This window comes from Diplotaxodon limnothrissa, linkage group LG7 (genome assembly GCF_057381915.1).
Source record: "Diplotaxodon limnothrissa isolate DT_005_m linkage group LG7, D_limnothrissa_male_GT1.1, whole genome shotgun sequence".
Lineage (NCBI taxonomy): Eukaryota > Metazoa > Chordata > Actinopteri > Cichliformes > Cichlidae > Diplotaxodon > Diplotaxodon limnothrissa.
The window spans coordinates 27,341,722-27,463,129 of NC_140602.1; the positions used below are offsets into that span (position 1 = coordinate 27,341,722).

General features: G+C 40.2%; 5 protein-coding genes and 1 pseudogene across 6 annotated transcripts; 3 read left to right on the forward strand and 3 right to left on the reverse strand.

Moving 5' to 3' along the window:
- Nucleotides 1-12,115: 12,115 nt before the first annotated feature.
- Nucleotides 12,116-34,491, reverse strand: ric8a (RIC8 guanine nucleotide exchange factor A). Its single transcript, XM_085357808.1, has 15 exons — nucleotides 34,399-34,491; nucleotides 30,330-30,377; nucleotides 30,065-30,082; nucleotides 26,520-26,733; nucleotides 20,264-20,415; nucleotides 20,082-20,162; nucleotides 19,467-19,566; nucleotides 18,962-19,149; nucleotides 18,741-18,835; nucleotides 18,499-18,649; nucleotides 18,103-18,198; nucleotides 17,863-18,007; nucleotides 15,404-15,548; nucleotides 13,844-13,963; nucleotides 12,116-12,257 (listed from the first exon to the last, which is right to left on the reverse strand). The coding sequence occupies exons 1-15, from the start codon at nucleotides 34,489-34,491 to the stop codon at nucleotides 12,116-12,118; spliced, it is 1,788 nt and encodes a 595-aa protein (XP_085213934.1).
- A 1,628-nt stretch (nucleotides 34,492-36,119) lies between these two features.
- Nucleotides 36,120-60,002, forward strand: ppp6r3 (protein phosphatase 6, regulatory subunit 3). 2 transcript variants are annotated; one of them, XM_085359514.1, is made up of 25 exons: nucleotides 36,120-36,300; nucleotides 40,880-41,051; nucleotides 41,239-41,472; nucleotides 42,219-42,405; nucleotides 42,554-42,691; nucleotides 42,925-42,990; nucleotides 43,412-43,524; nucleotides 43,889-44,002; nucleotides 44,297-44,423; nucleotides 44,611-44,763; nucleotides 45,878-46,027; nucleotides 46,226-46,290; nucleotides 46,395-46,510; nucleotides 47,004-47,089; nucleotides 47,665-47,751; nucleotides 48,301-48,398; nucleotides 50,449-50,503; nucleotides 50,888-51,018; nucleotides 52,037-52,152; nucleotides 52,777-52,969; nucleotides 53,099-53,196; nucleotides 53,423-53,618; nucleotides 56,680-56,787; nucleotides 57,719-57,793; nucleotides 57,932-60,002. In XM_085359514.1, exons 3-25 carry the CDS (start codon nucleotides 41,246-41,248, stop codon nucleotides 57,981-57,983), a joined length of 2,751 nt encoding a protein of 916 aa, XP_085215640.1. In that variant the 5' UTR covers nucleotides 36,120-36,300; nucleotides 40,880-41,051; nucleotides 41,239-41,245; the 3' UTR covers nucleotides 57,984-60,002. The 2 variants fall into 2 exon arrangements, with proteins under 2 accessions (XP_085215640.1, XP_085215641.1); XM_085359515.1 differs by having other exon boundaries at nucleotides 57,722-57,793.
- A 1,454-nt stretch (nucleotides 60,003-61,456) lies between these two features.
- Nucleotides 61,457-65,462, forward strand: tmem170a (transmembrane protein 170A). The gene is made up of 3 exons (XM_085357809.1): nucleotides 61,457-61,687; nucleotides 62,336-62,506; nucleotides 64,168-65,462. Exons 1-3 carry the CDS (start codon nucleotides 61,573-61,575, stop codon nucleotides 64,296-64,298), a joined length of 417 nt encoding a protein of 138 aa, XP_085213935.1. The 5' UTR covers nucleotides 61,457-61,572; the 3' UTR covers nucleotides 64,299-65,462.
- A 2,893-nt stretch (nucleotides 65,463-68,355) lies between these two features.
- Nucleotides 68,356-69,869, reverse strand: LOC146628407 (uncharacterized; annotated as a pseudogene).
- Nucleotides 69,870-75,351: 5,482 nt separating this feature from the next.
- Nucleotides 75,352-77,312, reverse strand: cox8b (cytochrome c oxidase subunit 8B). Its single transcript, XM_085357810.1, has 2 exons — nucleotides 77,106-77,312; nucleotides 75,352-75,664 (listed from the first exon to the last, which is right to left on the reverse strand). Exons 1-2 carry the CDS (start codon nucleotides 77,211-77,213, stop codon nucleotides 75,569-75,571), a joined length of 204 nt encoding a protein of 67 aa, XP_085213936.1. The 5' UTR covers nucleotides 77,214-77,312; the 3' UTR covers nucleotides 75,352-75,568.
- Nucleotides 77,313-95,350: 18,038 nt separating this feature from the next.
- Nucleotides 95,351-103,319, forward strand: lg7h11orf24 (linkage group 7 C11orf24 homolog). Its single transcript, XM_085357812.1, has 4 exons — nucleotides 95,351-95,434; nucleotides 98,572-98,625; nucleotides 98,745-98,901; nucleotides 102,042-103,319. Exons 1-4 carry the CDS (start codon nucleotides 95,375-95,377, stop codon nucleotides 102,956-102,958), a joined length of 1,188 nt encoding a protein of 395 aa, XP_085213938.1. The 5' UTR covers nucleotides 95,351-95,374; the 3' UTR covers nucleotides 102,959-103,319.
- Nucleotides 103,320-121,408: the final 18,089 nt, after the last annotated feature.

A 121,408-nucleotide genomic window follows, 5' to 3' on the forward strand; every position in this document is an offset into this window, starting at 1 on the left:
TGCAGCACTTTCTTCTTAGAATAATATATAATCTTGCTCTAGATATTGGCAGTTAACCATGTCACACAGCGATCAGGCCTTTTAATCCAGCTCTAATTGTTTTTATAAATAAAGTATTTTTTGTAAATAAATCAAGATGTCAGCCTGTATCTCTGAATGAACTAAAAGCTTATGTGGACCTCACAGGCCAGACTGTAAACCTGTGATTTTGTAGAATATGATGCATCACTGTAGATTAAGCAATATAGTCTTTAAAAAAACCTGCTCAACCCTAAACATGTGCGGCGGTAATGCTGCTCCATGTCACACTGATGGGGAACATTTTTCTGAAAAATCATTAGATAAAAAAAATGCTACAAATTTACTGCCAGGAAGGAGAGCAGAGGTGAAGAAGTCAAGCAACAGCAAGAAGCTGTTTTAATCTAATTCTGTTTGTTTTCTTAAAAGTAGGCTTTATTTATTTATTTATTTATTATTACTTTTTCATTTTGATTTTTTTTGGGGGGGTGGTAGGGCTACAGTTCGCTTGCCTTTCTGTAAAAGTCACTATAAGCCAGCAAGTGGTTTACACGTGAAAGATCCCCAAACCCAGCTTCTGGGAGTACTCCCAGTGCTGGTTGCATCAGCAGGGGCATCTGGCATGAACCTGGTGCCATATCAAACATATGAATCCATCTGTTGTGCCAACCACTTAATAAAGCAGCTCAAAAAAAGGAAACAGCTAAAAGTATCTTTACATAAGTTACAAAGAGAACGACTTCAAACTTCAAAGATGAACTTTTACATGGTCAAACATGCGTGGTTTGATAATGAGTTGTCCTCGTCTCTAAATGTTACGTTTCCCACCAGAGTCAGCATTTTGACATTTCAAATGGCTAATGGGATTCCTCAAGAGTAATCATAAATGAGTATATCTGCACATTTTGGTATTTGTATCCAATTATGAATGATTTTACTTGCACTATTGTACTCTCCTGTAGAATTGCTCTCATGTCCGGAGTGTTCTCGTTAAACGTGTGAGAACCACAGGTATGATACACCCAGATGGTACCGACTTCCTGCGTGCTAGCTTCTGTATAGTTGGTGCATTTATTCTGTGGGGTGAATTTTTGATTTATATTAGTTATATATACAGTGGAAGCACATGAATTACATTGCTGGCTTGTTATTGCAGTCTGTGCAAATTTACCCCAAAGATTAAATGTACTGATCGTTAGCTGTAGCTAGCTGGGCACATGTTCACCAACCATGTGTCTGCTGAGTGTATCAGTGTGTTGACAGCTCATCCTCTCATCTGATGTCAGAAATGATCATGCATTTCATCCTGTTATTTTGCTGCAGACTCATTATTTTTGAATCACATTCATCTTTGCATTGAACAATATGTGTCACCTATAAAATTCATTTCCATCAACCTGCACACATCGTTAAGAGTCTGAAATGAGCTTCATCAGCTACGGGACTGAAATCTTTTTCATGCACTTTCCACAAAAACATTCAATTTGTTAACAAGACATTTCTGAGCGTACCACAACATCACACTTGGTTTGATTACACCATGTCAGGCACATTAATAACAACTACTTAAAATTGTTATGATTTCAAAGTGAATTACAAACTCCATGCTGATAGCAGATGTCTTTTTACTTTGCCTTTTTGTCACCTTCTACAAAATGACTCGGTTTCTGGAAACTACATTTGTACTTCATATCTACTTGTGACTAAGGTTATTTAGAGACATTATTTACATCATATTACTTGGTCACACTGTGAATTCTGAGTCCAGGCAACCTCTTTTGGATTATGCCAAGGGGATAAGTAATTAGTCACTAATACTACTGAACTCCTGCTGATTAAGATCTCATATTGCATATCCTTTTTTTGGAAGTTGAGGGAGATGCCTCATTAGAGGCCTCCACCATGAAGCAGGATTTGGGGTTAGTGAGGTAGGTTTAATCTGTGGGTTTGCATTGTGCCATAGTGGTCCCTTCCTCACTGGGGTACATCAGCATGTTAACTTCTGCAAGCCTAACATGCTCTGGGTTTGTTATGTTCAAGAAAAGATATCAAGACTATAAAACATTGTTTTCATATTTGTTCTTTGCTTATTTTCCTAACGACCACAGAAAGAGTAAGGCTACAACTGTCTCATGCAGCATAAGAATAAATTTTAGCAGCATGTTTACATAAAAAGCAATTGTATAGTCAGATCTACACGTGCCTTAATGAAGAGGCAGTGATACTCATGACGAAGGCAGCATATTAAGTCAGTTTCCCTTCAGAAGCAGTTTTTTAGTTTGCATTATATTTTCAAAATCCTCTTTTTTTTTTTCTGGTTGTAGTTTGCTTGACATATGTATGCAACTCTATATACGGTTGTTGATTTTTGGTCATCAGTGCAAACACCACTTTTGCTATAAACACGTGAATAGGGTTCATTTGCTGAGTTGATCTATATGACAATACTTAATGTGATCATTATTGTTAAGCTTAGTTTCAGTTACAGTCACGCTAGGGTTGGAGGCCTCGGAGCCACCAAAGTGATTGGATCTGTGTGCAATCAGCTTGTGGTCAAGCCTTTCAAATGGTGTCTTTGAAGATGGGCACCAGGCCTGTAACCACGTGTAGTGAGTTACATCTTCAAAGTGGCTTTGGTCCATTAAGACAGTGATAAAAGGGCAATAAGATAAAAGTCAGACTATAATCAGCTGGGGTCAAGTTAGCATTTACATGCAGTTCGTTTGTAATAATATGTCAATTACCTGTTATAAACTGGGAAAAATTGCAAATCTGTTTGCTAAGTGTTGCAAATTTCAGTGAAGCAGTGGAATACCAAATGCAAGGATGGACTAGCCACTTGCAGCACAGGCATAATACATGATGACGTGAGGTGCGGCCCACCTTAAACAGTCAGCTTGATAAGCAGTTCATGGATTGTGCAGAATCCCTACACAGCAGGTCTGACTCAATCAGAGTAAATAAATGTGGCAAATTTACAATTTATACATTTAGGAACAAACAAAGATGCAGCTATTTCATTTCAGCAATGATCAGAATTTTAGTAAGAGCGGTGCAAATTTGCTGCTCAAAAGTGAGGCAGCAAGTAATGTATTAACAAATATAACACAGTGTAAAAGCAGGTTTGGCTCTTGTGTTTCTCTCTGAAAACAGAGAAAGAAACAGAAATAAAGGGGGACTATAGAAGAACCAATAGGATTGTTTTAAAAGTGAGCTCTTCTGATACAACTGTGTGTGTGGGCCCTGAGGACCAACACTCAGGGGCGTGCAGGGTTTAGCTAGAAAAGCTGGTTTATTACAAACTATTTAAACCTGAAATCTATGCATAGCAGCGCAAATGTGTGATGTAAAGAGCACAAAACATATTTTACTGTCAGATCCCGATCCATCTGTGTTAATGAAGATACTGTTTCTGTGTCACTCTCTGGGTTTTTCTGCAGACTCTGTTAAATTCTAGGTTCTTATTAAAGTCAGTATTATGTATTGTAACATTTAAACATGAATCTATGTAATAGCACCTGTCAAGCAAAGTGTGCACGCTGCAGAGAAACAAAATGTTTTCATTGTATACTGGTCTCTGTGTAAAAATGTGACTAAAGCACTGGAATGCAGGAACATGTGGGGCTTGGCTCTCGACGCTCAGAATGACAACTCAGTAAGGATCTACAGGACAGAGCCAACGTTCTGGCTCTTGGCTCGCAGCTTTAAGCTGGTCCTGTGCTGATTGTGTACTTGTTCTGCTAACATCTCCCCAAACAAATGAGCACTCATAGCAGCAGCTATCACACAAAAATCAGGCATGTTGATCTGGCATTAAATTCAACACAAGTTGCAGTAAAATGCGAGCCATGAACCTGACTAAATCAGGTTTGTGTGATTCGTTGGATTATATTTCCACTTGGTGAAGCAGATAAGTTGTGTTCATCATCATCCGACTGACTGTAACCTGTAGTCAGTTTGTCTGTATTTAGAAACTAGATCAGGGTTATTTGGAAACCTTTTTCCTATTTGAGTGTGACGGCAGTCATTGCAAGTCTGGAGACAGGTTGACTCCCAACAGGCGACCTGTGCCTTGTGACTAAGAGAAGGGTGCTGTATGTTCAACTTCACAGCAACTACTTTCACATGGTTGCTGACAGCAAAAACAAAAAACAGTGCTGTCTCTCAGCAACTGTGTTTTTCTGCTCGCAAATAGGCCATCCTGTTTTTATTCTAGTCTGACTCAGGCTTAAGACCAACTACAAGGAAAAGGTACTTTGGGTATGTCTAAATTGTTTTGTATGTTTGTGTATTTTATTAGATTTAATTTCTAAGTAAGCACAAGAAGTGAATCCTTTACTACTGAAATAGATGGTCTGGAGGTGAAAATGGCCTCGTCTATTCCTATTGCTTTTCCCCTTTCCATGCAGTGCACAACACAGCATGTAACATCTCTGAAGGACCACAGTAGTGCCCAGTGAAAACTGCTTGGCATTGTGCAATGTTGCTATGAACTCCAAACTTTAATTCTTTGATTTCGTCCTCCAAAAGTCAAGAACGATACGAGTTGGATTTCCTCATAAACTAAAAGTGTTCAGGGTTGTTCAAAATCAAATGCATAAAACAGAAATACTTTACTTTTGCAGTGTTCACATACAACTGTCATGCCCAGTTTCTTTTCATTTGTCATATGTCGGTTCAGCCTTATCTTTAGTTTGGACACGTAAGGATAGCTGAAATTCTTCTTTAACAACATTCAATCAGGAGTACAGCACAAGACCTTTTAGTCAAGTACAAGTAAAATTAAAAATTAACCTCTTGAGATCCATCAGGTGGTTGGTGCTACTATATTTAGAACTTAGGATTAAGTTCACTGTTTGTACCCAAATGGAATAGAACAACAGTAAGTTTATACGTTTGCAAAAGATTTGAAAGTTAGTATCTTCTCGTTTCTGAAACTATGTTTGTGTTGCATTTGGCTAAAATACCACCTAACGCTGACCCTATGAGGTTTACTGGTGAGCTGACCTGAGCTGTTCAGAGTTTGGCATCATACGTTGAATTGCATTGATTTTTTTAAAAGAAATTTTGGTTGTACAAGTATCTCCAAACAGGTGGAAAAAAGCATTCACATTTATATGCACTGAAAATTATTACAAGTATTTATTTTAGTCTCGTATTTTAAATTTTTCTTTTTGCCTTGTTTTCACATTAAGCCTTTTTATAATCTCCAGCTGAATACATGGGACACTAAAGCTCCGCTCACTCATTTTTGTGGGATCACATGAATATATTATATTCGTATATCCATCCAATCACTCCTTTAGTCAGCTAAATAATTTTCTCCAGAGTCACTAGATTAAAAACAAAACTATATAATCAGAGGAAAATGTTGTGTTTCTCTCAGGGTGGTTGTTGTGAATGGTGTGTGTGTTTTATAAGAGCAGACCTCAGTTCACCTCCCTGTGATGTCTGACCCGAGCCTTCCTCTTATCCTGGAGGAGAGTTTATTTTCTACCTTCATTGTTATTTTTGCCTTGCACGCACAGAATATGTACAAAACTACATAACACAAAGTTATAAACAGAGTGTGAACCTATACTTGTTAAGATTATTAAAAAGTTAACTGAGTTGTGTGATAATTTTGTACTTTGTAAAACTTTGACTCAGTTGTTTGTTGTCATCGGTCCCTGTGAAGACTTTGTGCTCATTTTTTGTCTTTTCTCTTTCAAACCTTTCTCTTCCTGTTAAAAGGGAGTTTTTCCTCTACACTGTTGCTCATACAGCCTCATCGGATTGTTGAGGTTCTCCCTCTTAATATTCTAAGGTCTTTGCCTTACAATATAAAATGCCTTAAAACAGCTGTTGAAGCAAACTGGCACTATATAAAAAAAACTGATTAACAGTGAATTAGGAAAAAGCTTAGAAAAGGCTGAGTTGCCCATTAAAAGGTTTAACAGGCAAAGAGAACAAAAAACTGCATCACAATCTCAGGAAGTAAAGTTTTGGGACATTTAATGGTGTCCCAATGTCTTTAAAGATTCAACTACACTATAGAATAAAAGTTAAGGTTTCCCATGGGAGAAAAATGTCTTGAAATAAAGGAGCAATCACACTCCTGCAAGAATTGTTAAATAATAATTTAAAAAGATGCCAAATGTGTTCATATTCATCTCCCCGACTTTCTTTCTTGGATTCTGCTAGAGAAGGTTTGCATGGTTCACAGTTTACAGTAATTGTTATCTCACCAGCAATAATCTTACCTGATTTAAAACTGGACAATCTCCCTTCAGTGTAGTCTTCTTGTGTTCTAAACACTTGCACTTGTTCAGTGCAGACCAGAGCAGACCAGCCAACATCAGTGAGTCTCATGTCCAAACCTAAAGGCAGTTCAGGAGCATTGTTCTTCTCTTATATCGAAAGTTGGCGGACCGGATGCCGAACCATAAAGACGTCACACGTGTGATATTGCAATTAACACTCTCAAACGTGAACAACATACCAGTGTGTCGGGTCAATCTTTACAGTTAGTTACTTTTATTAAATTTCAGCTGCTTGAATAAAATAATTTGCCAGATATATGGATATTATCTTACTTTTAGATGAAAGATAAGTAGAGATCTAGAACAAAGAGCAACTGAGCAAAAGAAAAATAGCAGGAGTACAGAAGCTGCTCAGAGCTGCACAAGATGACTGTTAACTGTTTAGATAATAACACAAGAGGTTAGCTACTAATGTATTGTCAGGCCACTATTCGGCCATGGTGAATATTCCTGCGACTAAATCTTCTGTTGTTCCTCGTAAAGATTGTCTCACTCCATGAATTAAACTCTCCATCTTCTCTGATCTGCCTGCCTGGTCACTGGACCCCATTGCACCACCTTCTAATTTAATCTTGTGTCTTTTGCTCAGTTGCCAGCCTGCCTGTTTCCCCATGCTCATTGTTCCAAGTTTTCCTATGTTTTCTTTGGATAATAAACTCGTCAAATTATATTCTAACGCCCATGGATCTGATTATCTGCTGTCTTGACAATACAAGGGAAGCTAGGGACAAAACACAGAGACAAGCCTAAGACTGACTGGACACGAAAGGGAACTAACAGCATCAAACCAAGGAACTAATAACCAGACACATAAATAACAGAAAACTAGAACCTACAAATCACATCCAAAACCTAAAAATAAATCATGAACCTACAAAATTCTTAACACTGTGTCCACTGCCCATCAACCATAACAAAACTTGTAACATCAAGTTATCAGTTTTAACTTAAAACTGAGGGCTATCTTCTAATTTATGCATTGTATAAAAACTTCACCAAAGGTTTCAGTTCTCAATTGAGAAAGCAGTACCAAGATTCAAAGAGAGATGTGTCTAAAGACCACAGAATAAATGCAGTAATGCTAGTGAATGACTTAGCTGGTGATTGATTGTAGTCTCAAAGAAGATGATAAGCTAAGGACAACCTGGAGAAAGATTATGCAGACTGGAGGCGTTTCTTTTTCTTTTGAGATTAAACTAGAGTTCATTGGCCATAAAGATGCTGCTTATGTTCAGAGAAAGAAGGGTGAGGGGTACAACCCAAAGAACATTGTCCCCACAGCGAAGCACAGTGGTGGAGGTATTATTCGTTTGGCTGCATCAGTTCATCTGGAACTGGGAATCTTATGAAGGCAGAAGGGCTAATGAAGAAAGAAGGATATGTGAAGATTTGAAAAAACACCTCAAGCAGTCAGCAACAAAACTGGTTCTGGCCAGCATGATGAAAACATGCATCCCTCCTGATGAAGAACGATCTCCAGAAGACCAAAGGGAATTATTGACTGGCTTGCTCAAAGCCCTGATTTGAACCCTATTGAAAAATCTGTCGGGGGAAGTGAAGACCAAGGTTCATGCCAGGAGACCATCAAACCTGGAGGCGATTTGTCAAAGAAGAATGATCAGGTGACATGTGAGACTTGCTGAGAACTACAACAAATGACTGCAGACTGTTATCCAGCAAAAACAATACAAAACTGACTATTAGCATCAGGAGGGCTAATAATTTCGACCCTGGCAGTTTTGTTTCTAGACTAATGTAAGCATCCATAATAAGACTTTTGAAAAAGCTGTGTTACAAATACCATGCTCTGTTTAACAGCTCTTGGGAAATACTTTTGAAATTTTCATAGTGCAACTAATAATTTTGTCCTCATCTGTAGTTGTTGGAACAAAAGCAGAAGACAAACGAGGAAACAAAAACATCTGAAGAAATAAAAGAAAAACATCAGCAGCACATCAGTGTTTGCTTGACAGACTGGTTGTGTTGTTTGTTACGATGAACCCTGGATGAAATCATAGTTTTATACTGTGTATAGCACACAGAGCCTCTCCCTGCTTGAGCCTGACACATGAAGACATGCATCCAGGTTGGCACCCAGCATCATCTGCACCCTCTCTTTGCAGCCCTTCCACCATCTTCTTGAGCGGTCAATTCAATTATCTCCTCCCTCTTTTTACTTGAAATTATTACAATAACCACAAGAGAATGAAGATGTGAGAACTTTTGGTCATTTAAACACATTTAATGTAGTTTGCAGTCCACGATAAAATTATCAGCTATACAAGAACAATAGAAAGGAGTACACATATAGTGTTTCAGACTACACTCTGCATTAGAATATTTCACCTTTAATTGATAGGATGATGTCTGCAGTTCATTTCAAGTCTAAAAATAAAATATCTGGAGGACATTATTAAAAAGAATGGGCTATATAGCTGAGTCCACCATCAAAAATTGAACAGCTGCTCTTTTACTTTCATACTTTGCTATTCTACTGCTCTAAAGAAAAAACCGATACATCGTGTCCTCACAAAGAGCAAGAGCGTTCTGTAAAAATCTCCTACAATGTTCAACTTCAAATAAGAGAGACTAGTTTTAATTATGAAGACAGTTTTTCTGCAACAGGTCTCTTGATTGTCATGAGTAGCACTAACTGGGATGGAGGTTCTGGAAAATATGTGATACTTTTGAGTTTATATCAAATTCTTTGCACTTGTAAGAGACCTCACAACGTCAACAAATCAATTACAACAAATCACGGACCCTTTGTACATGTAGAGGTTCTAGCAGAGCCAGGCTCAGGGAAAGTCAGCAGTGGATGGGAATGAGACTGCAGATATGTCTGTGAAGGTTCTCAGTCATCCAGGTCATCGTAGTCAAAGGAGCTTGCAAAGAAAAGCGTCTGGACTTCTTTAAGTTGCTTGAAGACGTTTCACCTTTCATCCGAGAAGCTTCTTCAGTTCTAAGGTCAAATGGTGGAGAGTCCCAGATATAAACCTAGTGGGAGTGACCCCCCACAGAGGGACAAAAGGGCCCCCTGATGATCCTCTAGTCGCCTGAGCCAAGGTGGGAAACTGGGCGTGGGTCTCAATCAGCCAGAGTTTCGGGTGTGTTCATTGTGAAACCTGGCCCCACCTTATCATGCGAATTCGCATGCAAGCGCCTTTGACGAGACTGCAGATAGTATGTCTCTACTCGAAAAAAATTACCCTGTGCCCTGTAAACAACAGTCACAATGTGGAACCCAGTATTTGTCAGGAAAAAAACAAAACAATTTCAGCTTTATGAAATCTAAATAGACATCTTCATTCTAAACATTCAGAACTATTACAGGGAACCATGCGTTGTCATGACAGTAATATTTCTGATTTGGACAATGGTTACATTTTCTTTGCCTGAAATCTGCAGGTTTTCAGTTTGGTTGAAACAAACTTGTAATGACTGTATAGCTGATATCTGTGTTTTTCAACCCTGAAGGTTTCATGTGGCTAGTTATTGTACTTATGAGCGTTCAGAAATATATTTATGGCTGCATCTTGTATTTATGAGGGCTCAAAAAAGCTGGAAAATAATGAAGTAAAACATCCAACCATCTATATGTATTTTGAAGACTTATAATTTGAACATTTTTTTCATCACTTTTTTTCATATACAAAAGTCTACTGATTGTGATGGGTTCAGATGGGTCCTGGTGCAAATAAGAAGGAAGATCTCTGAGAGGAAGGAAGATAATTCTTTGATATTTAGGAGCCGACTAAGATAAATACAGTATCCTAAAAAAATTGATCCCTAAAAAAACAGCAAAACCTACATATAACTTGAATCCAATCATTCCTCATTTCATATGCTTCCCACATATTCCTTCTTTTTCTCTGCTCCTCTACTTTGACATCATCACAGTCGCCATCTGCCTCCTTCTCACTTAGTATCCTCCTCTGGCACACCAACCCTCTGCATGTCCTCCTTCACTACATCCATGATTCTCCTCTCTGTCTTTTCCTCCTGCCTGGCAGCAGCATATTATACATCCTTTGTCCAATATATCTACTCTCCTCCTTAACATCTCTCACACCATCTCAGCCTACTTTGTTTCCAAAAGCTCAACCTAAGCTGTCCCTCTGATGTATTCTTTTCTGACCTTGTCCGTTCTGGTCACTGATAATGAAAACAGCTGCACCTCCTGCTTTTTTTAGTAGGTGCCACCCTCTACAAGTCATATATCATAAGAGGTCTCCTTACCATCTAAACCTTGCTCTCTTGCTGCCATGTGTCTCTCACAAATCACCCCTGACACTCATTTCCACTCACTCCACCCTGCCTTGACTCTCTTCTTCACCTCTCATACACTGTGGGGTGTTTATCCCAATTATTTAAACTCATTTACCTATAGTACCTCTGCTCCTTGCAGGATCACTTGTCTCCCTCGCAATCTCTCTCTCTCTCTCTCTCCAGAGCATACCTCCACATCTCAGGTTACCTTCCATCTGCTCTCCGTTCTCTCATAATGTCATAGTCCACAGAGACTGCTGCCTGGCCTCTGTGGACTGTAGATCCCTAATGCAATCCCCACCTTGAACCCATCTTACACTAATACTGCACACCTTCCCTACCACTCCTGTGTGCCTCTTCACACTGCGTCTTATGCTTTCTTCAGAGCCACAAACACACAGTGCAGCTCCATCTTACCTGCTCCATACTTCTCCATCAAAACTCTAAAGAAAAAAATATTGCATCTGTAGTGCTCTCTGTATGAAGCTGTACTGGTCCTTGCTGCCACATCTCCTCTCAGCCTAGCTTCAACAACTCTTTTCCATATTTTCATGGTATGGTGGCATCAACTTTACCAATCTGTACTTAGGACAGCTCTGCACATTACTCTTGTTATTGAAATCAGGACTTGTATGCTACTTGTCCATCCCTCAGGCATCCTACCACTATCCAGGATCGTGTTAAACAGTCTACTGCCCTCTCTCCCTGACATCTCCAAACCTCCACAGGCACGTTGCTTCATCCTCTTCATAGCTGCCCTTTCCTTCCTCCTTTCTAATCCTTTACACTTCCTGATTCACCAACTGACTTCTGTCCTTTCTCGTTTTCTTCATTGATGAGCTTCTCCTTCCTGAACACATTCTCTTCATTACATTTCCATCACTATCTTTACTCACCCAAACCTGCTTCATATCTTTTCTAACTCAATCTCTCCAAATACCCTTCTGCCAGTTTCCCTCACCACTACAGCTGTGCTTTCTCAGTCAAGTAGCAACACTTCCTACCACCTGTATCAACTCAGCCTTGAACACTGCACATCATTCTTCCTTCTTCAGCTTCCACCACCTAAACCTCTCCCCTGACTTCACTCACTTCCTCTTGATCATGCCCACAGCCATACAAACGACCATCTGATGCTTGCTAGCTACATTGTCCCCTGACATCTTTCCCTTATATAAAGTGTTTAAGGAATTTTCTCTTCCACTTGTTGTCAGTTAAGTGCTTCATAACACAACCTAGTAATTACATTTTTATATTTTATTGAACATAAATATCTTGGATGAAAAAACTATTCCTATTAAAATAATCATCCTTGTAAAATTATCTGAATTCTGTATTCGAGTTTATGATCATTTAAGTGGCTTCTTGTGTACCGGTTTCTGATATTTACTAAACAAATTAACATTTTCTTTCCTCGCCAATTAAATTGGGCAAAATGCGACAAAATTATACTTATGATATATGAATCGCTTAAATAGTGACACAGATTTTTTTAGGATTGTCATGGATGGAATTCGTTTCCTTCTTCAGTTTTCATCCTCACTGTCTAAATTAGGAGGGTCTTCTGACTGGAGCAATGGCTTGTTGGTCAGTTTATGGAGATCCTCTGTAGTCATCTCTGTCATTGTCCCATCCATACCGAGCTGCATGGGCTGTATTGAATGGTTTCTGCAGGATAAGTATTACAACAGAAATAAATATATACAGTGGGTAAACTAAGCACTAAAAAAAAAATTGCTATTTTCTAAGTAAATATATTTCTAAAGGTGCTATGGACATGGAAAAAGTATTCAACGCGTTTCCTAACATTTATTTAATCTGTTCAAAAGCCTTTGATGATGATAACATCTTCAAGTGTGGAGCAACTAGTCATCTGTATTGCTCAGGTGTGATTTTGGCCCATTCTTCCACACAAACAGTCTGTGGGCCCCTTCTATAAACTCTGAGCCTTAGTTCTTTCCATAGATCTTCAATTGGATTCGGGCATTTCTAGCAGCTTTTTTCTCCCTTTCTCTGAAGCAAATTGAAAGTTTCCTTGGCTGAGTGTTTGGGATCTTTGTCTTGCTGAAACATCTGCCCTTCATCATCTTCATCATCCTGGAAGATGTTTTTTTTTAAATCAAGAATGTCTTGGTACATTTTCCCATTTATCCTTGATTCAATTATGTGAAGCGTGCCAGTGCTACACAATGTTGTTCCCACCTTCAAACTTCACTGTTAGTATATCTGCAGTGCTTTATGCCCTCCAGATATGGTGTGTATTATGGCATCCAAAGAGCTCAAATTTCTCCCAGTATTAAACAGCCTTGTCTAAATGTTCTTCTGCACTTCAACATGCTTTCTCTTCAGCTGCGGAGTCTTACATGGTGAGCATGCATACAGGCCATGGCCGTTGAGTGCATTACTGATTGTTTTCTCTGAAACAATTGTACCTGCTGATTCCAAGTCTTTCTGTAGCTCTCCACAAATGCTCCATGGCTCTTGAACAACTCTTCTGATAATTGTTTTCATGCCTCTGTCTGAAATCCTGTGGGGAACACCTGGCTGATTATGGTAAAATTATGTTCTTTCCACTTCCCGATGTTGGCACCAGCAGCGCTCACTGGAACCTTCAGTAGTTTCAAAATTCTTCTGTATCCAGTGACATCAGTATGTTTCACAACAATAAGGTTGCAAAGGTCTTGAGAGAGCTCACTGGTTTATCCATCATGATAAACCAGTGAGGCATTTTTATAAGTCATCAGTTGAGACTAATTTGAACTAAGTGGCAGGACTGCTTTCAAGTTACTGATAATTTCAGCTGGTGTCATGACTTCCTATGCCTTTTTGCACGTCTTTTTCTTCACGTGTTTAATACTTTTTCCGTGTGTCATTTCTCATTATCACACATAATTTAATTGATGGACATCTATGGTTTGGTTTCTCTGCATGTGTGAACTGGATGAGTTTTTACCAACATCTGGTGCAAATTTCACGTCAATAGCACCTTTAGTAAAATATTTACTTAGAAAATCGGTGACATGTTCACACTTATTTCACTGTGATGGTATTAATGATTACTGCAAAATATTCTCAACAATCATATTTTAGATATAAGTGTTCATCTCAACCAAATATATTACATTAACCTGGTACTTTTTAGGCATTTCAGGGCTGAACTTTTACATATTACACCATAGCATTAAAGGCTTCTGTTGAAGACAACAACTTGACCAGTGCAGGTTACTTGTGTGACTGTGTGTGCTTTTAGTGACCTTGACAGTTTGTCAAACATGTGGACCAATTTCATGGCTTCATATTCCTTTTGCTCTTCTGTCATTCCTTCCATGGGATTGGGCTGCTCCTCTTCTACAACTCCTGTTATTGGGTTGATTCTGCAGGGAAACAGAAATATATTTTCTTTAAAAAAGCTAAATGTGCATAACAAACAAACAAAGATGTAAAAAGAATTCAGCTGAGGTAGGGGTGGGCTTTGATTATTGATTTATCGATTAAAATCGATTTTGGCTTGGATAACATGATATCGATTCATTAAAACATAAATTTATTTTGCCCAGAACGCCAGAATCTCAGGTTAAACCTCACAAGATTTCTACAACCAGAGCAGGTACACGGATTCTGCACAAAGACGTAAACACAAAAACGCGGACACAACGCATCCGAATCAGTGAGATGTCGCCTTTCTCACACGACGGCACGTACGCGGACACGGACACGCCGTCGGGGCTGAAAGCCGACAGCTCACTGATTTTGAAGCGTCGGTGGGCGCTTTGTGTTTACGTCCTTTTTGCGCTCGATTCTGAAGCTGCAGGTTTTATCTCTCTCCAAACAATATTGACTTAACCAGCAGCCAAAGACGATCCAGCCTTGGTGCTCCCCCGGACAAGATAGAGGAGGTGGCTGGGGAGAGGGAGGTCTGGGCTTCTCTGCTTAGGCTGCTGCCCCCGCGACCCAGCCCCGGATAAAGCGGAAGAAGATAGATGGATGGATGGATGTACAATATCACTAAAAAGCTATTCTGTCCTATTCTATTCTTCATTTGTTTTGTATTATACCTTTACCAAACACCATATTATAACATATTATAAATGATACATACATACATCCCTATACATCCTCAGCCACATCAAACACTAGTCACCACTCATAGTCATCACTTAGTTGTAAATATATTTCATCTTATGTCCTGTTTACTTTCTTCACTTCCCTGACTATCCTGCTTTTTCTTTGCCAACCTCTTCCTTTGAATACTTTCCTGTACTTCCTCATTACAACACAAAGTCTCATTGTCCTCTTTTCTGTGTCCATAGATACACCAAATACATCGTTGGCACTTTCTCTCATCACTTCAGCAGTCCTTTCCCAGTCATTTGATAACTCTTCCCTACCACCCAGAGCCTGCTTCAACTCTTCACTGAACTCTATGTAATATTCTTCCTTATTCAGCTTCCATCATTTAATCCTCGCCTCTCTCTTCACATACTTCCTCTTCTTGATTTCATAGTCATCCTACAGACTACAGACCACAATCTGGTGTTGCCTAGCTACATTCTGTTCCCTTCACCTGCATGTCTAATGAATTCTGCTCTAATCACCGCTCTCTCCCTCCCGTGGGACACTCTCTACCACTTCATCCAACTTCCTCCAGAATTCCCTGTGTGCATACACCCCGTGATGCACACACACTGACAACATTCAATACACCCCCCCACCCCTTCGATTTCCAGCTACAACTTATGATCCTCCTTAAGTTGTTAAAAATGCAAAGTAGAAATTTTGATAAGGAGCTGACATAGTGTTCTGTTGGTACTGACTGGGCTTTGGCCTCTCTGTACTCTTCTGTCTCAGAGTCCTCATCCTCGGAGTAGATTCCAGGGTCTTTACCTCCTCTAAGCAGTCCTCTGGCAGCCAGCAGGCCTGCAGCATTGCCATATCCAGTATACTTAATGAACCTTGGAACTTGAAAGAGAGCATATTACTGTTAAAATGGCAGCATTCTAGCACAATAAAAAGAGCAATGAAATTAGGATCATTTATGCACCTGACGACCTCAAAATAAGCTGATATTTTTTGTCTAAGCATGTCCAGTGAAGAGATGCTTCATACTATAAAAACTGGCCTTCAAAGTCTATCAGAGCAGGTTCAAAGTTGGCTCTTTTTAAGTCACCTTAATTTTTCCAGCATTTATGAATTCTCGTAACTTCATAAGTACAGGAAATAGCTACGTGACATTTTTATGGATGAACTTTAGTTTCTACTAAAAAACGCAACCAAATCAATTTTACACCTAAAAATGTCTTTAGAAACAAAACTTTTTATATATTTACAACAGTGCGAAAAATGTTCGTCCCCTTCCTGTTTTCCCGTATGTTTGTTACATTTAAATGTTTCAGATCAGCAAACAAATTTAAATAGCAGACAAAGACAAGACAAGGAAACACAAAATGCAGTTTCTAAATGAAGGTGTTCATAATTAAGGGTGAAAAAAAATCCAGACCCACTTGGCCCTGAGTGAAAAAGTGAATCCTGAAAGAGGATGTCTGGCTAGCTGTTCACCACCTCAAGCTGAAGTGCACTTGGGTTCTGCCTCAGTCTCATACCTCAGACGATTTATAATCTTATTGGGTGAAACACACTATGCAATATGGAAGGTCTTCCTTTACCTACATTTCTTTTACTTGAGAAACGTAGGGTGCTACAGAGGGTGGTGAAGGCTGCACAGAGAGTTGTCGGAGGCAGCCTCCCAACCATCACAGACGTATACACCTCCAGATGCAGGAAGAGGGCCACCTGTATCATGAAGGACCCCACTCACCCAGCACACACACTCTTCGTCAAGCTCCCCTCAGGCAGGAGGCTGAGGAGCATTAAATGCAAAACCACCAGACTGAGAAACAGCTTCATTCCAGATGCTGTGAGACTTCTCAGTGCATAAATGGACAAGAACTGATATTGTAGCACCTTAATCACTACTGACACTTACTGACACTGTCATTTTATCAATGCGGGTCATCATGCCCTTTTGCTGCTAAAGTATTTATACCTACATTCTATATCCATACTCCATACTGGTAGTCAGGTTGTTGCACTCTATTTATCATATTATTTATCGTGTTATTCTATTACTTGTTATTCTGTTTTGTTTAAAAAACAACAACTATTTATTTATTACTTTTTTAAAAATTCAGTTTCTTCGTTATTCTGTTTCTATTCGCTCTGGGACCGTGTGTACATCATGTCGTTCCACCTCATGTAAACATGTGATGCGAATGACAATAAAGCTTCTTGAATCCTTGAATTGTGATTACTCTGTATTAAAAGAATCTTCCAATATAACATTTTTATGTACAGCTATTTGGAGCCTTCAGTCCTTTGTTTGAGAATCTTTTAAATTTAGTTAGTGTCGGGTACTCGTTCTGTCTGTTTCCACTGTTTCCATCAGATGGCATGCAACTGTCCCTTCTATTGTTGAAAATGTAGCAAAAAAATACTGTTTAACAAAGACTTTGTTCTTAACATCTAGAAATATTATAAGATGCCAACAGTGTTGGGTACTGACTAGCATTAACTCGTAGTTCTTAACGTATTCACGATCTTAAAGGTAGTTTTATTTTCTTTGCAGACAACCTGGTGGGTTTCAGCTTGATTTGATGAACTGAAACAGCTGTTTCCAGGGACGGTCTTGCTAGTTTAAAAAGTTCCATAAACCTTCTCTGTTGTCAGTAATGTTGCCGGCTCAGCTGGACCTTTCAAAGAGTTTCTGTGTAGTCAGGATGTGATCACATTATGTTTGTTGCAAGCTAGTTCTTGCTGCAAGGTGTTTAATCATTACAGTTACATGTATATACTTTGCCATGGCAGATCTCTGCAGAAAGTTGTCTTGTTGCACATATCCTCACAGACGGGCTATGACTCTTCCAATTATCTTAATTTATATTAGATATACAAGCTTAACATGCTCACGGGAAAACTTGCTTTGATGCATTCTTGGTTATCATGACAGAACATGTTGATCATCAAAGATTTGCTAAAGTTAGTGCACAACAAAAAGTTAACTGAATTTTTTTCTCATATTTGACTAATTTTAGATGAAATGACCCAGTACACTCACTCCAGTATTCAGGAGGAGCTACTCAGGAATTTGTGGTTTTAAAGGTTCAGTGTGAACTTATTTTTTTCTGGAGAGAAGGTGGAGTGACTTTAACATCACCTTTGTACCTTAGTGATTGCTTCTCTCTCATCAAAAAAGTGATTTTGCATCACTCTCTCTCACCACTTTCTTTGCAGAGAACAAAGAGGAATTCAGCCGCACAGTCCTTGACGTCAGTGTCAATGAGGGTCATAAGGCGGACTATTTTATTCCTCAGCGTGTTGCCCACCTCTGGCCTGTTTTTCACATCACGTAGTGGTGGCAGCACCTAAAACACAACCCACACATAAACATATAAACATACAAGAACAATCAAAATAGCTAAAATGTTCAGAGATAATCTCTGTAAGATGAATAACTGACTTTTGACCTGAGGAACTTCCTGGTCTCTCTGTGGATACGGGCACTCTCGGTCAACAAGTTCAGTGATGGAAGAAGGGTCTCCTTCAGCTTATGACCCTTTGAGACAGACAGACATGCAAACTTGTCAGTTGTAGGAAAGCAGCTAAAATGTGGATTATTAGAGCACATTTTAAACAACCGGTTTAAGACTTTTCAAATGTAATGATCTACAATGTGGATCTGAGGGCAGCAAATGAGACACGCTCAGCCTGGTTTGTAGTAAACATGCCTTTGTCAACAACATAGCAATTTGTTATGAATTTATGTTAGATATACTTTAGTGCACCTCAGCTTTTATTTCATATTAACTGTAGAGGTAATGAACCACCAACAGCATGCACTTGTGGCTCGTCTTACCCGGTCAAGTCTTTTCTCCATGAATTTTAGCAGCGTGTTCACAGCATCCATGTTGACACCCATATATTCAGTGGAACCTTGCTGCACCTTGGGCATCAATAATACATCCAAACAAGGCAGAGGGAGGTTACCTAGTAAATTCACAGTATGGCTGAAAAAAGAAAGGACAAAGGAATGAAGGGCGTGGCGTCACAGGGGAGCAATGACTATATAAATCAAGTAACCAGAGAACAGAGAATCACCTGTGAAACTCTTCAGTCCGCTCCTCTCCATCAGCGTGGCTCATTAGACAGTGCCTCAGTATGGCTCCCAAATGTCTGTACACAGCTGCCTCTTCCTTCACATATACATCAGACACAAGTTGTTCACCAGTCATGAAGAGAACTCTCATCTTTCTTTGAATTTACAACAAAATGTTTAAATCTTGTGACTCTCTCCTAATTAATCTAATTTGCTTCGTTACCTCATCAACTTTGCGTCTGTTTATGTCAAACGTGATGTTGAATAGTATTTTCAGTATCTCCATAGCTAGTTCTGTCTGCTGCCGGCTCAGTGGGGGCAGCTCTTCGGTCGGGATGCCTTCAAAACCTGCTCTTGCTGTCTCCAGGGTCCCTGAGCAGCATAGACCCAGTGTGGCTTCCAAGTGGTTTCCTTGAATTACAGACAAGACACAAGTTATCAACAGGTTCTTTAGGTTTGCTTAATTGTACCATGTCTTTACCAAATTTACTTCATCTGGATGCTTTCCTGATAATGTTTGTTTGTTTTGGGGGGTTTTTAACCTTTTTTTTTTTTTAATGAAATGAAAATAAAATGAATGGGTTTTTGAACTTTAGTCAGCTTCAGATCTGACTCCATCTTTTGGGCTAAGGTCCACCTCTCATATTTGTTTTTCCATATTCATCCAACAAAGAAACAAAGAAAGCTAAACCAATCACACAACATCCTTGGAAAAGGTAACAAATCACCTAGAAGGCTGACACCATGAAGCTCCTGAGCCAGCTGTGCCCTGACATCCACTCTTAGGGCAGTCAGCAGGAAGGTTAGGCGCAAGTCAAAGAAACGTACCTGGGAAGAGAAACCTTATTTTGAATGCATATGTTGCATTCTAGCAAATATTCAGTAACAAATACGCTTCAAAAACTACATCTGCCAGCTATAGTACTCCTTTAAAAATGCATTAAAGAAACATTTTCATTACAGTTGTCATAGTGCTTGGTCTCTGACCCAGAGATTGTGTTTGGAGACTAAATTTTGACTCATCATGATTACTCTGGTTTGGTCTTGATGTTTTAAGTCTCTGCTTTAGAGCTTCTCTGTGTCTTTCCTCAGTTTGCCTTCAAGCTTCATTTTACTTATTGTGCTTTTGTGCTTTCCCTGTATTTCCCATTAAGTCTGTGTTGGTGTAACATGGCCCTTGTCAGCTACTTCCTGTTTATTCTGATAGTGTCTTCATGGTGCTGTGTTTTTTCTTTGATTCCCAGTGCTGCCATTTTTGTTTGACTCTACAGTGAACACAACAAATAATTCTACATTTGGAAAATCTCACATTAAAGAGCTATCTGTCTGAGTAATGGTCATACCTCATAGTTCCAAGTAGGATCATGACACTGTTTCAATCTCTCTGCCACACCTTTAATCAGCTGCAGATCTGCTGCTACCATCTGACATCAACCCAGTGACAGAAATCCAGTCAGATTTTATAGATTATCACCAACCAATTAAAATGTGTTAATCTGAGGAATGCAAGGCACAGCAGACTGACCTGTCCTGTCTCATTGTGCAGCAGGATGTTGCAGATGGACTTGAGTGCCTCAACAATCATTTCCTGGTCAGGATTTTCTGAAGGAGGGGAAGATTCTTTCAGCACTTTACTACATAGTCCCGTCTCTTCCTCGTCTCCTCCCGCATCCTCTTCTAAGAAAAGAAAGATTTGCAATTTTGTTTAGCTTGGTCTGCCAACAACATGAACTCCCTTCAGCTAATCCATGATGTTTATTGATGGAGGAGAAAGATTATAAAGTATATGTCATGATCCTGGGTCTTTTGACCCAGCGTTTTGTGTTTTCTATTATTGTGATGTATTTTGGTTCTGGTTTTCTAGCTCTTTGGTTTTTGGTTCTGTTCTTCCTCAGTTAATGTCTAGTCATTTCTGCCTGTGTATGCCCCTGTGTCAAGTCCGTGTTTCTTAGTCTGTGTCTTTGCATGTGTGAGTTCTTTTTTTATTTTGTAGGTCTGTGTCTCTCGTCAGTGTTTCTAGTTTCACTTCCTCTTGTCTCGTTATGTCCAATTACTCCCAGCCGTGTCTCCCTCCTGTTTCTCGTGTGCATTGCTGGTTCATCTGCATTATTTCCATCCGTCATTCTGTGTTCTTTCCCTGCATCATCCTGCATCATTTTCTGTGTCTTCCTGCATCTCTGTTTCAAGGTTTGTTTTTGCTTAGTTTTCCGAGTTTATGTTTTCTCAGTTCTGTTTTCAGCCCCCTCGCCTTTTTGTATGTTCACTCTCCATTAATAAAGCTCCCTCACTTCAGTAATGCCTGCATCTTGGGTCCTTTAATAATTCCACACGGTTTGCCCTGCTAACCGTGACAGTATACAACGTTTAGGGGACAAAGAACTGGATTTCTTTTGTGCATAATACATCTCAATAAAATACATCTCAAAAAAGTTTTTTTATTATTTAATTCAAAAAGCTCGCACTGTGCCAGCTGGGATGGGTCCCATGACCTCTGATTTTCATGAGCTGGGATAGCTCATGAAACATTCAGTTTAGAATAATAGTTGAGTAAATTTGTCACGGCTGCACAGCAGTCGTGTGGTGAATTGAGAAAAGGATCCAAGATGCAGGCACTGACTGGGGTGCGAGTGAAAATTTATTTGCAGAGGTGATAAAGTGACAAAACAGGAAGAGCAGAGCGGGGAGTAAACAAACCTAAACTGGGAAAACTAAAGAACAAAACTTAAACCAGACACTCACGGGAGGAGGAGCGAAATGCACAAAGAGAGATGGCAGAGAGACGCAGAATGAATACCAGGTAACGGAATAATGCAGACTGACATGGAGTTAAACAGACGACGCGACAGAGAGCACAGGAAAACACAGGGCTTAAATACACGGGGAGTAATCAGGGAATGGGCCACAGGAGGGAGACACAGCTGGGAGCAATAAGGCTAACGAGACAGGGGAGAGGTAAAACTGAACACACTGACATGAGACATGAACTTTCAGAATAAAACAGGAAACTAACAGACACAGAGAACCAGACCGGACACTGAACTTGACAGGCAGACTCATGAGCAGACACAATAACACCATGGACAGACAGAGGGAACACAGAGAAGTGGAAGCAGGCAGGCAAAGAACAGAAACCTAACAAATGGCAAAATCACAACAGAATACACACTCTGAATGAACAAAAGCATAAGGAACACAAAACACTGAGTCCTCAGACTCAGGACCATGACAGTACCCCCCCCCCCTCAAGGGCTGGCACCAGACAGCCCAACAGAAACACAAAAACGGACCAAAGCCAAAAAAAACCCCCACGAACCAAAAAACAGAAAACGACCCGACCAGGGCGGGCGGTGGGGGTCCAGGACGGAGGGACATAGTCCGAAAAGGCCCAGACGGACAAGGTCAGGGGGCCGACCCGGAGGCCAAAACAGTTCAGTTCCGGGGGCCGACCGTGTGAAAGGCAGCAGCAGTGGGGCAGGTCCGGAGGCCGGCCACGCAGTAGGCAGTGGTGTGGAAACAGTTCTGGGGACCGACCGTGCAGACGGCAACAGCGGCGTGGAAACAGCTCTGGGGGCCGACCGTGCGGACGGCAACAGCGGTGTGGAAACAAGTCCGGAGGCCGGCCACGTGGAAGGTAGTGGCGGCGTTCAGGAGGGCGTTCAGGAGGGCGTCCACAGTGGCGGAGATGCCCAACAAGCGGCCTGGCAGATGACCGACGATGTGGAGGTGGTAGTAGGGGACCTGAAGGCTGCGTGGCCCCTGCAGCCCCAGGCGAAGCGGAGGCTGGACCAGATGAGGCGGAGGCGGAGGCTGGACCAGACGAAGCTGATGAGGATGATGAGGATGCGGAGGCTGGACCAGGCGAGGCTGAAGCAGAAGCGGAGGCTGGACCAGGCGAGGCTGATGAGTATGCTGGAGCCGGACCAGGCGATGCTGATGAGGATGCTGGAGCCGGACCAGGCGATGCTGATGAGGATGCTGGAGCCGGACCAGGCGATGAGGATGAAGCGGAGGCTGAAGCCGGACCAGACGAGGATGAAGCAGTGGCTGGACCAGACGAAGCAGCTGATGAGGACGAAGCAGTGGCTGGACCAGACGAGGATGAAGCAGTGGCTGGACCAAACGAAGCAGCTGATGAGGATGAAGCAGTGGCTGGACTAGACGAAGCAGCTGATGAGGATGAAGCAGTGGCTGGACTAGACGAAGCAGCTGATGAGGATGAAGCAGTGGCTGGACTAGACGAAGCAGATGCTGGACCAGGCGATGCTGAAGCAGATGCTGGACCAGGCGATGCTGAAGCAGATGCTGGACCAGGCGAAGCAGATGCTGGACCAGGCGATGCTGAAGCAGATGCTGGACCAGGCGATGCTGGACCAGGCGATGCTGAAGCAGATGCTGGACCAGGCGATGCTGAAGCAGATGCTGGACCAGGCGATGCTGATGAGGATGATGAGGATGCGGAGGCTGGACCAGGCGAGGCTGAAGCAGAAGCGGAGGCTGGACCAGGCGAGGCTGATGAGTATGCTGGAGCCGGACCAGGCGATGCTGATGAGGATGCTGGAGCTGGACCAGGCAAGGGTGATGAGACTGCAGCTGGTGATGAGACTGCAGCTGAGGGCTGGACGGGCTCCTCGGGCCCCTCAGCTGACGAGGCAGAAGGCTGGACGGGCTCCTCGGGCCCCTCAGCTGACGAGGCAGAAGGCTGGACGGGCTCCTCGGGCCCCCCAGCTGACGAGGCAGAAGGCTGGACGGGCTCCTCGGGCCCCTCAGCTGACGAGGCGGAAGGCTGGACGGGCTCCTCGGGCCCCCCAGCTGACGAGGCAGAAGGCTGGACGGGCTCCTCGGGCCCCCCAGCTGACGAGGCAGATGGCTGGACGGGCTCCTCGGGCCCCCCAGCAAAAACAGTCTCAGAACCAGTGGGCACTAAAGCCCCTGGCACACACAGGACAGAACCAGCAGGTGCGGAGACCTCTGGCAGAGACAGAAAAGAACCAGCAGGCACACGGGCCTCTGGCAGCGACGCAACAGAACCAGCAGGCGCACGGGCCTCTGGCAGCGACGCAACAGAACCAGCAGGCGCACGGGCCTCTGGCAGCGACGCAACAGAACCAGCAGGCGCACGGGCCTCTGGCAGGGACGCAACAGAACCAGCAGGCGCACGGGCCTCTGGCAGGGACGGAACAGAACCAGCAGGCACACGGGCCTCTGGCAAACACATGGCAGACTGCAGCTGCACAGAGCATTGGGTCTGCTCAGGCAGCGACGGCCGGGTGTGGTCCTCAGCTGGCTTCTTAACCGCCAGGGGTCCTGAGTCTGCTGGGGGCTGAGACCCAGCCTCTGGGGAGGCCCTGGGGCGAGTAACAGTCTCTAAATTAGCCAGTTTCTGAGAAACTAGAGTGGTTTTAATGCATTTGTCTCTCCGCTCAAAATGGGTGCTAGGAACGAGATTCAAAATGGGTGGCACAGACACAGCCTCCAGTATGGAGGGAACGGGTGATCGGGCTAATGGCATAGATGCAGGCTGGGCTAATGAACTGGCTAAAGGCTGATGTACTGGTTGAAGTGAGACTGGAGTTGGTGGTGGAGTGGATGAAACACAGTCAGCTACTGTTATGGATGTTTTGAAAATGCCAACTTGTGAGAGGTCAGTTACCACGAAGGTAGGTAAACGCCGTGTACTGTCTTTACCCTCCCCATGAACGGCCCCAGAAAACACAGTCCCAGAAGCACCAGCGTCCTTAAAACTCACCACAGCTGGTCGCACAGGAGTCCCTGAATCCGGCTGTGGGGTGAAGCGTCGGTGGCGCGAATGTTTCCTCCCCACCGCTGACGGCTCCGACAGGCAGGGAAAAACCTCTGGGGGGTCGGGCCGTGAAACCTCCGGTGGGTGAATCTGAGACGGATGCTTTGTGGCGGTCGTAGTCCATTGTTGCTGGGCACAATTGGCTACTTCCCGAGCTTGCACCGCTTCCTGGGCTTTATGCAGCTCAGCGATTAAGTCTGTAAATCCCCGGACCTGGTGGAGATAGGGATTTCCGGCCAGGATTGCCTCAACGGCATTTATCCCCACAACTTTCGCTCGTGCATTGGAGGTGTGGGTTACCCAGTCCACCAGGCGTAGGGCACGTGTGAGGTCGCTCTCCCCGACCAAGACCGCTGGATCCATCTTGTGGTCGCGTCGTACTGTCACGGCTGCACAGCAGTCGTGTGGTGAATTGAGAAAAGGATCCAAGATGCAGGCACTGACTGGGGTGCGAGTGAAAATTTATTTGCAGAGGTGATAAAGTGACAAAACAGGAAGAGCAGAGCGGGGAGTAAACAAACCTAAACTGGGAAAACTAAAGAACAAAACTTAAACCAGACACTCACGGGAGGAGGAGCGAAATGCACAAAGAGAGATGGCAGAGAGACGCAGAATGAATACCAGGTAACGGAATAATGCAGACTGACATGGAGTTAAACAGACGACGCGACAGAGAGCACAGGAAAACACAGGGCTTAAATACACGGGGAGTAATCAGGGAATGGGCCACAGGAGGGAGACACAGCTGGGAGCAATAAGGCTAACGAGACAGGGGAGAGGTAAAACTGAACACACTGACATGAGACATGAACTTTCAGAATAAAACAGGAAACTAACAGACACAGAGAACCAGACCGGACACTGAACTTGACAGGCAGACTCATGAGCAGACACAATAACACCATGGACAGACAGAGGGAACACAGAGAAGTGGAAGCAGGCAGGCAAAGAACAGAAACCTAACAAATGGCAAAATCACAACAGAATACACACTCTGAATGAACAAAAGCATAAGGAACACAAAACACTGAGTCCTCAGACTCAGGACCATGACAAAATTACTAGTTAAACAGTATAACTGGCCTAATAAACACCTAACCTTTTGTTATCCTGCCTCTTAGTATCTGCATTTTAGTGTCTCCTCATCAACACTCTGCACATCCTGCATGTCGTTTTCTTACGAATGTACTAAACAACTAGTTAACTAACTATTAATTAACTATTATTTCTGTCTTTAACCCTCCTGAGTTTTTAGATTCTTTCACATCACAATCTGGAAGTGGTACAGCTCACCAAATAAGGCTACATGGCTGGGGGATCTAATTCTGCCATGTTAAACTGTACTGTTGCATTTGATTGTGAGTGCCTGAGAGCTGAACCTGCTCTGCTCAATGTGGGGCTTCTACATTGTCTCCTCACTTGGAGAAAATAATGATGGACCAATCTGTCTGAGAATGACTGCAGTCAGTCTGAGTCAAACTGAGACACATTGCCTCCCACCAGGTAACCTGTGCAATCGCAAAAAAATTCACTCACTAACCATCAGTTTTTTGTGGTTGCACAGAGGTGCCAATCTATTTGTCCTCTTGTGTGACTGAGGCCCCTAAGCTACAGAGGGTCTGTCTGTTCATATACTGTCTGTATTGAAGCATATTCATGGAAAGTTGATGGCAAAAAAGGTGGTAGAATATGCAAGCAACAAGGATGAGAGCCTTGACAGAACTGTCACAAAAAGCTAATTCAGGAACAGTATTTGTTATACCTACGTAGGTTTCCTAAGTAAAGTCTATGTTTCTGAACTGATGAAACTGAGAGTGAAAATGGAATTTAACTGTTAGATCTTCAAAATCAAAACAAGTCTTCATAACAATATATTTGGAATTACATCTTTGAATTCTCAAAACCTAAAATACAATCCTTTCTTGCTCTGGAAAGATGATGCAAAAAAAAAAAAGGATTGATACCTAGCAATATTAATTACCTTGGCCATCCACTGACTGGCTGTGGGCAGGTGTGGTAGCACTGTCCACAGCAATGCTAGCATAGCGGGCAAGAGTGGACATGGCGAATTGGTTGGTGAATGGGTCCAGGCAATTTTTATCTCTGGACAGGATTCGAACCGTTTCCAGACAGGCCAGCAGACAGGAAGGCTGCAACTCCCGGTCCAGGAAACCGAGCACTAACTCCCCCAGATGCTGCGTTGCACATATACATGTATGTATGTATATATATATATATATATATATATATATATATATATATATATATATATGTATGTGTGTGTGTGTGTGTGTGTGTGTGTGTGTGTGTGTGTGTGTGTGTGTGTGTGTGTGTGTATTCATGGAGGAACAATAGAAACAGAACAGAAATTGTATTAGACTGTAGGCTATTGATGTTCATCAACAGAGTACACCTTCCTTTTTTGTGCAAATAGACACATACATTTATTTAAATAGGCAGATTTACATTTTAAACTGTTGAAAAATGAAACACCAAATCTGACAGCTATATCTGCAGCTTCTGACCTCAGTCTGAATGAATGTCCATCACACATTTTAAGTCAGGCAATGTTAGAACTGATTTTTGATCCATTTTCAGTATAACGCTTCTGTTTTTAAGATCATTTTCTGACTAATTGTAATGAAATCATGACCGTCTTAAGACTGCCAACAAAGTGAAATGTGTTACAGAAAATAACAGATCAGTGAGTTCGACCTACAGCCAGTGGTGAACAAATGATTGCTGTTTCTTACTGAGGATGGGTAACACAACAGATGAAACTGTACATTGAAAACTGAAACATGAAAAACACTACATACTAAACAGCAGTGACAAAGTATTTGTAGTGCTAATGATAACGGTCCAATGTCAAGGGGGTTTCCTTGATAAAAAGCCCCACATTGTAGTGACCGAATGCAAGGAGCTACAAAGGTTGCTAAAAAGTTTCCTAAGCTGTCATGCACATCTACAAGCAGGACAGCTTAGCAGACCTTCAAGTAGGTGTATGCTTAGTGTGGGCACATGATTATTGGATAAAGAAGCCATGCAATAGAACTTTAGCTTCACCTTAAATAAACCTAAACCTTTAGCACTGAACAAACTCACCTTTCTTTTCCACCTTAACAATCAACTACAGTTTCTGTTTGGGTCTGTTTCCTACTGGATGAAATGCTTCCTTTTATAGGAATAAAACTGTTCTTCTATTTATCAGAGAGGAAAACACTTTGGAAAACAGTGTGGTTTCCAAAACCAGATACATTTTCTCAAACAGAATCTAAATCATACTGTTTAAAAACATTTTCAGATGCTTTTTTAAAGGATAAAGCTGCTAAATGCAGAAATATTGGTTTGTTTAAGTACATTTTTAGATATTTACTGCTTTCTGAATGAATTGTAGGTGTATTAGATACAAAATCACAATAAAACTAATCAATAAATGTTCTAATGTTCTATCTTCTCAGCTATTCACCTTAATCAGTTCAAAGATTGACTTTCATCAATACTGAATAAACTGTATGAGGTTTAGGCCATGAATGAATTTGCAGCAATATACTTAATGATAAACCAGATTTCTTTTTTCTAATCTTCAGAACTGCTTCTTTCTCATTAGTTTTTGTTCTTGTGTTATGTATCATCAGAATATCTTCTTACAATCAAAACTAATATGCCAGCATGATTAGTGTTCAAGCAAATGAATAAATCAAAGGTCTTCATTTCATAATTCCCATTGGATTCCATTAAACTATTGCCATTGTGATCTCACACCTATTTGTAGTTTTCTTTAAACCTTTGAACTGATTAAGTGTGTTTACATCTACTGACAAAAACCCACAATTTATCCTGGATTTACTCCAACATTATATAATATATCACTTACTCGAGTATTCTAATATAACGCTAAGGAAATGTTAGAACAGGTAAACATTTAACTATTCATTTTACAACAGAATCAACCTATAAGAGCTGGTTTTCCATTTCCTGTTCTGTTTATCCTGAGCTTACTGCAGGGAAAAGGCCGTGTGATTCATCCCCTGTCGAGCACTAGTGCCAATAATCTTAATATTAATTGCCAGACAGATTTATTTGGCAGACAGATAAAAATCCCCATTCCCAAGAATTCTGTTATAAATAGTTCAGTACGTGTAAGAAATTTCCAACAAATTTTCACCAGACGTGTGTGAGCTGAGGAAACAGCAGCCTTCAGGGTTGAAAAATGAATCCGGCATGTTTGTACCTTAAATTAAAAATGACTGCTATGCTAAAATAACAGACTGTGAGCCTTCCACTTGGATTCTGTTTGTATTTATTTCTGTATGTGCTGTAGGTGTTATTGTGTTAAGTAGTCGAGTCAGAGATGGAAAAAAACACTAACAGTCTGTGACTAGTCTGCAGCTCTCATTTGACAGGAAGGTAAACTGGCTTAAATGATGGAGTAATACCATCAGGGTTTGGGTGGTTTGTTGGGTTTTCTTTGACATGTTACTCATTTTTAAGTGTTTTACAACAAGTTGCTTACCTTATATATTGGTATATGGTATCATGGATCCAGCTGAGGAACAGCTGAAGAACTTGTAATAAACTAAACCACATTTCAAATTAAAAGTTTTATTAAAATTGTGTATATACCTGTGTATATACATGTACATATTATGAGGTCTGGCTCTCCTGAAACAGTATGGTGGAAGCACTGATGTTTTGATTGTGAACAGCAGCAAACAAACAAGAATATGTTTCTTTGTAACTTTGGCAAACAATCTATAGAAAATCACATTTAGCATTTTAGCTTATCTTGTCTGGCAAATAATTCTGGAAATATTTATTACAATGTACATACTGGTTTGGACACAAAGTGTGTGCCCCTTCAGTAATGTACCTGTGACAGCCAGTGAGCTCGCCTTGTTTTTTTGGTTTCTTGTTGCCTGTCTCTTTCCGGTATCTGGTAGGTGGAGCTGACCCAATTATAGATGCAGCACACCTGAGAAGGCCAGTCCCCTTGCATTATAAAGCCACTTTGACTGAATCTCCAGCTCTCCCTGTCTTTTGAACACTGAAACAAGCTGCAACTCCCTCAGCCTCCCCGACACCAGCAAACAGTGTGTACAGATCATAGATGAAACACAATGACTTCAGTCACAGTTACCTTGAGAAATCAAAGAGCAGTGAATACTGTCCAAATCTGACAGCATTTTGTTAGGCCAGTGTTTATGAACCTTCAACTGACGTAACAAGAGCGACCCTATCAACTTCACAATTATGGGATGTAATCTATTCACAGCTGGCCAATCACTGCCATTTAAGAGCAGATCATTACTTTTCCTCTGGTTAAACACACAGATCCTTACAAGCATTTGATAATCCCCGAGAAGTAAATCACTCCCACTGTCATTTTCATCTCATGAATTATTTATATCCTATAATGAATTCTTAACAGGACCCCATCCAGAAAGAGTCACAAGTTGAAGATAAATTGTGGGTTCTAGGTTTCTAATGGAAGAGCACAACATGGTGTTCATTGGTTATTCATACCTTTTGTAACTTTCCTTCCTAAAACAGGCGAGTATACAAAGGAAAGCATAAAGCATGTTGGTACATCCAAAGAAATGATTAATCCTTAGCCAATTTTTTTTTCAGATGAAACTGAATTACACAGAACATTAAAAAAATGTAAACAGACTGGAAAGGACAAGCTGAAGTATTTCGATCCAGATGATCCCCTGCTGAACTGATAAGTTCAGCAGGGGATCAATTAATTATTTGCCCTATGTGTATAAATAGGAAATGTTATAAATACCTCTCTGTCCTTCTGCTCATCCCTGTTGAATGTAAAGCACTGGTTCATCTGAAGAAAAGAGAAGTACAAAGCACAAAAAAGGGAGTCAGTGGATAGAAGAAGCAGACAAGTTTGTGTTATGTTATTTGTACCAATAAGTCGTTGTGTTTGCAGTAATCGAGCCATCCATTCTCCTATGTACATCGCTCAGCTACAACTAAGAAGATATGTCTTAGGGTCTTCTAATATTGTTTAATCTTGATCTTGCAATGTAAAGTGACTTGAGTTAACTTTTGTTTTGAACTGGCAATATATCAACAGAAATGAACCGAATAATCATAATACAAAGTAGAGAGAAAAAATAAAGAAGCAAAAATGTAAAAATGATCCACATCACATCATTTGAAATATGTGACAGCCAGTGTGCTGGCCTTGTTTTCTTGTTGCTTTCAGGTATCTAGTAGGTGGAGCTGACCCAATTTCAGCACACCTGAGAAAGCCAGTCCCCGGTGTATTATAAAGGAACTCTGACTGAACCTCTGGGTCGTTTCATTATCTGAATCTTAATGAACACCGTTTTCTGTATGAGAGTTTTCTAATGTTAGTAATCATATTTTTTCTTAGATATTTTAATTGAAGATAGGCTTCAAATTACAAAAAGAGCATGCAATCATCCATCCATCAATGCATGCAGAACATTAATGCATGCGTAAGCCTTCCAAAAGACATCTCTCCAGTGTGTCATATCTCTGTGTAGCTCCTCAGTCATTCAGGTCATGGTAGTCTTAAATGCTTGAAAAAAATAGGCAGATCGACTTCAGTTGGTAAAGACACCTCTCATCAAAGAAGCATCTTCAGTTACAAAGTTACAAAGGTCCTTTCTATTGACTTGTTGTCTGGATTTACACAATTATCACAGATTACAAATGAGAACGTGAGCAACTTCCTTTCAGATGTTGTTCGTTTATATACAAATAGCCTCAGTACCAGATAAGCTGAGCCTCACTGTAGCTGTCTTTTGATGCTGACATCAAAAGAAACATGTCCATCACACATGCTGAAGTAGTCTGACCATTTACTAAAAATTAATCCACATCATTCACTTAATTCAAATACCGAGTTCTGAATTAAGGAAAATAAACATAAGTTATACCCATTATTTCATTAATGTGCCCCTACTAATATTTATGTTAATGCAAATTCCCACAACTCCCAGAAGGCTGGAAAACTAGAGCAGACTAACTCCAGTCTACAACTCAAAATATGGCAGTGTCCTGTAACAACCACTAAGCTTCTGATCTGTACGAGCTCTTTGGTGAAGTAGGATTTAACTGGCCTGTAGCTAAATCTATTTGTGTATAAGAAAATCTAATCCTATTGCCTTTGAGATTAACTCCTACACAGTCTCCGTGCTGAGGAAGCCATGAAGCATGGTGCACCTGGGGTTTGCAGAATGTAACAAAACTCATGTGACTTCATATACATATAACATGTAGTTCCAACTATCATTTCTAACATTAACTGACCTGGATAGACACACATATATATATATATATATATATATATATATATATATATATATATATATATATATATATATATATATATATATATATATATACACACACACACACACACACACACACACACACACGAACATATACATGATGTGCTTTGACTCTGTAATGCTCAAAATTAATAGAATCAAGTTAAAACTGAGGGTTATCTAAAAACTTCAGCTAGGGTTTGAACGTTCACAACCATTGTGCCAAAAACAAAAGAAATTAGTGTATACTTGTTGACACTGAAACAGCAGGAGATAGATATACAAAGTTATTACAGTATTTCCAAGGATAAAGAACTGGACTGACAAGTATCATAAAGAAATTTAAAGAGAGCTGCACAGTACAGAGCAAGTTTTGCAGAGGTAGGAAGCAAAAGATTTCAAAGACTCTGGAAACAAAGCTAGTGAGAAATGTTTTTTAAAAACCACAGAACAACTTTCAAAGCACTGGTGAGTGATTGACCAAAATCATGAATTGTAGTATCAAAGGAGACCATCTCACGGACTGTGAGACTGCAAACTAAGAAAAACTCCACTTCTGCAGAAGTGTCAACTTCAAGCCAGACTGATGTATGCTAAGGACAACCTGGAGAAAGATTATGCATCTGAAGGTGTGCCTTTTGGTCAGATGAGACTAAAGTAGAGCTCTTTGCCATAAAGATGCTGCTTATGTTTGGAGAAATAAGGGTGAGGTTGTACACAATTCAGAACCCAAAGAACACGCAGTGGTGGAAGTATCATTCTTTGGGGATGCATCAGTTCGTCTGGACCTAGGAATGTTACGAAGGCAGGAGGAATCATGAAGAAAGAAGGATATTTGAAGATTTTGAAAGAAGTATTCAGCAGCAAAATTGGTTCTGGGTCATTGTTTTATCTTCCAGCATGACAACAACCCCAAACATGCATCACTCTTGGTGAAGAACAATCTCCAGAAGACCAAAGTGAACATTGACTCAGGAATTCAAGCCCTCAGTGGTAAATCAGAGTGGCTGTAGCTCAGGAGGTAGAGTGGGTCATCTACTGATAGGTGTGAATGGGTGAATAAGGCATGTTGTGTAAAGCATTGAGTGCTCTGGGAGAATAGAAAAGCACATGAATCAGTCCACCTGTTCAGTCCAATCCCATTGAAAAATCAGTGGGGTGACCTGAAGACCAAAGACCATGCCAACAAACAAATCTGGAGAGCCTGACAGATTTGCCAAAGAAGAATGGGCTGGGATTGATCAGTGTGCAAAGTAAAATAATGTAAGCATGTCAAATAAAAACTAGGATGTTTGGAAAAGCTATGTTATAAATTAATTACACTGAACAGTACACACTGAGCTATGACTGTATGTACTTTAGGTCCTTTAGCTTGTACTCTTTTTGTGCTTCCATACAATTAGAGGCTAACAAAACACTATATCTTAGAACAGTGGTAGGGAACTCCAGGCCTCAAGAGCCAGAGTCCAAGTGTCCTTGGTCCAACACCAGAGCTCTAACTTAATAATGTACGTAGAGTACAAAGTAGTTACCTAAAATAACTAATCTAAAAAGTAATGATAATCCTGAGAGTTATAGATAAAATATGAATTAATATCATCAGTCTTAGAGTAAGCTTATGGTTTAAGGGAAGTAGTATAATGTGTTATGATAAGCTTGAATTTAAAATGGAAATAAAATATCTGTAATATCACTAAACATTGCAGCTGAAATCTTTGACATTTTACTGGATGTACCTCAGCACTGATCTTAAACATGATCTCATTATCTTCGAGTAACTGCTTCTGCTTCTCTGTCCTCTTTTTTTCTCTGTATCTAAGCGATGAATCCATTAATTACATTAATTTCAAAACTCCCACAGTGCTCTTTCCCATTACTCTTCAGTGTCCTGACACTGACTCCTTTCCAAGGTGTATCAGAGTTACAAGGAAATCACACATGTTAGAAAAACTGAAAGAGCACAGAGAAACCTCTCTAGATGGCTTGAGTTACGACATACGTACATGTCAGATTCTGCAAGAAATTAGGATTTAATCTCAGAACAAACACCCTGGAAATTCTGGAGAGATTATATGCCTTGACTGGCTAAGGAAGGCTTTGGTGACCCCCTGGAAAACTGTGGCTGGCTGAGGAGAGGGACGTCTGGGCTTTTTTTCTTAGACTGCTGGCCTAGTGACACAAACCTGGATTAGTGGCAGAAAATGGATGCAATGGATGTAGATATTTGTGACAAAACTAACTTGCATTTCCCATTTCTATTTTTACGATCAGTGGCTCACATTAATTAAAAATAATTATTTTCAACAAATATTTCTCTCTTTTCTTTTTACATTTCTTTCTGATTTTCTACCACATTATGAAACTGACTTGCCTGCAATTCAAACTGTGTCAGGCTCAACTCTATAGTAAAGGTTCTACTTTTGAAGGCAGTTCTGATTTGGCAATTATTTCAGGATCATCTTCTGAATGGAAAGCGTTTCATAAACTCAAACAGCTGTTCTACAACGCACTGATTCCTCCCGATGTTGGAGGGCTGGTGTTTACCTGCTTGTTGTAGCTCTGTAAAGCCGTCAGAGCCGAGTCTTGGTCGCCCGTCTCCATCTCCTCTATAACGGCACTTAAATCCATGTTCATCATCACTGAGCTAGCTGCTGCTGCTGATGATGATGATGATGATGATGAGGATGTCTGTATGTTTGTTCCCCGGACTGCGGATTCACGTTATGCTCCGTTACCTCTGACGGATGAAAGCATGACGTCTGAATCCCGACGATCTGATGAGAAGCGATTAGCGAACGGGGATTTGTGCCAGCCAAGTGCTGCGTTTAGAGTCCCAAGAAAAGACGGGAGAAATAAAATTTGTGATTATTTTTTTGTAAATGGAAAAGACAAGTGAGGATGTGGACCACAAGAAACGAGCAACATTAGACATCACTATATATGCAAAGTCTAACGACTGTAAAAGAACGCTCCTCTCTCAGACTGCGGGCTGCTTGTGGTGTTCATCAGAGTTTCTAAAAGCAGTATTGGAGGCAGAGAATTCAGCTTGAAGTGAAACTGTGAAGTGCGGCACACGTTAGACAAATGCGGGTCGGTGAGACTGAAACATCGTTCAGTAACTATCCTTTCATCATATCGAAGCTCAATGTGCTGGCTCAAAATTGTTGCAATTAATTGCAACATAAAGTAAGCCATCAATGATACTGTTGGGTGTCCCCATAGTGGCGTTTCAATAAAAAGAATAGAAAGAAAGAAGTGAAAATAAAATAGTGATATTTATTATTATTCTATACATGAGCAGTGAAATTGAAGAATTTGCAGTGCTTTAATAATGTAGACCTTTTTGAAGCCACAAAACAACTGAGAATGAATTCCACATACATTGTATTTTGAATTGATGTATCACTGATGCCATTTTAGAAAGCCCAAAAGTTTCGATTATCCTTTAAAAAGACAAACGGCCTTTGTGTGCAAGATTTTCCAATCGGTAACCTGAGCGATAGTGAGCAAGTCAGTGCAAACATGTGAGAAAAAAAAATTCATATCAAACCGACTCTGAGCTGTTCCACAGTCCTCACTAATGTGGCAGTAGCCAGTCCAGTGAATTGAAAGTTGAGCAGAATCTTCTTTTTACTGATAATTCAATTTAATAATACACAATAATAGCACATTATCAAGTGCTGCTCATATGCCATTCTCTGATATACTATTTAAACTGACATCATAAAGCGTTTTGAGGTTACTGTTGTTGTTAACTGTCGCCATGTAAATAAAATTACACTAACACATACCTAAAAGATAAACACGTTCGCTTTAGGTAACGAGGGTCTGCGCTCTTTACACTACCGCCATCAACTGGGCGTTTCTCGAACGAGACGTGGGCGTGCGTGTAGGCTACTTAGTGTGCTCGATTTAAAATTCAAAGCAAACGCGCGTGCGGGGTGAAGGTTTTATGTTACCCGTAGTTAACCAAAATACAGTTATCAAGTAGATGAATTACACTACATTAAACCTTCAATTTGTTGTGTTACCACATGAGTCTAACTGTTTTGCTTAAAATTTGATAAACGGTATAAACCCCGTTCTTCCGGCACAGTATACATATACTCTGTGTAAATGACGTCTTGACGAGGCACGCACCTTGTCCAATAAAAGCTCACGACCTTGTTTGAGCGACAGAATTCGCAACCAATAGTTTTGCGGAAATCGTTTGATTGACAAACATTGCAGCTGGAGTGGGGGAAGGGGTCGATGAAGTTGACGGAACCGCCATCTTGAAAAGTGCTCTCCGAAGGTCTACATTTTCGCGCCTGTTAGAAACAGTTTTAAACGCTTTATTTTCCTTGCCAAAATTTCATCTTAGCTCTGTCTTAGTATCGCTAAGGTCCGAGGCTAATGTTAAGATAAGCTACATGCTGGAGAGTCGGTGTTTACCCTTGTCTATTGGTAGGTACAACTGCAAGCTCATACACTTGGTGCTGAAGAGACGATTAGCCAGCAGTCTTTAGATAGCCGGCTAACGTTAGCTGGCTAGCAAAGAGCATACTTGGCCATCTTATCACTGCGCTGTCAGGCTGTGGTTTTTTTAAGCTAAGAGGAGGCTAACGTTAACATGACACATTAGTGTTTTAAGGTACCTCGGGATCATATTTTGATTTTATTGTCAAACCTGTCAGCCAGTTAATATTACCCTCATATGTGACATATATTAGGGTAACTGGTTGAGTTCGATAGCACGGGGTTAGCTAACAATAGCTAGTGACGTTCCTTGTACCGGTGTGTTGTCTTTAACGCCTGCACCGTTAGTGGTAGATAGGTTTGGGCCTTAGGATGTAAACGAACTGGTAATGACGTGAATTAAAAAGGCTGCTGTTTTGATCCGTGTTTAGCCGAAATTAAAGCTAACCGTTAACTTTGCCTTCGAAGGTTGGTTAGCTGAAATTAAATACAGCCAATAACGATTGCGTTAAATGACTGCCTTTACACATAAGGAAATTCTTATTATTTTTTTAAAACTGCTCAGTCTGTTGGTTCGGAACAGATAGTCAAGCCCAGATGAACCAGGTGATTCTGGGTGAATACTAAGTATTGCCACCCAGCTAAAATGTGATATCTTATTGCATGTGTATAGTTGTACTACATAGGCCTGAAATGTAGGTAGAGTGGATATTTAGATTGATTTTATTACGGGCTCGTAATGTTTATGTGCCTACGGTATTTTTATTATTTTCGCTCTATGGCGTATGTTCAGCTGTTTTGGGGAGTGATAGTTTTATCAAAATATAGGCGTTTTATAGTGTGAGTGTAGTGCAGTTTTTGTGTCAGTTGCATTGCTGAGTTAACACAAAATTCATAATAGCAGAAATATAATCGGCATCCAGATGTCTAGCCGCACTTGATTTGTCAAAGTAGTTTGGGGAGTCACAGCAGCCGGTATCCTCTATGTTTATTACACGCAGTTGCTACAGTCTCTTGGTAACAAGTCACTGTTCTGAATATAAGTAGGAAGGTGCTTTGTACAGTGGGTGAGCTTGTGATTATAGGTTGTCTGTGGTACAGAACGGGTAATTAGAAGACCTTTTAGGTGGACTGAAAGATGGCTTGAAAATAGAGGGTATTTACATTGGTCTTGATGGGTATTGTTTGTCACTTTTTCATATCTTTATTGCATGTTCATGAAGTTGTTTGACAACAAAAACTGAAAAACGTATACAAATAAGAGCATTTCCTTCAGAGTATTCGTATTATACACATTCTTAACATGGGAAAAACCAGGACATTGCAGCTTAGTTTAATTCCAGCCAATAGCAGCACTTCAGGCATTGTCATTGGCTTTTCATATTGTCTGTCAAAACATGGATTGAATGAGCTGTCACTTTTATAATGACTAGAGCAGGGCGATATGGCCAAAAATATTTATCACGATATATATTTGAAAATTTGCGATAACGATATAACTGACGATATAATTGATGCGAGTCAAAATACAACTCCACAACATTACTAGCGCAAAAAGACAACCTTCCATTTATTTTCACTTAAACAAGAAGCTGGTTTTTATGTACATTAAAGCTTTATAAAAATGTAACAGTGCAAATGCAAATTCCTTGCTGAAAGTTTAACCAAAAGGCATTTCCAGTAGAAATGGGCTGACATATCCTGAGCATAACCATGTATAATATCCACTGAAGTTAAAAAGAGGTGCTTTGCAACATTAAACTGCAGTGTGCAGTACGCATTTTTCGGACCATAAGGTGCACGGGATTATAAGGCAAATTAAGCGAAACAAAGCAGTCAGATAAATCAAACTTTATTAAACTCATTCTTCTTGCTTCCTCCACTTCTGTACCATTGATTCATTAATGTTGAATTCTCTGGCAGCTGCTCTATTCCCATGTTGTTGCAGTATATTAATGACTAACCTCGTATTGTGGATGGATTATCTCAGTTGTTCTCCTGACTGAAGTTTGGTCCGTTTACAGCATCCTGCCATGCGATTGCATTTGTCTCTAACCATGAGGAACCTTCACGTTAACTTTTATAAGTGTAAAAGTGTTAGTGTTCGTCCTCCAGCTTCACTGTTTATGTTATGCTAACATAGCTGTGTCGCTAGCGATCACGTAGCACATCATTATATACCAGCTAGCCCAACTTCAGTAACCCTACAAATGTCACTGCTGTTTAGTTTCCTCTCTTCATTTATGTTGGAAGTGATAGCAGAGCTGTACGTTTGAATTTTTTCAGAAATCTCTCAGTCAGAACATGCTATATCATGCTTAGGTAACTAGCGAGCTAACTTCTAACTCTGTTAAATGTAATAAATTTTGTTTTCATGGATGCCTGGAAGTTAAACTTCATAGTTACACCTGGTAAAGCAGCAATGCTGATCGTTTTATTAAAGATGAAAGAATTTAGACAGTTTTTAACTCTCAGTGATGCTGCAGTGTTCGTTTGACCTGAACGATACGGAGTTTAGGACCCAGATTACTCCCAGATTTAAGAGCATCTTAGTCCGACAAATACGACAATAACGACGGCCGCTTGCATCTTCTGCATCTGACGGACAAACACCAAACCAGTTCCACATCACTGAAGTTGGAGCATTTTTACAAACCAAATCTGGTTCATCTGTTTCACTCAACAATCGGCCATGTGCGTATGAAAACAAAGGCTCTGCACATGCACGTTTTACTCATATTCTATCGCGGTATTTCATTTTCCTATCGTTGCCTAACATTATACCGGTATTACCGTGAACGGTATAATATGGCCCAGCCCTAATAATGACCATGTTTTATATTGCTATTAAAAAGTTTTTTGCACGATAATTAATTGGTTTTATTGCCTAGTTCTAATTATGAGGCACAGATGAAGTAGTAGAATCATGTTAGCCTAGATGCAAGTCTTCATACCCAGTTGGTGATGAGAAAGAGACTGGGGAGTTTATTTATTTTTATATAAGATGAACGGTTAAAATAGTAATAATTGAGAATTTGTGCCTTTTTGTTCTTTAACTAGAGAAAGGTCGCTCTTTGTATGTGTGAGATTTCTAAATGCATGTAAGTTATTGTAGATTTCTTATTATTGGTGTTTAATGCCAGCTGGTTAGCCTCAGCTGGTAGTCATCTTGGGCCTTAGGTGGGCTACTGATACATCATTGACATTGTCTCTTTGACTCACTTGACCACTGTTTAATTAAAAAAAAAAAAAAACCTATTCCAAACATGTAAAGAAAATCTGTGTAGCAGCAGTAAAATGTCTCCAAAATGCTGGTTCTTTCCTGTTGGCATTCTCCACGTTATGATAGCTCTCTGTAGCAACCAGTGTGTAGTAAACACAGAACAATGTAAAATGGATCAGGAGGTTGTCACCACTATCCAGTCCAGGTTTTTAAGTCAGGATGAGATGGATATCTGATCCAAATGTTGGGTGGGGGCATTCTTAAAGCCTTTAAGTTATGTAAGCACTTCTAAATGCTGCTGACTATAAGGCTAAGTTCACACTGGAGGTCTTAATGCTCAATTCTGATTTATTTTTTTTTTTGGTCCGGTTGTTCACTGGATGGCCAGGAAGCGCTCACAATGTCTTTTTGATTGTCTTCTCCGGCGCTGATAATTGGCGTCTGTCTTGTGTCAGTGACGTAAAAGACTGATTTAATGCGACTAGGGCTGCCACGATTAGTCGACTAGTCACGATTACATCGACTATCAAAATCGTCGTCGACTGGTTTAATAGTCGACGCGTCGTTTGAAGCTTTGTAAGATCCCAAAAGACGCAGGAATAAGTAGCAGGATTTAAGAGTGTAATAACGGACTGAAACAGAAGATGGCAGCACTGCATGTACAAGGATGCCAGCTGCCGTTAAACCCCGAAGAAGAAGAAGCTGTGTCCCAGAATTCATAGCGCGGCCCAGCTCAGTTTCCAACAATGGCGGCAGCTAGTTAGTTTTAATATTACTCTTATTATTCTTTCTGGGTCACAAAATAAACGTTTAACATATTTTCAGGCGAGAATGTAGCTGTGTAAACCTCAAATATCTGCTCAGTTTATCAAGACACCAAATATTTTCAAAAGCGCTCCGACGTTTTCGGAGACGTCTGTTACCCACTAGCTCTATAGCTAGCCGGGGGCTAGGCTCGCTAGAGCCGTGAGAACACCGGTCGGATTTGAAAATATTGGATTTGTGCTGTTCAAACTGTTATACCATGATCGGATATGCGTCGCATGGGGTCAAAAAAAGTCGGATTTGATGGCTTTTCCCCGCAGCACGCCGTGTAATAAATACTCACAAAGAAAACTGTGGCTGTTTCAACTTATGTAACACTGGACTCCAGGTACACGACGCCAGCTGAAAACACTTCACTCAAGTCGAGTTGCCCGAGATTCACAGAATTTACAGAAAATGTAAAATTTTTGTGATATATATCTGTGTCGGGACGATAAGTGTCTTATATCGGGATATGAGACTTTGGTCATATCGCACAGCCCTAATATATGCCCATCTGCTTTTGTCTTTCTCCCACAGGTGTGTTCGTGTTGAACTGCTGTATGTGCGCTTTTTGTGAGTGTGTCCATTACCACTATCTGCCTGCTTGCCCATCCGTCTGGTCAGCCTGGAATGGGCCACAACTCCCAAAGACTAGAACAAACCTCTTTTTAACCTGAGCTTTGCTGTGAGGACTCCAACATACTCACAGGTGAGCTGAAATAAGAACTGTTACTCGATTATTGAGTGATCCCTTAGTAAATCATTGCCCCTTAGATGAATCTCGATTGATAATGTTTCATTTTTGTGCTCATTTTAATGACTCACTTTTGCCCACAATCTGTTTTAACATATTTGTGTCCTTTTTTCATATATATGTATGTATGTATGTATTAAAGAACCAACATGTTTTGGAAATTTGACCTCCACACCACATCCCACATTGACACACTGCTGGAGAAGGAGGATGTGACGCTTACAGAGGTAATGGATGAGGATGATGTCCTGCAGGAGTGCAAGGCCCAGAATCACAAACTTGTGGACTTCCTGCTGAGACCACAGTGTATGGAGGACCTGGTTACCTTTATCACACAGGAACCCAGTACTGATGTTGAGGAAAAGGTTAAATACAAGTAAGGAAATGGTTATTAATTTCACAGTTTGACGAAGATGTATGTTGACATCAGGAACATTTAACCTACAGGATGTAGTTTTTCTGTAAACTTATCTGTGGTGCTAAATCAAAGTTGCGTAACTCCAGTGTCTAGCAAACTGCTGACATGTCCACAAAAGTTGAAATGTTAGCAAGTTTGTTCACAAGGCCGGAAGAAATTGGTCAAACTGAGATTTGGGAGCTTTTCCCCAAACTTCTGATTATGTGGGAAAATCCAGTTGGGAAAGCTTCACATCCAGTAGTCTGCTTTAAAATCACTCATTGCTTTAAATACTATGGTATTACTTGGACATATGGCTCCCACTTGAGCTATATGAATTCACAGGAGAATTATCTACACTTGTTTTGATCTGTTGTTCAAATTGTTTTTTGAAATATGGAAATCTGAAGAAAAAAGAAAAAAAGTTTGATTCTGTCTGGTGTATAACTGAGGTTTGTAAAAAATTCCTGTTACACTACTTACAGAACCGATGGTGGCAGTGCTGCTGTAATTTAGTGTTTTCTCAAAATAAACTGGTGAAATGAAGCAACTAAACTTAAACTCTTGATCTCTGGTTGGATATAACTTTGAGAAGAACTCATACCTCTAGAATTTCCTGCATTTAAATATTTATCTGCTTTGTAATGAGCAGTGCTGTAACTATTGGAAAAACTCTAAAAGGGCCTTTTTTTTTTTTTTTTTTTTTTTTTTTTTAAACCCCTCAGGTATCCCAACATATCATGTGAGCTGCTTACATCAGATGTGAGCCAGATCAATGACAGACTAGGAGAAGATGAAAAACTGCTGATGAAATTGTACAGTTTCCTCCAAAATGAGCCGCCCCTCAACCCCCTCCTGGCCAGCTTCTTCTCCAAAGTTCTTTCTATTCTTATAGGACGCAAGCCTGAACAGGTAGGATTTTTATTTATTAATTTATTTCTTTTCACCAATGATGCCAACATGTAAAAATACTGAGAGGATAAAATGCTTTGCTACTTATAGGTGTAACAAAGTCTGTTTAAATCGGTATGACAAAACCTTGTCTTGTTTTTATTTAAAGATAGTTGATTTTTTGAGGAAGCAGGAAGACTTTGTAGACTTGATGATAAAACACATCGGGACCTCTGCGATCATGGACTTGCTGCTCAGGATGCTCACCTGCATCGAACCACAGCAGCTACGACAAGATGTTCTCAATGTGGGTAACAACAAAATGGTTCCCTCCTTTGCTAAAAATGATATCCTCTCAGGCAGTTTACACTAGAATATTACAGTCCACATTAAATTATATTGCCATCTGGTATAGTTTATTAACCGTTCTCAGTTGATGTTAAGGAATGAAGTGGACAGCAAAGGGTGAAACGTTGTGAAGCCTTTTTATTTAATAATGAAATTTTATGATTTCCTGACAAAGTTCTTTGTTTCTATTAGTGGCTGAATGAGGAGAAAGTGATTCAGAGACTGGTGGAGATGATACAACCTTCTCAAGATGAAGATGTGAGTTTCTTACATATTTTGCCCTGTACTTCCGGTATTCACCAGGGTATTCGTCAGGAAGTATACTGGTACTTATTTAATCATTGAAGACATTCAGATGTAATATTTACCAGTATTAAACAATACTATATAAAGTGCAGAAAGTCACCTGGAGGGGTGCTGGGCTCTGTACCTATGTGCCCTCGGTGAGAGGCGGTGTTCGGGTGGGGGTTTCTCCCGATGGGATTTTCTTCCCTGCACTTTCAGTCATTCTATTTGACTGTGGGATGAGAGCCTCATTGGAGAGTTGGCTCACTGATCGAGGGCTGCAACAAATAGCCTCCTGGTCAGCTAGCAGGAGGGAAATACAAGACTGGAGGGCTTTTTTTTTTTTAAAGCTGGTTAGCAGTGTTTTATTTTTTTTTTTTCTTCTTGAAAACAGAGACACTCCAATGCATCACAGTCACTCTGTGAGATCATTAGACTGAGCAGAGACCAGATGTTCCAGGTGCAGGGCTCTTCAGAACCTGATCCACTTCTGTCCACACTTGAAAAGTATGTATTTGCTTCTTTACGAGAACTTGTCAGTATTGTACAGAATAAAACTATCTATGAGTACGTCGTTGGTTCAGTTTGTTTGTTTGACCCAATAAGAGGGAATGTATTGTAATAAAAGTGTCATTTAGTATAGCCCTTGTCCTTTTGGGGAGTTACGCTCTGAGTGCTCTTGTTTTACTGTGACGTAACCTTTGAACTCAGATATAAGATAATTGGTGTGAATTTTGATAACGATCAACCAGATCAAACTTTAAATCATTCTCTTGTGTCTATCTTTGTTTTTGTTCGATTTCATTGTCATTTTCTGCCATGCAAAAAACCTGCTTTCCCTCATTTAAGTGTCTGTTATCTTCCTCTTCAGGCAGGAGACAGTAGAGCAGCTGCTCTCTAATATCTTCGACAAGGAAAAGAACGAGTCTGCAATTGTCAGCGTTATCCAGATCCTGCTCACATTGTTTGAGACGAGGAGACCAGCGTATGTCTTGTCCTTTCATCTGCCAGTTGATATTTTTAATTTGACATGGGTGGAGATTTTAAAATAAATCAATTTTTAAACAATTTTTAAGCAACACAATACCGCTTGAAATGGGGAGCTAAATACCGCAAACATTCTTTCTGTCTTTATTGCAGTATACAAAGTTTACTTCTCCTATTTGGATCCTTAAATCATATAGTCCCAGTCTGAATCATGGTCCAAACTGTACTGGCAAGGCAACATTGTTTTGTTTTCTTTTTTGCACTAGTTCATGTGACTGGACATGTGTTGTAGGTTTGAGGGTCATATGGAGTGCCCCCCAGGGATGTCTCATCCATCATTCTCAGTGAACCACAGCATCCTCGAGGCTGTGAGACCCAGACTCAAAGATTTTCACCAGCTGCTACTCGAACCTCCAAAGGTAAGGACTATTTACAGCTGTGACTATTGCTCTGTTTGCAGATTTGCAGATTGTAGGTTGAAGATAGGTGGACTATGTTATATTTTTCAGGCCAAGTCTGCAAATATTGATTGATTGATAATACTTTATTTATCCCAAGGAAAATGACATTTGTAGTTAAGATAAACACTTTGCTTTCCACCATCAGAAGAATATGATGAAGACAACATGGGGGGTTCTGGACCCTCCAGTGGGCAACACCAGGCTCAATGTGGTCAGACTGGTCGCCAGTCTGTTGCAGAGCAACACACACAGCATCAATACAGAACTAATTAACCTCAACACACTTGGAGTTATACTAGTAAGTACTATCTTCTTTTTAGGGTGTGTGGTGTGGGGGCGGAGACTACAATCAATGCAATGAATTTCGATCTTAGACAAGTTCAAAAGTTTTCTGAAAATTTTTTGGGGCATAAATTTTCCACAGAAGTCCAGTTCAGAGTTTTTGGTCTAAATCTGAAAATCCTAACTTGCACAATTAACAGAAAGTTTTATCCCTACACTTCAAACTTCCACACCATTCAAGTCAATGTCCAATCCCAGTAAATTGTTGCATCCCGATGTTATGCAGCCATCTGCCACCAGATGGAGCATTGTTGGGAAACTGGAAGAACTGGAAGAGGTGGCTGATAAGAGAGTGGTCTGGACTTCCCCGCTGCCCAACCCCAGATAAGCAGAAGAAAATGGATGATTTAACTTTTTGTTGTTTTGGATTTTATTTTTTAGCAATGTGGCTGGCCTGAATTTTCAAACGGCCTGCATCATTCATAATGCACGACACACAACACATCGCTTTCGTGGGTTTTTTTTTAAATTTTTTTTTTTTAATAATAAAAAAAATACTTAGCTTAAATCTGGCCATCCAGTTATCACTTGTCATGTATAGTGGCAATGCACAGGGAGCCTACATGTCCACCATGATCCGGATATAAGATCTCAGCCTGTGAGGAGACATGACAGATTTTTTCCTTCATAGTTTGTGTCAGCTATGTCGGCAAAAAAAACCTGAAAAACCTTTGGTTGTGGTTCCCCCTAGTTTTATTCTGTCCGTCGGTTTACTAATGCGACCCGTGGCTCAGGGGGTTGGGAAGCGCATCTGTAACCGGAAGGTCGCCGGTTCGATCCCCGGGCTCTCTGTCCTGGTCATTGTGTCCCTGGGCAGGACACTTTACCCTACTGCCTACTGGTGTTGGTCAGAGGGGCCAATGGCGCGATATGGCAGCCTCGCTGCTGTCAGTCTGCCCCAGTCTGCAGCTGTAGCTACAACCGTAGCTTGCCTCCACCAGTGTGTGTGAATGCGAGAGTGAATGAATAGTGGCATTGTAAAGCACTTGGGGTGCCTTGAAAAGCGCTATATAAATCCAATCCATTATTAATGCGTCTCCTTTTGTACTTGTTTTTGTTTTACTCAACAGGATATGTATTTCAAATACATCTGGAACAACTTCCTCCACATTCAGGTGGAAATCTGTACAGCCATGATACTGGCTATGCCTCCTGCCCCCATAGACATCCAACCAGACACAGAGGCAGAACACGTGAAGGAAAGCATCCTCATCAAACATGTAAGATTGAAATACTAGAAGGGGAAAACCACACTTTTTAGTGTGTGTGTGTGTATAAATACACATATGTATATGTGTCCATAACCTGTTTATACAGGCCTATACGAGCAACAGACTTGGAAGTTAACTATACGTCACGTGAGCTGTCTGTCAGATATTTCTTTGGTGTATTTAGTATCTTGTGTTTTTCTCCACCAGCTGTTTCAAAAGTGCCAATTTATACAGAGAATCATTGATGCCTGGAGCTCCAATGAGAAAGAACAGTAAGTATTCTTGTTTGCACTAAAAGCATAATACTTGTGTTTTATTGGTCATGGCGCTAGCACCCTATTAAATATGCTAATACTACTATTGAACCTTGTTTTAGGGCAGAAGGTGGGCGGCGACGAGGCTACATGGGTCACCTGACCAGAATAGCCAACTCTATAGTTCATAACTGCGACAAAGGCCCTAATGGGCCGCAAATACAACAGCTCATCTCTGGTGAGGAATTACATTTCTTTGAGTGCTCATCTAGCACCATCATGTGTTGTTACTGTCCTGTAAAGTGTAGGTTTATCATCGATAGGTCTCATACTGACCAGGAACACATCATCATCAGCACACTAACGTTTCTAAACCCTAGCTCATATTCCCCTTCGTTACACTCGTATTTTAGGAAGGACAAAAAGCACTTCCATGTGAGGGGAAAGAGAAGAGCTGGCTTTAAAACACAAGAAACTGTGGAATAGAATTTGGAGCATGAATGTTTTGTTTATTATCTGGGTTTTATAATTATTGGACACTAAAATCATAACTGAAAATAAAGTGAGAGATGTGCTTACCCATAATTTGAGAATAACATTGTTATTCTACTTTGTTGTAAAGGGGCTCAGGGGGTAGCACTGTCTTCTGCCAGTAGTTTTGATAGCTGTGCTCTTTATGTTGATGTAGTGTGTGTGTGTCTGTGTCTATATAAATTTCATGTCTGTGACAGAGCTCCCTGCAGAGGATCGAGAAAAATGGGAATCTTTTATTTCTGGACAGCTGGCTGACACAAACAAAAGAAACACTGTTGACTTGGTGAGTAACAACACGAACATGAAAAATAGTAAAGCTTTCAGGTTTGTTTTCATGCTGAACCATTTAACAGCTAAAGTGTTTTGGCATAGCATTAAAATGTTTTTAATGTAAATTTTAATTGAAAATAAACTGCTAGGACAAACGAGGAAAAGATGAGCCAATGATTCAGTTTAAAATATACTGTCCAGCAAGACATTGAGAGTCAGTAAGTTATTATGAAGTTGAACTTTAATGTCAGCCAGACTGATTTCCCTGGGAACAAAGCATGAACTAAGCATCACCTGTATATAGCACTTAAGTAAATTCTATCCAATGTTTATCCTCCAGTCAAAGGTGAGGTCAGATGTTGGGGTCTGTTGACAACCTGCTGTGACAGTTTCAGTATTTCATGACGCACTGTAGCACAGGAACCATGAGATGATAAAATGGTGAAATAATTATATTTTTAATAAAAGTGTACTTCTAATTTTAATGTAAGCAGAAATTATAGTTTAATGATTATGTTATTTAATTTTGGCACTCTTTGCACTCCATAAGCAGGAGATCATTTTGTATTAAATGTCATGTTTTCTCAGGTAAATACACACCACATCCATTCTTCCAGTGATGATGAGGTGGACTTTAAAGAGAGTGGTTTTCACCAAGACTCGTCTCTTCAACAAGTAAGATTTAAACACAGATGCAAATGGATGAAGGCACACAAAGCAGACCCATGGGCACATAAACCCAGCTCATGTAGAGGTAGCCTTTCTGCCTAGGGGGCCAAATCAAAACCTTCTATATATTAAAAGTTATTGTCAAAAGTGTTTTCGATGATTGGGGGGGGACCCTAGGAAATTTAAATGTGCAGTACATACATGTCAACTTCTTTTTAAATTTTGTCCACTTCATGCTTCACAAGAGAAATTGAAGTCCTCCAAAGTGCATCAGGTTACTTTGTTTGTTTTGGGGGTTTTTTTTCTTCTTCCCCCTTGACTTGGCCAGCTGTTGATTTCAGTGGGTACTCTGTGTCCATGGGTCCTGCACAATAACTCTGTCATCAGTGTAGCAGTAGAAAATTCAAAAATGAATGTACTTTAAACATCTATCCTAATGTATGTTATGTGTGTGTGAATATAGTATGTGTATACATGTTCTTTGTACTGCAAGTAATGACATTTTTGGTGTAGAGCCAAGAGTATATCATTATCGTTGGTCCTGGGTTTTGCCAGGCCTTTTCTGATTATCAGATGCAACAAATGACGTCCAATTTTATTGAGCAGTTTGGCTTCAATGACGAAGAGTTTGCTGATCAGGACGATGTTGTGGAGTGAGTACTTTTCCTACATTTGCTATTTAAGTATTACCATGTAACACAAAAGGTACAGCACACTACACTACAAGCTGGTGGGTCATTTTTTTTCACTGTTAATTCATTCAGTTATAGAATATTTGCATATGACTTTTAAAATAAAGGTCTTCAATTTAATTTCTTAATTTTGAGTCATTCATTGGCTTGTGAAGGATTTCCATTCTAGCCCTAAACTCAATTTAAAAAGCATAAAGCTTTTTTTTCTGAGTAATTTAGATTTTCATTTTTATATAGAAAGAAATGTCATCACCAGCGACACCATTTTATGCTTTATCATTAGCCTGGTACAATGATCACGTCAAAGGCAAAAATTGGCTCAAAGAAGAAATCATATCCACCTTTTTCTGCTGTCGTGGGCTGCCTCTTTTCTGTCTTTCTTAGGGTGAGCTGGAATGGGCATGCTTGTGGTTTTGCCTTTTATGTCACTTGTTTTTCAAAATGCCTGGGAGTGGATCAGTGAAGTACAGCTTTCTTACATAATCTTAGGCTTCTGGTGACCTTAAGTTATTCTTGTAACTTTTAGTTACAAGAATAACTTTTCTTTTTACTTTCTTTTCTTCCGCTTTAATTTAAAAAAAAAAAAATGGCATCAGTAAAGCGCTTAGGAAGAAAAGATCTGCTCTGAGTAGGTAGCTATATGAACACCTGTCGAAAAGCATGCTTGTTAGAAACATAAGACTCATACATGGGGGATGCATAAATACAATGGACCCATAGCATTGACCAACCTACCTCAGTGATTGAATGTTTCCCAGAAAGGCTGAAAATGCACATTGACCACAGACATGACCTCTACAAATTCTGTTAAGCATAATATTATTTAATGTTAGTGTAATGAAAATTTGGCGAGATCTCTTTTAGAAAATAAAGCTGTTATTCACTGAGGTCTTTAACTGATGTACCTGATAATGCTTCTGCTCTAGCTAATCTAAAGTGTCTAAAGTGGTGTGCCTCCTGTTCCATCATGATGCCTGGAACATATCTGATGTAGCCTAAAAAAAGAGAGGACTTGACTTTCCTGTAGAGATGTACACAGCATAAAACCTCTGCTTCTTTGCTGTAAAAGAACAGTGCATTGTATACAGGGCAGATGTTGGCAAGTTATTATAAGTGGTCACACAGGTGAAAAACATAGATAATTCCTTCATTATTAGTTGTTTCAATAGTGTATATCCAACTGCAATATGCATGATGAGTTTTATATTTATTGTATTTTCATCTTTGTTAGAACTAGGCTAACAATAAAAAAAACAACAAAAAAAAAAAAAACCATGCTTGGGCAAAAAGTGATTGCTTAGTGGATGGTAAATTTTCAGCAAAATCTTATGTGACTACATCAGAATATCAAAGTAGAGACTAACAATGTTGGGTTCCTTGTCTGCATTGTTTCCTCTACCTGGAAATGTAGCTTTTCTTAGCTTGGTCAGTTTAAAACATGGAACGGGGACATAAAGAATCAGGTGGTGATTAAAAGTTGTTTATTTTGTACTGGCTGCTTGAAATATTAAACAAACTTTTGCTGTGTCCTAGAATTTGTCTGTGTGGGGTCATTTGGAGACGAGTTAAAGGAAAAACAAGTGTCTTGATAAGGTGTTGTGCCAGCAGTGTGACTTGGCATTGTTTGTCCAAGTCTATGAAATTCTACACAGTGGTTAAGCAGCACAAATGATATTCCCTCGTTTTGATGACGCCAAAAGTTCAGCTGGCTTTTGAATCTGGCAGCTAAAGGTCATGGTGTTTGAGTCACATCAGTCATACTTATTAAAGCCATTCTTTCCCTATGGATGGGAGCATTAACATCTCGGCAACAACTTGCATCATTGGGAGTGCTTCATCACTGGTTTAAAAAAAAGATCACTCTACAACTAAAATGTCTCCCACAGCAACGGCCAAAAGATTCCCCCATTGTAGGAGGGAATCTGGGGTTTTTCCTTTAATTTGTTGCTTGTCTGTATGTGGATGCCTAACAAATCTAACTCAATAAAACTCTCTCTCTTTAACCTTGCAGTATTCCCTTTGATAGAATATCAGACATCAATTTTTCACTGAATACAAATGAAAGTGTAAGTACTTTGATTATTAATCTAAAATTCATAATGTTGAGAGTAAAACTCTTCTGGAATTAGTTAAAATATTTTTAAAGGCATGATGTGCATATCCTGATGTTGATATTAATTTGGAAGCAGATGACAAGAAAGTGAGAAAATAAAACTGCTGTAGAATACAAACCTTGAAGTAATTTTTTTTTGTACTTCAAACAAGCCTCTAGGTATTCTTCAGGAAAAGAAATGACAGCATAATGCTGTGAAAGATGCCTGAGGCCTGCTTTCTAAGTGAATGCTTCACAGCCTAGGGTTTTGTTCTGTAAGACTTTACTTTGTATGTGCATGTGCTTTAAGCACAACCGATGACACTCTAATTTTGACATGTGTGTAAATTTTCTCCAGGCAAATATCGCTTTGTTTGAGGCACGCTGTAAGGAGAAAATCCAGCAGTTTGAAGATGCTGGTTCAGATGAAGACGATATCTGGGATGAAAAAGATGTCACCTTTGCACCAGAGGCACAGAGACGCCCCAGGTGAGTCAGACACACATGCACCAAGAAACTGAACTTTTTTTTTTTTTTTGCAACTGAACTGAATTGAGTTACTGAATTAACCTTAATGGCCTCATTATACTATCTTTCCACTTGTTTTTAAATTATTTGTTACTTAATGTTTTCATTAAGGGGGCGGGGTTGCCTTCATTTGATAGCATTAAACAGGACTATCAAGTCAAACATGGGCATAGTTGTAGTGCTGTGAGAGCAAGCTGGTACGGATGTGAACCATGTGCCACCAGATTTTGAACAACTAAAACATTCAAGTGGTAGGAATGATATAGCAGGTTTTCTCATGAATTCATATGGACACTGTATTTGATCTTATAGTGATTCATTTTTATTAACATCAATGTCAGAAGCTATTTGTAAAACTTTTTAGTCTTGTTTAAGGATAATTTGTTGTGTTTAGAGTTTTTTGCTTTTTGTGTGATTGCTTTAGAAAAGTGGTAGTTGTATCACCATTGCTGTAGTCATCAAAAAACCTTTGTATTATCAGCTTGTTACTTCAGTATTTTTAATACAATGGTAATAATAATCGTTATAATATTTAAAATCAACATAATATGAATAATGTCATCAGTACTTGGATAAGAAACATCTATAGGTTTGTCAGTGTTAGTTGTAAATCACACACAAATTCATTCACAATGGAAAGATGAGGGAAATGAGAAAGGTGAAGGTCGTATGGCTCTGAATACATATTTTAGTGGTCAACAAGGCCAGCATTACATACTTATTATGCAAAAATACAAAAAAATGTGTTTATGTGAACTGTAAGTTCCATATAGGAGCATATATAGATAAATTGTTTTACAAAACGCCACCAGAGCAGCCTGTTTATTTAAGCTGTATCAATAAAATCCTGATATCAATTCCTGCTGAATTGTATATTCTGTTATTTATTTAGTTATTTATCTATTTATTTTTAATCTCACTCACAGTATAAAGAGGACAGCTCAGATCTTTATTCTAATACTTGATCTGTCCATCACAGGAGTTCAGGCAGCACAGACAGCGAGGAGAGCACAGACTCGGAGGAGGAGGACGTGAAGAGGGATCAGTTTGAAGCTTCCAACCCCAGCAACGATGACAGAATGGAAGTTGACACAGGTTAGTGGTTTTGAGACAACCACATGTAAGACTCAAGTACACAGTGGTAGCCTAATGACAAATTGTCACAAGCGTTTTTATTTATTTTATGTTTTGCCTCAACTTGATTTTAGGATCAAGATTAAACTAAGATTAATTTAAAGTTATAGAGTGTAAAATCTCACTGCTGGTCAGTAGATTGCTGTCAGCTGAGTTTTAACCCCTCCCAGTTCGACTGAATAATCAAATCAACTCCTTTAGATCAACCCCGAAGAATCAGTAACAGTTGCTTTCATTTTCTCCACAATGGCCGCTTCCAACTGGCATGTTTTTAGTATGTATTTTTTCACATACTAAAGCATATTTAAATAATATCAACAATAAATTGCGCAATAAGCAATAAATTATGTTGTTTTTTTTTATTTATTTAAAAAAACAAACAAACACTGAGCCAGTAAAAAAAAAATTGGCAGTATTTTACTTTTTTTTTAATTTTATTTTTTAAAACCCCTCACTATGTAGGCATTGCATTGTGTAATCACGAATAATTAATCACTATAATTAATTGGAGTTATTTTCAGTTTATGCGTGAATTAAAACGTATATATTTGGGGTTGTTTTTGTTGTTTTTGTTTGTTTGTTTAGGCCCAGTGTGGACGGCAAATTTTGATGATATCCCTATGGACACGGGTACATCCACAGCTTCAAACTCCAACCCCAGCAACCCAGCTCCATCCTCTCCCTCCACCTCCCCTGATACAGCATGGAGCTCCTCTCCTGCAGCTAACTCAAACTCAGAAACTGGCTGGGCTGATTTCTCCAACTTCACTCCTGTCAGGTAAGATGTCCTGACTTACCGTGGGTCTGTTTTTCTGTCTGCAGTGTTGCAGTTTCTGGAATAAATAATTTGTGTTTAAGATAGCCGTGAAACTTGAAAGTGCTTTATAAATTTATATTTATTTTTCAGCCCCAAAGACCCCCTGAGATGCAACTCTCCTGTTGCTATGGAAACCAGTATAGAAACAATTGACCCTTTAGGGGTTAACGCACCCATGCAGTCTGAAGGTGAGATATGCACAAATGCATGTCCTTGAGTATTCTTGTCATCTGACAAGGGAAGTATCCAGAATTTCCTGAACTTGATGATGTTTCTTATATTTCTTATATCTTTCTTATATTAGGGGTGAATGTAACCCATGTTGAGGTAGCTGTTGATGCTAAATCAGTCTAATTGACGTTGATTGATTGATTAGACCTGACACCTAATGTCACATTTCTTAACATCCCTCAGACTGTGATGGCTGGTTGGGCACGAGTGTGGCTTCTCCAGCTGCCTCTGCACCTAGTGATTGTGGGAGCTCTAAGGCAGAGGAGGAAGCATCTAGCTCTGAGCACCGCAGCATCACAGAAACGGTCATCAATGGCTCCATGAAAGAAACAGTCAGTCTCACTGTTGATGCCAAGACTGAGACCGCCGTTTTCAAGAGGTTCGAGAATCACTTGCACACAAAAGAATTACGCTTCAGACTTATGGTGATGAGAGTGGTGCCAGTGCCAGTTGGAATTCTGTGATTATAGGCATGGGTTGGCTGGTTTTAACTGGTGTCTCTTATGGGATGCGGGGCTGGCTCATTGTAGCTTCATGCCAGAAGAAAAACTCTTAAGCTACTGAGGTAGTCCTACTTTGTGAATAACTCATCTTAACTAGGCTGTAGTCAGTGTAAATTCTTAAAAATTGTTATCACTTTAAGAATTTACTTATTTATGAATACAATCCCAGTTTAGTTATCTGTGCCTCAATGAGGATTAGAGGCTGATCTGATAAATGATTCCTACTTGACCTGGTCCATTGCACTGCCATAAAGAAAGGGGCCTATAAACTGATTCAGTTTTTAACACTGACTATTCTTTCTTCCGCTGTCTAGACTGTAGTGACTGTAGCTAACATAAGTTCTTTACACTATTGGTGTTTTGAGACTTTAGATACAACCACTATAGATCCTGTGACATTTAATTTGTGTGCCCTGTCATGGGTTAGTGTAATGTGACATGATAATGTGGACAGCAGAAAATAGGATTTTGGGGGGATTGGGGTTGATATTTGAACACTAGTTTGTTTGTGTTTTACTCCTTGATAGCCATTTGATGTTCAAAAATCCAAAGTAACTGAGGTCTTGCCTTACACAAACTGGGGATACCAAGTTTTGAATGCCACTTTTCTGTCCTACAAGCTTAAAAAGTGCCTCATAAAAAGTCCCTTTCATGGTGAAATCCTTGTTTCCTGAACAGTCAGGTTTTAAAGTTGGTTGTCCTCTGTCCTTCCGTCCCTTTGTTGATGCTGCATCATATTGTCTGTCTGCCTGAGTTGATAACAGCAGTGTAATGAACTGAGCGACACTTACAATCTGAGCTTCCCCTCTCTCTCTTGCTGTGCGTTGTGGGTGTGGTCTTCTTCAGAGTGTTGAAATCTTATCGGTATGTACAGCCAATCAGAGATCAGCCTGCAGCCGTGATGTAGTCTTGTTGTCACGTCAACCACCAACTTTTCTTTCGGAATTTTGATCTTCTTTGGTTTCAACTCCTTGTTTGTTTATTTCATTATCTCCATTCTGCATGTGTTTTTATCAAAGGTGTGTTTTTCTTCTTTTCTTTCTTTTCTTTTTTTTTTTTAGTGCAGTTTTTTTTTTTTTTCCTTTTTAATTTTGCCTTGATCTTATTCAGATTACTTTTATTCTAACACTGCAACACAATCTCATTCTTGGCTGAAATGTTCCAGATGAAATTGGCCCAAAGTAGAAACCAGTTCTCTGAAGTGGCCTCAGTTGGATTTTTATTGGTTACATACAGCTTTCTAAATATATTTCTCCATATGCTTGTTTCATTGGTGTGCTTTTCCCATAGCTGCCTTATTTTTTTGGCTTTAGCAAATAGACAGTGTGTCCATCCTGCGATTGTGACTTATTAGAGAGAAAAACAATACTACTTTTGCAAAATACAAAAGCAAAATGTGGTGATTGTATTCTGACTGAAAAACTACTTTAATACAGAATAAAAACATGTACACGTCACAGCTCACTCTTCACATAATAAAACAAAATTTGATATTGGCTGTAATACAACTAGGGCTGTTCGATATAACGATGTATATCGGATGACAATATAAAAACGTCTATCGTTTCATTTTACGCTATCGTTTGTTTCGTGGTGTCGTAAAATAAACTGTTTACAGCAATATTTTTTCATCATTTTGATGATCACTGTAGTGGCTATCTTAATTTCTTAAAGTTCTCTCTTTCTCTTATATTTAATATAACCACACTACGGACGGACAAGCGCCTGTCTTTATGTGTTGTTGTTGTTGTTGTTGTTGTTGTTGTTGTTAGCAACAACAACGACGGTAAAACCATCGAGTGGCTCCGCTGTCCACTTGTTTGATCCTGTTGAGACTTTTCAAAATAAACTGAATCACGTGAAAGGGTATGCAGAAAGTTTACGGATGAGAAGCAAAAAAGAGCCGTCAGGTGCTAAAAAATAAACCTTCGACTCAAACTTTGAAAGAAAACGATGGCCGTTACAACTTATGTCTAAAAATGTATAGTTTCATGCATCGGTTAAAACACTGGACTCCAGGTAAAGGACGCCCAGCTGGAAACACTTCACGCAAGTTGAGTTGCTCGAGATTCCAGAATTTACATAAAATGTTACATTTTTGTGATTTATACCATTGTCAGGACGATAAATGTATTATATCGGTATATGAGATTTTGGTCATATTGCACAGCCCTAAATACAACCATTCTAAATATAACAATAACTGAGGTAGATTCAAATAGAAAGATTTGTGCTTTAATGTGTTGCTAATTGAATCAGATTTCAAAACAACATGTATTTGTTTTTCTGTACTATAAATTCCAGAAAGTAACGTTTTCTCTTTTTTGGTACTTGACTAAAATTACATTTACACAAGCATGACTATATGAGTTTGAATGTTTTTGTGAAATTGTAAAATTCTGTTTTTAAAACATGTAACTGACTGCAGATTTTTAACAGGAGACCATAAACATTTGTTTTCTAATTTTACACATTCTGGGTACCCGTTATATAGCACCTTTTTAAATGTTTGAATAGATTTGGATGTTTGTGAGTGTTTTTAGTTTGATTGAGGCCTCATCAAGATGATTGGTGGTTCTCTGAGACAAAGCAAGACTGACGGCTGGTACAAACAATTTTGGTCTAATCAGTCTCTAGGCCTGTTTACTGTTTGCTTGCTAGCAACAAAGTAAAGACTATCATAGCTAAACAATCCAATCTGTTGACTTTCTCCATTTGCTGTACATTTTGATGCTTTTCCTACATAGACATCAGAGGTGTTCCATTTCGACATGACCATCCTTTGTTTTACTGTTCTTTCTGTCAGTCAGTTCAGCATGCTTCACTGTTGACATCTCACTGTTGTAATGGTTGGTGTGGTTCTGTGGAAAAAGTGACTAATTAGAAGGGATTCATACCAATGTATTAATGCATATGCTGTGTACTTGTGTGTTCCAGTGAGGAAGAGAAGATTGCTTCTTCAGAGAAGTACTCAGTAGTGGAGTATGTGGAGTCAGAGAGAGCAGGCATCAACAGCTCAGCCACAGCCTGCTGTCCTAAAACTGGGTCAGATATAGCACACACAGTCTCACAGTCACTACTTAAGTTTGTTTTTGTCTTATAAAAAGCCAGAGTCGGCACGTGCTCTGCAGTGTTCAGCGGTCGTCCGTCACACATTTGTCCCTGAAATGTGCAGGACTTTGCAGTATTCATTGCTACTATCAGATGTGCTTGCAGAATCTGATAGTCAGATTATGTTTCTTCATAACTTCAAGTGCATTAATAGTAATGAATCATCACATTCATCATTTCTGTTATATCGCCATCCAGATGCATCTAGCAGCTATGTCAGTGCCCCACGTTTCTCTGAGCTGTGAATAATTGCAGGCCTTTCCATTTTGGTTAAATATGAGCCTGGAAAATAAAAGATGTGATTTAAAAATTAGTAAATTGCTTTTGATTAAAAAATAGTTAGCCTAACAACAAAGTAAACAACTTCTTTCCTTCCCTTTTCAATTGGATTAGACCTTTTCCAGAAAGCAGGTCATTTAAAGTCTATGAATAGTTCCAGATTACCTTCAAAGTCTGCTTTACATCAGCTCAGTGAATGAGGTATTAAAACTGCATGGCAGACAGCTCCTTTGGGCTCTATGCCAACAGTTAGAGATAGTTGGGGTTTGGGGGAGAAATCCTGACTGAGTGATCTCCTCGTGTAACTAAACCTCTTAAGTCGAGTTGAGCATCGCACCCAGAAAATAAGTTCAGTATAACTCCTGGCCAATCAGAGCTTGGTCAGTTGCTCTATTGACTGGAATTTATTTATTTTTAAGAAATTATAGGTGTAGGAATTGATAAATGACAAGACAAAACTGTTTTGCTGCAAGATACAAATTATCTTGAGCTGATTTCCATTACAGCCTTTTCTAAACAGTTTCACATGTTCTGGTATTGTAAACTGAATATATTGTGTTTCTCTCCTTATTCGTGTCCTGGCAAGTAGTGAGAAATGTCGGCCCATTGTGGAGCTACCCAATGGTCCTCTGGAAGAAATGTCCCCCACAGAGGAGGCCAAGTAAGTCTGACTGCCTTTGTGATTCAAGTTTGAATTTCATTAGAATATAATCAGTCTCTTCATAGTCTTCATTTATGCAGTGATATTTCCTTCTGTCTTCAAAAGGTTCCGTATCTATATCTCATTCCTCTTTTCTAGGCTCGACAGAAGTTCTGTGTCCTCTGAGCCAGCTGTAAACGGGCCAGCATGAGAGTCACTTAATGCCTGCCAATGGCCAGCCTGTTCTGCCATGCAGGGCCTTTCTCCTGGTCAGCCAGCAGAGGCTGCTGCTCACAGCTGTTCCAACCACATGCCCCATCAGGACCAGCAATACTCCCATCGTCTCATCACTGAAAGACAAATGGGCAGACAGGTGTACAGACACAAGATGGACTAAGAAGTAAAATGAGAGACACTCAAATGGATACGGAATAATTTTTTTTCTGCATTTGTTTATATACTATTGTACTTAGGAGGTGATGTGTGACTGATATCCTGACTCCCAAAATTAAATAGTAATGTTGCGATGGTTAAGGAAATGATTGTATGAATAAAATATTTTATAAAAGGAAAATGTATACAGAAGCATAAGTTGAATTACCACAGAGAGGAATAGCTGATTCATGATCAACCAATCACCATGTTGTTGTTATTGGCTGCATAACAGGCTGACACTTCAAGTTAGAGCTATATTTAAAATTTCTCCCCCACCGTTGATCTGTCTCTGAGCAGAGCTGCTCTGACCAATTGAAACAGTTTTATTTTTGTTGCAGCTAATTGCAAATGATTTTTCTCTTGTGATCTTCTGCATTGAATAACATTTGAGCTGTTTTGGTATGTTTCTTTCTAATTTATTATGGAGTTGAGATTGTAGTAACAAAAAGGGGAAAAAAATGACCATAGAGATATACCAACACTGTCTCTTTCTTACTGGCTGCTTTCATGCTAACTAGGTTCTTACCTCGCAGCTGGAAGGCTAAAGAGGAGATGTTTGTCACCACAACCTAAACTAGGAGCTATAAATGCATTAAGAATATGTTCGTTTTTTGTTTTTATCGCAAGTGCTCTTCAGATAACTGGTTTTCAGTTTGCTGGGTCTCCCTTTAGATTGCATTATATTTTTTAAAAATGTCGTTCCAAGTTGAATATTCATCTCCAATGTGCAGAACTGTCAATTCAGCCTGCTACTATAGTAAAATTGAAAGGCATTTAATTGCCAAACTATACACAGAAGTAGAGGATACATTTATTTAATAATAAATAAATACATTTTGCCAAAACACACAGCTGCCACATGGGGTAGGCCCAAACAGCTACACAATCTACAGTCTGTAACTCTGTCAGCTGTGGAGGGCGAGCAGATGGAGCTACTGTGTGTAGTCCCACCATCTCGGCATTAGAAAGATATTGACTGGCAAGGCTTGGCTCTGGAGGTTTCCTCTATAGGTAAGAAAGTGTTGGTTTTCAAAATATGATTTTTTTTTTTTTTTAAGTCAATATCTGTACTGTTCAGCTCAAGCGCACATACTCTATAAAAAGGTTTGAGTTTGTGATTTCCCATTGAATGCAATACATAATTTCTAATGTGTGCTAGGGACAGCACTTTTCATGCCTCATACATCATGTGGAAGCTGTGTGTTTTCTGCGTTACCTTTTGCAAGATTGCCTTGTGTCCACCCTCATGGGCTTACATGTGACAATCAGGTGAAATTGTTTCAGCCAATGACTGTGTGCCAGCAGGTGACACTGTTTAGACCGTACAGTGGGTGAGGTGGAGGTACTGCTGTAGAAAGTTTGGGCAAAAAAGTTTAATGGTGACTTCAAATGATGTACTCTGTCAGCCAGTCTAATCAATGAAAGCAAACATTCCTGCTAGATTACTTTGTAATATGAATGGTGACATTTTACTTTTTACCTGCAAGTTTTTAAGATAAAATGATAAGGATTACTTTTACAGTTATCACATCAGACGCTCTGTAGTGTTTTAGCGTCTGGTATGTGTTCATGTGTAAGTTATTCCTGCAGAGCAGGAGGTCCAGCTTGAGTAAAGCACCCAAGTTTGAAACAGTTTTATTTCTATTTTCATTGACTTCATTCTTGTTCATCAATGTTTTGTTGGGAATCGTTCTTCACTTTAAAACCACATTCATAAAGCATTATTTGGAAAATGGTTTGATTTATTTTGGTCTCCAGTTTTAGAGGTGGCAGCTGGATCCTGAGGTGTATGTTGTGTTTGGGGGGTTCTTAACATTATAAGTGTCTAACTTTCTTTTTTTTTGGTTTGGTTTTTGTTTTTTTTAATTTGACCAACCGTTGGTGCCCTGGGCAAAACCAAACACTGGCTTATCTTGATTGGCACTATTACTGCAGAATGTGTCCACACAGGTTTGACTCTTGTATTGAGCACTAAATGCACCAATCACCAATACTTGTAGGATTTTAAAGTGGACTTGCCATGCTAGTTTCCAGCTCTGTTCTTTCTCTTGGACACCTGGACAACCTAAACTGCTGTGTAACCACCTGACTTAGAATAAGAAGCTGCAGATAATATGATGGTAAAAAAACAGACTTCAACTTGCCTTCTCTTCTTTGCTTTAACCCCTTACTTTGCTCTCACCAAATTAGTTGAAACGTGGTTCCTAAGGAAAATGGTTTTGTGACTTGGTTTTCTGTACCAGGATTGGAGATGAAATGAGAGGTTTACAGGTAATGGTTCACATTCACTGCTCTGTTCAGTTGTGCATATTTCTAGACTGTCAAAGGCACAACCCATTTTCTGTTAGATTAAAGCTGTCAGTGGAAACTCGAGTCGGTTTAATATACTGATGTATATTAAATGGTGGTAATCGCACCCATTTTCCTGTCCTCTTGGGCTTTGCTTTGAAGACCAGCACCACATTTTGCACAAAACCTCTAGTATCACCGAGACCTAATTAGCAGCGTTACGGTAAATGTGAGAAATCATTGTGTTTAAAGTTAACAGAGGTTTTAAGATGTTTCTCCATTAGAATTTTTGGAGTTGGCGCATCAGGGGTTGCAGTGTTTAATTGCTCATGTCAGACCACATGACACACTTGTGCTTCCAGTGTAAATGATAAACACGCCTTTGTCATTGTGCCGGTTTTAAAACCGAAAACTGAGTTTTCCTACGCGGCTTCAAACCATCCTCCTAACGGTTATTTCGCTCCGGAAGTTGTGGTGTGTGCGTAATATACACAAACGATGAGGATGAGAGGAGCCTCCATGGTTGTTTCTCTGCTGCATTATTTGAACACTGCCCCCAAGCGACATACACGTGGAAGAAACCACACTAAACCTGCTTACACACAAGAACTTATAATCAACAGATGAAATGTTAACATTGAAATAGCATAAGATTTACAAGTCATCTATTACAAACTACTCAAAAATGTACTATGCTGCCAAAGAATATAAAAAATTGTGGTCTTAATGTGCCTTCCTATCATTCCTATCATCACAGAATCTATGTCCGAATAAAAGCTGCTATAACGACACCCCCCAATCAATAAAGACGAATATCGATTGAACATTAAATGGTTATTATTAGTTTAATTGTTAGTTGTATAATAGCTCGATCTTTGCACTGGTAGGAGTGCGTTGCCTGACAGACTGCACTCTGGGTAAAACCCTCCCATCTACGTCAAAACAGCAGCTTGGTTAGCTCTTGCTAGCTAACCTGACGCTAGTTAGTGGTGCGTCAGGTTCACCAACCAACTTTAATGGTTTTTCGCGTCTGTAGGCCATCTTTGCTGTATGCAGTGTCTATTTTGTTATGAGACATGCAGGATAGGTACAACGAAATAGGCTTTGTCCAGCAAATACTCGGTTTGAATTTGGTGCCGAGAAAAAATAGTACAAACCGAGGCAATGACACATCTCTCAGCGACTTCTCAGGTGGGCTAATGTTTGGTAGCTTTTCAGCTAGTCTTTATGTCTTTGCTGTCTACCTATGCTAAAGTATTTGACTGAAAAAGAAGCCATTTAAAATGTACTGCGAACAGAACCTGTCACTATGGGTCATTAGCTAGAGGCTAGTTTATACGCAATGTTGTTGGAGTAGTTGGTGAAGCTAGCTAACTTCTACTTTGTCTAAGCGATTGTTGGGTAGTCAGAAGTCTGCATATTGTTTTGTAATTTGAGAGTCTCTAATGTTGAAGACCTGTGTAAATGATACTGTTAAATTCCACTGGTCATGGCTCTTAGGGTATGACCATTGAGTAGTGTCTTCAGTCTCTATGTAGATTTGACAAATGAAATGTGCGCTGGTGTTCTGCCAGAGTTATTTTTCTGTGACACTGAACACAGCAATCATTTTGCGTTGGTGTGTTACTAGTTGTTAAACAATGAAGATCTAGAGTTCTCCTTAATGTTTAGTCAAGTCACAAACTGGTCCTCATTAAGGATTCAACATCATTGTCATGTTTTTTCAGTGAACCACTGTCACCCCTATGGAAATAAATCAAATAAATACATTCGTGGTTATGTAATATGTTCACTGATTGGCATGAAGAGATGCATAACTGTATAATTGTGTTTTCCCAGAGATGTGGTATGGCGTGTTTCTGTGGGCAGCGGTCTCCTCTCTTGTGTTCCACCTGCCTGCAGCTTTACTGTCCCTAGCCTCACTGCGCCAGCACAAATTTGCCCGGTTCATGCCCATTGCGATCCTCCTCATGGGCATTGTGGGACCAGTGTTTGGGGGAGTCCTAACTAGTAAGCCTTTTACCTGCATGTGCTGTTGTTGTTGTTTTAATGTATGTATTTTTGAATTTTTTTAAAATGAATGATATAACTATTTGTGATTACATTTATTTCAGCATTTATTAAAAAGATTTGTATACCCGCATATTATAAAATAGAAGGTATTTTCAGATGCTTCCTTGTTTCCTAAGTATCACCACAGCAGATTAGTCCACACAGGAGGACATGAACTTGTGTCCGTCTGAGCCTGATCTCATACGAGGGATGTATTGCATGCTAGGCAGATGCCTTTGTGTTTTCCCCAATGTAAAAGAACCAAATGAATTGGACCATCACTGAGCAGTGCTGCTGGAAACCTGTTCAGTATGCAGCCAGTTCATTTAAGCTTCCACAGTGTGTGGGTCTACTAGTCTCAATCTCAAGTGTTTACAAATAGGACTCAATGTGTAAATTAGTATCGCTGTAGCTGAATTGGGTTGTGAGCACACCACAATGGTTCTTAATGAAATACTGAATCTTAAGATGGATCAAAGCATCAGGAAATTTTGCAGTTTTTAAGATTCATAATAGATGATAAGTTCTGTATTTTCTCCTGAACTTTTATTTAATGTTTCCCAAGTCAGTCACTTAAGCTTGAGTTAGTTTCCAGAGTGCATTTGCTTGTTTCACTGTAGTTTTTGTTCATGTTTAGTTGTTAAGTCTTCAATATTTTCAGTGCTACTTGTAGTGTCTTATTTTAATGACTTCGGAGGTGTCTGATAGCCATATGTTATTCTGAAGTTCAAAATGGATATTACTGCAATGTTTATTCATTTAATTTTGAAGGCAGGTGATTCACGAGTCTCAATAAGCAAACGCACAAAATCCTGATTGGACAAGTCGTGATAACAAATTTAAACAAAGTAAATGCATATTCTTAAAAAAAGTGCATTATTATTATTATTACAGTGAAAAGATTAAGAGAACTAGGGATATTCTTTTTATTATTATTATTATTATTATTAATTCAGTAAAAATCTAATTAGATTTTCTTTAAGAAGTGACACAGTCTACATTCAGTTGCAAATTTGATATTAATCCACCTGTTTCCCCTGATGATGGTAGGCTAAATCATCCATGCCCCACTTTCTCTCACATCTGACAGTAACATAACGTGTTGTCGTCCGTACCTTCCCCTCTCTGGTCTGCTCACCTGACAGCAGAAATGGAACAAACTAGGACTATTTTATGACATCCAAGAATCTTACACTGAGACACACACAGGCTGCCCTTACGGGACAACGTTTATGGTTACAAACATCCCCTAATTAGGGCATGAGCTGTACCAGGCAACCCTGAATACCCAACAACCCACAACTCTTTCTATTTAAAGCTCAGAAAACCCCAAAAGAAAACATGATTGTAAGTACAATAACTTCTTGAAATTTTAGATAATGAATAATAATGATATGTAGTGAATACATTGACCAAACTAATGGTTATTATGATTTTTGCAGTAGTCAAGCCTTACATTCAGACCCCAAGTGTGAGGTTCTGATTAATTGTTGCTTATATCAGGAGGTCAGCAGGCCAAAAGGTGGTTTGTCGGCAGAGCTCTGCTTATCAGTAAGTCAGAAGCCAAATTGGAAAACACACACGCTTAATAATTTTCTTTCTTTCTTTTCTTTTTTTAGGTGCAGCCATAGCAGGTGTGTACAAGGCAGCAGGGAAGACGATGATATCTTTGGAGGCGCTGGTGTTTGGTGTCGGGCAGTCGTTTTGTGTTCTCCTCATCTCCTTCCTCAGGATACTTGCAACCCTTTAGCAGTGCTAAGTTTGATGTGGACTTTCTGGTGAATACTGGCAAGAACAGTCCAGTCTGGGTTGTGATGTCATTTTCTATGGGTGGATTTTTTTTCTCAACTATCAAGAGAAAGGCAATGTGTAAATTGATGGAGTGTACGCTATACAGCACTGAATGCTCTAGGTGTTAAATCATTTGTATGATATTGACTGTAGGACAGCATGTTGCTACATTCACATCCAGGCCTCCCCATACTACATCCAATGAAAGTTACTTAGCATTGTCCCAAGTTTTTTCTAAAGTCAGGTGTCGAGCTGAAATTCTCAGTTTAGGAGTCTGCGCTTTGAAACGTAATGTGAAAGCAGCAATATGCTGTTCTCGAGTTAGCAGAGCAGTTCAGCAGCAGGATGACACTAACCTCTCTCAGGGGCTGTGTGAGAGCGTGTGTACGTTTGTGCGCACACGTGTGTGTGTGTGTGTGTGTGTGTGTGTGTGTGAGAGAGAGAGCGTGCGTGCATGTGCGCATGCATGCACATTTCTCTGCCAGAGTGACTGCATAGAGATAGAACAGCAGATGGGCTGTTGTACTGTTAAAATGGGGAGATAATGGTTATATGCAAGGTTAATGCTTTTTCTCTTGAGGCCTTAATTTCTATTTTCTACTTTCCAAAGTGGTGTTTATCTTCAGGGCTATCTTTCCTTAATTCTTTGTCCTGCTGCTCCTTGGGTTCTCTCTGGTGTTTTTGGTTGACTTTTTTTTTTTTTTGACTGCCTGTGTGTTAATAATAATACTTCCAGGTTGGTTAGAAGCACCTATATGTCTCCCTCTATTCCTCTCAGCTTATGTCTTTCACACAGGGATACAGTGGAGATGCTGTTATAAAGCTGATTGTTAAGTTCATAGCCCTGAAAATGCAGCCTGTGTCTTCAGAGCTTCTCTGTTCACCTTGATTGTTCTGTCTTTAGGCTTGATGGAGGAGGGCGAAGATTATCAGATTGCTAAATCAACAGAAAGTGATAAGTTTTTAATCTTTTAGCTCTTTGAATGATAGTGTGTTTTTAAGGGTTATTTTGTAACAATGAACTGATTTGTATATATTCAAAATTGTTTCCAGGTCTTTGTACATTTTCAGTCTTTATGATTAAATATAAATAATTTTCTGCACTAAATGTGCATGTATAAGTTTCCACATTGTGACAGCTTTTTGGTTGATTTTGGTATCTGAGAGGTGCATTTACAGTAAACTCTACAAGTAAAACACAAGTCATTATGTTTACTGTGTATATATAAGTAACTATGTCACAAGTAATTAAGATGGAAGAAATGTATTTGTTTTTACAGGAATGAGGTGTGATATGGTCAGAAGCTTCTTCAACCTCTGTACACTATATAGGGCTCTAGGGGCTCAGACCAGTAAATGAGCTGTGGACCCTACAGGTCCATCTAATTGGTCCTAATATAACATTAATTGCATAAAGCAAAAAAAAGTTGAAGACTGACTCACAATCCTGTACAAAAAGAAAAAAAAAAGATTCAAAGGTCTCCTCAAGCAGGCAGGAAAAGGTCAAGAAAGCCACTAAGATGTCTAAGCCATTTCCAAAGGATGACTCTCTCTTAATTTACTTTGTTTATCTATAGTTTTGACTGGAGTCCACACAAGGTTTAACTATTATTGACATTTAGCATATCTGCACCTTGCTATAGACTGTATATGATGTTATAAGTTTTCAAAATGAAGCCAAGCCATGAAAGTGCCTTAAAGATGCTCTTCTTAAATTGTTAGCAGGAGCCTTTTCCACTGGTTCCAAGAAATCTGGTTCTGTCCACTCTGAGAAAATGCACGAGTTCCTTCAGGTTCTCAGTCACATCCACCTCGTGCTTATCACATCCCAGTTACAAAAACCAAGGGTGACTGCTGAATGCCTGACTCGAGTCATAATATTTATACTCACACGTTCAAGGTTTTTAGCTTGTACAGGTAAAACAGTGCAATAAATGTATTACTGGGCATAACTCCAATCTTATAACGCATTTTACTATTTTTAATAACTGACTGTTTGGTAAGTCTGGCTTTTTTTGATAATTACTTGCTGTACAGTAAAGATGACAGCTAAAGTCTCCTGTTACATATTAAATGATTTCTGCTTGTCCTGCAAGACCTCAGTGGATCGTTTAATACTGTTGACCATAATATATTTTATTTTTTATTACAACATTTAGTGCATGATGTAGATATTAAAGGTACTGTACTGCGGTGGTTTGAATCATCTGTCTAATATGCTCCCATTTGGTCATGTAAGTGGAGTCTTCTTCTCACACTAAGGTTAATTATGGAGTTCCACATGGTTCCATGCTAGAACCACTTCTGTTTACATTATACACGTATGCTTACTCTGGGTGGCATTACCTTGTCTTCCAGTAACACTGTGAGGAATCTGTAAGTCATTTTTGACTAGGATAGATCCTTAAATGTGCACATTAAACAAATATATAGGACAGCTTTCTTTCAATATCCTGTTTCATAGGGTTCAGGCTTCTTTTCTGTGAAACCAGCTCAGTTTTGGAGCCCTCTCCACTTTTAAAATTAAGCTTAAAACTTTCCTTTTTAAAAAAAGCACATAGTTGGGGCTGAATCAGGTGAATCTGAATCCTTCCTTAGTTATATTCCAATATTCCTAGGCGTCTGCGGGCTTCCCATGATGCATTTTTTTCCTTTGTTTCTTCTTCACTCACCTTATTATTCTGTTTATGCACCAATCTGCATTTAATCCTTAGTTATTATTAATCTCTGTCTGTCTTTTACAGCATGTCCTCATTTTGTTTTCCTCCCCTCACCCCAACTGGTTGTGAGCATGTTTCTGACAGTTTTTTCTTCCTGTTAAAGGGGAATTTTTCCTCCCCATTATCACCAAACCACTTGCTCAACGAGGGTCCTACGATTGTTGGGGTGTTCTGTGTTTGTTTGTTTGTTTTTAATTATTGTAGGGTGTTTCGTTTACTGTAGAATGTGCCATGAGGAGCTATATAAATAAAATCGAACTGATGTCCAGCAGGGGCATTCCATCTGAAATCATTATAGGCCTTCTGCTCAACCATCATGCTTGGTTGAAACTTGGTCATGAAAAAAGACAATGGTAAAAAGCACAGCAACAGAATGGCAAAAAACAAAAGAATCAAGGTACAGACCTCAACCCAGTTGAAATAATGTGGCACTCTTAAGAGAGTGGTATATAAATGAACACCTGAAAACCTCAATGAACTGAAGCAACATTGTAAAGGAGGGTAGGCCAAAATTCTCCACAATGATGTAAGAGGCTAATATTCAGAAACAAAACAATTACTTTCAGTCACTGCTGCTGCATGTGGTTCTACAACCTATGGGACCGTGGGGTGTACTTAGCTTTTTATACAATGTTCCACAATGTGGAAAATAAATAATAGTGACACTGTATATGGGTCATTCCTACTATTCGGTGCCATTTCAGTGTGATCACTCTTCATCAAAAAATACAAAATTTTGAATTATTTTAACATTTCATCTAAAAGAGGGATTTTCAACCTATAAGAAAAATGTATTGGTCCAGCTAAGGATATTATATTATAATATTTTTTAAAATCAAAGTCTTTACCATGACGTGCCAAATGTCCACCCTGTTACAGGACATTCAATTTTCTATTAATAACTGTTTTGAATACACAGTTATAGTAATATTTACATTTTCTAAAAGCTACAATGTCCCTTTTTAAAATCTGCAAGGAAATTTCAAGGAAGTATTTTAAACAAGCATTATATTGAAAGAAGACAGGTTCAGTTTTAAGACACAGTGTAATTTCAAAAGATTGTTTTTAGATTCAAAGGGAATATAAAAAAAAAAATTGGCTCCATTTTTAAGTAACTTAATTTTGCTGATTCATTCCCTCCCAATAACCAAAGAGACATGCATTATGTTTGTTGATTTGATTTAATTAACAAAAGAAACACACAGGTAACAGGGTGGACAGAGGAGAAACAGGGTGGACAGGAGGTAACAGGGTGGACATAACATCAGTGACAAAAAATACCACCTTAAAGAAACTTCAAAAATCTACATGTAGCAGACATTCATCGTTTCTCAGATTTTCTCTCAGTTGTCTGTAGGCTCTATACTGCCATCGGATATTAAAGACGTGCCGCCTAAATCTGAGTAGTCCGTCATGAAATTCCCCTGCAAGTGCATCCTCTGTTGTCATGACAGTTGTCTTCACTGTAATTGTTGACTTTTTACCAGATACCTCTCCATCATTTAATTTTTCATTCTCTTCTAGAGACCACTTGGTAAAGGCTATCTCTGTGTTGTTAGGAGGTCTCAAGAGTGTGTGTGTTGTACTGAAACAGTCTTTGCACTCACCGTATGCACAGACTTTGGATTTAGCATCACACATTGTTGCATCTACCATCTCTTCAATGTGTTTTGTTGCTGACAGACCTTGGACATACAGGGCATTGGCCATGAACTGTAAGTTCTCATGTGTCCTGCACTGACAGGTTTCACGATCAGCTTCTGTGGGCACCACAACCCAAAATGGTCTTAAGGTGCAGAAACAAGAATATGAGACCTGATGCTCAGTTTCTGAAAGAAACTTATGGTGCAGATTCTTCAGTGAATCAGTTAGCAAACGTTTCTGTTTTTTTATTTTCTTTTGAGTTAGTTTGCTTTCGTCCTGTTGTCATCCGACTGACGTCATCTCTTAAGAAGAAGGCCTTTATTTTCTGCTTGCAATCAACTGGTAATCTATTGCTTTCCTTTCTTTCAAAGGTTATGAGCCCTCCATCTTGTCTTTGACCACGCTTTTTTGAAAAGCCTAGAGCTGTCTGTGCAGCCCTCTGTAGCCTGTATTTCTTTATAATTTTTCCTATTGTCGTTTTTGCAATAATTTGCCTCTCTCGTTCCTTTTTGGTGTTTTTGTATTTATTCCTGATTTCCTCAATGATTGATTCCTGCAGTAATAGTCTTTTCCTAATTGTGTTGCTAACTGTTTCATGACGCAGCAGTGCATCCACTTTAGAACGTGGGGATTTTTTTCCCCCACCCAAACGCTGGCACCTCTTCTTGTATTTTTCTTTTTTTCTCTTTTCCTTTTCCAACAAGGCCTTTAGCTCTTTAATTTCATTCTTGAGTCTCCTTCTTCCCTGTCTAATATTCCTTCGTCCAACAATGTATTGCCTACAACACAGGAAATATTGTCACAATTATTATATATATATGTTTAGATAAATGTTTAGATACAGTATAAGATAGACGTTGGATATTATATGTTTATAATGTATTAGGCAGGTAGACTCACACACACACACTCACTCACTCACTCTCTCTCTCTCTCTCTCTCTCTCTCTCTCTCTCTCTCTCTCTCTCTCTCTCTCTCTCTCTCTCTCTCTCTCTCTCTCTCTCTCTCTCTTTTTAGGGCAAAATCACGTTTTATCATTCAAATACAAAATCTACCTAATCAGCAAAGCATTGAACTGTCAACTCTTCTTCTAACCTTGAGGGTCCTGGTTGCGGGGCATTTTCTGGCTCTAGGGAATATTCTGGACTTAGGGGAGGAGTATTCATAGCCTCAAATTCTGTCCTGCCTTTGGCACTAGCCCTCTGCTTTCTTTTCCTTTCTCGCCACTGCTTTCTCTGTGCTCTCTTCTGTCGTTCACTGAGATCTGCCACTTTCTTTTTTTCCCCCTTCCTCTCTGTCCTTTCGCCACTTCTCTTTCTCTTTATTGAGATATATCTGTCTTCTCTCAGGGTCAGCATCACGACGTGCTCGGTAGCGCCGCTGCTTCTCCGCAGCAGACATTGGTGCCATTCCCTGAAAAATGTATACTATTCAAAATCTTCTAAAAGTATATATATACAGGTTAATAATAATTACCAATACACACTTGTATAAATAACCCTAAACACTAAACTTCTATCATCTTACGTCCCCCCTGTTACCATGTGTCCCCCCTGTTACAGTGCATAGCAATAACAGGGGTGACGGTATCAGGGGGGAGATTTTATGCTAAACTTAGCCATTACTACTAGTATGATGAACAACAAGCTAGTACATGGTGACCACTAAGAACCATTTTTAACATGTTTATTAGCCATATTATAAAAATTACCAAAAAAAAATTGTTTCCACTATTAATAAGCGTAACAGGTTGGACGTGTTATGCTTTGCCACATTACAAAATCTTGCTAAAACATTGAAAAAAGGGTTGATTAAAGAGTGGTACTTACTCGTCTTCTTCTTGAAAGTTTTCCCTCCAAAATATGTTACATCCGGGAGTGTCATGTGACTAAAAGAATAATCAGGTGATGTGTTCTATGGAATTCTTATCAGAGTAACAGGGGTGACAGTTGATTCAGGGACACAACATTTTTTAAAGATTTTAAGTATTAAACATGCATTAATAATAAAAAAGAACATTTGATGAGGAACATTAGAAATAAGCCAATCCAGAAATGATGAAAAATCTAGATTTCTTTTTTTTTTTTTAAGTTATATTTGTAACTGAAGTCGAGCAAGCATGACTGGGGACATAGTACTTTAGTGACTTGTGCTAAAATAAAAGTAATTTACTTTTAATGTATTTATCCTGTGTATATATCAATGTGTTCTATGGTAGAGGGGGGTTAAACATACAAGAAAATGGTTTAGAAATAAGCATTAGACAAGTTTTACACTAAATATACCATATTATGTCATTAGGACTCAAATGGCACCGAATAGTAAGAATGACCCATATGTCATATTTTGCTAGTTAATCAGTGGCTGTATTTACCTAATTTTAATGCCTGGTATGTACCTGCTAATTATTTATTTCTTAGAATTAAAAGAGGGTGTACTTTCTTTTTCATGATTGTAGACATTTGTTTTCCCTTGAATATTTTTGCATTTAATAGTTTCCACTTGGATGTGATTTTTAGATATTTCAGTTATTTATTTCTAATTATTCCTCACATTTTAGTGTTTTGTTTTTTTCCTGCCAGAAACAGGCCTGCATACAGGCCTTAATGCAGGTTAGTCGAACACTTTAACCACTTGACTGCTGGGATGGTTTTTTACAATAAGGAGATGTGGTGTCAGAATGCCAAATCTGATGGACAGTCACACTGTCAGAAACACCAGGCAAACTCGATGACGGGATACAATTAGAGATGTCAGGTTAATGCTAGAACAGAGCAAGATATTTCACACATTCATGGGCTGTATATGTTCTGATTTAAAGGGTTTAAAGCTTACATTTATTAGAGGAAATAAGGAACCCGTGGTTAATAGTTTCATGATAGAAGATGTTTCAACTAAATTGTTAGTGTCTTAACGTTTTTTTGTCTTTTGTAGGTTGGGGCACAACCTACTAAGCATTGTTGCTGCATTGTTCCCTTTGTGGCCACAGTTTATCCATCTTTTGATGACCACTTCCAGTGTAATAATACACCATGTTATAAAGCACAGATTATCTCAAACTGGTTTCTTGAATGTGACAATGAGTTCATTGTGTTAGGTGGTCTCCACAATCACCAGATCTCAATTTAATAGTGCACCTTTGGATGCAATGGAGCGACAGATTCAGGACATGGATATGTATCTGACAAAACCGCAGCAACTGCAGGATGCTATCAGTTTGGGTCAATATGGACCAAAATCTCTGAGGAATGTTTCCATGGCATAGATTCAATGTTTGTTTGATCTGTACCATGAAGAATTAAGTCAATTAAAAAGACATAAAGGGGGTTCAACCCAATCCTGGCAAGGTCTCCATGACTCTTTAAAACCAAGTGTATTTGATACCTGAGCTTTTGTGACTTCCACAGTGTAAAAGTCTCACCCCCACCCAAAACAAAATAAACTGCATTCTACATCTTTAAGGAATAAATTGCCTGATGTAGCAAACATGATGCAAATTCACACTCCTATATGCAAGTTAACATTTAATTTGTTTTTAAAATTTTGTCAGAAGGTTCAGTCCAAAGGCATGCAGTAAGTGGGGTTAGGTGAATTGGGAACTCTAAATTGCCCATAGGTGTGAATGGTTGTCTGTCTCTGTTAGCCCTGCAACAGACTGGCGGCCTGTCCAGGGTGTACCCTGCCTCTGGCCCTATAGGTGAATCCAATAGATCATCTTGTTCCAATGCAATGTTTTGCTTGAAAATCTTTGGTCATTTATGTGGATTATAGCACATCCAGAGTTCGTGCTCATAGAGCTTCACTTGTTCCACATTTTGTCATGTTACATGTCATGCTTATTCAAAAATGGATTAAATTAATTTTTCACCTCAAAATTCTACACACAAAATTAGTAAATGACCGTCCCAAAAACCAAAATGGAAATACACACAAGTATTTCTAGTCCTTGCAAAATAGAACTGGGAGACCAGTAAGGGTCAAGGGAAAGATGAATGTCGCCATGTACAGAGATATCCTTAATGATACCCTGCTCCAGAGCACTCTGGACATCAGATTGTGGTGAAGATCTAGCTTCTAACAGACAAACAACCCTTAACACAGCCAAGATAACAAAGAATGGCTTTGGGACCACTCTGTGAATGTCCTTTAGTGCCTTAGCCTAATGTCTTTTAGGCTAAGTGCCTCAGCCAGAGCTCAGACTTGAATCCAGTCTACCTGAAAATGGCCATGCACCGATGCTCCCCATCCAATGTGATAGAGCTTGAGAGGTTCTGCGAAGAAGAATGGGAGAAACTCCCCCAAAATACATGTGTCTGCCTATATATATATATATATGCATATATAATATTTGTAAGTGTGAGTGTAATTTTTTAGTAATACATTTGCAACAATTTTAAGCAAGCTTTTTTCACTTTGTCGTTGCTGTGTGTACAATTTTTAAGGTGAAAAATGATTTAAATCCATTTTGGAATAAGATTGTAACATGAAAAAATGTGGAGCAAGCGAAGATCCATGAATGCTTTCTGGATGCACTCTATGTTTAAGATTTACCCTCCCCACGCTCCACAGCAGGGCACTGGACCTCTCCCAGTTCAAAAACGATTAAAACTGCATGAACATGACAAAGATCCATAGCTATTAACCCAGTATCCAAAAGACCCAGATTGCAGTTTGATCAAGTATCGACTGGGTTGGTGGAGGCATAGTTTATTTACAAAAGCTACTCAAAGCTGACTTTGAACCTAACAGACGGAGTCAATGATGTGTTGAACAGAGAGAATTTATAACTGAAAGGTATATTTTTTTTTACAAAGAGTTAAATTGCCTTAAGATAATTTTAATACGTAGTAATAAGTTCATAAAGTAGCTGTAATATTGTCTAAATATTGAACATTGTTTTGTAAAATGACTTCTACCTTTTACTTCAGTAAAGAGATGGTATATTACTTTCGCCACTTTGTAATACAGTTATTCAGCTCAGGACACTATTAACAGCACACTGTTAATGTCATTTAACAATAACAGTTTTACTGCTGTAGACAGATGGGGTATTCAAACATACACTAAGTGCGCCTCCTTCTGGTCACACTGAAGTACTGCTGGTGTTTGGAGAACAGCCGAAAGAGCAGTGTCCACTCCACCTACACGTTGGGAAAGCTGATGTTTTTTAAACACATTTTATTTATGCTTTGATGGTATTGTGCATGTAAAAAAACAAAATCGGCATAAAAAAGAGAAAAAATGTACACCCAGTCTCCTCTACACTGCAGAATGACGACTGATGGTGAAGCCTATACAAGCTTGTCGTAGGTCGCTAACCTTGCTGAACCTTGTGTGGTTTCTCATTTAATAATAAAAACGTGTTCGCTTTGAGTGTGACTACACAGTTGCGCAGGATTTATATCATGAAGTAAGTAAAACCTGCATCCTATAATTCATACAACTGGAACATTTTGGTGGCTTTCATTGAAATATACAAACTTAATAAAAAGGGTAAAAAGTGCTTAATTAGTATCCTGGGACGCACATAATGACAAATGTAACAGTGAATATAATTGTTTGCATTGGAAATGTCACTGTTTTTTTTGTTTTTGTTTTAAGATTTGTTCCACAAGTGCTGCATCTGCAATGCCATTATGTGGATCTAAAACCAAATGAAAACAGACTGGATCTATGTGACTGTTTTATTTTAACAATTGCTCTGAATTTCTTCAATCCCTCCTCAGACAAAAGAGAATAAAAGTGAAACTAATAAAAACTTCAAACATTTCAAACAAGTAACTAAACAAAATTTAGAAAAAGGCACTCTGAAAACTAAACTGGGACTAAAGTCAAATTAAAATCTAAATGCAGAAATAAAAACTGATGAACACCACATTATAACACCTGTGTTCCTCTGGACCCACCTTCCATCAGTGATATGTGGGAGAAATGGAAATCCAGTGTCTCCAAAATACCAGCAAATTTTAAGCATGTTTTTTATTTGCACGAGTTCAAATCCCCCCAAAATGAGCCATTAAACTTAGACTATAACAGAAGTTTCACCATTCTCAGTTTCATGTCATTCGTGTGAACAGAATATGGTTATCTGTCAGAGAAATCAACAAATCAGGACATGCAACCTTGACTTGGAGTATTTTCTGACATTCTGCAAGAAAAGGAGGCTGAGGTCTTTCAACATCTGCAGGAAGCTCCTGAGGATGTTTTACCAGTCAGTGGTTGCTGGAGTACTTTTCTATGGCGTGGTGTGCTGGGGGAGCAGCACAGCAAAGAAGGACTCATCCAGGCTGGAGAAACTAATCAGGAAGGCTGGCTCTGTGGTCGGCATGAAGCTGGACACTCTGGTGACAGTGGCAGAGAAGAGGACCTTTTTTTCCTTATATTTGACTGTGCAATAATCACTGTGCAATATACTCACTCAAATGAGCAATCCTATTTATCCATATTATATATTCTGTATCTATATATGTGTATATATGGTGTATTTATGCTTATATCCTTACTCTCATTCCCCTTAATGTATCTGTAACATGCAACTTCTTTCGGTGCTTTGCTACTGGAAACTGAATTTCCCGGAGGAACCCACCTGAGGGATTAATAAAGTTTCATCTAAATGGTTATTCTGATTAAAACGTGTGGCTTATGTCGTTTCTGTCACTAGAAAAACACATTCACCCATTTTCTGTGGACTGAACATGCATTTATTGATAATGTTTGTATGCGGACATGTGAACATATTATCGCAAGTCAGTGCAAAAACCATTTGGAAAGAGAAGATCAACATGTCATCTCAACAGCTGGTGAAGAACAGGGAAGAGAGTGCTGACTGGTCTTCATGTGAGCGTTTGGTCTTCCACCTCATCTTCTATTCCTTCTTCTTGTAGTCCTCCAGGTGAGCCAGTACCCAGCCAGAGGGACCCAAGATGGCCACAAAAAGGGCCGTCATAGCGATTACCTGCTCCTGAGGGGTACACAAAACCACACCGACAGTTATTACAGCTTTGCTTTTTTAGGTTTTGAATGTTTGTTTACACCTCCGTTTTACTTCATTGATTAAAAAAGAAGAGGAAAAAGGAAGTGTTAAAAAAGAATTGCAGACTTAGTTTAAGTAGTTACTTAGAGTTAATAAAATAGAAACACTTGACTCAAAATCACACAGAAATCCCAGTCATTAATTATATTTACCAGTGCCTCCTTGTGTTGGTTATGTTAAAAAAAAATGTGACCAATTTGACAAAAACTAAAGACATAAATTGTAAGAGTCTTTTTGGAAAGTCTATTTGTTATTTCTATTTCAGGTATTTATTGTTTCACACTTAGCTTTAGCCTTTTGCCCAGGCTCAAATCATATCACTCGGCAGCATAAACACGATCACTGTCTAATCCCCCTAAAAATGAATTGTAATGTGGTATTAAGAGGAAATATATTTGCTGTAGAAAAGTATCAGTTCCATCCGTCCACAAGAGCTAAAACACATCTAATATATCTAAATATGTGAAAACGTTGTTGTTCTACATGTTGTGAGGTATCAACATAGTTGTCCCTCGCGTGGCCTTATCCACGGGCAGTGTGTAACTATGCAACCATTGCCCCAGTTAATGATTAAGCCCTTCCTGGAGACGAAATGAAACCAAACATTTCATTGTCAATAACTTCATGCTTATTGTGTCGCTGCGACATTAAAAGCGTCACAGTGAGCTGAAATAGGCTGTTCTTCCCTAAATGCAGTTATTTCTTTATGTATTGTGTGCTTTTCTGAAAAGCATGCTTCTCTGTGTCTGACCTTTCCTGCATCAAGGTTAGTCACCCGTTCAGCGCGGCTGCGAGTGTTTCTGCCGCTACTGCTGTTAGACAACTTTATCAAACTTATGTCTAAATGTGGAAAAATACCAAAACGCTTGTTCGGCTTCACTTTCATTTATTAAACGACCGTGCGCGGTCTTCAAATGTAGTGCGCTGCGCACTAGGCCCACATATTCGCAGCTGTCACAGGTCTACGTGTTGGAATTAGGCGGAATAATGGCGAGATAGTGGCGCACTTATCAAAGTCTTAAAAATAAACTGGACTTGCAAGTCACCGTGAAACAATGGCGCGAGGAAACGAAAGATATCCTACATTTGCTATTTTTAATTATTCGATATTTTATATACAATATTCAGTAAATAAGCAAAAGAAATTTCTTATTTGTAAGAGAGAGTTGGTCAAACAGGCAGGTTGCCCATCATATCATGCTAATATGTGTGTATGTGATGCAGAAGAACTGCTATTAAGGTTTAATAAAGCGAAGGAGCGGGCGATGAAGTTGAGCCTGTTGCTATTAATTAAGAACCTCTGCAACTTCAGCCGGGACAAGACCCCTGCTTCAGGCATGTAAAGCTCACAGAACGAATATGAACTCACCCCTGCAGTTATGGTGTGTTTAGCAGGTTTGGTCGTCACATTAGCCACAGAGACCAGCTGAGTCCTCAGCGCGCTCCTGAACAGTCGGGAGACGGTGGGCAGAGGCATAGCGTTGCTTCACTGCTGCCAGAAAGCCTGGAAGAGAGCCTGTACTCTGTAACTGACACTCAGCCTGGTGCAGCTTATCTGAGAGGTATGCGCAGTAGCCGTATGACAGGGAGAGAGCGTGTGCGCGCACGCGAGCCCCCAAGCAGCGTCGAAATTTAATTGGCCGTCTCGCCTCCGGGTTTGAACCGTGACCGATGAGCGCGGGGTCGTGTCTTCGCGTCACCACGCGCAGTGTCGAGGCTGTTTGTGTAGCCGTCCAGGAGACATTACAGTGAAACACAGTTCACAGATTTAAAAAGTTTAGCCTCGTCAACAACGAAATTCACGCTTCAGGTGAAGTCAGAGGTGTGTGTTTGTAGAGGGAGGGAATGTGCAGGAGGAAAGGCACAAGTGCTTTGCTCTCTCTGTAAAGGAGAGCGGGCAAAACGAATAAAACGACAACATCCGGTTTTGATTTCTCTGTTACCCCGTGATAAAAAAAAGAAAAAAGATCACCTTTCTCTATCGTATCTTTGCATTTATGATACTACATGACACATTCGTGAACTTGAGAGGAAGAAAACCCGGGTTAGGCTCAGAGCGCAGAGCTGAGAGCACAACGGGCCAGGCAGCAGTGCCTGTATAAGGACGTTTGTGTCAAGCATGGAGCGCACACACCGGCTCCATGCTGCTTTTATTTGGAGAAAATGGTCCCCAAAAAGATTTTGAGAAGAAAAAAAATATGATCTGTACATGATCCACATGTGAACAACATCGAGTGTGATTGATTTGAGTACTTACAACTCCGCAGTCCAGTCAACACACATTCATCAAACCATCCTACAAATGTGTATATAAAAACCCAAATAAGTAATAAAGAATGATTATTCACACATATATACTTCACAAATCTGACCGTTTTCACTTTCAGAGAGCTGCCCGTGACTCTGCAAAGTGTTGGTCACATTCTTTTTTCTCACTTACAAATCGTTCACGAATCGCTCGTACACAGCATGAAGAGACACAGAGATAACGGCACGTGAGCACTTCGGGTTTTGAGACCCTTCACGCGGACAGCAACTTTATTGTCATTGCGCATGCACAGGTACAGGGCAACGAAATGCAGTTTGCATCCATCCAGAAGTGCTTTAGTGATATAGATATATTACAATATATATTAGCAATAATATAGATATGTGAGTATATTACAGAAATGGGTCTATTATGGTATGTCATAATGTACACGGTATGAAGTATGTTGTGAATATTCTATAACTATAAGTATGTACAGGCTGTAGTGAGTACAAGCTATGTACCGGATATGAACAGGATATAAATATGAAAAACTATACAGAATATGAAATAAATAACTTTACAGAAATCTGAGATATACAGCTATACAGAAATGGGAACTATGCAAGTTGTAAACAGTTGTAGGGTTAAAAATCATCGAATGTACAGAATGATTATTTACACAGAGCTATACAGTAGTGCAGTTAAGATAAGTGAGATATAATTCCTACAGAGGCTATATAAAGTGCTAGTGGTTGTGAGTGGTGGTTCAGTCCATGTTATTATTGTGTGTTTGAGGGTACAGTTGTCCATTGTGTGTGTAGGTGGTTGTGGGTGTGTGTATGTTCAGTCCATGTGTTAACGTGGGTCAGATGTCAGGAGGCAGAGTTCAGGAGTCTGACAGCTGTGGGGAAGAAGCTGTTCCGGTACCTGGTGGTCTTAGTCCGGAGGCTCCTGTAGCGCCTCCCAGAGGGCAGGAGGGTGAAGAGTCCATGTGATGGGTGACTGGGGTCTCTGATGATTTTCCCAGCCATTTTCAGACACCGCTTCCTGTAGATGTCTTTTATGGCAGGAAGTGGTGCTCCGGCGAGGCGCTGGGCAGTTTTCACGACCCTCTGCAACGCCTTCCGGTCCGAGGCAGAGCAGTTCCCGTACCAGACTGTTATACAGTTGGTCAGGATGCTCTCGATGGTGCAACGATAGAAGTTCACCAGGATGTCTGAGGACAGGTGGTTCTTCCTCAGAGTCCTCAAGAAGAAGAGGCGCTGGTGAGCCTTCTTGACCAGCTTGGAGCAGTTGGTCGTCCAGGTGAGATCCTCGGAGATGTGGACTCCCAGGAACTTGAAGCTGCTCACACGCTCCACAGCCGTCCCCTTAATGTGGATGGGTGGATGTGGGTCAGCATTCCTCCTGTAGTCCACGATGAGCTCCTTGGTCTTCTCGGTGTTAAGCAGCAGGTTGTTTGTGTCGCACCACTCAGCCAGACGATCCACCTCCTCCCTGTAGGCGGCCTCATCGTTGTCACTGATGAGGCCAATCACCGTGGTGTCATCTGCAAACATAATGATGGTGTTGGAACCATCAGCAGGTCTGCAGTCGTGGGTGAAGAGGGAGTAGAGGAAAGGGCTCATCACACAGCCTTGTGGTACACCGGTGTTCATCGTGATTGTAGATGAGCAGTGGTTATCCAGCCGGACATGTTGGGGGCGGTTGGTCAGGAAGTCCAGTAACCATTTGCAGATGAGGGAACTGATGCCCAGGTCTGTCAGTTTCCTGATGAGTTGTGAGGGGTGGATTGTATTGAACGCTGAACTGAAGTCTATAAACAGCATTCTGGCGTAGGTGTTGTTGTTGTCCAGGTGTGAGAGGACAGAGTGCATTGCGATGGAGACTGCATCCTCTGTGCTCCTGTTCTGGCGGTATGCGAATTGGTGGGGGTCCAGGGTGGAGGGGAGACAGGATTTGAAGTGTGCTAGGACCAGCTGCTCTAAGCACTTAGTGATGATGGGGGTGAGTGCTACTGGGCGGTAGTCATTGAGGCAAGATGGGTTGGAGTTTTTGGGTATCGGGACGATGGAGGTGGATTTGAAGCAGGCCGGTACCACAGCGTGGGCCAAGGACAGATTGAATATGTCTGTGAGCACTCCTGCAAGCTCCCCAGAACATTCCATGTGTACTCTCCTTTAAGGTCATTGTGTATTGTTGTTGTTGTCTTCTTAAATCGGATTCTTCTTCAGTTTTCGTTTGCAAATCGTAGAAAAAGAAAAAAAAACTTGGTTTAAGAAGATGTCAAGGCCAAACGCAGTTCAGTATGATATCACCCAGAACAGACACATACACAGCGGTTACAGCTTCACAGTCATTTATTCAGTTTGCTTTTTAAGGCTGTCATCACCGGCTAGCGCACACAGTTGCTTTAGTGGGGTTTGCTCTCTTGCAGCTGGCCACTCTCAGCCCCTCTCCCTCCTTCTAGGTCCCAGCATGCTACTGAAATAGGAGAGGTGTGATTAGACGATGACAACGAGCTGTATTGGCCACGTCCCCTAGCGCTGCCCCCTGAACCCACTACACCACCCCTTCCCTGCAGCTGAGCTACAGACCACACCCCGTCACACACAGTTTCCCTTAAATGGGTAACTAAACTTTTCTGGACGGGCTTTCAAGCAAAAATTCAGACTGCTCTGTTATCAGAATCAGAGAAACTTTATTAGTTCCAGAGGGAAATTGAGTTGTCATAGCAGCAAATATACAACAAATAACAAGCACTCATACAAAGTGAGTGTAGAAACAAAGATGATAAAGAGAGAGATAAAGATAAATATAGAGCTATAGGTATAAATATACATATAAATATAAAAGGAAAAGTATGTGTGCAAATATGGCGTGGTGTACAAAAGTGACAGGGTGCACTGAGATGTAATTAATTCTCTTCCACATGTGTAGGTCTGACTAAGTGGATGAATTAAAGAGTCTGATAGCAGCGGGATAACGTTCCCTTAGACAGCGAGGTTAAAGGAACCTGTTGCTCAAAACTATCTAGACTTTTTTAGTCGCTGGTGACATAAAAAACTAATTATTGGAACAACATCTAAATCCCCCAAAAATTAGATAATGACTGAAACTAGCACCACTGATGAACAATGGGCTGTGAGGTCAGTTTCTTGATCATTAATATGCAAATTAAAATGGCCATTGATCAACAACCATTGATCAACTGATCAGTGGTTGTTGGTCAGGCAGCAGGGCCTGCCTAAACAAAAAACCCTAGTTATCCCTTTTGTGTCAGGAGTAACAGTTGAGGCGCATCTTCTCTAAACATAGCGTCTCTGTGGTTTTTAAACCCCAAAACACGCCTCGCCAAAAATTGGTCCACCCCAAGGATCGGGTCCTCCGACACAAACAGAGTAATGTAGTGTACGCTGTTAAGTGCCAGGAGGATTGTCAGGATTTATACATCGGGGATACCAAACAACTTCTTGCTAAGCGGATGACACAATACAACACAGGCCAGTGGACACTCTTTCAATGATGAGGATGTACACATGCTGGACAGGGAGGAACGCTGGTTTGAGCGCGGAGTCAAGGAGGCCATTTACGTGAAAAGGGAAAGACCATCTGTGAATCGAGGAAGGGGCCTAAGGGTACATCTTTGGCCATCTTACAGCCATTCCCGAACTCTCTGTGATACTCATGGTCATTGATCAATGGGTGTTGATCAGTGGTTGTTGATCAGTGGTCATGACAATTTGCATATTAATGATCAAGAAACTGACCTCACATTGTTTGTCAGTGGTTCTAGTTTCAGTCATTGTGCAAATGTACTGTTTATAAGGTTGGGGAAACCTGCAGTCAGATGACACTGAAAAAAGTCCCTTGGATGATGATGAAACATTTCTCCCACTGAAAATGCTACGTCCAGATGAACAGAAGCAACTGTTGAGCTAGTTAATAGGTATGTCCTCATTGGCATCTGTTGGGATTTTATTTTGAAAGGATTCAATTCAATTCAATTCAATTCAATTTTATTTATATAGCGCCAAATCACAACAAAAGTCGCCTCAAGGCGCTTCATAGATACAGAGAAAAACCCAACAATCATATGACCCCCTATGAGCAAGCACTTTGGCGACAGTGGGAAGGAAAAACTCCCTTTTAACAGGAAGAAACCTCTGGCAGAACCAGGCTCAGGGAGGGGCGGCCATCTGCTGCGACCGGTTGGGGTGAGAGAAGGAAGACAGGATAAAAGACATGCTGTGGAAGAGAGACAGAGGTTAATAACAGATATGATTCAATGCAGAGAGGTCTGTTAATACATAGTGAGTGAGAAAGGTGACTGGAAAGGAAAAACTCAATGCATCATGGGAATCCCCCGGCAGCCTACGTCTATTGCAGCATAACTAAGGGAGGATTCAGGATCACCTGGTCCAGCCCTAACTATATGCTTTAGCAAAAAGGAAAGTTTTAAGCCTAATATTAAAAGTAGAGATAGTGTCTGTCTCCCGAATCCAAACTGGAAGCTGGTTCCACAGAAGAGGGGCCTGAAAACTGAAGGCTCTCCCTCCCATTCTACTTTTAAATACTCTAGGAACAACAAGTAGGCCTGCAGAGCGAGAGCGAAGTGCTCTAATAGGGTGATATGGTACTACAAGGTCATTAAGATAAGATGGGGCCTGATTATTTAAGACCTTGTATGTGAGGAGCAGGATTTTGAATTCAATTCTGGATTTAACAGGAAGCCAATGAAGGGAAGCCAAAACAGGAGAAATATGCTCTCTCTTTCTAGTCCCTGTCAGGACTCTTGCTGCAGCATTTTGGATTAGTTGAAAGCTTTTCAGTGAGTTTTTTGGACATCCTGATAATAATGAATTACAGTCGTCCAGCCTGGAAGTAATAAATGCATGAACTAGTTTTTCAGCGTCACTCTGAGACAGGATGTTTCTAATTTTAGAGATGTTGCGCAAATGGAAGAAAGCAGTCTTACATATTTGTTTAATATGTGCTTTGAAGGACATGTCCTGGTCAAAAATGACTCCAAGGTTCCTCACAGTGTTACTGGAGGCCAAGGTAATGCCATCCAGAGTAAGAATCTGGTTAGATACCATATTTCTAAGATTTTCAGGGCCGAGTACAATAACCTCAGTTTTATCTGAATTAAGAAGCAGAAAGTTAGCGGCCATCCAGGTCTTTATGTCTTTAAGACATTCCTGCAGTTTAACTAATTGGTGTGTGTTATCTGGCTTCATGGACAGATAGAGCTGGGTGTCATCAGCATAGCAGTGAAAATGTATGCTATGTCTTCTAATGATGCTGCCTAAGGGAAGCATGTATAATGTAAACAGAATTGGTCCTAGCACTGAACCCTGTGGAACTCCATAATTAACCTCAGTGTGTGAAGAGGACTCTCCATTTACATGCACAAATTGGAGTCTATTAGATAGATATGATACAAACCACTGCAGTGCAGTACCTGTAATACCTACAGCATGTTCTAATCGCTCTAATAGGATATTATGGTCGACAGTATTGAATGCTGCACTGAGGTCTAGCAGGACAAGCACAGAGATGAGTCCACTGTCAGAGCCCATAAGAAGATCATTTGTAACCTTCACTAAAGCTGTTTCTGTGCTGTGATGAGCTCTGAAACCTGACTGAAACTCTTCAAATAAACCATTCCTCTGCAGATGATCTGTTAGCTGTTTGACAACCACTCTTTCAAGGATTTTTGATATGAAAGGAAGGTTGGAGATTGGCCTATAATTAGCTAAGACTGCTGGGTCTAGAGATGGCTTTTTGAGTAAAGGTTTAACTACAGCCAGCTTGAAGGCCTGTGGTACATAGCCGATTATTAGAGATAGGTTGATCATATTTAAGATCGAAGAATTAATTAATGGCAGGACGTCTTTGAGCAGTTTTGTAGGAATGGGGTCTAAAAGACACGTTGAAGGTTTGGAGGAAGTAATTATTGAAGGATGCTTCCTGTTATGCTGCGGAGTATACTCGAGAGTAGAGCTGGGCGATATATCGAGTTTTTAAAACATATCGATATATTTTTATACGAGATATAAGATGTGACAATATCCTTTATATCGATATAGTCTATGTTACGTTATAATTATAGTTGTGGAGCCGCAAGTTTGCCTCTCTTTCGTCCACTTTTGTCTCTACGCAACGTTACTCCGCCTCGCCTTCACTGAAGACAACTCCCCCTCCTCCCCCATCGCTTCACGTGCAGGCAGCGACAAGACGGACACGGCAAATCTCCGTTAACGAGTTACTGCGCATCGCCCCATGCGTGGGGCTGGACGGCGTCAACGTGCTAACGAGCTAAACATGCTAACGAGCTAACCCTAAAATCCTTTCATTCTCTCAAAAGTTGATAGCGCGCCTTATGTATGAATTCTGGTTGTGCTTGATGGCCGCGAACCGATTTTATGTGTTACACGGCGCTCAGCAATCTGTCAAAAATGTTTGAGTACGACTTTGGTAAGCTACGGAGCTGCACCGCTTGATAGATTGTCGGCGCATTACGGCTACCGAAGAGCTTCGCGGAGTGATACGTACTGTGCATCAACGTAATATTACCGTATTGTGTGTGTATAAGGACCATAAATGGCACCTGTAAGAGACGTGGTTATGAAGCGGATTTCAAACTCCAGGCTATCAGTCACACAGTAAAACTTGGGAACAGAGCAGCTGTGAAATCTGTCTGTCTTTGTTATTACGCTCAGCGTCTTTTAGTTTACATTTTGACTGCACAATTGTGAGCTCTTTGTTTAGCACAAAAACAACCTTGTTTTCTTTTATTTATGGAGCATTATTATTTAATGAATGCTCATAATTTAATTTTGAGTAATTTTTCATGTACATCTGTGCTGTATGTTAATAAAAGTGCCTGTGTGACATCTGGGACACAGCTTTGACTAAGAACTCTCTTTTTGTTCTTACTTTATGGCTTAAAAAAAAAAACGAGATATATATCTTATATCGCCATCCAGCTAAAAAATATCGAAATATGAATTTTGGGTCATATCGCCCAGCCCTACTCGAGAGTTCAATAAATAAAGACACATTGGTGTGAATGTTCCAGTAAAAAAGCCGATGCTCCACGTGTGATTATTCCTCCAATAAGTATCTTCAGTATTCATGCAGATTCTGCTGGAAGACCCGTCTCTGCTAACAGGTTATGGGCCTAGGAAAATATTGAAGCTACGCCAGGGGAAAGTTTACCACCAGAAAAGTCGCAAAGTACAGCGTGTTCGGTGAGGACTAGCATGCTAAGTTAGCACCATGAGTAAGCGTGTTGGTGAACCCAGTGGCCGACGAGTAAGGTTGGTTTTTGACGGAGATGAGAAGAATTATGAACTGTGGGAGACAACATTTTTGGGACATCTTAGATTACAAGGTCTAAAAGAGACAATATTGAAGAGTAATGACGAAGATGAGGACGACGAAGATAAGAATGCCCAGGCCTATGCAGAGTTAATACAGATCCTGCATGATAAGAGTTTATTGCTTGTGACGAGAGAAGCTGCCGATGATGGACGCAAGGCACTGAAAATATTAAGAGACTACTATGCCGGAAAAGGTAAACCAAGAATTATCAGCCTTTATACTGAACTGACTTCTCTGAAGAAAGCAAGCAGTGAGAGCGTCACGGAGTACATCATAGCGCAGAGACACTTATTACTAGTGCTGGGTATCGTCACTGATTTCTAGAATCGATTCGATTCCAATTCACAAGGTCCTGAATCGATTCGATCCACGATTCGATTCAATTCGATTTGAATCGGGGAAATTTTGCCTCAGTCAGAAATATTATAATTCAGATCATGCATCAGTACATTTACATATTTTTGTATCTATAAAAAGGAAGCTGACACTTTCCAGACTTTATCAAAGGTGTGAGCGTCACAGCAGATGCCTTTGTGTCAAAGTAGCTGAAGATAAAACACAGAAAAACATGAAGGCGACTTTCTTGGCCTGGGATTTTATAAAAATATTCTGCAGTACATCAAAAACGAAAGAAAACCATTAATCAACATATGAACATTACCTCTGAAGTTACAGCGGTTTTATTAGAGACACGGCTAACGTTTTGCATAATTTTATAAAGTTTAAATTTGTTCAGCCTATTGAACGGCAGAAATTAGGTTTTCTTTTCAGAAGTAAGTAAAAGGAAAAAAAAACATCGGCCGACAGCGCTGTAAATAAGCGTAAATAAGCAAGCGAATAATGCAGAAAACAGATTTCGGGGATAGACGGGAAACTGTTCTTGAAGTACACTGAGAAAGAGAGAGAGAGAGCTGTGCATGAAGTGTGATTTTATTTTTATTTTTTTTATCGTGGTGGAAGCAAAACAGCAAAAGTCAGAGGGAATTCATGACGATGTTTATGTGAAGCTTAGTTTGGATCTTCTTTTGCTGCTGGTTCGGTCAATATTGTTTGGAGAGAGATCAAACTAACAGCTTTAGAATCAGCGCAAAAAGGGCGTAAACACAAAGCATGGACCCGCCGAAACATCAGAATCAGCGAGCTGTCGGCTTTCAGCCCCGACTGTCCGTGCCGTCGGGTGAGAAAGGCGACATCTCACTGATTCTGATCCGCGGGTCCGCACTTTGTGTTTAGGTCTTTGTGCAGAATCCGTGTACCTGCTCTCATTTACTCTTTTAAATGTATGGTGGTTGTCAAAATTTTGTGACGTTTCACCTGAGATTCTGGAATTTCGGGCAAAATACATTTATATTAAAAAATCGATTCAGGATTTTAATGAATCGATATCACGTTATCCAAGCCAGAATCGATTTTAATCGAGGAATCGATTATTAAAACCCACCCCTACTTATTACTAGAGATGGCACGATACCACTTTTTTATGTCAGATACCGATACCGATATCATAAATTTGGATATCTGCTGATACCGATATGAATCCGATATAGTGTTTTTTAATCAACAAAACTGTTTTTTAAATATCTTGCTGCATTTTGTATAAGTTCATACTCAAGTTTAAAACAACAACTACACTAAAGCTATTCTGTTATACCTGTATGCAAAAAAAAATATTTCATAGTTCAGCAATACTGATCAATCTAATAAACTTAAACCTACACCATCCTCCCTATTCTGGTGTTTTAAAGAGTACTTAGCATAAATATTAAGCAACCTAACTAATAGGGTTCCAACTCCCAGCAACAACAAAAATAAATAAATAAAAAATAGGGAACCACCCCTCACGCTCCACCTCATGATGCTTAATCGACGTAATCAACCTTAATTTGATGCAGTGTGAAAAAAATGCACAGAAATCAATTATCTTTCAAGAAATATTAAATAGATTCAACATCTTTCTTCAACAAAATTGCAGACTGCACAGATGGTACCTTCCCAAAGGAAAAAGTACTATAGCTTACTAGGGTATATATATTAGACTTAATAGTTACTATATACAGTAATTGACTTCTATTCATTTTACATCAAATTAAAACTTTGGGTGTCAGATAATTATTTATTAAAAGCTAGATATTTTAAATGAGAATAAGAAAGAAAAGTATGTCTTTGTGCCCCCTTTTCCCTGTTAATGCCCTATCGGCCCCCCTGGCTAAACTTTGCTAGATCCGCCCCTGCACAGTTACCAGCGTCAGCTACGTAGAAAAAGATCCTCGAGTAGAAAGTAATATTAAATACATTCTAACAATAGCTGATCAAGCTTAAACGTGCTGCTGTTGTTCAGCCGCTGGTTTCCTCTTTCTGGTGCAAAGTGGGCCAAAAACAAACCAGAGAGACTAACTCGCGACAGAAAAGCCGATCAGCTGATCGTTAAGCAGTTTCATGATTGAAGTAGCAGCAGGAGAGGCAGTCGCTTGTTAAGCTTAACGCAGGAATGCTTTACAAACATTCAGAGGTGGACTTACACACTTGCTTTACTTCTCTCGGGATAACTTTGTCGGAGATGAAATGCCGGGTTGCTAGCGAAGCTCCACATGCTATCCAGACCACCACAGGTCCCGCATGCCACAGCCGCTCTATCACGTGATGCATACTGCTCCGACGTGCTAACGTTCTGAGGTGAGTTACGGCGTGTTGCAAGTTTTGTGAGGTGCTTTCGTGATATTTAATGGATCGGATTACATTTTTTATTTTTCTCCGATATCCGATCCAGTAATTTAGGTCAGTATCGGACCGATACCGATACATAATATCGGATCGGTCCATCTCTACTTATTACAGCCCTGAGAAATGCTGGAGAGACACTTAGTGATGGTCTGCTTGTAGCGATGGTGTTAAAAGGTTTACCAGAAGCATTTAAACCTTTTTCTGTTCACATTACGCAAAGTGAATCAGAAATCAAGTTTGCGGAATTTAAAACAAAACTCCGCAGCTATGAGGACACTGAGAAAATGCGCTTGGTGGAACAAGAGGATAACATCATGAAGGCGAGAGTGCAACCTAGCGCGAAACCCGCAGCAGCTGCTAGTGACCACAGGAGAGACATGTCAGACATAGTCTGTTTTAAGTGTGGCCAGCGGGGACACAAGGCCAGAGCATGCCTCTACAAATAATGGTGCGGTCACTGTAGGAGCAACACCCATCGAGAGTCGACTTGCAGGAGACGACAACGGAATGATGAAGCGCGCACAGCCTCGGAGGAGGGCGGCAACGCAGAGAGCGACGACACCTATGTCTTCCGGATAAGCGATGACTACGCGGAACCTCAACAGCGACAGGACATCAGGACCAAAGGCCTGATGGTGGATACTGGTGCAACATCACACATCCTGAATGATAAAACAGCGTTCAAGAGATTTAATGACGACTTCCAGCCGGGAACACACTGTGTGGAATTAGCTGATGGCACCAGGTGTAAAGGAGTGGCTGAAGGCAGAGGAGATGCAGAGGTGTGCTTGGTTGACAGCAGAGGGAGACAGTGTAAAACAACACTGAAAGACGCTCTATATATTCCCTCATTTCCACAGAATATCTTCTCTGTGAGAGCGGCCACCGCGAATGGAGCTACTATCATCTTTGAGAAAGGAAGGAACGTCCTTCAACACAGAGAAAGTTCTACATCCATGAGCACAACAGACAACCAAAGTCTGAACTGTGAGGTGTGTATCCAGGGAAAATGTGTCCAGACTAGGAATAGAAACCCTGACAGAAGAGCTGAGAAACCCCTTGAGCTGGTACATACGGATCTAGCAGGGCCGATAGATCCAGAATCACGAGATGGACACAGATATACATTATTGTTTACCGATGACTTTTCCGGTGCAGTATTTGTATATTTTCTCAAAAACAAAAGTGAAGCAATGCAAGCAACTGAAATCGTTTTGGCCAATACAGCCCCACACGGGAAGGTAAAGTGTATCAGGTCAGATAACGGCACAGAGTTCATGGCAAAGAGTTACCAGGCATCATTAAACAAACATGGAATAAGACATGAAACTTCAGCCCTCACCAGAATGGTACAGCAGAACGTGGCTGGAGAACACTTTTTGATATGGGAAGGTGCATGCTTATTGAGAGTGCTGTACCAAAGGAATTATGGACATATGCAGTTCAAACAGCGGCTATTGTGAGAAACAGGTGCTTTAACAACCGGACAGGACAGACACCTTACTTTTTGCTGACTGGTCAGAAGCATAATCTATCCAGAATGCGAAAGTTTGGGTGTGAGTGTTATGCTTACAAGCAACACAAGGGTAAGCTGGATTCTAGGTGTACAAAAGGGATTTTTGTAGGCTACGACAAAAACAGTCCAGCATACAAGGTTTATTTCCCAGACAGCGCTAAAATGCAAAGGTTTAGGCTGGTTAAGTTTGTAACCAAACACAATGAGGAAAAGCAAACACAAACTGATACGACATCTGAGGATGAGGACATACAGGTGAGGGAGAGACGAAACGTGAACAAGGAAAGCCCCAGTACCAGTTCACAGGAACCAGATACTGACAACCAACCAGAAGTGAACAGTCAGATGCCACTTAGTGATGAGACTGAAAACTCCAGAAGCTATCCTTCTAGAACAAGAAAAAAAGCAGATTATCTAAATGAATATGAGTCAGGAGAAGACATTGATGATCAAGTGCTGACTAACATAGACTACTGTTACAGACTGATAAGTAACTCACTCGTGACATTCAGTGAAGCTGTAAAGTCACCCAACTCTAAAGAGTGGAAAGCAGCTATGGATGAGGAAATGCAATCCTTAAAAGAGAACCACACTTTTACCCTAACTAGCTTACCTGAGGGGAAGAAAGCAGTGGGGGTAGATGGGTATATGTGAAGAAAAACAGTGGCGATGGATCAGAAAAATATAAAGCACAGTACGTAGCTCAAGGTTACAACCAGTGTTTTGAAATAGACTATGACGAAACTTTTTCTCTGACTGCTAACCTGACAAGCATAAGAGTATTGATGAAGTGTCCAATACAAGAAAACCTGATTTTGCATCAGATGGATGTAAAAACTGCATACTTGCATGCACCAATAGACTTTGTAGTTTACCTTGAGCAGCCGGAAGGCTATGAAGTAAAACAGATGAAAAACTGGTCTATAAGCTGGAAAAGTCACTTTATGGGCTTAAACAGTCAGGCCGAAACTGGAACAGGACATTACATGACTATTTGATAGAGAACGGTTTCATGCAGAGTCCTGTAGATCATTGTGTTTACACAAGGAAAGCAAGAAAAGACAAAGTGATCGTGATCATATGGGTTGATGATATTATTATTGCAGCCAGTGTTGAAAGTGTTTTGAAAACTGTGAAGGGAATGCTAACTGCAATGAAAGATATAGAATAGAATAGAATAATCCTTTAATTGTCCCACAAGGGGAAATTTGGTAATCTGTATGGGGAAACTCAAACATTTTCTTGGTATTGATTTTGAGCAAACTAAAGATTGTGTAAAAATGTCACAAGAGAGATATGTAGAAAACATACTGGAAGGATTTCAAATGCAAGACTGTAAACCAAGATCAATCAATCAATCTTTATTTATAAAGCACTTTTCATACAGAAATGTAGCACAAAGTGCTTTACATGGTTAAAAGCAGCCCACCCCACCCCATCCCGCCCTCCAATTCACTCCCCACACTCTCATTAACATAAGCGGTCATGGATACATACACACACTCAGAGTCAAAAATAACACCCAGGTTTTTCACTTGTATAGGGCATAGTGAAAATGCCTGTAATTTAGACAAGAGCATCTCTCTCTGAGCCTCAGGACCGACAATTAAAACTTCAGTTTTGTTCTGGTTAAGCTGCCATCCAAGATTTTATATCTAGAATACAGTTAAAAAGGGCATCCATTGGTCTGGTGTCATCAGGAGACACGGAGATGTACAGCTGAGTATCATCAGCGTAACTGTGAAAGTTCACTCCATGCCTCCTGATGACACCGCCAAGAGGGAGCATATACAAATTAAAAAGTACAGGGCCTAAAACCGACCCTTGGGGCACACCACAAGTTATTTTATGGATCTTAGAGGAGCATGTATCCATACGCACCATAAAAGTTCTGTCTGAGAGATAGGAAGTGAACCAGTTGTGTACAGCACCAGAGAGGCCCACCATGTGTTTCAGTCTGTTTAAAAGAATAGCGTGGTCTACTGTATCAAAGGCTGCGCTTAGATCCAGTAGCACCAGGACTGAGAGCTTTTGGGCGTCCCAGTTACATCTAAGATCATTTAAAACCTTTAGGAGAGCAGTCTCTGTGCTGTGGTTCACCCTAAATCCAGACTGGAATATCTCCGGGATCTGTCTATCATTCAGAAAATCATTAATCTGAATAAAAACAAGTTTTTCTAAAATTTTACTTAAAAATGGTAAGTTGGATACAGGTCTGTAATTATTAAAATCATTACAATCCAAATTGCTCTTCTTCAGAAGATCAACTCCTTGTGAGCAAAAGTTGAACTACAATGATGATGCTGAGACAATGAACAATGTCAGGATGTACAGAGAGGCAGTAGGTAGCCTTATTTACTTGACCTCTTGCACACGACCAGATTTGAGTTTTGTTGTAAGTAAGCTGTCACAGCACTTCAAAGAACCAACTTTAGAACATTGGACTGCTGTGAAACATGTTCTGAGGTATTTGAAACAATCAAAAGACAAGACATTGTGCTACAGGAAAAGTGACAAAAGATTTGAGAGTACAAGGTCACAGTGACTCAGACTGGGCTGCAGATGTGACTGACAGGAGTACTACAGGTTACTGCATAAGCCTGAATGAAGAAGGTACTTTGGTGTCATGGCGAACAAAGGAGCAGCCAACTGTTGCCTTATCAACTTGTGAAGCAGAGTACATAGCTTTGGCAGCAACAACACAAGAATGTTTGTACTTGACACAACTGTTGCAAAGCATGTATGAGCATCAAAAGGGACCACCAAAGATTTTTGAGGACAATCAAGGGACTATTGCATTGGCAAAGAATCCTGTTAACAGACAGAGGTGTAAGCGTATCGATATCAAGTATCATTTTGTGAGATCAACAGTTAATGCTGGAAATTTGATATTGGAATATTGTTCGACAGGTCTGATCGTGGCCAATGTTATGACAAAGCCAGCAACAAAGGGGAAGTTATTGAAGTTTGCAAAATATATGTTTGGAGTGTAAACAAATAGTAAAGAAAAACTGTTTCTTTTGAAATGCATGTAAAGCTGACAATGTGAGTGCAAGTGGGGTGTTGAGCTAGTTAATAGGTATGTCCTCATTGGCATCTGTTGGGATTTTATTTTGAAAGGATGCTTCCTGTTATGCTACGCCAGAGTTCAATAAATAAAGACACATTGGTGTGAATGTTCCGTCAAAAAGCCGATGCCCCACGTGTGATTATTCCTCCGTGTAGATAAGTGTCTTCAGTATTCATGCAGATTCTGCTGGAAGACCCGTCTACATCTAAAGTTCTTTGTATGAGAAATGGACACAAAATACCAAAAGGAAAAAGGAAAAAAGAAATGCAGAGCAATCCAAAGAAAAACAAACAAGCTCAGCAGCCACTGTCATTCCTAAATGCAGTCTGCAAACAAATGCAGAGAGTGTCTGTCAGTGGTGGGTTTAAAAACTGTAGCTAAATACTTTTCTTGGCATTTGGCAGGGCTGCACAGAAGCATGGGGTCTAGAAATAAATAGTAAATGCACTGGTTCTTGTATAGCATTGTTCTACCCTCCACAAGCACTGAAAGCACTTTATACAACATGCCTCATTCACCATTTCATGCAAGCACTTTTTTTCTGCACCTAGGTGTTTTCTGTCTAACACTCACACGCCGATGAATGCACTGGGGATCAGCTTGACGTTCAGTATCTTTTTAACTGTTTATTTAGCTGTATTTTTCACAAATGGAACAAACTTAAACACATTACCAGTTGGTCATACATATGCTATCAATTCACTGATCAGTCTGTACATTTAAAGGGAAAAAATGCATAAATATCAGTTGCTTAATTACTATTGATAAATGGTAAATGGCCTGTATTTGTATAGCGCTTTACTAGTCCCTAAGGACCCCAAAGCACTTTACACATTCAGTCATCCACCCATTCACGCACTGGTGATGGCAAGCTACATTGTAGCCACAGCCACCCTGGGGCGCACTGACAGAGGCGAGGCTGCCGGACACTGGCGCCACCAGGCCCTCTGACCACCACCAGTAGGCAACGGGTGAAGTGTCTTGCCGAAGAACACAACGACTGAGGCTGTTGGAGCCGGGGCTCGAACCAGCAGCCTTCCGATTACAAGACAAACTGCCAACTCTTATGCCACGATCGCCCCACTATTAGTACTATTAGATAAGACAATCCATTCAAAAAGAAAGGTTCATCTCGCTTCCAAGTACATTCTATGTTGTCTTTGTTACCTCCTCCAAATAAGGCAAAATGACTGGCCATCTCCTAAATATATGGTGGTCTGCCAGCTGTTCTCCACACTTCTGCCGACACAAACCATTTGTCATTTTTCCAGCAAAATTCTCTCCAGGAGCCTGAGCTGGTAGAAGTCAGCTGCATTAGATACACATTCTGCCAATCACCCTCTGGTATGGAACCTTTCTCCCAGTTAGATTTTGAAAGGTTATTTTTGTTTTTTTATTGTTTAGATAGTTGAATACAGTCTTCACACAACTTTCTTATTTCTTTTGGTTTTATCCATGTCAGTAAATATGTCAATTATATTGGAGTCCTTTGTATTTCTAAATGTTTTATCTTGTCATTAAAATAGTCTCTAACCTGAAAGTACTTAAAAAAAGTTAATTTTACCTAAGCCATTAGTTTCCTGGATTTTATGAAAGCTATACAGCTCCATCTCCATCTGACACGACCAAACAGGAGAAGGTAATAACGATTTTGTTCCAATATTTAAAGCACCCATTGATTGTGTCTGCTGGGAAATCTGGGTCAGATGTGATCCATTTTTATATTCTAGGATGTTTTTCCAGTAGTGGTGATTTACACTCACTAACCCAAATTCTGAGTGGTACCTTGGACCATTGGTTTAGGGTCTTAGCATGCTGTCTATATAACATTTTGCTTCCCAGAAGAGATTGTAATGAAATGTGAAATTTACCATGTTCTTCCATTTTGTAAAATAACTGGGAATTGCAGCAGCATGCTAGGGATCTTAGTTGGATAGCTAATAAATGGATAGACATGGCAGTGATTCAGCTGTTTCTTTAGGAAGTTGTAATATTTTAAATTGAATCCGTGGCCTTCTGCCCACACATATAAATCTAGAAATTCACTTGTTCCTTTCAATAAATTATTTTGATGTAAATTATTATTATTATTATTATTATTATTATTATTATTATGCATTTCTAAGGCAAACCTGCTCATATCTGCCTTGATATGTTTGGTCAAAACGGTATTTCTTAACTTTAGTATTCGCATGATAAGGTGGGGCCAGGTTTCACAATGAACTCACCCGAAACTCTGGCTGATTGGGACCCACACCCAGTTTCACACCTTGGCTCCCTCTGTGGGGGGATACTCCCACTAGGTTTATATCTGGGACTCTCCACCATTTGACCTTAGAACTGAAGAAGCTTCTCGGATGAGAGGTGAAATGTCTTCAAGCAACTTAAAGAAGTCCAGACGCTTTTCTTTGCAAGCTCCTTTGACTACGATGACCTGGATGACTGAGAACCTTCACAGACTTAACTTTAGTAACGTTCTATATGTTTAGATATTAATAGCAATAATATTATTAGCAATGAATTGAAAGTATTGGTATTAGTCATGATAAATTTTGGTAAACTGTAACAATAGGAGGCGTTCTTGTTTTAACGTGGTGTGGCCAGCAGAGGGCGGGAGCACATAGATTATCAGTCAACACAGCTAAAACCGCAGCTGAGGAAGAAGGTCAGCGTCTCGTACAGAAGGTGTAGATGTTTGGTTCCTGGGTACCTGTGTGTGGTTTACAGCAAACGAGCCCCCGCATAAGGCTGGTAAGGACCCCCGATCACACGGACTGTAGCTAGCCTGTGAGCAGTAACTCTCCGTGACCGTGGCTTGTTAGTGTTAGCTGCTCGGTAGTGTGGATGCACTCGCCGCTGAGGGGAGATGTCTCTTCATCATGCTCCGTTAACTCGTTTCCCGGTGTGTTTATTGCCCGGTGACATAGCGATTACAGCATTATTCACTGTATTATCGATGGTGTGGTTTTGCTCGTTACCTTGTTGGTTTGTGTAACCGAGCCAGTTAAACTTTGGGTTTTCCCATCTGAACTAAGCTCCGTGTCTTCCTTCGGAGCAGCTTACACTTGGCCCAGTGTTAGCTTGTGTGAGCTACAGCTGCGTTTCTCTGCTCTGACTTGAAGTCACAATAACACGTGACTGACTCTTGTTGCTTTGGATTTTTTCTGTTTATTCGGCTAAAGTTAATGGAACATTTCTCGGATGTAATGTTTTGGGTTATTTGGTGCTAAAGCAGCTGCCGGCTGTGTGCTCGGGAGTTCCCGTTTTAGCCCAAACTTCTTTGATTGGCAGGTCGGCAGCGTGGCAGAGCGCGCGGCACTTGCTCTCTCCACGTTGGCGTCTTCAACGAGTATTCCTGTTTACACTGAGGGCTGGTCCTGTGCCCCAGCTGTCTAAAACGCATCCTGTTTACAGTCAAGTACCTATCACACAGATCTGGGTCCTGGTGCACTGTGGGGCAGTGCTACAAATCCGGTAAAGGCTGGCCTAATGTGGAGGGTCCACAAATAACAGTGCACACTCCCTGTGGAGCTCCCTGTTACTTTACACACGTGGAAAACTGCACCAGAAACCTGATGAACCAAACTGGTGCTCACAGATCAGTGGATATATTGTTGGCATTTCTCACAAATATCATGCCGCGTGTGTTATTCAGTAATGGCTTCTGCTTTTGAAATGCAGTGTAGTTTGTTTTTAGTTATTTTTCCCAAAGAAGCACAAGGTGCTCCACATGAGTGGAGGAGAGCTGATGCCTTACATGTGGACATCAGACTCCACTCATCCCACTCAGCCTGTGCAGAATACAGCCAGGAAATATATCACATTAGACCTCATTAAACAGCACTGTGCTGTCTACTCGTGTATTAGAAGTAATGTTGATATATTTTATTCTTTACTTTTAGTGTCTTTGAGGTCGGTTTCACACAAAACTTGCTGGCTGTTTCTGGCTCTCACTCACTCACTCCTGTTTTCGTGGACTGTGATTTCTGTGACTACAGGCTTATCGCAATCTTTTGATTTATCTCTAACTTAAGGTAGTCTAGGTGCTGAGTGGGAGTAGATATTGTAGTAGAATTTATGGACAAAGTCTTGTAAGTGGTACATTTCAGTGCAATCAGCTACAACTCTTTAGGTTTGCAAAACACTGAAGTGTTCCCTTTAAAGTAAAATGACTCGAAGTTTAGTTGTCAAAAAAAATCATGTCCTTACCTTCTTTATACGTGAATATTAGCTACAACATATGGAGAAAATTTCAAAACAAATTCATTAATTTTTGCCTGATTGCATTTATGACTCCTACAGTAATTTACACTGATTATTACCATTAGCTTTGACAATCAAAATAAATACTGTAGCCTGTGGTTAAAGTAAAATTCTCTTATACGACTTGAAGCGCCAGCAGCCTCTTCAGCGATGTAAGCGTACAGATTGTGTGTCTGGGATTGTGCTCTCAGCCTCCTACTGTACACCCATGATTGTACACCAATCCACCCAACCAGCATCATCAAGTATGCCAATGACAACACTGTGGTTGGATTCATCTGTGATTGTGATGAGACAGTTGACAGTGTTCGCCCCCCTTCCTGGTTTCCTATCTTTTTGTATGTCAGTCACACTTAAATGTTTCAGATCATCAAACAAATTAAAACACTGGAGAAAGATAACCTGATTAGGCCTGACTACTGCCACAATCACTTAAATAGGACCTGCCTGACAAAGTGGAGTAGACCAAAAAATCCTCAAAAGCCAGACATCATGCTGCGATCCAAGGACGTGCAGGAACAAATGAGACACAAAGTAATTGAAATCTCAGTCTGGAAAAGGTTATAGAGCCATTTCTGAAGCCGTGGGACTCCAGCGAACCACAATGCAGCGTTAGAGATTGTTAGGTTGGCCAGTAGTGGTAGTTATGGTACTAAGGCTTTGGAAGAAGACACTAGCTGGATGGATCTTTCCTGACTGACCCTTTGCACAGCCAATGAAGCTGCTCACTACACTTGAATGTAAAGGCACCACTGTGTCACTGTGTTTCAGTATAGAAAACCATTTCAGAGATTCTGACACTTCATGTGTAATTTAATTTTGTTTGGGCTTCTTCATTTGAAAGTGAAATACATGCAGTAATTGTTGTTGAGCTAAATGTTGTCATTAACACTTCACTATAATTAGCTCTGTGCTTCTGTAACTTGAGCCTGGAGTCTAATTAAACTCATAACTAATAACGGTGATTATAACTCGTACTACTTCCTCCAGGAGCACTACTTGAGATGTGCATTGTTTTGACACTAGATGGTAGTCATTCCTCACATTTGGGTGGACTAACTGCTCTTTACTGTTGTGCAGGTGAAGAGGCTTGAATAGCGTGCGTCAGGAAATCCGCCTTACTGAACTACAAATCCCAAGATTTAGCCTGGATAATGTAGAACATTGTAAAAAAGTTGTAGTTTCCACAATACTGTTTAATTTGAACCAAATCATTAGTAACATCCTTCAACTTTGACTCTGCTGGTCTTGATAGGGCCTGAAATGTCTTATTAAATGAGAGAGTATTTGTATATTTTTAACCAGTGGAATTATAGTAACTATATTTTAATATCTGGCTGAATGGCCCAGTAAGTGTTGTGTGTTACTTGTTTGAGTGAAACATGGTAAGAAAATATAAGACTCCATCAAAAGGTTAAGATGAAGTGATCCAACCAATATGAATAAATGCTGTCATCCTAAATGTTAAATACAGCTGTAATTGTGGTTTTACATGTTTCTGTTTAAGGACTGTCTCTGTTTACTAGAAGAATAAGATGTCCTCACGCAGAAAATCTATAAGAACACAGTTTATCGACCCCGTCTGTCAGGCTGCTTCTGATTCTTGCTTGTGTTTGTCTTTGTAGGTCCAACCAGAAACTGACTTCACCTCCTCCTGGTTTCCCCTCCTTCATTTCATTGTTTGTACAAGTTGACTGTGTGAACTTCATTGTACCCGGTGTGTGTGTGTGTGTGTGTGTGTGCGCATATGGATGTGCCTCTGTCTATGTGAGCGTGTGTCTGTCTCGTTCCCTCCCAGCCCACCATGTCCCTGTATTCCTCAAAACTCCAGCTGAGCGTATCACTGTGTCTTCTCCTCCCCCCCTGTGTGCTTCTGCTCCTTACCGACTCCGCCACCACAGGACCAAATGGGGCCTACTTCTTCTCAACACCCACAGTTAATTGCGCCTCTGGATGTAAGTATGTGGCAGGAGTCTTAAAGGTTCTCTGTGTAAGCATGTGAAGCTTTTTTAAAATCTGTTTTCATGGGCAGTGTGTGAACAGCTTGTGACAGAACTAAAAAAAGAAAAAGGTGAGACCCGGTGTGGACACCGAACATTGTTAACACAATAACTTGAAGATTAGGTAAGGTAGGATTTTCATTTTGATACCATTGGTGAATCTACTAACACTGGCAGCCACAAGTATCCTTCAATGTTGTGACACTCATGGTCACAATATTGGCACGAATGTATCTATATGTCATTTGTCGTTGGTGCCAGGTTGATAAAGTGTACAAAATACGCATTGTATGTGTGCTGGACTCACATCTGTGCTTGTCCTGCTGGACCTCAGTGCAGCGTTTGATACTGTTGACTGTAATATTTTATTACAGCGATTACAGCATGCGGTAAGTATTACAGGTACTGCTCTGCAGTGGTTTGAATCATATCTAATAGACTCCAACTTTATCTCTCCACAAAGGCAGATAATACACACCAGTTAAACCGCAGGAATGTCTTAAAGACATAATAATCTCTCATTTCCTGCTTATAAATTCAGATAAAACTGAGTTTGTTGTACTTTGGATAGAGTCATAGAAATATGGGCTCCAACTACCCTTTTCTCAGAGTGACTCTGAAAAACTAGTTCATGCATTTATTACTTCCAGGCTGGACTTCTGTAATTCATTATTATCAGGATGTCTTAAAAACTCCCTGAAAAGCTTTCAGTTGATCCAGAATCCTGCAGCAAGAGTCCTGACAGGGACGAGACCCTATGTAGAAAGACAGGGTCTCCCTGTTAAATCCAGAATTGAATTCAAAATCTTGCTCCTCACATACTTGAATAATCAGGCTTTATCTTATCTTAATGACCTTGTAGTACCATATCACCCTATTAGAGCACTTCGCTCTCACACTGCAGGCTTACTTGTTGTTCCTGGAGTATTTAAAAGTAGAATGGGAGGCAGAGCCTTCAGTTTTCAGGCCCCTCTTCTGTGGAACAAGCTTTTGGATTTTGGAGACAGACACTATCTCTGCTTTTAAGATGAAAACTTTGCTTTTTGATAAAGCATATAGTTAGGGCTGGATCAGGTTATGCTGCATTAGGTCTAGGCTGCTGGGGGGTTCCCATGATGCAATGAGTGTTTCTTCTTCTTGTCCTGTCTTCCTTCTCTCACCCCAACCTATCACAGCAGACGGCCCCGCCCCTCCCTGAACCTGGTTCTGATGAGGTTTCTTCCTGTTAAAAGGGAGTTTTTCCTTCCTACTGTTGCCAAAGCACTTGTGCGTAGGGAGTTTCATGATTGTTGGAGTTTTTATACTTTGCCTTATTGTAGTGTCTCTACCTTACAACTGTTGTTGTGATTTGGCATTATGTAAATAAAATTGAACTGAATTTGAATTAAATTGAACAAAAATAAGCACTTCATGTAGCTCTAGGCACGATTCATCAATTAATCTTTCTTGGGAATGTTAAAGAAACCATAAGAGGTGTGATCAAGTCCACAAAAAACAAAGACTGCTTGATTTTAATTTGGCCGATCTCTCATTCAAAGTCATCTTCTTGGCCAAGTTCAGATGGCTGGCAGCACGTTATTTTAAAGTCCGACTGTGAGAAAATGCCAACTTGTGTTTTAAAGCAACCTGTATTTTGTGTGGATGATTATTACTGCTGAGGATAGCTGGGGTATCAATAGCCTCAAAAAGAAATATTATTATTTCAACAAAATTTACTATTAAGATATTTATTATTGGGGAAATGCTGAAGACCATTTTATCAGTGATTGCAGCTTACAGTATGACATGGTTCAGTAGTGGCATAGAATAATGAAATGAAGGCACAAAAGTAACCTAGAGGGTATTTTGCCTGGAAATTTTATGTAAAGCACAACTGCTTTGAGCATTTAGTTTTACCAATAACAGAAATAGTTGAACTTTGTAACTCTTCAGTATTTTCCATACAGGATGGGTGTGGGTTGAGCTTTTTAGCCAGATACACCAAATAAGTCATTTCCATGAACAGTTCAAGTGCCAGCGTTGCTTTGTTGAGTCATTTGTTTACTGTTGTGTTGGACATCCCCGTCTGAAAGCATCGCCTCCTGGTATGCCTTCATAACCTAGCTGTACTCTTTGGCTTTTGCCAAGTAATGAAGCGACTCAGGCAGTGAATGTGCTACACTTCTACTCTAATCTCCTTTTAGTAGGATGCCTGACTCCAAGGAGCTAATGTAGATATAATAGCACACAGGTTTAACTACTTTGGGCCGTCAATGAAAGGTGCTTTAAGCTGCTTCCTTGTCAAAGCGATCAGCTGTACGTGTTTGCTTTGGATGAGTTCCATGCCGGATGCCTTCCTGCTGTATTCCTTTCATTTGCCAAGCTAATGTTTAATCTGCTTCACTATTGAGCCACCTTACTTCTGGCTTCACTAAAGGCATGAAAATTGATGTTTTTTAATTTTGTCTGATTCAAAGGAGCTTGCAAAGAAAAGCGTCTGGACTTCTTTAAGTTGCTTGAAGACGTTTCACCTTTCATCCGAGAAGCTTCTTCAGTTCTAAGGTCAAATGGTGGGGAGTCCCAGATTTAAACCTAGTGGGAGTATCCCCCCCCCCAAAGAGGGACAAAAGGACCCCCTGATGATCCTCACCCTCTGTGGGGGGATACTCCCACTAGGTTTAAATCTGGGACTCCCCACCATTTGACCTTAGAACTGAAGAAGCTTCTCGGATGAAAGGTGAAACGTCTTCAAGCAACTTAAAGAAGTCCAGACGCTTTTCTCTCCAAGCTCCTTTGACTTCGATGACCTGGATGACTGAGAACCTTCACAGACATTTTGTCTGATTGTTTTTGTCTACAATTTTGACTTAGATGGTGATCATAAACATTTTTTAAATCAGTTATCAGTGTAATTTCAGAGTTCCCAAACTTGTTTTGGTTGTAAGGGTATCTCGATCTTGAAGATAGCACAGCTCTTTGGCTATTTACAGGGTTAAAATTCTTTGAAAGGTACAAACTGATGCTCTGCAAATATACGAGTGAAATATAAATGTATGTTTGGCTTGTAGCGAATGTTGTTTCACTAGTTTGTGCTAACTAGAATTTGTTGTTCCCAGGTGCTACTGATGCAACAACAAAGACCTCTTTGGATGGTGTGACCACTCCACCGAACACTTCAGTCTCTGCCTTAAACCCGAATAGCACTTCAGATGTCATCACACAGACCCACTCTAGTACAGGCAAGGATAATAACAGTCTGCAACCAAATGCAAGCACTCAGTCCTCCCTGAACTCATCATCCACCAACCACACCACTGTCAGCCACAGACTGAATGAGTCTGTAACATCGGTGAACAAAAATGAGCAAATTACAGAAGGAGCCCTTTCTTCCACATCTTCAGCATCCTTTGAGCAGCCATCGTCACAGGAGCATCTCAAATCACCAGTGGCATTTACCCCCACTAGCTTGCCTGCTCAGCGCCTGCATACTGGATCCACCACCAGCACTAGCAGTATAACAGCAACCACTTCAGAGTCTGTTAAGAATGTGGTCACTACACCTGTGAAATCTACAACCTCAGCACCAGCAACTGCAACAACAACAAGAACAACAGTAGCCCCACACTCGGTGACGATAGCTTACACAAGTGTTGCTGTTACTTCCGTCCATGGTTCAGACACGTCTCCATCGGCTGCCCTGCCACACCCCAGTATTGAGGTGGCACCGATTCAGACATCATCTTTAACCAAATCACCATCTGCTATAACTGTTGCCAGTACTGATGCATTGGCCAATCACAATAAATCTTTTGCCTCAGCTACGAGGGTCCCTGTGGTAGAAGAGGCGGGGGCTGTTCTGACCAAGCAGCTCGTCGATACGGCGTCTTTACTGGCTGTCCTGCTCTTTGGCCTGCTTTTCTTCTTGGTCACAGTGTCAGTGTTTGTCAAACTGGCCTACGACAGCTACAAGAGGAAGGACTACACGCAGGTCGACTATCTGATAAATGGCATGTACTCAGACTCTGGGGTATGAGACAGGAAGAGGATAATTATATTTCATGAAGCTTTTTCTTTCTTTGACTCGGAGCAGGAAAAACTAAATGAACTAAATGACAGACTAACTGAATGGTAAGATGGTGCTGTGAATTTACAGGATGGTCCAGTTAGTTCAGCAAGAAATGGAAAAGGTACACTGACGATAAAACGGTGATGCACACTGATCTGTTTTCTAGCAGCTCCTGTTTTTTTGTGTGGGGGGGGGGATGTCAAAATTCAAACCTTATAGCTTACATTTGGTTCTGCTAGTGGCCCCTGACAGGATTGGAATCGATTAGATGTTGGCTGGCTCAGTTGGGACGTTTCCAAAGCTCAGCAGATGACCTCGTCATCAGTTAATTTACTGCTGGTAAGAAATGTCGAGATTATCTAAAAGTAGAGTTGTAAAAAAATCAAACTAGCAAATAATTTATTGTATTTTTTTTAAAATTTGCAAACATTTTTTTCCTAAGTGACATCTATATAAGGACCAAATCAGAATGTTATGCCCAATGATTCATTTCCTTGTCATTACCTTGATGCTTATTTTATTTTTGAAAAAGTCAATGGACATACATCTCAGTGCCAAATAGGGTGTGTAACTGACAAAGATTAGCTCTGCGCTTAAGGCATTTAAAATATGTCACATTGCAAATTCTTTTTAATGTGGTTTAATTGGCCACAGTGATAATTCAGTTATTCAGTGCTTCATGCAGCAGTGCACAAAACAGTTTCTGCTTGACAACTTTTGAAGTTCTTTCAATTCAGAAATGACTGTTTTAGACGGTGTTTGTTTACATTTTTGGAATTTGGTGTTGCTGATTTGATAACAACAATAATAATTACAGTTATTATTATATTTGCTCTTTACAATTGGATATATAACCTTGATAGTGAAGAAATGTTCATCAGATCTCAGTCACATTTTGGAACCTTCCCATTCCAGCCCCTGTACACAGTGTTGCACTGTTTACTGCAAAGTAGATTATTTGTTTTGTTATTAATACTCTACAGAAAAATGGGGTAAAAATGAATCACACATAGATCTAAGTGTATAAAATCACTCTTGCAACATTTGACAGAAATCTAATGTGACGTTGTGGCTAAAATTTGCCATATTTCTGTGGTGTCGTTATATTTCTCGGCCCTTCCCGTCTTTAAGATATCACATTTTCCACGTTTTTAACTACAGCTGGCACTGAATGATGCACACTTGTTGTAATTTCCAACCACAAAGCTAGACTCAGACTCACTGTTGAAGCTTTTCTAAAGTAATCATTATCAACATGGTGAATTACTGCAGCTCTGTCCTCACAGTTGCAGGTGTGAGACACCTGGGTCTGTTGTAGTATTAGTCTGTTGTAATCTTGGCCATCATTTCTATAAAAGAGAAAGAAGTAGCTGTTCGCACACTGCAGAACTCCAGATTCCTCATTTATTACATCTAGGGACATTTCAAGCACACCTGCTTTTCATCAGACAGCGACACACCAGGCAGTGCCATCTGAAATCAGCTGCGAACAGTCACGTGACCACGGGAAGCTGCAAAAGCTTCCAGTCAACAACCTTGTACAGGACAAAGAATTGATAAGTGAATAATTTGCTGAATAAAACCAGCAGATTAGAGAGAGAGAGAGAGAGAGGGTATTAGATCCCAGCTGTCAGTACTTTGAGTTTGACCTCATGTGAAGTCAATTAAATAGTCTGGATACACTTCTGGCTTGTTTATAGTCTAGTGATGGAAATGGTCAGTAAAGCATCATTTTAGTTTTCATAAGAGATGGCAAAGCTAAAAATCGACTTATGTATAAACCAGGATCTGATCAGCACAGACGGGTGAACTTGAACCAGCCTCTCAAACTGTATTCAAGGTAAATGAATATGTGGAAAACTTAACTCTATAGAAGCGTTGATGTTTTCTCAGAAAGACAAAAATGCTGCACAGGTGCTGCTGCCAGCTAATTACACTGCAAGATGTGTTTCCATTGCTCTGGTTAAGTTTCCATCAGATGTGGCCGCGTGTGTTGAAGCCTGATGTTGGTGGATCAGGGCCAGAGTGCACACTGTGGTGTCTGCTTTAGCTAACAGGCCAGAGAGAGACCACAGAGACATTTAAGTCATCAAGCTGAGGATTTTCCACCCACTGTCACTCTGTTAATGTCAGTTCACTTGTAGGCCGCGCTCACAGAGCCTGTTTGGCTGGCAGCTCTTCCACTTGAAGGTCAGACAGACACACTAACACCGCTTCATCTTAAAACGCACAGCTCCTGCTGTGTTTACAGCTAGCATTAAAACTACTCCGCCCTCTGAGGAGGATTAAATCTGAGATTTTTGGAAACTAGCCAGGTTGGTTTGAAAAGTTGAGGATTGTGCAGGATTGCAGGCTGTGACGGTGTCGTATCCGTTTTATAGCAGCTAAACCCTGCATGTGGTTGTGCTGTCACGTTATAAAGAAATGACATTGGTGTGGTGTGAACTGAACTCCTTGAATTCACGAGCAGTTATGCTATTAGAATCATTTTGGAGGTTAAACAAACATTTCTAACATTTCAGATCAAACAGAAGCACCGTTGCTGTAACGCCAACCCTTAGTCTGATTGTTCGTTTTATGTCAGTGACAGATTATAAATCGTAAAGTTAAACTAGGTCCTCTCCAGCACGGCATTTCATATTTTTGATCATCTGTAGGCTATTCAAACTTTTTTTTTTTTTTTGGATAATTTCAGGTTTTATTATTATTTCATTATTATTTTCATGGCAGTTCCACAAACAACATTCTCTTTTTAAAGAAATCTTTATGAATTCTCCTTCACACTTTCCCTGGGATCATGATGTTTTCCATAGAGGTCAGTGAATAACAACCAGAAAAAATAAAGGATTTTTTTTTTTTCCAACTATTGGACTGCAAGCCATTAATGGCAGATTTATGTTAAACAAACCTCACTGTGTTAAATACTCAGATTTTCCAAATGTTAGAGGGTTCCTTTAAAGGTATTGACATTTCATTAGCTTTCATTGCTACAGACGACATTTCAGCAGTGTTCCTTTGCACATGTCTTCCAGTGAATCACAGGAACAAGGCCATACTTAATTGTTTATTACTATATTTTTTAGATTCTCACAGTGAATGTATTCTTTTAAAAGATATTGAGTATATATTGTCTTATTAATGCATTGTGTCTTTGCCTGTTCATGTAACTGGTATGTTTTCTCCAGTCTTCGTCTGGCTTACCTCACTGTGCTCTTTCCCATGCCTTTGTAAGAAGCAACTTGAATGTTAAGCCATTTATTCAGTCATTTTCATTACATTTCAACATTCCTTCAAACGTGCACATTGCATTCAGCAAAGAGCAAACGTTTTACACTATTTCCCACAAAGAGAGAAAGCAGCAGATGTTTGATAAAGAATGAGATGGTAAAAGCTCTGTCACATGAGGCTGGTCTCTTTCTATTACAGAAACTCTGGAGATCAGGTGCATTTCCATTTTGCCATATAATCTACTCAGTGTCTTGGTTTCAGACTGATTTCGTCATCCGGTCCTTTGCCGAATGATTCTCAGTGATTTAGCTGTGCGCTACAAACAAAGGCGGTCCTTGAAGTCAGTATCCATTGCCATAAACTGAATTACTTTGCCTTTTCTTGAGCACATTGTATTTGGTGTATTCTTCCAGTAGAGTACACAGCTGATGGAACTTCACCAAATAATCACTGAAGCACATCTTTGTGTGATAAAGCCAAGGGAAACATAAAGCCATGATCAGTTAGTGACTGAATGAGAGGGAACTTGAACTGTTCCACAACAGCAAGGTGACCTTTCTGGGTTCATCTGAAACCTACACAGATTTCAAATGAAAATGTAACGTTTGAGATGTTGTTCTGCTGTAAATGCATTTAACCCTTCCTGCCGCTGCTCGCATTCTTCTTTGAGAGGAGACAACTCTCTTGTCTTGTGGCAATGCACTGATTGGGTCACAAGACCTCGAGGGGATCAGTATGGCAGGCTGTTATCTTTGTTTTTCTCAAACAAACTTTTTTTTTTTTAATGATATTGTCTTTGTCACATTGGTCTCATTTGGTTTTGAATTTATTCCCATATATATGTTTTTGTTCATCATAAAAACCGAAGGTACAATAAAAAAAAAACTGTAAAAGTTTGATGTGTAAATCTCAAAGCAGTTCTTAACTGCCTGCTCTGATTTCTCCTCATCAAATGATAGCTGATGCTTTTGAGACGTTTCAGACGATGACGGTCCTCTTTTGTTCTCCTCTTCGATTGTCTAGTTAATTCAGAAAGCTTCCAGTACCTAAAATCTTGTTCCTTGCTTAAAGATACTGGAAAAATACACAAATGGCAATACCCCTGCATAGGAGGCAGGAACATCACTTAGCTCAACTGTAGAGTTTGCTGAGAGAGATGATTATTCCCCCATGAAAGAGTTTGTATAAACGACTATTTCTGCATGGTTTAAAAACAGCCTCAGATTTTCTCAAAATTTAATCTTTCCTCATTTTTTTTTTCTGTTTTATTAAACAGATTTCTGTTTGGGTTGTTGTTTCTTCCTTTTTTTTCTGTGAGAAATTAGGAAAATCACATTATCCAAAGTTTGTTTTTATTTTTTAATTAAATGGCAAAAATGACAACTTGTTAGTTCTAACCATGACCTCTTTAGGCTTCTGTATGTGTTTGGCATACTTTGCTTTGTTTCTTTTTCCTCTCATGGACAAAAAACCCCCCAAAATATATTTTTGTTATCAGTATCACCCAAATTGCAACTTCATGAAAACATTTTGTAGTGTTTATTTGAGGTGTATTTCCATTTTTCTGAGGTCTGTTTGAAACAACATAATCTATAGCTGTTAGTAAGAGTGTCTGCAATGAGGACATAAATGTCTTTTATGGCAGTCAGAATGTAGTTCATACTGTGTCAAATTGTCTTGGATTGTGTCGTCGTGTCCATTAAGCAAGTGGATTTTACCCCCCAAGTGAAGATGGTTTACTGATGTCTGTAATTTCATAGTTTTTCCATAGATCCTGGAACCAGTGTGGACTGTGTTAAAGGTAAACTTGTGTTTGTGGTGACTGATGTGCAGGATGTCATGAAACCTGCCCTGTGCCAACCTGATGTTCTAATGCACTTTGAACAGAGATTTTTACTTTGCAGAAAATAAATGAAAAAAGAACCGAATTGATCGTGTTGGTGTTTGAGTAAATCAGTTGAATGTTTTATTCATCGATGAAGTACAGTTGCAGAGTTTTACCATCATGTTACATGAAAGGAACATTCATTAATCAAAGCAACAGTGCCAGGTTTAACTAGTAGTTCAGTTCGTGTGGTGGGATTTCTCAGCACTTCAGCTCATCAAGCTGCACCAGCCCAGCCTTGGGGATTCTGATAGATGCACAACACGACTGACTTGGCTGTTATGCTGTGTATTCATGAAAGGTGAACTATTTGTATTGGTGTGTTGTTGTTGTTCTAACCCACTCTTGTTAATGAGATGGCAAGGATGCATGCTAATGTACATGCGTGCTAAACACTTGATTCTTGCACAGGGTTTGACAGGAAAGGGATGTGCTTTTGTTGTGGAATAACATTTTTCTCCACTCTTACTCTGATTTTTTTTTTTTTTTTACTTTATTGTTCTTTCACTACAAATCAACCATTTATCACAGAGTGCTTTAATGTTTTCACCTGAGGATTGCATTGATTCTAGTGAACCCTGTGAATGCATTCATTGACCTCAAAAATTCTATGAGGTGTTTCTGTTTAAGTCATTTCTGTTGTAGTTCTGCAAGTATTACCACAAGAGAGGTGACATGCTAACATGCTTAAAACAACAATGACAGAAAAAAAGATCTGAAGTTAAAATCTTGCAGAAATTTGCTTTTAAGATGGACGAAGAAAACAAAAAAATAGAAAAGAAATCACTGGATTGTGGTTAGAGGGTTATAAGAAGGACCGCTCAATTTGAGCAGTTAGGAGACACATTTAGGGAGGCAGGGCTGAGATGGTGCAGATGAGGGAGTGGATATACTCCACCTACTAAGCCGACTAAGAACCAAAGAACAGAAGCCTTGCCGACAACCAAAAAACCACAGCTGCAAGTTGCATCTCAGGCCAGAAAGTTTGGATGTCAACTAAAAGCATTCCACTAAGACCTGAATCTAGAAAAGTCTCCAACTTCGTTGGTTGGAAAACAGTGTTTTAACAGTGATTCATTTTCCTCCCTTCCTTGACTTAATTTGCACCCCCAGATATAACACTGCAATTTGTCATAATCCTTCAATTTCTCAGTCAGTTCTGCACATCCAACATCTGGTTTCAAAAAGCTAAGATCAAAATACTCATCTTGAGGCTTCATTAACTAATTGGTGGCATCACCTTATATAAACATATAAGGTGATGTCACGTTATGTCTTCGTAACACTAAGGATAAAATGCACTATATGTGTAAACAATCGTTAACACTAATATACAGAGGAGTGGAAAAAATATCTGAAAAACATGAACCCTTGATGCATGCCCAATCATCCAGGTAAGGAAATCTTGAAAAGTTGATTCTGTTCATCTGGACAACATAGCCCGCGGGATCCCTGGGCCACACAAACCCCACCACCACGATAAGGCATCAATTGATGGATGGGTGGTGGAAAAGTTATTTTTAAATAAAATGTTGTCCCTAGTAACATAGGGACAGTTACAAATAAAGTAACAGAAGCACATTCACATCACAACACTCTCCCCAATTTATTTCCACTTTCCTGTTTTGACCCAGATATTGTATCATAAAGACAGATTAAAATCATATTCAGACCATATTCAGAATTAATATGTGAGCATCACAAACATCATTCATTTATTCAATTTAAAGCTTCGCACACCAAATCCATGTCATTATAAATGCTTTGTCTGTTTTACATTTATTGTCCACTTGATGGCAGAGTGGAGCAAATGAAGCATCGTGAAGCTTCAGCCCATGAGTGGACCAATTCGATGGAAGGTTTCAGTACTTCACGAAGCTTCATCTCACCACCACTAAGACATAGTCACAGAGCAAAAAAGCAAGCAAACAAAGGACCATGCAGATAAAGAAGCTGACTTCACTCTCTGTTTTCAAACAACAATCAGGCTTCAACTGAACATCTTAAGTAGGAGACTGGGAATCAGGTAATTACCAACAGCTGAGATCATGACTTACTTTCAGGTGTACGGAGTCAAAGGATTGGACACCAGAGGAGGACCCATCCCTCAAACACAACGTGCGCGCGCACACACACACACACACACACACACACACAGAGCAAGACTCAGACAGTGAGAGGAAAATGAGAAGAGAAAAGAATGAGCCAGCACAGGGAAACTGGACCATGACATAACTCGGTTTATCATCCTTTAACTCTGTTGAGAATGGGAGGTTACAAAATTAACATTATTTTTGACTCACTTGTTGTTTAACAGCTAAAAGACACGGTGTATAATGCAATTTCACTAAAAAGCAACAAAAAATATATAAAGTAGCATAAAATGGAAATTGTCAAAAGGTGGTTTACAAACCACGTAATTAGGTGCAAATGAGCCCAGTTATTTTTCACCCACAGTTAGCTGTCAAGCTGTTAAGCTAAAGTCTTTTCTCAGGGTGCACTTTGGGTGTAGCAGGAATGTGAAGTGGATGAAAAAAAAGACAAGTGGAAGAAACTGTGACGATGTCATCAGGTTCATCACATCGTAAAGATGGAGTTTTTACATTTCTAATTTCAGGCATTAACAATTGTTGAATTATATTGTGATGGTAGAGCACATCATCTACTGATCAGACTGGTGGTTTGATCCCTGGCTCCCCCAGTCTGCGTGCCAAATATCCTTGGGCAAGATACTAACCTGCATTTACCATTTTGGGTTAGGGTTCAATTGTCTCGTAAAAGTCTTTTTCACTTGTTTTAGTGACGAGGAGATCTAACCAGCTGGAGGACAGCTGGACAACAGCGGCTCGTATCTACTGAAGGACTAAAGGATAAACAGATGGGAGGAATGTTATAAAACAGCCTCTACACACGCAGCTTAAAGGTTTACATCAGCTAGACTGTACTGTACTGTTGACCACTTAAATTAAATATGAATCCCTCAATAACACAATTTCCATGTGTACAAAGACATGTTGAAGCAATGCAAGGTTTACTACAGTTTACCACGGTGCTGATGCATTTTCCAGAGCATCAGCAAGTGCTTTACCCCTTAGTCATCTGGTAACTCTCCCAACATGCCCACAACGAAAACACACACATAGCAAAACATCAGTCTGGGTGCATGGGAGTCCAAACATAGCAAGCCACATGCAGACTAAATACCACACACAGTAAAAAAAAAAAAAAAAAGTCCTCAGCGATCCTGTACAGTTTACATATGTATAAACATACAATTTTTGCCACCTGGAGAGATCATTCACAGTACACGATATTATTAGCACCTGTGACTGAGTAGCAGTAATTTCACCGTGGGCGATTGTGGCAAAATATGATCCTAGAGACATTTAGTATAACTGGAACTGTCACAGAAGTGGTTTTGAGAATCAATCAGTCCCAACATCAAAACCAGGTCGATATGTGGAGCTAGTAACACACATCATCTGGTTACAATATTCTGCTGAGTTAGAGTTAGGGAGTAGAGAGCCTCGGAGTCTACGGTCCCACAGCATTGTTTTCAATCCTCACACAAGTTATCCTTATCAAACCTATGATATTTTTGTTTATAGGTCTCAGAATTTCCCAGCATTGTGGTCCCATTCAAAACAATTTGTTTTTTCCAACATGAAAATGTACTTATTTTTCAAGGCAGCATAGGTCACTATAAACATTATTTTCATTGCCCCGGACACTTTTTAACATTAATCATAGTTTCCCTGCTGCACATGTTAATGTAATTCATTAATTTAATTTTCATTATTATGGCTTGTAGCTCATGAACATCATACTAACTAAAATATAAGTTACACATACAGCTCCTCAAATCTTAGTCCTTGGTGCCAGTGTTGTACCAAGGAAGGTAAAGGTAGGTATCCCCGACAGAATTATTTTCCTCTGGAGCACGTGGAGCAGTTGGCTCTGCCTCCTTTCCAACTAACTGGACATGGAAGTCGTGACGTTTTACGTTAGTGAAAAAGTGAAACATTAGTGTTGTTAAATTACTGCTCAGTTTCTGGGTTACAACAGAAATGACACATTCACTGTTCTCAAGTGTTATTGGACAGGAATATTTCAACAAACCGACAACAGTTTGCCTGATAATTATTTCTATCTTACTATAACTTTACTGTATAAAGAGCTAAGACCTCAGAAATTTCAGGAGTAGTTATTCATTATAAGAAGTGTTTGTGAGCTAAAAATCAAGAATGATGGATATTGTTTGTCCATGATTTGCACAGCCCAGCGCGTGCTCCCGACACAGTGGAAACAAATCCTGACGGTTATATCTACCTTGGCAAAAATAAACTGTCCAGCTGCACTAACTGACTACAGATTAGTGGCCACTGATACGATTGCTACACTGACTGAGACTTGAGGTCAAAGATGAACTTGACCCCCTTCAGTCTGCATACAAACATCGGAGTGAATGATGCGTCACTGTGCGCTTGTTCATCTGGAGGAATCTGATGCTTATGTAAGAGCTATATTCGTTTTTCAAGTGCTTTCAAAACCATCCAGCTCAACATACTCAGACAAGCTGACAGAGATGGGAGTAGATTCCTCCTCGTTTCCTAGATTAAAGACTACCTGACAGAAAGGGCACTTTATCAGGTCGGTTACAGCAGATTTCAAATACAACTGTGAGTCCTGCCACATCCAGAAATCCTCGGATTACGCTGCCATTGTGGTGTATATATATATATAATCAGGAATGGACAGTACTCTGAATACAGGGATCTTGTAAAGGCTTTCAGTGAGTAGAGTGACAAAAGCGACCTCATGTTGAACACCTCTGAGATGAAGGAAATGATAGTAGATTTCTGAAGATTGAGGCCTATCAGTCTGTGGTGGTGTGAGCTGTTCTATGCTGCAGTCTGCTGGGTAGGCAGCATCAGAAACAAGGGTGCACAGAGATTACACAAACTAGTGAGGAAAACGGGCTCTGTAATTGAAACCAGACTGGACACACACGGAGGTGGTGGAAAGGTGCCCACTAAAGACATTACAAACCATCCTGAATAACTCTGATCACCCACTTTACAACATCTTCATGGAACTTCCTCTCTCGCCACTGTAAAACTGAGAGAAACAGAAAATCATCTGTTCTCTTAAGCTTCTCATACAGATAGCACATGAGTCATGTCAGACATATGAATTTCCCCTTGGGATAAATAAAGTTATTCTAAGTCTTATTCCTATTTGTGTATGAATGAATGCTATGTGTAACCATAGAGAACATACAGCAAACCTGCTAAAATGTGAATCAAACTGGCTGCAGTGTAGTCACAATGTACACTCAGAATACAGGAAGGACAGAAAAAGAAAGTATCTGAGTAGTTTGCTTTCATCTTATCATATTTTAAGTGCCTTGGGGCGACTGTTGTTGAAAGTTGGCGCCGTATAACTGAATTTTCTACAGTAATCTGTCCTTACTGATGTGGTCATTTTTGAAGAGGAGAAAGTTTTTCTTTTTTGCAAAGTCTTCAAAAACTAAAACAACTTTATCTATTTACCCATCTATTTAAAAAAACACCCTTTAGTTTCAATGGATTCAGAGACAGCCCCCCACTGTCACACAATGGTACAGAGAAACGTTCAAGGTGTTGCCAATGGAGCGCCTTGGTGCCATTATAAAGGGCAATTGTGATGCTTTCTGTAGTATATGGCGGCCTTTGCTTGGTCACCTACCTTGTGACCTTGCTGTGCTGACATAAAGGGGGATCACATTTTGTTTTTAAACATAATAATTAATGTCCATATTCCCCTTTTTTTTTGTCCTTTCCCTTGACTGTAAATGTGGAACACTGTATTTGACCCAGACATGTTCGTTTGTACCTGTATTTGTTTGTTTTTTTCTTTCTCTTCTTTTTGTTCGTATTTGGCTGTGCTGATTTGTTGCTGTTTGTATTGTTCCCCCCAAAAATCAATAAATCATTGTTTAAAAAAACAAAACAACCCAAAAAATCCCTTTTGCCCTGCATTTGGTCTTTATCTTTCAGCGCTCCATGTGTCGAGAGTGGTGGATTGAGAGAGAGCTTGAAGACCATTAGTTCAAGGAGATTTGTATTTCCACAGAAATAAGCGCATCTTCAGGCCTGGGTGTGCCCATTCTCTCTCTAACCTCCTTCCGCAAAAGGATCAGAATAATGTCAGTGTTGGCCTAGAGTAGGTTAATCAGATAGCTATAATTCAGATGATTTAAAGAATTTTTTAGTGATTTTTATTATTTGATTCTGCTTCGCTCCTGATAAACCGATTAAATAACCACTTTAAGCTTTGTTAAAATATTTCAACTTTGTGTTATGCTGTAAAATATACCAATCGTCATCAAAGGAGCTTGCAAAGAAAAGCGTCTGGACTTCTTTAAGTTGCTTGAAGACGTTTCACCTCTCATCCGAGAAGCTTCTTCAGTTCTGAGGTCAAATGGTGGAGAGTCCCAGATATAAACCTAGTGGGAGTTTCCCCCCACAGAGGGACGAAAGGACCCCCTGATGATCCTGTAATCGCCTGAGCCAAGGTGTGAAACTGGGTGTGGGTCCCAATCAGGACCCACACCCAGTTTCACACCCAGAACTGAAGAAGCTTCTCGGATGAGAGGTGAAACGTCTTCAAGCAACTTAAAGAAGTCCAGACGCTTTTCTTTGCAAGCTCCTTTGACTACGATGACCTGGATGACTGAGAACCTTCACAGACATACCAATCGTCATCATATCAGCACAGCTTTTTTAAATTACTTTTTCTGAAAGGTGATTCTTTCTTTTTATACTTACAAGGCTAAAGCAGGAGAAATTTAAAATGCAAACAAACAACAGATGGGTGTTAAGAGGATCACCTGTAATCCTCGAAAGAGGTCAGTTTCACATCTATTGCAAAAAAACATCACTTTCCCTCAGCTTTATTGGGCATTTCAGCATTTAACAACTATTTCTTGATTCTCATGAAGTTGATTAAAATCAAAAATTAAAAACACCAGTGTAGAGGCTAAGCCTACGCTTGAAGCCACTGAGATGTTTGTTAACGGGGGTGACGCGATGTCAATGGTATGCATGAATGAATTAAACAGTCCAATAACTCCATCAGTACTTATCTTGTCCCTTTGGTCCTTATCCCAACATCATTTTTGACATAGCGCAGCGGCCACAAACTGTTTGCCTTCTTCCGATTAACAACACATCTGACGCTGATTACGTGCGTCTACCTTAAATACCTTTACATAAACCTACCATACAGAAAACTGAAAAGGGTGACCTCTAGCTGTAATATGCGGTATTAACCCAAAAACTCTCCCGAAAGACATCGTGAAAATTTTGTGCAGAAGAACACTGTCAGAGATTTGACTGGACTGGGGAAAAAGATAAGCATCGACTCAGATCGGTCTGTGGTCACAATACATACATAAACTTGAGAAGGGTTCCAATTTCCTAGAGAGGACTGCACAGAAACAAAAAATTATTACCATGAACAAAATGAGAGCCAGACCCATTGATCGTGTAACATGAGAACCAAGGGATTTTTCAATTTCATTTAGTTGACAACAGTAGTTGACTCAACTCAAGGTGTGTTTGAGATGAGTCTAAGAAAGTGTTGTTTCACAGAGGTTTAGGAATGTATATATTGGCCAGTTTATATGAGTCATGTCACATAACACTCAAAGTAATTGATACACAAGAGTCATCTGCAGAGAGGTGATTGCTTCCTAAAAGTCGCGTGCTTGCTCTCTGTGTCCTGTTTGCCAGGAATCAGGCTGCTCTGAACAGCCGAGCGAGTTAATTGACTGAGATAAAACACTGTGGCTGTGTTAAACATGTTATACAATGTGTAACATGCTATAGCTGAAAAGGTAAATCCTTAATATTGTCACCTTAGGCACACAGCTGTGGCCACATTAGAAAAAAAAACCTTAAAGAGAGGGGGAACTAAAACGGTTTGTTTCCAGCTGTCCTCTGGAAACAGCACTGTCCTCCTAAGCTCAGCTAAGATACACTGAGGTGAAATGGAGTCTGAGGTCTGAAGAATCACATTTTGAAAAGTGCTTTTGGAAACCATGTGCCCTTAAAATATGTATGAAGACTGAGAAAACAAAAATTCTCCTTGCAAGTGTGCCTTTTGAAAAGATACTGTATACATGCACAAACGTGACCTGCACACACACACGGACAGATGAACCACACACAAACACTCACACAGCAGGAGCACTTTCAGGTTGCAGGAACACAAGGTTGTTTTAAGAGGCAAACATGGGAGCCATTAAGGTGTAAAAAATGTGAGAACACAGCTTTCTGGCTTCAAAGGCCTTTTTCGGTTGCCTAGCTTGTGAAAGCGATGACATTCAGTATTGGCATTTCATACTAAAGTGTGAGGTTGCTGCCTTTCCAAAGCAGCAGAGGGCATTTTATTTGTTTTCAGCGGTTTTGGCACAGCTGGTGTGTCTGTGCAATCAGTAATTCTGGCACCTCAACAGGTGCCAGGTTGAACCCCCTCTCAACTTTTAATTGTAAAAATCTCTCTTCAAATAAGTAAAGCCAGACACGATTACTACTCTGTAGCTCATTTTTGTGTTTTTTCATAGTTTAGGTCAAAACTGGAGGAAGTAGGAGTGTCAAAGGTGTCAGCAGAATGAGTTATGTTTTTTGTAATTGTAAGTTCGATCTGCTCGCTGACATATTTTATGAATTAGTGTGGGCAGCCATAGTGGAATTGTTTCTGGTTCGTTAGTATCAAAGTTTTTGTTTTGTTTAAGTATTTTATTTTAGTTTAATTTTTTTATGCTGCTTTAAAATAAGGAAGGGAATTGATAAGAATTTTGTGATTTCGATTCCAGTATCGATTCTAATTGGGTTCTCATTGGTTCCTCTTTGAGAGTCACCATCACTGAGCAGTATATCAAATACTTTACATTATTCATATTAATTACATGCTTTATGGAGAATGTTTGTGGATGCTGGAGGTGTTTCCCCTCTTTATTGTGATGAGTGTTGGGGTCATTACACCAATAAAGTAATCAGATATACTAAACACAATACAAATTGTCGGGTGGTGGAAGGAATACTTCGAGGACCTCCTTAATCCCACTGACACGTCTTCCGAGGAGGAAGCAGAGTCTGGGGATGAGGGGAATGACCCGCCAATTTCTGGCTTTAACTGCCTCAGTGACCTCGCGGCAGTTAAACAACTCCTTGGTGGCAGAGCCCCTGGTGTTGATGAGGTCCGCCCCGAGTTCCTGAAGGCTCTGGACGTTGTAGGGCTGTCCTGGTTGACACGCCTCTGCAATGTTGCGTGGAGATCAGGGGCAGTACCTGTGGACTGGCAGACCGGGGTGGTGGTCCCCATCTTTAAGAAGGGGGACCGGAGGGTGTGTTCCAACTACAGGGGGATCACACTCCTCAGCATCCCTGGGAAAGTCAATGCCAGGGTGCTGGAAAGGAGAGTTCGTCCGCTAGTCGAACCTCGGATACAGGAGGAACAATGCGGTTTTCGTCCTGGTCGTGGAACACTGGACCAGCTCTTTATCCTCTCGAGGATACTTGAGGGTGCATGGGAGTTTGCCCAACCAGTCTACATGTGTTTTGTGGACTTGGAGAAGGCATTCGACCGTGTCCCTCGGGGTGTCCTGTGGGAGGTGTTGCGGGAGTATGGGGTGTCTGGCCCATTGCTACGGGCCATTCGATCCCTATACAACCGTTGCAAGAGCTTGGTTCGCATTGCCGGCAATAAGTCGAACTCGTTCCCGGTGGGTGATGGGCTCCGCCAGGGCTGCCCTTTGTCTCCGGTTCTGTTCATAATTTTTATGGACAGGATTTCTAGGCGCAGCCAAGTGGCGGAGGGTTTTCGCTTTGGTGGCCTCAGAATCTCATCTTTGATTTTTGCGGATGATGTGGTTCTGTTGGCTTCATCGGGTGAAGGCCTCCAGCTCGCACTGGAACGGTTCGCAGCCGAGTGTGAAGCAGCGGGAATGAGGATCAGCACCTCCAAATCTGAGGCCATGGTTCTCAGCCGGAAAAGGGTGGAGTGCCCACTCCGGGTCGGGGATGAGTTCCTGCCCCAAGTGGAGGAGTTCAAGTATCTCGGGGTCTTGTTCGCGAGTGATGGGAGAAGGGAGCCGGAGATCGACAGACGGATTGGGGCTGCAGCTGCAGTAATGCGGACGCTGCACCGGTCCGTCGTGGTGAAGAGGGAGCTGAGTGTAAAAGCGAAGCTCTCAATTTACCGGTCGATCTATGTCCCTACCCTCACCTATGGCCACGAGCTGTGGGTAGTGACTGAAAGAACGAGATCGCGGATACAAGGGGCAGAAATGAGCTTCCTCCGAAGGGTGGCTGGCCTCTCCCTTAGAGATAGGGTGAGAAGTTCGGCCATCCGGGAGGGGCTCAGAGTAGAGCAGCTGCTGCTCCACATCGAAAGGAGCCAGCTGAAGTGGTTCGGGCATCTGACAAGGATGCCCCCTGGGCGCCTCCTGGGTGAGGTGTTCCAGGCATGTCCCACCGGGAGGAGGCCCCGGGGCAGACCCAGGACACGCTGGAGAGATTATATCTCTCGGCTGGCCTGGGAACGCCTTGGTATTCCCCCGGATAAGCTGGAGGAGGTGGCTGGGGAGAGGGAGGTCTGGGCCTCTTTGCTTAGGCTGCTGCCCCCGCGACCCGGCCTCGGATAAAGCGGATGAAGATGGATGGATGGATGGATGGATAAACACAATACTTTTCTTAAAATTATTGGAGTGCGTTACTTAATCCGGTTGTTCAGTCTGACGTCACTAGCCGTGTCTGGGTCTAAACTCCGCTGCAGGTCCATATATCAAACGATCACTATGGCATTACTGAGAGTTGAAAAACTGTCTAAAGTCTTTCATCTTTAATAAAATGATCAGCGTTCTGCTCTACCAGGTGTACAGGTCACATAAAACCAGGACAAACAGATTCAGGGATAGCTTCTTTCCCAGAGCTATCACCGTAGTAAATAAGCACAAAAACAATTGAACCTATTCCATACCGTCACTGTCATTATATTATGCTGCTATTCATACTGTCATTATATTAATGCTGCTATCCTGTATATATTGTACATACTATTGTTTGAGTACTTACGATTGTTTTTTTTGTACTTTTTATATTTTACATTTATATTTATTATTGAAACTTGCACCAAGGGAGTGGCACTCCAATTTCGTTGTACTCTGTACAATGACAATAAAGGCTATTCTATTCTATTCTATTCTATTCTATTCTATTCTATTCTAACAATTGAGTTTAACATCCAGGCATCCATGAAAACGGAATTTATGACATTTAACGGAGTTAGAAGTTAGCAGGGAGTTAGCTCGCTAGCTTCTATCTAAATACAATATAGCATGTCCTGACTGCGGGGTTTTGGAAACAAATTAAAACGTACAGCTCTGTTATCACTTCCAGCATAAATGAAGACAGAAAACTAAACAGCAGTGACGTTTGTAGGGTTACTGAAGTTGGGCTAGCTGGTATATAATGATGTGCTACGTGACCGCTAGCGACACAGCTATGTTAGCTTAATATAAACAAGCTAACCTTTTTTCCACTCGATAAAAGTTACCGTGAGTGTTCTCGGTGGTCAGGAACAAATGTAATCGCATGGCAGGATGCTGTAAAAGGACCAAACTTCAGCCAGGAGAACAACTGAGATAATCCATCCACAATACGAGGTTAGTCATTCATATACTGCTGCATGGGCTGGGCTGTAGCTACATCCTAAGGTTTTAAAAACTGAGCTTAAATAAATGATTAGCGGTAATAAAAGATGAGGGAGGTCAACAGTGATCACTGACTGTTTTAGGAGCTTTTTGAGATCAAATAGAAGAAAATGCATAACATTAAACATGTTAACAATACAAAAGACATATTAAACGCAGACTACTTTAGACCCGGAAGTAGGATTCGTCACGTCATCACTGAACAACCGGATTACTCCCAGGATAAAGTAATTTGTTACACTGCTCGTTAAATTTTTTTGTTTCTTCAAAAATTGACCTGAAACTTAATGTCTCATAACTACCATTTAATAATATAAACCTATAGAGTAGTGAGGACACATATCTGATCGTTATCTTAGTAAACAGCCGACATGTCAAAGATCGCGCTGTGTGGCAGGCAGGATGTGGACCAAAACGCAGGACTCAGAAACAGGAAGTTAACTTAAAGTGCAGTTTTATTTGCTGGAACACTTGCTAAGAAGTTAATTTTACAAACACAAACTAAGAACCACAAACCCAAACTAACAACTAACTTAGACTCAAGAAACTAAAACTAGACAGCATAAACTAGAAGAATGAAACCAGAAACTAGGAATAGAATTTCACCAGAACACAAAGGGAGATACAGCACGGAGAAGGTGTGAATGAAGGTTAAATACGCAACAACAAGCAGGGGAAGACTGAGGCTGTGTCCCAATTCAGGGTCTGCACGCTTGAAGTACACATTTCAAGTGCGGTTACGTCACCGCCACGCGACGACTGCTGTCCCAATTCGAAGTGTACTTCAAATGCATACTCCAAATGCGCCGTCGATTTCCCCAAATATCAAGCGTGGTCCGGTGCACACTTCGTGGTCCCATATATCCCACAATTCATAGCGCGGCGGTGGGTGTGGATAATTTTGCCGCAAGAAGGCAGAAGGGAGCGGCTGAAGAGGGTTTTTTTTTCTCCAAACTTTATTGAACTTATAAAGCAAACAGTCAGTCATTCCAGTCCAGTTTGTACAGTAGACATACAAGGCAAATAAGAGTAACAATATACAGTACAATGAAATAAGAAGGATAAATAAATAAAGGATAAAAAAAGAAAAAAAAAGGGGGGGGGGGGATGTGACAGACTTCATAACAACTTTGTACTTGAAAGTTATGACAGCTCATTCGTTAAACATTTCTGAATGAACTTCAATCAATGATAAACCTTTTTTATTGGAAGTTAATTTAAGAGAGTTTAAGTAATATTCAATTTCAATCAAAACCAAATTAAATGATGGGGTTGAGTTTTGAAATTTACATTTATGTATGTGGAATTTCCCTAATAAGATGGAGCGGCCGAAGAGTGAACTGTCAAAAGTACTGAATATGACGTCACTTATTTATGTGCGAATGTTTAATAATTAAAGTCAGTCATATATCCACAAACACAACAAGCTGAAAGTCAGTGATATATGTATATGTGTATATATATATGTATATATATATGAAGCGTATACCGTCCCATTTCACAAGCCTCTCACTTCCGCACTTCTCGTACTTATAGTACGCACCGT

Bases quoted from the DNA above. Each gene is read 5' to 3' on its own strand.
- ric8a (XM_085357808.1), bottom strand. From the start codon at position 34,491: ATGATGAACATGGATTTAAGTGCCGTTATAGAGGAGATGGAGACGGGC. The intron at 20,163-20,263 runs GTCAGTCTGCTG...GGTTGATGTCAG, and splicing joins TGCACAATGAGACAGGACAG to ATGGTAGCAGCAGATCTGCA. The intron at 13,964-15,403 runs GTCAGTACCAAC...GTTTCCCTGCAG, and splicing joins TACAGAGAGGCCAAAGCCCA to AATCAACCCAATAACAGGAG.
- tmem170a (XM_085357809.1), top strand. From the start codon at position 61,573: ATGCAGGATAGGTACAACGAAATAGGCTTTGTCCAGCAAATACTCGGT. The intron at 61,688-62,335 runs GTGGGCTAATGT...GTGTTTTCCCAG, and splicing joins ATCTCTCAGCGACTTCTCAG to AGATGTGGTATGGCGTGTTT. The intron at 62,507-64,167 runs GTAAGCCTTTTA...TTCTTTTTTTAG, and splicing joins GTTTGGGGGAGTCCTAACTA to GTGCAGCCATAGCAGGTGTG.
- ppp6r3 (XM_085359514.1), top strand. From the start codon at position 41,246: ATGTTTTGGAAATTTGACCTCCACACCACATCCCACATTGACACACTG. The intron at 47,090-47,664 runs GTGAGTAACAAC...ATGTTTTCTCAG, and splicing joins AAAGAAACACTGTTGACTTG to GTAAATACACACCACATCCA. The intron at 53,197-53,422 runs GTGAGATATGCA...AACATCCCTCAG, and splicing joins CGCACCCATGCAGTCTGAAG to ACTGTGATGGCTGGTTGGGC.
- cox8b (XM_085357810.1), bottom strand. From the start codon at position 77,213: ATGCCTCTGCCCACCGTCTCCCGACTGTTCAGGAGCGCGCTGAGGACT. The intron at 75,665-77,105 runs GTGAGTTCATAT...TGTACCCCTCAG, and splicing joins AACACACCATAACTGCAGGG to GAGCAGGTAATCGCTATGAC.
- lg7h11orf24 (XM_085357812.1), top strand. From the start codon at position 95,375: ATGTTTGGTTCCTGGGTACCTGTGTGTGGTTTACAGCAAACGAGCCCC. The intron at 98,626-98,744 runs GTTTGTACAAGT...GTTCCCTCCCAG, and splicing joins TTCCCCTCCTTCATTTCATT to CCCACCATGTCCCTGTATTC. The intron at 98,902-102,041 runs GTAAGTATGTGG...TGTTGTTCCCAG, and splicing joins AGTTAATTGCGCCTCTGGAT to GTGCTACTGATGCAACAACA.